The sequence below is a fragment of the Sminthopsis crassicaudata genome, chromosome 4 (assembly GCF_048593235.1).
Source record: "Sminthopsis crassicaudata isolate SCR6 chromosome 4, ASM4859323v1, whole genome shotgun sequence".
Classification (NCBI taxonomy): domain Eukaryota; kingdom Metazoa; phylum Chordata; class Mammalia; order Dasyuromorphia; family Dasyuridae; genus Sminthopsis; species Sminthopsis crassicaudata.
The window spans coordinates 225,619,346-225,763,524 of NC_133620.1; the positions used below are offsets into that span (position 1 = coordinate 225,619,346).

The window sequence follows — 144,179 nt, forward strand, 5'->3', positions numbered from 1 at the left end:
GTTGTTACTTTGGAAACAATTTTTCCATTTTTTTTTTTCAACATTTCTTCCTAAGCCCATTTTAGCACTAAAGTTGTGTACTAGTAAAGTATATACTGATGTATGGAAGATCTTGTCCTGTTTTTTGGCAAATTATTCAACCTCAGTTAAAATTATCTTTGTGGAGATGTTTATGAATTGTGCAAGATAAAGAAGTAAGCCATAAAATATTTCTTAATTGCTTTTGAAAGCTCATCTAAACCAACTGTCACAGCAACTCTTGTCTCTCTGAGGAAAATCCATGAGCCATCCTCTTATTCTGATTTCTTTTTTGTCTTGTGGTTTTCATTTATAGTTAATGTTAAGATTGACATGATTCAGTTACTCCAGCAGCATATTCACTCATTCTAGGGTTTTTCTGATTACTAACAGCTAAATAATTGTATATAGATGAACTGATTGTTTTCCCTGTCTCCTTTTCTACCATTCTGCTATAATCATTGCATGAATATAAGGAGTCACAAAGAATTGAAAGCCATTTTGTACTTTATTCATAGGTTGCTACTGTCACTTTGACAACAAGTGGCCAGTCTCTTGGAGATGAGCTTCTTGTTTTGGCTAGGTTGCTTCTCAGAATCACTTTTAATTTACTTACATTGCCCTCTTTTCCATTATGGCAGAATTTTGTTTATATGGCTTTACAGAAACATAGATACCCTCTGTCTTAATGAAGTGGAATGAGATTTTGTAGAGGCATTACATATATTGTATAAAATCAGAGATGAGAAAAGATTTATTATAATGTATACCCCTTAAAAGAAAAAGTAACTTTGGATTTGCTGCATCTTACTAGAAAAATTTGTAGTATATTTTGATAGTAATTTTGCTTGTTAATAAGTACAGTGATGTAAAGTTTCCAAAACCTATATAGACTTTTGATAAATACTTTAATTATTTGAAAATTTTAATTTTAATATATCACTATTATATGGAAACAACTCCCCATCTCAAAAAGCTTCATGTTAAATTTTATTACAGTCATTTAAATGACTTCTGAGGGGAAGAAAAACACAGACCTATAATTTTTAATAGTTAAATAAATCCATGATTAATAGTGGGGATTATGACGAAAAAAATAGCAGGTAATGTTGTGAAGATTTTAGTAGATTAAAATGAAAAAAATCTACCTAAACCAAGAAACTTTTCAGCTCAGTAAAAGAGATATTTTACCTACTTTATTGCAAGGAATAAATTAAAATACAAATGTGAATTACGAAAACAGTTCTAAAAGTAACAACTCACTTAGGAGTTTTTCATCCATATGATTAATATTCCTTCCAAAGTTATACCATGATAGATAAGCATACTACTATTCATTTCCTTATTGCCACTCCTTTTGGAACTGTCTGCAGCAGTTCTCCAAATATCAATTATGATAGCAATTCTTCCTGTTGAAGATGGGAGTTTATTGTTTAAAGCTAGTCATTAAAACTTGGTCGATATGGTGGACTGTACAGGACCATCATGCTGTTCAAAGGTTTTTTATATTTTGTTTTTTTGGTGTATATAGCAGCCACAGAAAAAATGACCAACTGTTCTGGACAAATAATTACAAAAATGTTTTGAACTACTACTGCTCATAATGGCATTATTAGTACTTTTCTTTCCCAAGGTGAGTGCTTTGTAGGGAAGAATATGTTAAACTAACTGGATACATTTTTAGCCTTTTTTTCTTTACTATTTTAAGTGGCAACCAAAACTTTGCCTTTAGTCTATAAACTAAAATAGCCAAACAGTGGAGGAGCAATAATCGAATAAAAATGTCCTGATTTAATAAATTAAAGTGATCTTTATGTTTAGGTTGGGTCCTTTGGTAATTTTGTTATGGAACCCTTGCTTAAACCTTCCACGCTTGGGATTCTGTTATTGTTTTTGACGTGGGGATTCCATCCTTACTTGACTGCCAACTCCATGCTTTACCATCCTGTATGCTCGACCATCTTCTGTAGATTCTTCAGATGAAACAGCCAACGGGGAGGAAGTTCTATATAATACAAACCATCCTATGGGTGGCATTGTAGCCTCCAATTGCCCATCACCAGGTGATTGGCCCACGTTTTACATTTTATACCTTATAAAGGGTTAATGTTGTTTGGTGTGGATTGAAACTTTGTATCAATACAACGTTAGATAACAAAATTAAACGTTTATCGAACGTTACCCAGATTACTTTTTTGTTGTTCACTTCACCAGGTGCTGGAGGTAAAACCTCGAGTTCCAAGGCCCATTCCCATCCCTCTCGCAGTTCCTCTCCCAGCCAGGAGACAAGTTTATGGAACTACGGGAGACTTACCCCCCTCCCTCACAACGGGTTCCATCCACAATCCTAAAAATTCAGTGCTGCTCCTATTTCTAGTAGGCAGAGACCTGTTTAATTAGTTTAATTCCGCGATTTCAAGAATCCGGATTTCTCCTTAGCCCGCTTCTGGATCCAAACCGTCCCCTCCCCCTTACATTCCCTGTGATCGGGAGGAAGTGTATAGCCAGCGTCGCATTTGGGAAACTACAGGTCCCGATAGGCACCGCGGCTAGCAGCCCTCCGGCCACTCCACTTTTGTTATGGCCTCGGCCTTTTTTCCCTAGTGGACAGGCCGGTACTCCGCATTTTGGCTTCTTTCTCTTGAAGATATTGGACCTTGCTGGAATTGGTCCCTCACTGGAGACCTTCGTCTGATGAATAGATAACAGAGCAGCGACCATTTTTGCCTTGGGGTTATATATGTTTTTGGATGGAGGGAAGGTCCTAGGGCTGGGGAAATAGAAGAGACAAGACCATCTGGACTTGAAATTCAGTGACTACTAAACGTTACGTTTTTCTATGAGGTGGAGCCCGGAAAAAGTGCGCTCGTAGAGATTGCTGCGCATGCGTCCCGGGAGCCCCCGGAGGCACTCGCGGGGCGGGGCCGGGCCGCGGCTGAAGCAGCGGTGGCGTCGGTGCGTCTGTAGGTCTTGGGGGCCAGCCGCTTGAAGGGTGGAGTAGAAGGGTTGATGGGGGCTGCATTCCGGTAGACACGTCGTGCTGTCTTAGCCGATATGGTTCCGTGGGTGCGGGCGACGGGGGAGAAGCTGAAGCAGCGACTACGACTAGATTTGGGGCGAGAGATCTGTCGCCAATATCCGCTCTTCTGCTTCCTGTTGCTGTGCCTCTGCGTCGCTTCCCTGCTCCTCAACAGGTAACTACGCCCCCTCCCTGCCCTCTGCCTTTCCTACCTTTGCCCAGTCCCACCGCCTCCCGGTCTTCCCCTTTATCTCTGCTGGTCACCTGTCTGGAGGCCCGGCCATCGTCGGTTCTTGGGGTGGAGGCAAGTTCGGGGCAGGGAAGTGGGTGCTGACGACCCTCTAGAGCGTCTCTGAGCTCTTCTGCCCCCTGTGGCGGAAGCTCGTTTTCTTTCAGCTAAGTAGACCGCAGGATTCGACGTCCTACCCTTGTCTTCCTGGATACATCCGAGACTCTTCTCTTTGCATCTGTCTCGGCTGGCCCTCAATCCCCGCCCGGGTCCTCCCGGAGAACCGAATTTATGGCCTCACTGCGGAATTAATCCTCCCAGCAGCCCAAGTTGATTGAAAAAATAAAATCTTGCTGTTGGTGACACTTCCGTTTACCCTAAGGGAGAAAAATTCTGTGCTCTGGGGAAAGAGCCAAGGATTTAAGAGTTAGGCTACTAGACTACCTTTTGTGTGACAACCTCTCTGGCTCCAGTTTTTTTTTTGAAAATTAAACGGTTTTTTTAGGTCCAACTTCAACATGTTTCTTTTATTGGCATTATTTTTAATCATCTGGCTAGACGTTAACTAGTTGACAGTTAAATAACTTTTAGAGTGCAAAAGCATTTTCGTACTTTGTCACAGTTAAGGCTTCCAGTAACCCAGGGAAATAGCTTCTATAGGTATTATTCCTAATTTTTAGATGAGAAAGGTAAAGCATAGGGAAGTTACAGCTGGAACATGTTAGATCTGAACCCAGGTTTTCCTAATTTCTGGCTAGTACGTCAGGATATCTCAAGATCAAAACGCTGAATTCTTGTTTGGCTAGCAATTTTTCACTCACTATTGCTGGATCTTCATTGTCCACATCCTGCTTGGGCTCAAGGTGCTCTCTGTTTCTTGACTAATTTATTTAGATATTTCTAACTAGATGTTCATAGACATCTCAAACTTGAAATAGTTAAAAACTCGGGTTGCTCGGGAACTCTGAACCTTAGCTTGCTAATTAGTCTATAATTCCTATTTCTGTCTTTGTAACTTCCCTATTTCTGTTCAAGTTTGCAATATTCTTCTAGATTCATAAATTGATAATCTAGGGATTAATCCAGATTCGTGTTTTTTACTATATCTTTGGAATCCATTCTTTTCTTACCACTCCTCCAGCTCACACCTTAATTTGGATCCATATCGCTTCTCAAGTGCACTGTTGCTACTGCTTTCTGATTAGTCTCTGTAATTCCATTTTCTTCCTCTCTAGTCCATTTTATACATGACTGTCAATTTGACATTTCTAGAAATGGATCTGATTTTGTAACAACCTTCTCAAAAAGTGTCAATGGCTATCTCTTGTAGTATCAAATATAAACTTTTCTGGCTTTTAAAGCCTTTCATAATCTGGCATCAACCATCTTTTCAAACTTGATTTGAATTCATGCTTTCTCACACATTGTATGGAATTAATTAAATGCCCTTATCCACCCACTTTTCCTCTTCCCCATTGGGCACCTTCATGATGCCAAAGAACAAAACAATCCCAGCTTGCAAAGACCTACATTCATCTGCTAGACAGTAGTATGTATATATAGACATATACTTGTTTTGGTGTTGTATGTCTTGAAAATATGAAGTGAACAAATCCAAATATATAAAACCTATTTTGCAAAGTAGGAATTGAGGTGAATCACTGAATATTTACTGTGTTCCAGGCACAGTGTTTAGTGCTGGGGATACATAGAAGGACAAATACTGTTTTTGCTGTTAAGAAGCTTATAGCTTCTTGTCTAAACAAGATACTGACAAGCTAAATTGGAGATCAGGAGAGGGAAGACATGATTACTATTAAAGAGAAGATTAAGAATTTTTTTTTTTTTTTTTTTTTTTTTTAGAAGATGGGTTCATTGTTGGGACTTTAAAAGATGGACTAAAGAATTCCAGGAATGGGGGATCAGTAAAGACTTCAAAGGAGAAAGTGATGGTGGAACTGAATCTTTAAGAAATAAGGTCACTTAACCCTATCCTTTTCTCCCCTCCCCCCCAAAAAAAAGAAAGAAAGAAGGGTATTTGAGGTGAGGAGGGAGTCCATTCCAGGTATGGCAGATAAACTGGATAGAGACAGGTTATCATAGTTTCCTTGTCAAGGAACAGAAGGCCAGTTTGCCAGATTACAGAGTGAGAGTAATGTCCTTCGATTCTGGAAACATAAGTAGGGCTTTAAAAATGAAGTAGAATTCAGTAGATGGAGGGAGATTCTCTGGTAGTTTTCTTATAAGAAAACTAGAAAGATTAGGGTAGGGAGAGGAGGAGAGGGGACTAGGTTATGAAGGTTTTTGAATACTATATAGAACTATATTTGAGCAAGAGAGATGATAAATGTTGGCTCCCTGGTCCCTGGGAATTAGGGGGAGCTAAAATCATAAATCCCTTACCTGATACTGGACAAAGTAATATACTTTTCCAGAGGGTGAGATCATCTAGAGCACAAAGGATTGTTATACCAGGCTCAGGACACAGCTTGTTTGCTGGGTTGAGCCTTGGAAACAGGGTGTCTCCAAAATAGTTAGACATTTCACACAAACTCTATGATCTTATGGGGTAGGCAGGTTTTTGTCCAGAAATAATCCTTGTACTCTTAGATAGTCTTCACGTTTCTTACTGAATTTGTTCCAAGCTTTCCCTTTCTTTAAACTCATCTGATAAAGTACATATTTTTAAAGAAAAAAGGGAAAGAAAGAGTTAATAAGCAAAACTTGTCACAATGTTGAAACAGTATGAATATAGCGTGCCTGTGACTCTCCTAACCTACAAAAGAGTGGGATAGAGTTGTTTTATTTTTGAGGCCATCTTCATTCTTTGTAATTATGTAGCATTCACTTTTGATTTTGTTCTTTCCATTGTTATTGTTGTGTGTATTGTTTCTTGAGTCTGTATACTTCATAATCCATTAGGTCTTGTAAATTTTTTCATGATTTTCTGTGTTAATCGTATTAGAAGTCATTTCATCTAGTATATTGTTTGATTACAATCATATACTACAATTTGTTTAGCTATTCTCCAATCAATAGATTTCTATTTTGCTTCCAATTCTTTCATATATTCTGTTGACTTAATTCTCTCTCTCAATAGAGAGGCTCCTTCCTTGTTACTTATGAACAAACATGTCTATTCTTAAAAAGAAAAACAATCCCTCACTTCACCCTATCCCACCCAAAATTATTAATCTAATGGTTCCAACTTCCATGGATAAAGTTGTAGAAAAAATTATTCTAATTTTACTTACTTTCTTCTCACCTACTTCCCAACTCCTTACATTCTGACTTCCAACTTCATCATCTAACTGAAACTATCTTCAGAAGTTACCAGTGATCCCTTAATTACCAAATCCAGTGACTTTTTTAGCCCTTATTTATATTGATCCCTTTATAATATTGACATTTTTGACCATCCTCTTTTGGATATTCTCTCCTTTTTTGAAGTTTTGTCACATTGCCTTCTCATAGTTCTCTTACATGTCTGGTTATCTTTTCTCAAAATTTTCTTTGCTGCATCATCATGTCATTCCTTATTTTGTGATTTCTTATAAAAAGGTTTCCATGAGTATGTTTGTTCTACATCTTAATAAATTGAAAAGGGAAATATAGAAAGCAATTATATTAAATCAAGGAGTATTTATTAATGTCTATTTTATGCTTGAAATTGGTAGAAAATATAATAAACGTATATGGTTCCTTAGCCTCAAATAACTTAATTTTCTTATGGAGATAAGATAAAAGCTAGACATACCAGTACAGATTTTAAATGTCACCTTGAAGAGCATAGAAAGGATATGGTGAATCAATAATCATAGCTTACAGTTATTTCTTTTGAGATTTACAAAGTGCTTTCCTCATAGCAACTCTATAAAATGTAGGTATCTTCATTTTATATGTGAGGAAATTTGACATCTAAAATGTGACATCTTTCAGGGGAGGTAGGATTTGAATTTTGCCTTAAAGACCCCTTCCTTGTCAATTTGAATTTATCTTTGCCCTTGATCCTATTACTTCATAACCCTAAGAGTTTAGTTCATCAATTAGTAATTTTCTCTTAAATCCTCATCTTTCCATCCATCTTGGTTTCTTTTCCTGTGCCTTCAAAATTGGCCAAACTTCTTAAAACATTCACCCTTTAAACCTAATACTTTTTCTTTAAGCTGCTATCCCTTCTCCTCCTCCTTCCTTCCTCACTCCTCTTTGCTTCCTCCTCATTCCCACCTCATATTTTCCTTTAGGAAGATTATCTCTTCTACCACTGTACTGGAGCAACTTTTGTTCCTGAGACCACTCTCTTGACTGTCACCAATTACCTCAGTTTTCTTCTTCCACAGTATTTGATATGAGATAATATGCCTCCCTTTCTCTTCCTCCCTCTCCTCCCCTCCCCTCCCCCCTTCCTTCTCCTCCCCTCCCCTCTTCTTCCTTCCTTCCTTCCTTCCTTCCTTCCTTCCTTCCTTCCTTCCTTCCTTCCTTCCTTCCTTCCTTCCTTCCTTCCTTCCTTCCTTCCTTCCTTCCTTCCTTCCAAGTTGGCGTAAAGTGATTTACACAGGGACACACAGCTAGTATGAAGTGTCTGAAGTCAGATTTAAACTTAATCTTCAGGACTGATGCTTCATCTATTTGTCCCTGCTAAGTTATTTGTATTCTGCCTCCATGGTTATCTCTCTAACATATCTCTTCCTTTTCATTTCCACTGTACTTTTGTACATCATTACAACATCTTGCTTAGGTTGATATGAGTAACCTTCCAACTGATCTTTTCATTTCCATCTCCAATCCATAATTCATACTGTGCTGCAAGATTAAAGTACAAATCTGAAACTTTGTTCATGTCACTTCTTTGATTAAATGCTTTTTTGGGGTAGGGTGTTGTTTTGACACTGGGTTTCCCAATCAGCCAGGTTGAAAGTTGCAGGGAGCACTCAATGACCCTACCCTACTGTTAGCTAAACTTTGCTTGGCAAAATAGGAGGTATTTAGTAACTAGTATTGAATAAATTAGGAGGAAGTGGGGATATAGTCATTGTCTAGAAGCAGGAAGATTGGGAGAACAATAATTGAAAACAGTTTGGCTTGAGTAGAGGATTCCTGTGACCAGTCTGTCAAATAACAACATTCATTAAATTGTTTTCTGTTTTAGGCACTGTGTTAAGTGCTAGGGATACAAAGAAGATGGAAAAATAGTTGCTGACCTCAAGGAGTTTCTTTTTGCATTTTGTTTTTAAATAGATTTTTGTTGATGTCTTTTTGTTTTTTACATTGACTAAATTTCCTTGTTTTCTTCTCTCCTTTTTCCTTCCATTTAGCCATTTCTTAAAGCAGTTTCCCTAAGGGGGGAAAAAAAAAGATGGAGAAATAAATTCCAATAAAAGTCATCACATCAAAATCAAAAATCTAATGTTACATACAGTGTTCCATACTTGTGAATTCTTCTTTCTGCAAAAATATTGCTATAAATAATTTTGGTGTATTTGTAACCTCCCTCCTCCCACCCCCCCAATGCAGTTCTACTTTAATTTCAGTCCCAAATTCTGTCTTACCCTTTCTTTGTTACCTCTCCCTTGCCTAAGAAGGTAAGTCACCGACATATTGTCTGTCAGTTTTCTCAAATGGTAAAATTATCAAAACAGTACCTATCTCACTGAGTTGTGAAGATTAGTGAGATAATATTTGTAAAGCATTTAACAGTGTTTGACACATAGTAGATGCTTTAAAAATGTGCTGGTTTCCTTCCTCCTTTCCTCCCTTGTCCATTCTCCCATCAGCTGAACCTTCTTATATGTGTAGTATACTCTAGTTTGAGAGTAAATTCCTTGAGCAATGACTATCTAGCTTTTTCTCTTTGTATTCCTACCACTTAGCACATTGCATGACACATAAGTGCTCAACAAATAATATAATATTAGTGAGCAAAGCACTAGAAGCTGGGATGACAGGATAGCTACATTTCCTACTCTCTCTTCCCTGACTTCTCTTCCAATCAAAGATAGCTTCTGAACTGAATCTTGAAGTCAGGCTTTCTGAGAGGTAGAATTTAGAAGGAGTAGTTTCCTAGGGGTAGAAAAGCTAAGGCAAACAAGTAGAAAAATCTGGCACAATAATATTCCCATAGGAGCTGTTATGTTGAATTTCATTTAAGAGAGAAATTAGAGATAAAGCTAAAAAAAGTAGGTTATAGGCAAATCTTGTAGGGTCTATGAAGCTAAAGAGGTTGGATTTTTTCCTGTGAGTAAAATTTGTTATTTTTAGTTGGAGAAGAATTGGAATATTGTAATTGATGACTGATATATCCTCTGAATTTTGTAGAGTATTCCTATCTTTTTAGAAATTTACAATCTAATAAAAATTAATAGAGAAAAGAACATATAATATTACATATTAAAGAGATGATAGATTTTAATACAAAACTGATAGCCAAAATTATATTTGTAATTCAGTTGCTTTTACAAAACTAATTTTTAAGTACATCCAGATTGTACCTTGAAATAGCATAATTCAATTAGTAGTAGTAATAAATTTCCTATAAAATAAAGGCTGGAATTTTAACTGTGGTTTTACATTTGAATATTTGTTCCTTTAAGGAAGGGAAAGAAAGAAAATGGGACAGTTCATGTATTATTTTGGTGTGAATTGGAATAAACAAAACTGATTTCTAGCTTGATAAATTGCCCCCCCTCCCTGCAAAAAAAAAAAAAAAATTGTGAAAAGGAAAATTAGAATTATAAAATTGGACCAGGGGTTCTTTTTTGAGGGCAAGGGCAGGATTCAAACTCACATCCTGTCTAACTTTTTATTTTTGTTTTTTTTTTAGTAGTATTTTATTTTTCCACATACAGGCAAAAATAGTTTTTCAACATTCATCTTTGTAAAACTTTGTATTCCAAGTTTTTTTCTCTCTACTCCCCCCTCCTCTCCTAAGATAGCAAGCGATCCGATATAGGTTAAACACGTGCATTTCTTCTAAACATATTTCTATATTCATCATGCTACACAAGAAAAATCAGATCAAAAGGGAAAAGAATGAGAAAGAAAAAAAAAAACACAAGTAAATGCAACAACATAATCAAAAAGTGAAAACACTGTGCTTTGAGCCACATTCAATCCTCATACTTCTCTCTGAATGCAGATGGCTCTTTCCATCAAAAGTCTATGTTGCTTTGAATCACCTCATTATTAACATCATAGTTGATCATCTTGTTGCTATGTAAAATGTTCTCTTCGTTCTACTCACTTAGCATCATTTCATGTAACTCTTTCCAGGTTTTACTGAAATTAGTTTGCTCATCATTTCATGTAGAACAATAATATTCCATTACATTAATATACTATAACTTATTCAGCCATTCCCCAACTGGTGAGCATCCACCCAATTTCCAGTTCCTTGCCACTACAAAAAGGGCTGCTACATACATTTTTGCATATGTGCCTTTTTCCCCTTTTTTTTTAATGCTCTCATTGGGCTATAGATGCTGCTGGATCAAAGGGTATGCACTGTTTTACAGCCTTTGTACATAGTTCCATATTGCTCTCTGGAATGCTTGACTCAGTTCACAACTCCAACAATGTATTAGTATCCATTTTTCCCACATCCTTTCCAACAGTTATCATTATCTTTTCCTTCCATTTTAGCCAATCTGAGAGGTGTGAAGGGGTACTTTAGAGTTTTCTTTATTTGCATTTCTCTAATCAATAGTGATTTAGAGCATTTTTTCATATGATTAGAAATGGCTTGAACGTCTTTTTTTGAAAATTGTTCATATCTTTTGACCATTTATCAGTTGGGGATGAGACATACATTTTAGAAATGAGACCTTTATCAGAAACCTTGAATGTAAATTTTCCCCCTAGTTTTCTGCTTCCTTTCTAATCTTGGCTGCATTGGTTTTGCTTGTACAAAAACTTTAATGTAATCAAAATTATTCATTTTGCATTTTATAATGTTCTAGTTTTTTTTTGGCCATAAATTCTTCCCTTCTCAACAGATCTAAGAGGTAGACTATCTCTTTCTTGTTCTCCTAATTTGCTTATATTATCGCCTTTTATGTCTAAATCATGAACCCATTTCAACCTTATTGTGGTATGGGGTGTTAGGTGTTGATCAATGCCTAGTTTCTACCATACTTTTTTCCAGTTTACCCAGCAATTTTTGTCAAACAGTGAATTCTTATCCCAGAAGCTGGACTCTTTAGGTTTATTAAACTCTAACTTATTATAGTCAGTCACTGTTGTGTCTTGTGAACCTAACCTATTCCACTAAACAACTCTTATTTCATTTTTATATTGAAGTTTTTATTTTCAAAATCTATGCAAGGATAATAATTTTTCAACATTGATCCTTACAAAACCTTGTGTTCCAATTCCTCCCATCCCTTCTCACTCCCCTAAATGGGCAAGTAATCCAATATATGTTAAAAATGGTAAAAATATATGTAAATCAAATATAGACATACATATTTATACATTATCCTGCTGCACAAGAAAAATCTGATCAAAAAAGGAAGAAAAATGAGAAAAGAAATTCAAGCAAACAACAAAAGAAATTAAAATACTATGTTATGATCCACATTCAGACCCCACAATCCTCTGTGTGCAGATGGCTGTCATCATCATAAGATCATTGGAACTATCCCAAATCATCTCATTATTGAGGGAGAATCATGTCCATTAAAAGTGATCATTATATAATCTTGCTTTTGTCATCTACAATGATCTCCTGATCCTGTTCATTTCACTTAGCATCAGTTCCTGTAAGTCTCTCCAGGCCTCTCTGAAATCATCTTCCTGATCACTTCTTACAGAACAATAATATTCCATAACCTTCATATACCATAACTTATTCAGGCATTCTCCAACTGAGGAGTATTCACTCAATTTCCAATTCCTTGCCACTGAACTGCCACAAACATTTTTCCACATGTCGGTCCCTTTCCTTTCTTAATCAGTGCCAAATAGTTTTGATGACTGCTGCTTTATAATACAGTTTTAGATCTGGTCCAGCTAGGTCATCTCCATTTACTTTTTTTTTTCTTTCATTAATTCCCTTGAAATATTTGACCTTTTTGCTATTTTTTCTAGCTCTGTAAAATAATTTATTGGCAGTTTGCTATGACACTGAATAAGTACATTAATTTAGATAGAAGTGTCATTTTTATTATTTTAGATCTGTCTACCCATGAGCACTTGATATTTTTCCAATTGATTAGATTTGATTTTATTTGTGTGGAAAGTGTTTTGTAGTTATATGCATATAGTTCCTGACTTTGTTACGGCAGATAGACTCTAAATATTTTATATTATCTACACTTATTTTAAATGGGATTTCTCTTTGTTTCTCTTGCTACTGGACTTTGTTGATATCATGTAGAAATGCCTATGATTTGTGTGGGTTTATTTTATATTCTGCAACTTTACTAAAATTGTTGTTTCTAGTAGTTTTTTGTACATTCTCTAGGATTCTCTAAATATACCATCATATCCTCTGCAAAGAGCAATAGTGTTGTTTCCTCATTACCTAATGTAATTCCTTGAATAGTAATGGTGATGGTGGGCAACCTTGTTTCACCCCTGATCTTATTCGGAATGATTCTAGTTTATCCCCATTACTTATGTTGCTTGCTGATGGTTTTAGATAGATGTTACTTATTTTAAAGAAAACTCCATTTATTCCTTTGCTTTCTAGTGTTTTTAATAAGAAATAGGTGTTATAGTTTGTCAAATGCTTTTTCTGCATCTATAGAGATAATTATATGATTTTTGTTAATTTGGTTATTGATATAGTCAGTTATGCTTCTAGTTTTGCTAATACTGAACCAGCTCTGATACCTGGTTTAAATCCAACTTGGTGATAGTGTATAATCCTAGTGATAAATTGCTGTAATTTCTTTGCTAAAATTTTATTTAAGATCTTTGCATTAATATTCATTGGAGAAATTAGATTGTAATTTTTTTTTTCTGTTTTGGCCTTTCCTGGCTTAGGTATCAGCACCATATCTGTGTCACAAGTAATTTAGTAGACCACTACACCTATTTTCTTAAATAGTTTATATAGTATTGGAATTAATTGTACTTTAAATGTTTGGTAGAATTCACTTGTAAATCCATCTAGCCCTGGGGATTTTTTCTTAGGGAATTCATTAATGTCTTCTTGTTCAATTTCTTTGTCTAATATGGGATTCTTTATTTCTTCATTTTTAAATCTGGGCCATTTATATTTTTCTAAGTATTAATCTTTTTCACTTTGATTATCAGATTATTAGCATATGATTGGGCAAAATAGCTCCTAGTTATTGCTTTAATTTTCTCTTCATTGATAGTAAGTTTACTCTTTTCATTTTTGTTACTGGTATATGGTTTTCTTAACTTTTTCTAATTAAATTAATCAAAGATTTATCTATTTTGTTCATTTTTTTTCTAAGAAACAAGTCTTAATTTTGTTCCATAGTTTTTTTTCAACTTTATTAATTTCTCATTTAATTTTCAGAATTTCAAATTTGGTGTTTATTTGTGAGCTTTTAATTTGTTCTCTTTATAATTTTTTTAATTAATTTTATAATTATAACATTTTTTGACAGTACATATGCATAGGTAATTTTTTACAACATTATCCCTTGTACTCCCTTCTGTTCTGAATTTTTCCCCTCATTTCCCTCCACCCCCTCCCCTAGATGGCAGGCATTCCCATACATATTAAATATCTTATAGTATATCCTAGGTACAATATATATGTGCAGAACCGAATTTTTTTGTTGTTGTTGTTGCAAAGGAAGAATTGGATTCGGAAGCTAAAAATAATGTGGGAAGAAAACCAAACCAAAACAAAACAGTGCTCACAGTTTACACTCATTTCCCAGTGTTCCTTTTCTGGATGTAGCTGATTTTGTCCATCACTGATCAATTGGAATTGGATTAGCTCTTCTCTATGTTGAAGATATCCACTTCCATCAGAATACATCCTCGTACAGTATCATTGTTGAAGTGTATAATGATCCCCTAGTTCTACTCGTTTCACTCAGCATCAGTTGATGTAAGTCTCTCCAAGCCTCTCTGTATTCATCCTGTTGGTTATTTCTTACAGAACAATAATATTCCATAACATTCACATACCATAATTTACCCAACCATTCTCCAATTGATGGTCATCCATTCATTTTCCAGTTTCTAGCCACTCCAAAAAGGGCTACCACAAACATTTTGGCACATACAGGTCCCTTTCCCTTCTTTAATATTTCCTTGGGATATAAGCCCAGGAATAGCACTGCTGGATCAAAGGGTATGCACAGTTTGAGAACTTTTTGGGCATAATTCCAGATTGCTCTCCAGAATGGTTGGATTCTTTCACAACTCCACCAACAATGCATCAGTGTCCCAGTTTTCCCACATCCCCTCCAACATTCATCATTATTTGTTGCTGTCATCTTAGCCAATCTGACAGGTGTGTAGTGGTATCTCAGAGTTGTCTTAATTTGCATTTCTTTGATCAATAGTGATTTGGAACACTCTTTCATATGAGTGGAAATAGTTTCAATTTCATCATCTGAAAATTGTCTGTTCATATCCTTTGACCATTTATCAATTGGAGAATGGCTTGATTTCTTATAAATTAGAGTTAATTCTCTGTATATTTTGGAGATGAGGCCTTTAACTGTAAAAATGTTTTCCCAATTTGTTACTTCCCATCTAATCTTGTTTGCATTAGTTTTGTTTGTACAAAAGCTTCTTAATTTGATGTAATCAAAATTTTCTATTTTGTGATCAATAATGAGCTCTAGTTCTCCCTTTATAATTTTTTTAGTTCTATGCCCAATGCATTGACTTTTTCTTTCTCTTTTTTTCATGTAACCATCTAGTGATATAAAATTTCCACTATGAAATACTTTGGTTCCGTCTTATAAATTTTGGTATTTTGTCTCATTGTTGTCATTGTCTTGGATGAAATTACTGATTTGTTGATTTGTTGTTTTGACCCACTCATTCTTTAGAATTAGATTATTTTGTTTCTAATTAATTTTTGCTCTATTTTTCCATGGCCCTTTATTACACATAATTTGTATTACATCATGATTTGAAAGGATGCATTTGCTATTTCAGCCTTTCTGCATTTGATTGTGAGGTTTTTATGCCCTAATACTTGGTTATTTTTTGTGTGGGTACCATATATAGAGTAAGGATTCTTAATCTGGGGTCTGAGAAATTGTTTTTAAAAGAATTTTTTTGATACCTCTTTTTCAATATAATTGATTTCCTTTGTAATCCTGTGGTTTTTATCTTGTGCATTTAAAAACATTATTGTAAGAAGTGGCCCAGAGGATCAAAGTGATACATAACATAAAAGTAAAAGATTAAGAACTATTAATCTGAAGCTTCAAGGTTTGTCTAGTTTAACCCCTTCACTTCACAGATGAAAAAATAGAAACTCTGGTATGTTAAGTAGGTAGTTCATGGACTTACTTGTTGTAGAATTAAACAGATTTTTTCCCCTTTCCCTTTTCTTCCTCCCTCCCTCCCTTCTTCCCTCCTCCTTTCCCTCCCTTCCTATTTTGGTGTACATGAGGTTTTTCTTCCTATCATTAACTGTCTGATATATCCCTGTTAATAGAATCTCTGGTTTTGTAGAGTATGGACATTGTCACTTTCTTCTCATATTTGTAACAGAATGATTGAATCAGTTTGAAGCTCCACTAAAAGTGCTGAGCATAGGGACAGCTAGGTGACTCAGTAGATAGAGCATCAGCCCTGAAGTCAGGAGGACCTGAGTTCAAATATGAGTTTAGATACTTAACACTTCTTAGTTGTGTGACTCTGGGCAAGTCATTTAACTCTAATTGCCTCAGCCAAAAAAAAAAAAAAAATGCAGAGCATTGACAGCGTTCCTGTTTTGTCTTGACTAAATTGCTGTGGATGAAGTAAAGTTGCAGAGATGTTTTGATATTTCTCCAGTAAGTTAATTTCTCTGATAATAATTGCGGAGTAGGAGTTTCTTTGATAATGGTTGATAATTCTTTTGAGTACTGTTTATATACTGTAAAACTATTAATTTGCAGTGATTATCCACTGTTTTCCAAAATGAAGTCATTAACAGAATATTTGAACAATCCCATTACTGCTATCTATTGATTAAAAAAGAAATACTAATAGATATTCCAAGATTTACATTCTGACCTTAAAAAATGAGGAAGTAGTTGCCTGGAAAGTTCTAAAGAAAATGTTTTTGTCTTAAAGTTTTCTCACTTTAAATTTTTTAAAATCTGGAATTTGAAAAGAAACTTTTTATATAGATACATAAGTGCTAGAAATGGTAAAGCAGTTAATAGTCTTAGCCATTACTAAGAGATAATTACAGCTGATGCTTTGAATTTTTGAAGGTGAATAGGTGTGAATTCAGTTTAACAAACATTCCTTAAAGTAGTATAAAGGGAGTTGGATCTTGTGTCAGAGGCATTGGGTTTAAATCTGATCTCCTTCATCCTCTCTTTATCTTTATGCTGCCTTCATTCATCATCTGTGGCCCTCAATTTACTTATCTGGAAAAATGAGGGAACTGTACTTATGTAACCCTGACCTCTAATACCACTAACTTACCTTAAGTAAGGCACTGTGAATGTGGGCTGTGGAAAATTAGTAAAAAGAAGTCCAAATCTATTTTAGTCCTCCAAAGATCTCATAGTTGTTATAAATAGTTGTTTTTTGAAAAACTTATTTGATATTTAATTTTTTTTTTTCCTTTTGAAATAGATATACCTTATTTCTTTTAAAATTATTTATTTATTTATTCACTGGAGGCAATCTGGCTTAAGTGTCTTGACCAGGATCAGGATCACACAGTTGCTAAATGTCTGAGGTCATTTGAACTCAGATTTTACCAACTGCAAGGCACATGCTCTGTCCATTGTACCATCTCATTGCTCTGATCTATAACATTTCGAAATGTTCATGTTGCCTTTAGTGAACTTGCTCAAGATAGTAATAATGCTATTTAAGAAAAATGGAATTAATAGTTTTTGCATATCTTGTTTATACTTGTCTTCATTTTTTTTTTTTTTTAAACAAGGTATCTTCATATTTTAATGATCTTTTGGTCATTTGTGGCTGGAGTCGTCACTTTCTACTGCTCATTGGGACCTGATACTCTTTTGCCAAATATTTTCTTCACAATAAAATACAAACCCAAGGTAAAATTTTTTCGTATTTGTTAAGGATGTTATTGCATTAAAATATTTTTAATATTGTAAAGCATAATTAATCCTCTTAAGCTGTAAATACCAAGCATGATTTCCAACCTTCCAGGTCCACAATCTTATGAGACCATATCTTCAAGAGTCCAGAATATCAACAGGTCTATCTTCTTCAGAAGCATATCTTCTTCTTTTCCCCATTCTCCTCCTCTCCTTCTGCACCCCCTTCTTTTTTGGAGGGTAGCAACCAAGTCTACTCTGGCAAGGAAAATGATGATGATAACAGTACCTATAATTGAAAGGATTGAGTTGAAGATTGAATGAAATTTTTGCAAAAAATGCTCAACACAGTACTTAGCACATGATAGATGCTATATAAATGCTTATTCCCTCCCATCTTGCCTAATGAAGAGATTCCCTTTACAGAGTCCAATCTGCAGCTGCTATATCCTTAGGAACTTATAAAATTAGATGAGACTTTTAAGTTAGGTAACTCCTCTAAGGACCACATAACTGAGATGTGTTTGAATCAAGGCTTTATAAATGTGAAATAATGATTGGACTAACATATATTTACTTATATTTTTTCAAATATATAAATGCTATTTTTTGTTTGTTTCTTGCTGTGGCATTTGGTGTTAAGTGACTTGCCCAGAGTCACACTACTAGGAAGTTTGTTTGAGATCAAATTTAACTCAGGTCCTCCTGACTTCAGGGCTGATACTCTCTCCACTGTGCCACCTAGCTGTCTCTATAGATGCTATTTTGATAAAATTCAAATTTATTTGTATTTTAATTGGGAATGTTTCTAGTTTTTAGTTTTCTCTGTTCTTCCCCCTGTCTTTTGGTGTGTAAAGATTCTCTGTATGTGAGAAAGTATATTTGGGGTTAGTTTGCTGTAAAACCCTCCTTTCCCTCTCAGCAGTTTTCTTGTTTATCATTTTTTTTCCCCTCCATCCTAATGATTTAAAAACTTTTAGAGATGTCAAATATAACTATACTTCTTCAAAAAATTGAGAGAAACCTATTCCAAGATTTATTAGATTTAATCCTTTATTGCAAGTGTTAAGGAAAGTAGAAAGTTCAGTTTTACACCTGGAAATGCAGCTCATGTGCTTTATTGATTGTATTATAGAAAAATACTTATTTTTCTTCATAATTAGATGTGATAAGATCTAAAAGACTTGGCATTTTGGGCTTGTAGAAATTGTATATTTCAAATTTTTTTAAGTAAAGTTTTGAAGGAATTGTTTAAATATTTAATACAAAAGGTAACATTTTCTTGTTATTTTGTTTGATTATTTCATAATAATTGAAAGCTTGTGAGAAACCTATTTTTTTAAAAGCTGATTTGCATGTAGGTGTTTTTTGAAATATTATTGGAAAAGAAATGTCATTCATTCCTTAATAATTTTTTTTTCTTTAAGCATTTAGAACTACAAGAATTATTTCCCCAAGGTCACAGCTGTGCTGTATGTGGTAAAGTGAAATGTGAAAGACACAGGTAATATGTTCCACTTGTATTCTGATTTCCATTATATTCTGGATTTTAAGCAGTTCAATTGCTTTGTGGTGTATGTGTGTGTTTTTTTTGTGTTTTTTTGTGTTTTTTTTTTTTTTTAGACCTACCTTGCTGCTTGAAAACTACCAGCCCTGGTTAGACCTTAAAGTATCTTCCAAAGTTGATGCATCTCTCTCAGAGGTAATAGATGAACTCCAGATATGCACATTTAGATATAGAATGTGGTAAACTAACTAAAGAGATTTTCTTCAACAAGTGGTTCAACGGAAATATTTTTTTTCTTCCTTCTCACCTTTTTTTTTTTTTTTTTTTTAATAGCTTTTTATTTACAAGATATATGCATGGGCAATTTTTCCAGCATTGACCCTTGCAAAATCTTCTGTTCCAACTTTTCCCCTCATTTCCCCTCACCCCCTCCCCTAGATGGTAAGTAAACCAATACATGTTAAATATGTTAAATACAATATATGTATACATATCTATATAGTTATTTTGCCACACAAGAAAAATTAGACTTAGAAATAAGGTAAAAATAACCTGAGAAGGAAATAAAAAATGCAAGTGGATAAAAACAGGGAGTGGAAATGCTATGTTGTGGTTCACACTCATTTTCCATAGTTCTTTTGTTGGGTGTAGCTAGTTCTCTTCATTATTGAACAAATGGAACTGATTTGATTTGTCTCATTGTTGAAGAGAGCCATGTCCATCAGAATTGATCATCATTTCAACTGAAATCTTTTTTTTTTTTTTAATTAATTTTATAATTATAACTTTTTTTTTTTGACAGTACATATGCATAGATGATTTTTTTTACAACATTATCCCTTGTACTCCCTTCTGTTCCGAATTTTTCCCCTCCTTCCCTCCACCCCCTCCCCTAGATGGCAGGCATTCCCATATATATTAAATATCTTATAGTATATCCTAGGTACAATATATATGTGTAGAACCGAATTTTGTTGTTATTGTTATTGCAAAGGAAGAATTGTATTCGGAAGGTAAAAATAATCTGGGAAGAAAAACAAAAAAATGCTAACAGTTTACACTCATTTCCCAGTGTTTCTTCTCTGGGTGTAGCTGATTCTGTCCATCACTGATCATTTGGAATTGGATTAGATCTTCTCTGTGTTGAAGATATCCACTTCCATCAGAATACATCCTCATACAGTATCATTGTTGAACTTCTTAATCGAGTGTATTTTCTAATGCATCAAATAAAATTTAATCCAGTTAACTTACTTTTACAAACTGACAGTAAAAATTAAAATCAAATCAAGTTAGTTTTTACTTTAGGTTGGTGACAAAGAAATGCTTGTGAATCAATTTAATTTTGATTAGAAATCTTTTCAAAGGAAGTTCTGTTAAGCTTGCTTGGTTCAAAGTATTAATAATTGGTGTCATTACCTATCTGTGCTTAGAAAAAGTATCTATTTTGCATTCTATGCAAGTAAGTTTGGGAATGAGGAACTTGGCTAGAGGGAGTAGGTAATTTAATATATTACATAACTTCCTCAGCAGTGACCCTAGCCTAGATATTTATCTATTCAATGGAGTCCAAACAGGAATTGGTGACTTCACCTGTTCTTGTACAGTAGATAAATCATTACTATTCTAATAGGGGAAAAAGTAAGCACTTTGAACCCTGCCTCATTATTTCTTTCTTTTCTTCCAATTTTTTTTTCTTTTTTTTTTTTTTTTTTTTCCCCCCCGTTTCTTGGCTTAGGGAAGTGGAGCAAGGTGCCATTTCATCTCTTGGTATTTTTCTTTTAATTTCTTAAGTACCCTCAAGTTTTAAAATCTTTGATTGTATTTTTACATCTTTCTTGATCTAAAAGAGGTTTGTGACAGGCTTTTTTTTTTTTTTTTTTTTTAATAATCTCCTAGAATTTACTTTATAGAGGAATATCAGCTCTTCCTTTTTTAGAGTCATAACCCTTTATTCCATCTTTCTACAAGGGTCAGAAGGGAATTTGCATGTATTCATACATTTTACCTCTGAAATTGAAAAAAGATGAGTTTTGACTTTTTTTTTTTTTTTTTTTAACTTTATTTGGTATTAGGTAGACCAGAGTTCAAATAGCATCTCTAGGACTTATTGTCATCTTTCTGATTATGAGCAAGGCAATCCCTAATCTTTTGTTTCTGTATTTATAAAATGGGGATAATGGTATTTATTAGTTATATTGCCTGCGTTTGAGAGTTGTTATGTAAGGCTCAAATGAAATAATGAATGAAAGGCTTTCTTCAAACCAATAATGCCACTTGCTTTCCCCTTATTCCTCAGTCTTTGAAGTTCAACTGGGAGCAATTGCTTTGACAGTTTCCTGATGCTATGTAGAGTGTTGTTCCTGGTGCTATATTTAGATCATTTCATCCAAGAATTTTTTTTTTTTTTTTTTTTTTTTTTTTTTTTTTGAGACTGGGGTTAAGTGACTTGCCCAGGATCACATAGCTAGGAAGTGCTAAGTGTCTGAGACCAGATTTGAACTCCGGTCCTCCTGAAGTCAGGGCTGGTGCTCTATCCACTCCGCCACCTAGCTGCCCCCACCAAGAATTCTTTTTAACTATGGGAAGCTTGCAAAGATATGTGCATTTCATATATCTTAATTTTAATAATGGCAATTTGTTAGTGTTAACATTTGTTTCATATTAATAAATTTAATAATGTTTTTCTGAAAATGAAATAATCCATTATTCTTTTTTTCCCCCAGATGCTTGAATTAGTGTTGGAAAACTTCGTTTATCCTTGGTATAGGTATGTGTTCTTTTTTAGAAAACCCATTCATATTGTAGAATGACTAAGAATCAGAATTAAGGACTTTATTCATAAACAGTGCTCTTTTCTCCTCAGCATTATTTTGTATCTAAATGTAAATGACATTTTTTCCTTCAACACTTCCTAGAATATAATCTCCTTAAGGTCAGGGATTGGTTTTTAAATTAATTCTCCAGGAGAAAAATATAATGGGAAAAGTATGAGACATTTTTGTCAAGAGAACTGAACTCTTGATATATATGTTTTTCATAAGTTCTACATATAGCAATTTTATTTTTTTAAATAGATAAGTGAACTTTATTTTTTAAATTGTGATTTTTTTTTTAGAAATCTTAATTCACATTTTCTAACTGAATCATTACAGTAACTAAAGAATTCACGGAAAATTGGAATTTCTTTCTAAAATCTTGAGTGTCAATGACATTTACTTTGATATTGAATTAGGAATTTAGGGATTTACAATGCCTAGAGAAGGCAGTGGATTTGAAAATATTAAACCTTAAAACATAAAGCATCTGGAGAGAGATATACAGCAATAACAAAATGGATATAGTACAAATCAACCTATCTAAAGGCTTAATATGAAATCTGTAGTAACATGATCCTAAACATCTTTAACTGGTGGCTCAAGATACTGTTATTAGATTTCAAAATATGTACTTTTGAGGTAGGTTTTCATGATGAATCCCTTTTTTGAAGGATTTTCAGTGTTTATGAAATACATCTAACTAACAGTGGAACTTTCAGAAACTTTACTGTCAATGCCACCTTTATATTCAAGGATTTCACTGTTGAGTTTTTTATTTTCCCCAAATCCTTCCTTCCTGCCCTTCCCATCTTCATACTTTAGGAAATAAAAAGAAGCTCATTTTTCCTTCCAGAGTAGGAAAATCCTGCCAAAATTTACCCATCTTATAAGCTGAACATTTTTTGACATCTGATTTTCTTACAATGAAATGCACTTGTCTTGTTGATAGCCAAGACCTCTCTCTTTTCTCTCATTTTCTTTCCATATTACTCAAAAATGATCTCTTTATTCTTTCTAAGGCCAACTGGTCTTTCTGCACTTTTGATTCCATCTTCTTTTGTTTATCAATGCAAGTTGCTGTTACCCTTCCTACTCTTTTGCTAAATTTCAGTCTCTTCCTATCCACTGGTTTCTTCTCTGCTATCTATAAAAATGTCCACATGTCCTTCAATTTATGGCAAAAAAATGCAAAGGAAGGTGCCCTGGCTGTACCAGACCCAAAATCATATTATAAAGCAATGGTCATCAAAATCATTTGATACTGGCTAAAAAATAGAATAGTGAATAAGTGAAATAGGTTAGATTCATGAGAAACCCAAAAACTCCATCCACCTTCTGGGATAACAACTCACTATTTGACAAAAATTATTGGGGACACTGGAAAATAGTATGGCAGAAACCTAATATCCTATATCATAAGAAGGTTGAAATGGGTTTGTGATTTAGAAATAAAGGGTGATACTATAAGCAAATTAGAAGAACAAGGGATAGTCTACCTCTCAAATTTGTGGAAAAGGGAGAAATTTATGACCAAAGCAGAACTGGAGAACATTGTGAAATGCAGAATGTATCATTTTGGTTATGTCAAATTAAAAAGCTTTATATAAACAAAACAAATGCAACTAAGATTAGAAGGGAAGCAGGAAACTGGGAAAAAATTTTTACATGCAAGGTTTTTGATAAAGGCTTCATTTCTAAAATATATACAGAATTGATTTAAATTTATAAGAATACAAGACATTCCATTGACTCACACCTAACACCATATACCAAGGGAAGATCAAAATGGATTCATAATTTAGACATAAAGAGTGATATTATAAGCAAATTAGAAGAACATAAGATAGTTTGCCTCAGATCTGTGGAGGATGGAATTTGCGTCCAAAGAACTAGAACTCATAATTGAAAACCAAATAAATAATTTTGATTATATTAAATTTAAAAGTTTTTGTACAAACTAATGCAGACAAGAATTAGAAGGGAAGCAATAAATTAGGAAAACATTTTTATATTTACGTGTTCTGATAAAGACCTCATTCTAAAATATATAGATTAGACTCATAAGAACTAAAGCCATTCTCCAATTGATAAATGATCAAAGGATATGAACAGACAATTTTCAGGTGAAGAAATTAAAATAATTTCTAATCATATGAAAAGAAGCTCTAAATAAATATTGATTAGAGAAATGCAAATTAAAACAACTTTGAAATATTGCTATACACCTCAGATTGGTTAAGGTGACAGGAAAATATAATGACAAATATTGGAGAGGATGTGAGAAAACTGGGACGCTAATATATTGTTGATGGAACTGTGAATGGATCCAGCCTTTTTGGAGAGCAATTTGGAACTATGCTCAAAAAGTTATCAAACTGTGCATACCCTTTGACTCAGCAGTGCTTCTACTGGATTTGTATCCCAAAGGAGGGAAAGGGATCCACATATGCAAAAATGTTTATATTAGTCCTTTTCATAGTAGCAAGAATCTAGAAACTGAGTGGATGCCCAGAGTAGCTGAATAAGTTATGGTATATGAATGTTATGGAATATTATTGTTTTATAAGAAACGATCAGGAGGATGATTTTAGAGAGCCTTGGAGAGACTTACATGAACTGATGCTAAGTGAAATGAACAGAACCAAGAGATCATTGTACATGGCAGCAAGAAGATTATATGATTATCAGTTCTGATGGATGTGACATTTCAACAATGAAGTGATTCAGGCCAGTTTCAATGATCTTTTAATGAAGAGAGCTATCTACAATCAGAGAGGACTATGGGAACTGAGTGTAGATCACAACATAATATTCTCACTCTTTTTGATGTTGTTCACTTGCATTTTGTTTTCTTACTGATTTTCTTTCCTTTTTGATCTGATTTTTCTTGCGCAACAAGAGAATTGTATATGTTTACACATATTGGATTTAACATATATTTTAACATGTATAATATATATCGGATTGCTTGCCATTTAGGGGAGGGGATTGGGGAAGAGGTAGAAAATCTGAAACCCAAGGCTATGCAAGGGTCAGTATTGAAAAATTGTGCATATGTTTTGAAAATAAAGAGCTTTAAAAAAAAATACAAGCCATTCCCTAATTAATAAATGGTCAAAGGATATGAACAGACAATTTTCAGATGAAGAAATTCAAACCATTATCTAGTCATGAAAAAAGTGCTCTGTCACTATTGATTAGAGAACTGCAATTAAAGACAACTCTGAGGTACCCCTTCACATCTCTCATATTGACAGGAAAAGATAAAGATGAATGTTGGAAAGGAGGTGAGAAAACGAATTGTTTGTGGAGTTGTGAACTGAGCTAGCCATACTGGAGAGCCATTTGGAACTATGTCCAAAGGGCTATAAAATTATGCATACTCTTTGATCCAGCAGTATCTCTACTGGGTCTGTTTTCCAAGGACATCCTAAAAAAGGAAAAGAAGCCACATGTGCAAAAATGTAGCAGCAAAGAACTGGAAACTGAGTGGATGCTCACCAGTTGGGGAATGGCTGCATAAGTTATGGTATATTAATATAATAGAATATTCTTGTTCTATATGAAATAATGAACAGGCTAATTTCAGAAAAACCTGGAAAGATTTACATGAACTGATGCTAAGTGCAGTGAGTAGAACCAAGAGAACATTTTATACAGCAACAACAAGATGTCTAATTGTGATGAACCTGACTCTTGCAACAATGAGGTGATTCAGGACAATTCCAATAGACTTTTGATGGAAAGAGCCATTTGCATCCAGAGAGAGAGCTGTGGAGATTGAATGTGAAACACAACATAGTATTTTCACCTTTGTTGTTGATGTTTACTTGTTTTTTATTTCTCATTTTTTCCTCATTCTAATCTGATTTTTGTTGTACAATATGATATATGTGGAGATATGTTTTAAAGAATCACACATGTTTTAACATACCTGCTGTCCAGGGGAAGGGAGAGGAGAGAGGTGGGGAGGAGGGAGAAAAATTTGGAATACAAGGTTTTGCAAGGGTGGATGTTGAAAAGTATCTTTGCATGTATTTAAAAAAAACAAAAAGCTATTATTTTTTTAAAAAGACTCTTCATTTAATTCTGCTCTCCTTGCTAACTATTGTCCTTTATTTCTACTATCCTTTGTAATTAAAGCTATCTAATCTCATTACTTTCCCTTTCTCCTTTCACTTAATTCAATTTTACTTAATTTCACTCTGCAGTCTGGTTTCTAACCTGATTATTAAATTGAAAGACCTTTTTCCAAAGTTATCAAGTGACTCTTTTAATTGCCACTTCTAATGGCCTTTTCCTGGTTTATATCCTTCTCTATCTCTTTGGAGCTTTTTATACTGTCAATCACTTTTACTTCCTGTATTTTTTCTCCTTTATTTGTTTTTGGACATTATACTCTCTTGGTTTCCTTCAACATGTTTTACCAGTCCTGTGATGTAATTAATCACTGTCTACTCCATTCCACTTCATGGTGAAAATATGGCCATTCTTTCCAAGGCCAGCCATCTCTAAGTGCATCCTTGATCCTCTCCTTTTCTATCTTCTTCAAAAGATTGTCATCACTATCCTTTTCATTATCTTTAATCTTCAGTCGTTGCCTATCTAATATCCCCATCCTGATAGCCTATAAACATATCTTTGATATAAATTAAATAAATTTTTTTAACTTTAATATAAATCTTACTTGATCTAACTATCCCTGCTATCATCCTATATACTTTCCCCCATTTTCAGATAAAACAGGTGTCCCAAATTCTCTTTTCTTTTCTTTCTTTTTTTTTTTTTTTTTTCCTGAAGCTGGGGTTAAGTGACTTGCCCAGGGTCACACAGCTAGAAAGTGTTAAGTGTCTGAGACCAGATTTGAACTCTGGTCCTCTTGAATTCAGGGCTGGTGTTCTATCCACTGTGCCACCTAGCTGCCCCCCAAATTCACTTTTCAAAGAGATTTTAAACTTTTCAATCTGGCTTCCACTTCATCAATCACCTGACATTGATTTTGGTAACTACAAAGTTATTGTTCTCTTTGACTTCTCTGAAATCTTTGACTATAGTCTATTACTTTCATCTCTGAATATTTTTTTCCTTTTGTAGGTTTTTGTGACATAACACTCTTCTGGTTCTGCTCCCATCTGTTTGGGCATTCCTTCATTGTCTTCCTTTCTATAGCTTCACATCATAGCCTTAACCATGGTTTTTCTCAAAGTTTTCTTTTTTTCCTTTTTCTATATTACCTCACTTGGTGATCTCATAAACTCTCAAGATTTAAAATTATTTCTACGCAGGTTCTTCCTAGATCTTATATATTAATCAATAAACAGTAGTCATTCTTCTGTGCTCCAGTTCTTTGTCACCCAACTGTTTTCTAGAAATCTTGAACTATATATCCTGGAGACATCTCAAACTCAGCATGTTCAAAACAGAACTCATTATCTTTACCTCAAACCGTTTCTTCTCCTGAACTTTATTATTACTGTGAAGGCTTAGTCATTTTGATTTGAAAGCTTTGTATTATCCTCCACTTCTTATTCTCACTCTACATATTTAGTCCATAGCCAAATTATGTTCTCTCTCAGCATCTCTTGAATATGTTCCCTTCTCTCCATTTACATGACCACCACCCTGCTTCAGACCCTTACCACTTTCACTCAGAATACTATAAAATCCTGGTGTTTCTTTATCACAGATCTCTGTACTTCAGTCTAATTTTCACTCAGCTGCCAAGTGATTTTCTTAAAGCATTGATGTGACCATGTCACCATTTTACTTAATAAACTTTATAGTTGTTGTTCTCAGTCTTTTTTTAGTCTTGTCCAACTCTTTGTGACCCCTTTTGGGATCTTGTCAAAGTTATTGGGTTGCTTTGTGATTTCCTTCACTAGCTCATTTTACAGATGAGGAAACTGAGTCAAAGAGGTTCAGTGACTTGCCCAGGGTCACACAGCAATTAAGTGTCTGAGGCTGGATTTGAACTCAGGAAGATGAGCCTTCCTCATGAGAAGCCTGGCAGCTCCGTCTACTACATCACCTAGTTGCTTCCAAACTCTGCCCAGCTTGGGCCCTTCTTACCTTTCCAGCCTTTTCTCACTTAATTCCTACCCATATACACTGTGATCTAGCCACACTGATCTGGGAATACAAAGGACAGAAAAACTGTCTAGTTATTCAGGTTTACAACCTCACATCTTTCTTCCCTACTTTTCCCATGATTCTGTCATGTAATGACTTGTCAAGTCTTTTATCATTTTTGCCTCTATAGTATTATATCATTTCTTTCTATTTAACTGTTAAGGCAGTCTTCCTGAAGCATAGATCTCACGTGACATTCTTTTTCTCAGAAATCCTCTGGAGCTTCCATCTTGCCTAGGGCAAAATATAAACTTCTTATTCTGGTATTTAATTTTTTTTTTTTTTTTTTTTTTTTTTTTGCAATCTTCCTCCTGCCTAGCTTGTCAGTTTTATTTCATATTGTCCCCTTTGATATACTTTATGTTTTTACAAATGAACTTAACGTTTTTTGAACTGCAGTTATCTCCAACTTTTTTGTGTGTCCTGTGTCTTAAAAGTTTTATATTCTACCATCTAGAATCCCTTGATTCCTTCTAGATTTAGGACAGGTGCTAGTTTCCCTATTCCTACTTTAAATGCTCACCTTAAATTATCTTGCATTTATAAATCTGTATATGTAAATTTCCCTTTTTTTCTCTTCAATCCCCTCATTCAGAATGTAATCATCATAAAGATAGACACAAAATAAAGATAGACAAAAATATATTGACATCAGTAGGTAAAGCATAGATAGTACTGTTTTATAATAGGTGCTTAATAATTTAATTTGAATGATTCATGGTGAATTGTTAGGCTTAAGCTTCTAAAAGTAATTTTTTTGTCTATTCACAGGGATGTAACTGATGATGAGTCTTTTGTTGATGAACTAAGAATAACATTGCGTTTTTTTGCATCTGTATTAGTTCGAAGAATTCACAAGGTATAGATTTTTAATGAGAAATTTTGGGTTTTATTTTTAAGATTGCTTCTTAATAAACCAATCATTTTATTTTTCTTCTACATGGAATATTTCAAATTATTTTTCCCTTTTATTTTTAGTGCTCTAAGATGAATTGAATGGTTAAAAATGATTCAGTTGTCCCATTTTAGAATGGATCTATTTAGGCTGGAGGAAGAGAACAGTACTGGGCTTGAAGGTAGTAGTAAGACCTGAAATTAGATCTGGTATCAGATACTTGCTAGTTGTGTGACCCTGGGCAAACCATTTAACCTTTCCTTGCCTCAATTTCTGCAGTTGTAAAGTGGGGTTAAGAATAGTATCTTCCTGATCAATTCTGATGGTCGTAGCTCTCTTCAACAATGGGATGATTCAAATCTCCAGTTGTTCAGCAATGAAGAGGACCAGCTACACCAAGAAAAACTATGGGAAATGAGTGTGGACTACAATATAGCATTTCCACTCATTCTGATATTGTCCGCTTGCATTTTTGTTTTCCTTCTCGGGTTATTTTTACGTTCTTTCTAAATCTGATTTTTCTTATGCAGCAAGACAACTATATAAATATGTATACATATATTATTTTTAATATATACTTTAACATATTTAACATGTGTTGGACTACCTGCCATCTAGGGGAGGGAGTGGGAGGAAGGAGGAGAAAAGTTGGAACAGAAGGTTTTGCAAGGGTCAATGTTGAAAAATTATCCATGCATACGCTTTGTAAATAAAAAACTATTTAAAAAAAAAAAAAGAATAGTATCTTCCTTCCAGGGTTAACATGAGGATCAAATGTGGAGGATTTAATACAGTTCCTGGCACATAGTAGACATTGTATCAGTTCTAGTTATTACTAATATTAATTACAATAATGTTGAGGCAATTATTATTTGATAGTTTCAAAAATACTAGCCTGAGAGAATAAGTATAGGCAAAGAAGAAATAAATTTTTGCATTTTGCAGCAGATGTGATAATTTGCTTGGACAACCCTTAGAGATTCAACTAAAATTAACTGAAACAATAACTTCAGTGAAGTGCAATTGATATAAATCAGCATTTGTGTATATTGTCCCCAAAAATCCAACTGGGAGAGGTCAAGAAATTTCTATTCATAATAACCACAAAATGTGTAAAATATTTGGCTCTTTACCTATGACATGAATAAAACCACAAAAGCATTCTTTACAGATCTAAAGATAAATCTAATTGGGATATTTGGAGTAATATGTGGGTGGGCTGAGGATATATACATAATGTAATAAAAATGATAATACTGCCTATTACTGTGCCTTTTCTGTGCCACAGCAGTCAAACAACCAGAGGATTGGTTTTTTCTTTTTGAACTAGAAAAAATGATAGTGAAATTTATCAACTTGGAAGGGTAAATGTTCAAGAATCTCAGTGGAAAAAAAAAAAAATATATATATATATATATATATATATATATATATATATATATATATAGTGCTTTAAGATTTATAAAGTATATACTTTCAAATGTAACCTCATTTTGTCCTCACAACAATTTTGGAAGGTAAGTGGTGATGTTATTTTATAGATGAGGAAATTTGAGGCAGGCAGAACTTACCTAGGTCACATAGCAAGTTAAGTTTTTGAGGCAAAATTTGAAGTGAAATCTTCCTAACTACAGATCCATGCTGTATCTACTGTACCACCTAGCTATAAATATAAATAAATGGTTAAAAGATTTGAATAGGCATTTTTCAAAGGAAGAAATCCAAGCTAAATTATTAATAGAGAAATGAAAAGTTACAGTAACTTTGAAGTTTTGCCTTACTCGAAGTATTTTGGCACAGCTGACAAAAATGGAAAATAACACATATTGCAGGGATCATAGGAAAATAGATGCATTAATTCTGTTAGTGAAGCTGCAATTTGGAATTATGCCTCCAAAGTCACTAAACTAAGATGTGTCTTTCTGTACCTCAAAGAAATCAAGAAAAGAGAAAAGACATGTGCAAAAATATGGTAATGCTTTTGTAGTGGCAAAGAACTGGCAATTAAGAGGATCCTAATGAATTGGGCAGTGACTTTGTATATTATTATATGTGGACATAATGGAATATTTTGGGTCATAAAAAATTAAAATAATGGACAGTTTTAGAGAGACCTGGAAATGCTTGTATACACTGATGTAGTATGAGGTGAACGAAAGCAGGAGAACAATTTATATGCCAATGAGAGTATTGCAAAGAAAGACTTTTGAAAGACTTAAGAATGCTAATCAGTTTTATGGCTAGCCATAATTTCAGAGGACCTGTGATGAAATATGTTACCAAACTCTCAAGAGAGGTGATAGACTAAAGCTATAAAATCAGATATACATTTTGTTTTTTGGCATGGCCATTGTGGGAATTTGTTTTTCTTCACTATCCTTATTTATTACAAGAGTTCTATTTTTCTTTCTTTTCAGTGTATGAGGAAGGTTGAAGAAGGGAGGGATTAGGGATATGCTTCCCTTCTTGCCTTCCCAAAATAAGAACAAAACTTAAAGAAGATCAGAAGGAATCGTAAACATGTAGATCAGCATTGAAAACCAAGCTCTACTTAATAGAGGCTTGCAGTTTCATATATGATCTTTTACAAAGTAAATATGCTTCTTATTTAGTGTTTTTTTTTTTTTTTTTTTTTTTTTTTTTGCCTTAAATAAAGGAACTAGAAGTTTTTAACCTGTGGAAGAAAAAGGTTTTGGAGCAGATTAGGGGAGTGAAAGTGGGAGAGGGATGATTGTGATCTTCAAATCTGAGGGGACAGAAGTAGGACCAATACATAGAAGTGGCAATGGGATCATTTTAAGGCTCATTTGTTGGTTCATTACAAGGAGAAACAATTATTGCTCTCAGATAATATTGTCCTTCAGCAATATCTGGACTATTATGGCAAATTTGTCAAATTCTTACAAGATACTTATTGTGTGCACTGGCAGGAAAAATTTGTTGAGGGGAAGTTTGTGCCTCAATTAGGATTGGTCCAGGTGGTTTCTAGGATCCCTGGAAACTGTTAATTCTTTAATTCCAACAGTTCAGATGTGCATTTTGAGAGATATCTGAAAAGTATAATTTGAGGTTGATTCAAATGGAATCACATTACAAGCAATGTGTTCTTTGAATATACATCACTTTTAAAATCTTAGTATGTTTGCTATAGTTATCTTATTTTTAATATACTGCATTTAATATTTTAGCAATAGGTATTTTGTATTCAGTATCTTAATGATAATTACAAAATATTTTACTTTGATTTAAAATTTCTTCTTTAGGTGGATATCCCAGCAGTTATAACCAAGAAATTGTTAAAAGCAGCAATGAAGCACATAGAAATGATATCTAAAGCAAATCAGAAAGGTAACTCATCTTACCCAGCACAATTTGAATAGTATTTTTGGAATTATATGTTTTCCTTAAAATTTCAAATATTATTTGATAAGGCAGAATGAGGTTTTTAGTTCCTTTAGGTGTGGGTTTTTTTTTTTTTTTTAATTAATCTCCCTTTTTTTTAATAAACTTTGGATGACTGTTAAAAAATCACATTGGTCTAATTTAATTCTAAAATACTCTTTGAAATTATAAAACCTATCATGTAGTTGGTTTTTTGCAAAACTGGCCTCTACCATATAGTTTGTCTTGTTGTTTATCCAAGTCATTTTGATATTATAAAGGAAAGTTATCTCTTACAGGTGTCTTTTGATATGATTTCTTTAGATGTGAGATACTTGAAACTATAGATTTAAACAAGTTATCTAGTATGATGCCTTTTCATTTCATTTTTATAAGAATTTGTGTTGATATTTATGTATCAACCGTATTTTCTTTTTTATCTTTCCATTTTGCCTTTCCTACATAGTCATAATTCAAAGAATAACGTGACAAAAAAAATATTTTAAAGGGGAGAATAAAAGATAAAACAACATAATGAAAAATTCTGACATGTGTAAGGTTCCACATCCATACTTCTTACGTGTTCAAAGAAGGGGTTGGGATGATCTTAGTCATTATAACTTATAATTTTGGTGTTCCATTTATCTTGTAGTTAATATGTAATGTTCTCATTTGGTTTTCTTGGAGTCTTTGAAGCAGCCTTCGTTTCACTAGAGTAATCACTACAAGAATAGTCAGGTGTTAAAGTCCAAAAATCTTTATTGTCTCCTTCACCTGGTGCTCAGTTAGCTTTCTCTTGGCCTTCAGAGGGGACTTAGTTACAATGGAGTAAATGCAGGAGGACAGGCCAGCCACCACAAGGCTGATGAAGATGGAAAGGAATCTTTCTCTCCTTGGCTCTGAGAGCTGGAATTCCCACCTCCAGTCCGCTTGTCTTCTCTAGCTCTGAGTCTGAGTCTGAGGGCTTTTGCTTCAGCCTCTAGCCACCACAAAGGTAGAAGATGGAATGAATCTGTCTCTGCTTGGCTCTGAGAGCTTGAGCTCCAGTCCACTTATCTTCTCTGGCTCTTTTTCCGAGCCTCTCAGTCCCCCAGGAGAGCCACCAGGAGCCTGGTGAAGGTGGAAATGAATCTTGTCCAGTCCTTGCCGGCTGTTATATACTCCATTGTCATAGGTGTGAATTTTGTGGAACTATATTAAGTACTAAATACATGTACTGAACTAGAGAACTATTAAGCACCATGCTAAACTATATAACCATTGTTTCATCAATTCCACTGACTTAACACCTTGTAACAATCCTTGTTTCAAGTTCAGAGTTCTGGCCCATAACATTAATATTTTGTTTTTCATAGAAATCTTTTCCATGTTTTCCTATTTTCATTTTATTCATAATTTCTAATACTCCATTATTGTTCAATCATTTTTTACTTGTATCTGACTCTGTGACCACATTAGGATTTTTTTGGCAAAGGTAACAGAGTAGTTTGCCATTTCCTTCTCCACTTTATTTTACAGATAAGGAAACTGAAGCAAACATGATTAAGTAACTTGCCCTGGTTCATATAGCTAGTAAAGTGTCTGAGGCTGGATTTGAACTCATGAACACTATTCTTCAATGAGTGAGCATATGATATGCTTTTTTAATAATTGCATTGAAGCAAAAAAATTATACTTGTATACTTCTGTTAATCTATGATCTTATTAATAGTGTATCCTTCTTATTCTGTGTTGTCTTCTGTTATCATACTGAACTTGCATTACAAATTTATCTTTTGTTTTGGAATGAATAAAAAAGTATTTATTACGTACTTATTATGTTCAATATGGTAAGCACTAGGGGATACAAAGCAGAAAAAATAAGATACTTCCCAGCTATTGAAAAGCTAGTTCCAATAGGAGGAGACTGTACATGTTGAAGGCTTCAGCTTCAAATCAGAAAAGCCACAGGAATCCTTAGGGTGTGGTGCAAACTTAATGATAATGCATCTTCTTCAGGGTCATTTCCATTGATAACACTATATCTGTTGCTGATGTTGAACCATTTGAAAGTCCCAGGAATTTTGGTAAATTTTCTTTTTCCAGGGCTTTATTAGCTCTAGCTACGGAGGAGTTGGGGACTGCTACATTTGCAGAAGATATTGAAAGATTCCATCTCCACTAGGGTGGAGTATGATGTCTAGACTGGTAACAGAGATGTTGATCTGAGGCACCTTTCTGTTTCCAGGATTCTTGTGTTTACTAACTTGATTTGATTGGCAGTTGATCATGATTTAATAATGGCAGCAGAGAAGTTAGTCCTTATTTTTAAGGATTTTCCTCTTTGGTGATGACTATGGAGGCTAGATTAAAAAGTAAGTATGTTGGTTTGGGGAATACTGCAATTTCTAAAGGTTCTTGGATTCTGAGTCCTGAAATATCTTTATCAGAGTCTGAGGATAAATTGCAGTTAAGGTGTAATAAGCAATGATTTGACTTGCCTGTTCCATGTCACCTTCTGTCTTAACCTCACAGTGCCGTGTTTGATCAGTTGGTAGTATGAGTGGGGAGTCTTTTCTCCATAATGCTTGTGCCTTTGGATGATTATCAGGGTAGGAGGACTGGGGTACATGACAGTTAAAAGGTCTTCTTTGGTACATTTAACATTTTATATATTTTAGAGCAATATCTGGACTATTTATTTATTATCCCTCACCTTTCAACATAATGTTTTGTCAATAAAAAGTTATAATAAAAAAAAAGAACATAAGACATTATGTTGAAAGGTAATTTTTCAACATTGACTCTTGCAAAACCTTTTTTTGTTCTTTTTTTTGTTCCAACTTTTCCCCTCCTTCCCTCCACCCTTTCCCCTAGATGGCAGGTTCCTATACATGTTAAATATGTTAAAGTATGTGGATTAACTTCTTTTCTGAACATGTATGATTATAATGTCTTTAATTGTTAATATATTCCAACCTTTTCTTGCCATGCATTGTCCTATTGGCTTTTCATGTGATAGGAATTTTTTATGGTGTTTTGTGATTCATAATCATTTATAATTCTATCCAACATTGTATTTCATGATATATAGCCAGAAGAAGATCATCATTAAAAGTGTGATTTGATTGTAAGAATCATATTAAGATCATCAAAAAATGCTATACAGTTTTTCAAATACAATTCATCTCATTCTCTTCTATTTATTTAATTCTAGGCCTGGTTCAGTCTATTTGCATTGCTTATGGAAGTTATAAGTACTGATGGACAAAGTCAGTGGATTGTTTTTTCATCTCATGTCAAAAGCTTCCTGGTACAGTGGGAAGAGTTTTGGTTTGTAATCAGATGACCTGGGTACAAGTCAGAGCTCTGACACATATCTGAGCTTAGGTTCTCCTGATTCCAAGGCTGGTACTCTTATCCATTGTGCCATTCACCTGCCCCCACTCCAGGTATCTGGGCCTAAATTTCCTCTATGAAGTGAGGGAGTTAGACCAGATGGCCTTTGAGATTCCTTCCAGTGTTGTGATCTTGGGTTATTTTTTTCCTATATCATTTATTGGGTTAGATTCCATTGATTGTTCATTAATTTCTCTGAAGAAAGCCCATAGTTTTTTGGGACTTGGTAGACTTGACAAAATGTTATCTGTGATCAATATCATCTGGAGAACTTCACTATTCGTAGGGGATGTCTCTTCTATTAGAACTTCAACCTGGTTATCATCTATTACTGTACTTATTTGGCTAGTTAGTGGTCAATAAATATGTATAAGTGCCAAGCACTGTACTAAGTACCAGGGATACAAATATTAAAAAGAAAAACATTTCCTGCCCTCATATAATCATGTAAGGAAAGACAAAACAAAAAAGGAAGCCGAAAACAGGGGTTGAGGGAGAATATGAGAGCATATTGTCAGAGTCAATCAGTCAGAGAAGTCCTAAAGTAGTGTAGCTAGGTGAGCAATAGGATTTCTGATCTGAATTCTCTACTTTTTAAAAAATTTTTAAAAATTTTTTTATTTTTTTATTATATATTTTTTTATAATATTATCCCTTGTATTCATTTTTCCAAATTATCTCCCCCTCCCTCTACTCCCTCCCCTCCGATGACAGGCAATCCCATACATTTTACATGTGTTACAATATAACCTAGATACAATACATGTGTGTAAATACCATTTTCTTGTTGCACAATAAGCATTAGATTCAGAAGGTACATGTAATCTGGGCAGACAGATATTAGTGCTAACATGAATTCTCTTCTTAAATGGAAATTTGTAGTTCATGACTCTACCCTCCAATTAGAGAGGCAAAGGGTAAAGATGAAATAGATTACCAAGGCTCATGAGATCTTATAGGATGATGAGGTATCCTAGTAATGAATTTGACGGACCATCCTAGAGAAAGAGAAGTTCCAAAAGTAATACAGACAGATGAAAAATAAGCATATATCTCTCTGATTTTTGATTTAGTAATGAAAAGAATTTTTTGAACAAAGTAGTTTCCATAGTTGCATTGAGTAAGGGATTTTATGTATTTTGAATGTGTACAAACAGTTCATTATATCAAGTCAAATGTTATTTTGTTGTTTTTTGGTCACAGTTGGTTATTGAATTTTTTCTATCTTTCCATCACTTGTGTTTCAGTGAAGATAAGAAAAATTGATGCTACTCACTGACAGCTCCCTCTTCTCTCTTCCTCATTTCATACCATTCAGTTGCTTTCAACTGTCTTTTCACTCCTGTTTTATATGAGATGGTTTTTCTTTTTGCCAAGGCAAACTCCTCTATATATACAAATGATTCCATTACGTATCATTTTCCCCCAGCAAATTGGCTACTCTATTATCTTTATTTTTCTTTCTTGTCCTTAAAACACAACTAAAATGCCACCTCCTTCAGGATTTCTAATTTCCTCTAGTAGCTAGCATCATCCCCTGTTTGTGTGTGTATATATGTATGTTATCTCACTCATTAGAATGTAAGGTTGAGGTAAGGAACTCTTATCAAATGAGAACTGGATAAATAGCTTTTGAAAACCTCAGAAAGGTTTTAATTTTTTTTTTTTTAAATAAATGCTAGTTACTGTTTTTGTTTTCTTTGTGTTCCCAGTGGTTAATAGTACCTGACATATAGTGAGCACTTGATATAATCTCATTGATTGATATTTTTAAGACTTTACTGGTATGAGGGACATTGAAACAATAAATAGTACCAAGTGAGAAAGTCTTAAGCTTATACTTGAATATGTAGGAGCAGATTTTAAATTGTATAGTCTTAATGTTCCTATACATTTTAATCTTTTTAACTAGTCTATAATTTAAGGTGAAATTATTTTACCCATCTTTTTTCTTTTGCTGAGGCAATTGGGGTTAAGTGACCCCTAGGGTCACACAGCTAGGAAGTGTTAAGCGTCTGAGGCCTGATTTGAACTCAGATCCTCCTGACTTCAGGGCTGTGTTTTACTCATTTTCATATAAATTTTCCATGTTAGTGATTATATAAACTGGCCATTATGGAAGCTGCTGAGACCTGATATTGGGTCATGGCAGCTGCTGTGAGAGTATTATATAAATACAGTGAGAATTTATTGTCAAATTCCAGATAAACTATGTTTTTAGCAATGAGGGGCCAATCCCCTTTACCAAGGGATTGGCAAAAATTTTAAACACATCAGAAAATATCAGACCATCTGTTGAATCTTGATATATACTTAAACATTCTCTATTCTTGTAAGAGATAAGAATGTCTGTCTTTTCTAATAGTGAAGATTGTATCTTTTTATTTTCCCCTCTTTACCAATTTTCTTACCTTTTCAGGAACTGAGTTTCTAAATGAACTTTTATATTCTGATTCTGCTTCTTCTGTTTACTGAAAATTTATTGACAAATATGAAAAAGTTGTCTTCCAAACTATCATTTGTAAATTGTTATTTAGAACTGAGAATTTCCCCTGAACAAATTAGCTTTACAAGATAGCTATTTAATATATAGTATAGCTAAACTCTTTGGTTCCTCTTTAAAATGAGTACAATAGGCTAAGTGATTTTGAGACATTTTTCAGCCCTAAGATGACACAATTCTAGTAGTATTAGCTCATTTGGATTCTGAGAGCAGAATACCTAATCAGAGAAGAAAAGTACTTTTTTCTTGTTTTACTGGGGGCATTGCTACTTCTAGGCAAGACTGTGAGATAGGCTTAGTTTATCTTTGGCATATCTTCACCCCCTTTTCTACCCTATCCCGATCCCCTTATCTTTATAGTCTTTTTTTCCTGAAAAATACCAAGAATCACCTATTTGAAAAAGAATAGAAGTATTTCTCTGGATGTGGACGGTGTTTTCTATCACAAGTCTATTGTAGATGTCTTAAATCACCACATATTGAGAAAAGCCAAGCTCATCACAGTTGATCATCACATAATCTTGTTGCTGTGTACAATGCTCTCTTAGTTCTGCTCACTTCACTGAGTATCAATTCATGTAAATCTCTCCATGCTTTTCTGAAATCATCCTACTGATCATTTCTTTTAGAACAATAATATTCCATTCCATTCTTATGCCACAACTTATTCAACCATTCCCCAGCTGATGAACATCCATTCAGTTTCTAGTTCCTTGCCACTACAAAAAGGGATACTTTAAGCATTTTTGCACATGGGCTTTTTCCCCTTTTTTGTGATCTCCTTGGAATGCAGACCCAGTCGGTATCAAAGAGTTATGTACAGCTTTACAACCCTTTGGACATAATTCCAATGGCTCTCCAGAATAGTTGGTTCAGTTCACAACTCCACCAACCATGTATTAGTGTCCCAGTTTTCCCATCTCTTCACCAACATTTTTCATTATCTTTTCTTGTCTTCTTAGTCAATTTGAGAGGTGAAGTAGTACCTCAGAGTTATCTTAATTTGCATTTTTAATCAATAATGATTTAGAGCATTTTTTCATATGACTAGAAATGACTTGAATTTCTTCATCTGAAAATTGTCTGTTCATATCCTTTGACTATCAATTGGGGAATGACTTGTATTCTCATAAATTTGAGGCAGTTCTGTATACATTTTAGAAATAAGGCCTTTATCAGAAACCTTGGATGTAATTTTTTCCCCCTAGTTTTCTGGTTCCTTTCTAATCTTGGTGCATTGGTTTTGTTTGTACAAAACCTTTTAAATTTAATATAATCAAAATGAGATAAAGTAATCATTTCAGGAAGAATAATACTATATTCTTCCTGCTTTATAGGAAATTCAGTAACAAAAATTGGGAGTATGCTCAGTTTGATTCTGTGACTTTCTCCAATTCTGATTTATAGTGTGTGACTTGGCCAAAAACAGGGTCCGTCCCCCCCCCCCCCCTCTCTCTCTCTCTCTCTCTCTTTCTCTCTTTCTCTCTCTCCCCCTCTCCCTCTCTTCCTCTCTTCTTCTCCCTCTCTTTCAATTATCAGTCAAAGAAGGAGGGGAAGAAATACTGAGAGGTGGAAGAATTCCATCTTACAATGACATATTAGCCAAAACTGACATTAAATGAAAGGTTTTTAGATCTCATCATATCACTCATACTAAGCACCTATTTTTGTGCTTAATTTTCCTAAGTGGTGGGAAGACAAAGAAAGGAAAAAGAAAGCACCCACCCTTAGTGAGATTAAACTCTAATGGGCGAGAAAGTATGTCAACAAATACATAACAAAGGTTATATATGGGATAAATAGGTAATCATTTAAAGAATTATGGGATCTTCCAGTAAAAGATGTAATTTTAGTTGGGACTGCCAGGGAAGACAGAAGGCAGAGTGGAGGAGGTAGAGTGTTCTAGTCATAGGGGAAAGCCAGGAGACAGGCAAGAAAGACATGAGGACTGAGGACCCCGTGACCCCTCTTCATCCTGCTCATGCCATTAACTTGCAAAAGTGTATCATGTGACCTTCTGTGTCGGAGGGGGCTGGGGTCTGAGCCCTCAACACAAATGACATTTAAATTAAAGGTTCAAATAGACAAAAAAAAAAAATAATGTGAAAAGAAAGTCAACCAACTGGAAAAGAGGTGATCCAACATCTTAGGGAAGAAAACATCTTGTTAAAAATTAGAAATGGACAAGAGCAAGTCAGTGAAGTTATAAGAGGCCAAGAAATAATAAAATAGAAATGAAAAAGTAGAAGAGAACAAAAAAATCTCAGGGGAAAAAAAAAAACAGATCTGGAGAACAGATCAAGAAGAGAAAAAATAAGAATGATCAAAATACCTGAAAGCTACAAATCCCCCCAAAAATCTCTTATTTTCTATTCCTCCTGGCTCTCTTTTGCTTCTATCTACTACCTTGCACTCTTATTATTTATTTAACATTTTCTGCTGGCCCCCACATCTCCAAGGATCATTTCTTTTTCCTCTCCAGCCATCCTTTCCTCTTGTTCTCTTGTTTATATCAGAATTTAGAAGATTTTTGTAGCCTTCCAAATATATATATATATATATATAGTTCCTCTCCCATTCTTGTTAATTTACACACCGTATTCCATTTTTGTTCATTTGAATACCCTTCTGTAACCCATCCTTATCCTATTTCCTCACCCTCTTATTTCTTTAAAATCTAGAAGACTTTTGTTCCCTTTTAAATGAATGTTATTCTCTCTTTAACTGAGATCCAATATATGTAGATTTCCTTCTAAAAATCCCTCCCTTAGGGAAAGGGACCACCCACATGTGCAAAAATGTTTGTGGCAGCCCTTTTTGTAGTGGCAAGAAACTGGAAACTGAATGGATGCTCATCAATTGGAGAATGGCTGAATAAATTATGGTATATGAATGGTATGGGATATTATTGTTCTGTAAGAAATGACAAATAATGATTTCAGAGAGGCCTGGAGAGACTTACATGAACTGATGCTAAGTGAAATGAGCAGAACCAGGAGATCATTATATACAGCAACAACAAGATTATACAATGATCAATTCTGATGGACTTGGCTCTCTTCAACAAAGAGATGATTCAATTCAGTTCCAATTGTTCAATAATGAAGAGAGCCATCTGCACCCAGAGAGAGGGCTTTGGGAACTACCATGTGGACCACAATATAGCATTTTCACTCTTTCTGTTGTTTTCGGCTTGCATTTTGTTTTTTCCTCCGTTTTTTTTTTTTTTTTTTTTTTTTCCTTGATCAGATTTTTCTTGGGCAGCAAGATAACTATTTGTGTGTGTATATACACACACACATGCAAACATATATTGGATTTAACATAATTTTAACATATTTAACATGTATTATACTACTTGCCATCTAGGGGAGGGAGTGGAGAGAAGGTGGGGAAAATTTGGAACAGAAGATTTTGCAAGGGTCAATGTTGGAAAATTACCCATGTATATGTTTTATAAATAAAAAGCTATAATAAAAAAAATAATATAAAAATCTCTCCTTTATCTACTTCCTCTATCTCTTTATCCTCTTATTTCTTTCTGAATTTATCAAAGACTTTTATACCCCTGTGTTTGTGTATGTGTGTATATACATATATACATACATATGTATCGATTAAAGAGGTATGTGTGTATACACACACACACACATACACATGACTTTAATAGATTCTTGATAGTAAAGTTCCCGAACTATCAGTCCTCTTCTTCCATCTAATTCCTCTGTCATTTCTTTTGCATTTCATTTGTATAAGATAATTAATCTTTTTACCATTTATTAACTCTACCCAAGTCTTTCTTTCAAAGTACCCAATTACTATTGACAATCTTAGAATCATAGTTTACATTTCCATATATTAAAAAAATACATTTTGTCTTTGTTGAGTCCCTACTCACACAACATAATGACTTTATATTTTACAGATCTTGTATGTCAAATTTTCTGTCAAGCTCAGTTTTTTTTTTTTTTTTTTTTTTTCCAACAAAAAGATCCAATGATCTTTTTTTTGTTGTTGTTCAGGATCATGTTTAACTTTTCTGGGTATCCTTTTTTTGGCTGTTAGCTGAAGTTCTTTTGCTCTTTGATCTATGGTGTTCCAAAATATGTGTTTTATTATTCTAAGTGTTACCAAATCATGTTTGATTCTTTTTTTTTTTTTTTTTTTTTTTTTGTAAGGCAATTGGGGTTAAGGGACTTGCTTAGGTCACATAGCTAAGAAGTGTTAAATGTCTGAGTTTAGCTTTGAATTCAGGTCCTCCTAACTCTAAAAATAACCAGCTTTATCTACTGCGCTGACCTCTTGTTTGATTCTAATTGTAGCTCTGTCATATTTTAATTGTTTTTTCTTGTTGCATGTAATATTTTCTCCTTGACCTGAGGATTGTGGAATTTGACTCTGGTATTCCTATAGGTTTTCCTCCTAGTATCTCTTTTGGGTGGTGATCAGTATTTCTACTTTCCCCTCTTGTTCAAACATTTCGGGACAATTTTCTGTAATTTCTTATATTATTGTATCAACATTTTTATGTTCTCTTCTACTTTTTCATTTCCATTTTATTATTTCTTGGCCTCTTATAACTTCACTGACTTGCTCTTGTCCATTTCTAATTTTTAACAAGATGTTTTCTTCCCTAAGATGCTGGATCACATCTTTTCCAGTTGGTTGACTTTCTTTTCACAATATTGTTTGTTTGTTTTTTTGTCTGTTTGAATCTTTAATTTTTGTTATTTATGTTGGGGGCTCAGACCCCAGCCCCCTCTGGCACAGAAGGTCATATGATACGCGTTTGCGGGTTAATGGCATGAGCAGGACAAGGAGGGGCCACGGGGTCCTCAGTCCTCGATCGTGTCTTTCTTGCCCGTCTCCTGCCCCTCAAACAGAGGGTAACTGGCTTCCATGTCGGCCCAAGTCAATGGGTCCCCAGTGACCTTGGGGAGGTCTCAGCGCGGATCTGGTACATGGAGTCCTGGTCTCGCAGGGGTCTCGTTCACAGTGTCAAAGTCGATAGTGATCCCGAAGGCGACATCGACACATCCTGGTGTAGTGCTTCCTGATGGAGCCGGAGGAGTCGTCCACTTTGTGGGATATCCTGTTCCTGGGCAGGGCTTTGGACAAGTCCTTGACAAAGGGCATGAACTACTGGTTCTGGCTCAGTGTGAGGACAGAGCATTTAAAGGGGGAGACAACATCAGGGAAGCTGAAGAACGTTTTCTGCTCGTCCCCCTCTCGCATGCGGAATATATGCTTGAAAACCGTGTACATGATCCTGCCCAGGCCAAAGGACGGCTCGATGACTTCCGGAATGATCTCTTTGACATGGAACATCTGCTGGAACTGCTGCATGCTGACCATGTCCTTGGTCACCTGGAACGTTTTCCTTTTTATCTCAATGGTGAATTCCCCCTTCTCATTGAGCAGGTTCTCCATCTCGGTCACGTAGGCCTCCTCACAGGTGGCCAGGTAGTCCAGGACCAACCGGGCGTCCTTCTTGTAGGCCCTGCCAATAGCCACCTTGCTCAACTCAAACTGAACCACATTGACCGTTCTGAGCTCCTTGAGCAGCTTCTCTGCCACCAGGGGCACCATGGTGGCTTTCGAGTGGCAGGTGAGGTCATAGCAAGAGCGGTTGGCACACCCCACAATCTTGATCCAGCCATAGCATGTTTTCATCTTGGCGAACCAACAGTCGCAGGCATAATGCACCATCTTGTTGTCCATGTGCTGCCGGAATCGAAGCTTCTCTGGGACACCCTCATCTTGGTGAGGTAGAGGTAGATCCGGCTGGTGAAGTAGCCCAGCACGGAATTGTTGATCACCCCTTGTTCCACCGCATCCCCAAGGCATATCTTGTGTGCAGACTAGCCGCTAACTTGGGTCTTAGCCAAGTATAGGGAGATGGTGAGGTCCACCACGCTATCAAACTCGGGTGGAGTTTTTCCTTGAGGTCAACAAAGTGCTTGATCTATGCCATTGTAAATTCTCTGACACGAATCAATCTGGAGCGAGGGGAGATCTTGTTGAGGAAGGAATTGCCAATCTGGGCAGCAGCAAAGGGCAGCTTTCCCTGGTTGAACTCCAGAAGCTGTTTGAAGTTGAGGAAGATTTCCTGGGCTATTTCCGGCCTCAGGTAGCCAGCCAGGCATGTTCCCTCTGGGCCCGATAAAGGGCTTGAACATTAGGTTTAACACCACAGGAGGGGAGAGGTCATTTCTGGTGATGGAGGACTTGACGTTGTAGTTCACAAAGAGGTCCACCAGCTGCTCTTGGCCATAATTGTCCAGCTGGATCAAGACCCCTTCTATCTCTGATTTCTTCTCACTGAACATTTCTTATCAGACATCTGCTTCTTCAGGTGAGCTTTCAGGAGGTGATCGGCCCAAAAACACTCTCCGCTTTTCACGTCCTTCATGAAGTTGGCAAATTTGTCGACATGGCCAGATGTCTTGAGAACAGGCTCCGGGGTGAGCGTGGTGCAGTCGATCTCCAGGATCTGCTCTCTTGGATGAAATGCTGCCACCAGACCTGGATGATATTGTTCTTCAGGGCAAGCCCACTGGCCCCAGGTCATACAGGCTACTGACTCCTCCGTAAATTGCAAAGGCTTGGTCATAGAAGAACCTCCACTTGAGGTATCTTCTATTTTAACTCAGTCGACGATGTCATCTTTGGGCTGCAGCACCAACTCCTTCGCCTCCAAAATCCTCTTGCATGCCTTGAGCTCTATGACAACTATGTCAATGTCAATCTGGGGAGCTTTGTCTTCCTTCAACTTCCTCACCAGATCCCCCTGCTGCCTCATGGCCAGGCGGAAGGGGCCGAGTGCTACCTTGGCCTGTGACTCTGGGGCTGCACCTGCGAGGCGGCCATGGACGAGGAGGAGAGGCAAGTGGGCATGGGGCCTGTGGCGTGGGGCAGGGGACTCTGGCCCAGAGAACGCTCTTGCCTCATGGCCAGCAACACCGGCTGCAGAACCGGCAACCTTGCATTATTCTTACTTTTAAAAAATTATTCTTCAATCTTATTTGATTTTTAAAGTCTTTTTTGAGTTCTTCATTGATTTCTTTTTGGATAGGTGACCACTTAATGTTACTCTTTGGGTTGGGAGAGGCTTTTTTTTTTTTTTGTATCATTATCCTCCTTTGAAGATGAACCTCTGTCTTTTTCTATTCCCATAGTAACTTTCTATGGTTGGGTTCTTTTTCCTTTACCTGCTCATTTAAAAAAAAAAAGGATAACAGATTGTTGGTGTAATCACCTCTAGTCCTGGGGTGTGGACCATGATGCCTCTGGCTTCCTCAGGTCCTCTTTCAATTCTCCCTCTGGCCTAGAACCTAAAACCAAGAATTCTGCCCTCATTACAGTATGTCTTGCCCTACTCCTTTGTATTCACCAGGTATGTGCTGGTTCCTTCTTATCCAGATAACTTCTTATCCTAGTCATCTTATTTATTTTGGCAGCACAACTAGGCCTGGTATTTCTTATTGTTAGAGATTCCCTCAGATTTACCTGACTCAGACCCCCAACTGCCTATACCTTCTAGGAGGTGAAAATTTCTAACCCAGCTAAGCTAGCTCCAGGGCACTGCTGTTTGCGGTTTCTTCAGAACTGATCTAGAGTTGTTTATACTTCAGAGACCAAACTTCTGTTTGAATTTCACATATTTTTTGTGTCTTCTAGCAGGGTACTATTCCATTGCTTTCAGAAATCATTCTCCAGATGGGACACATCCCCCCTACCATGAAAAGTGCTGCTGTCAATATTTTCATATGATTGATTTTTATTTCTGTCTCTGACCTCCTTAAAGTATTGCCTTGTGGTTGGATTAGCCATATCAGATGGTATCAACAATTTAATAAATTTCTTTACATAATTTGAAATTGTTTTCTAGAAAGTTTAGACCAATTTACAGACTCACCAATAGTGTATTAGGTGTATAACCTCCCATAGCCATTCTAACATTGACAACTTCCATCTTTTTTTTTTTTTTTTTTTTAATTTGCTGGATGTGAGGTAAACCCCTAGTGTTATTTAAATTTACATTTTTCTTAATATTAATGATCTAGAGCATTTTTTTCCTCATAACTATTACTAACTTGCATTTGTATTTTGAAAATTGTTTCATATACTTTTGTAGCCATTGTTACATTTTGAAAGTCAGTAATTTAGTTTACTTCTTGGAAATACTGGAATTATATTTCACTTTAGATGGTATACAATTAATTACTTGTATACTGCTTTAAAAACTTGGTTGAATCATTTTAGTTATTGTTTTTTAAAATTTCCCTCTTTTCTATCCACTGTCTTTTGTAACAAAACTAATGAACATATCAACTTAGACTGACAGTAATTGTAGTGTATCACATCCATAGTCACCTGCCTCTGCAAAAATGCAAAGAAGATGGCTTCTCCCAGCTTTTCCTTTTGGTCATTTTCATTGCAGTCTATTAGGCTATGTCTCTTTGTTTTGTTTTTTTAATATTGTTGTCATTGTATATAGTTTGCCTAGTTCTGCCTACATTATTTTCCTTTAATTCATATCTCTTTCTATGCTTTTCTGAATATATCATTTTCTATAGCACATTAAAAATTCATTATAATCATGTTCCACTATGTTGATAGCCATCTATTTTGTTTTCAGCTAGTTGTTTATTTGTGATTGATTTTTAAATCAGTGCACAGGATAGACCTTTAGCAAACTTTTTGTTTATTTATTTTTACTTATGTGTGATACAGTTGGTGAAAGTAAATCAAAAACAGTTCTGTCATCTGGTTCAAATCTGGGAAGACAAACCAAATTATCTGACTACATTTTTGATCTTAGGAATTCTTAATTTACCCAGCATTTCAGTAAATATTTTTGTACTGGAGATGATCTGATTCAACTTTAATTGATATTTTTCTTGCTCTTTAATGTAAGAAAAATACTGGTATGCTACATATTGAGATATTGAAGGAGTAAAATATTGTGGAATCAAAGATTTTTGTATTAATTTTTATTTGTCAAGGGAACTGACTATAATTGCTTAGTTTTAATACTGATTTTTATATCTCTTTATAGTAAAAAATGCAGAGTTTTTGCAACAAGCTGCTTTAGAAGAATATGGGCCAGAACTTCATGTGGCTTTGAGAAGTCGAAGAGATGAGTTACACTATTTGAGGAAACTTACTGAATTACTTTTCCCTTATATTTTGCCCCCTAAAGCTACAGACTGCAGGTATAAATATTTTTGGAAATTTTCATAACAGTGTGTGCTCTACCACAATGTACATTGTTGTTTCTAATCATGCTAGTCATAAGAGTATAATTAGAGATTGGCCTAACCTGTGAACAGTTTTTAGTTTGAAAAAAAATACCATCCATCAGTCAGTTCTTAAGATACAAATTTAGGTGTTAAATCCAAATGGTGTTTGCCTTACTGTTGGTATCATTGAACATTAAGAAATTAAAGATAAAGCTAACAATTGAAATGAATTTCAGTGTAGAAAAGATAATCTTCCCTCATTTTTTGTTATTTCTTCTTAGAAAATTCAAATTACTAGGTCAGATAGGCAGAAACAGTTTAAGCAACTCTGTAGGCACTTTGTTACTAGACCTGTGAAACAAAATAAAAGATCATCTACTCCTTATGTCCTGGAAGGATTGTATTTAAAACATCTCAAAGAGATCACTACCAGTTTGGGAGATTCTACAGTTTCTTTGTAATGAGATTTTTTAGGTAGAAAGTATTTAAATATTTAACCTATTAAAGTTAATTAAAGTATTTAAAAATATTTAACCTATTTGCTATTATGGAAATGATTTTCTGTTAAATTTTCATTTCTAGCAAATTGTTGTTCTGAATGGTATTATAATTATGTAACTATTTTTTCCCTCCTTTTTCTCCAGATCCCTGACTTTACTTATAAGAGAGATCCTGTCTGGTTCTGTTTTTCTTCCTTCTTTGGATTTCCTAGCTGATCCAGTAAGATTGAATCACTAAAACTGCATAAAAAGTTTTATGCCTTATGTCAGTAATGTTTTTTGTACACTTTCTGCAAAGAATAAGAGACCTGTCCTCTTTAGGAAATTGTCCTAATGTGGTACATCATTGCAAATGTTTTGCCAGTGTCTTGTTTGTTTCTCCATTGGATTAACATAGAAACTTTCATAATTTGAGAAAAATCTTCCAATTCTGAACAGAATACAGTGAAGGAATTATTTTCACTTATTTATTTTGTCATGACAATATGTATTTATTATTTCCCATTAGGATACTGTGAATCATTTACTTATCATCTTCATAGATGATAGTCCAGTGAGTATTAGAAAACCTTTCTAATTGTATTATATTTTATTTTATATCAACCAAATGGAATAAGGATTGAATTAGTTATTCTTTTTTTTAATAGCCTGAAAAAGCAACAGAACCTGCTTCTTCTTTGGTTCCTTTTTTGCAGAAATTTGCAGAGCCCAGAAATAAAAAGCCTTCTGTAAGTGGGGAAAGTACTTTTATTTGCAACAGATTATTCTTTTGCTTTTGATTTAAAGAAAAATTGCAAAATGTTTGTCCAATAATTGACTCTCTTATATTTTGTTTCAAGGTACTGAAGTTAGAATTGAAGGAGATTAGAGAACAGCAAGATCTTTTGTTTCGCTTTATGAATTTTCTGAAACAAGAAGGTGCAGTGCATGTGTTGCAATTTTGTCTGACCGTGGGTGAGGCTTATCTTTATGCTTATTGATAAATTTTTTTTTTCCCTTGAGGCTGGGGTTAAGTGACTTGCCCAGGGTCACACAGCTAGGAAGTGTGTCTGAGACCAGATTTGAACGCGGGTCCTCCTGAATTCAGGGTTGGTGCTCTATCCACTGCACCACCTAGCTGCCCCTGATTATTCTTTTAACTTAAAAAAATTGTTCCAGAATGTGCAGACCAGATCTTGCTGTAGAGATACTTAGCCTTTTTTCGTGTTCTGAAACATTATTGTTAATATCTATTGCTATTGCCCAACACTTCAGAAGTGTATACTTCTATCCATTCTCCAAATTGAGATTTGACCTGTAACTGGATATGACCAAACTGTAGGAATAAAAAACCCAATCTATTATCTCAAAATATTCAGTATGGTAAATATATATCTATATATATGTACATGTATGTGCAATATCTGCCTAGGATTCCAAAATAAGTGTTTTTGATTATTTTGTCTTTATAGATGTTCTCTTGAACAGAATAATGGTTCAAGAGTACTTTCTTTCAGTCTATCCAGTAGGATTAATTTTATTTTTTTCCAGATTCGAGAACCTGAGTCAGTGTTGAAAGAATCCTTCTTCCTTTTTAGTAGTGTAATGGTTTTTGCAACTTTCTTTAGAAATAAGAAACTGGTTTTTTAAAATTGCCTTTCTGTTAAATGAGTAAATCAAGTTAATTTCTTATTTGTTGATGTTCACTTATTCCAGTCATGTCTGACTATTTGTGACCCCATTTTGGGTTTTCTTGTCAAAGATAACTGGCATGGTTTGCCATTTCCTTCTATAGCTTATTTTATAGATGAAGAAACTGAGACCAACAGAGTTAAGTGACTTGATCAGAGTCACACAGCTAAGTAGAGTGTTTGAAGAACTCAGGAATTTGAGTCTTCCTTATTGAAGTCTGGCACTTTATCCAATGTGTCACTTAGCTGCTCAATTGGTAATATTTTGAATAAACCATAACATATTTTTTTCGGATTTAAGGTTTTTTTTTTTTTTAATTCATACTTTTTAAGTCACATGTGCAAACTTATGTACCTTATTATATTTCTTAAATATTTGGAATTTTTTTTTATTTGGACATTTATTATCAAATATACAAGATATTTGGATGGTCAGCTGATTTTTGTGTCTTCTCATTATATACTCAAAGTCAAAGTCAGATAAGTAGTCATAGTTGAGACTTTTATGTAATTTATTAAATGTTCTTTGTTAAATAAGGTGATTTCCTTTTTTCTGCCTTTTCCTAATATGCCAGAGGAATTCAATGACAGAATTTTGAGACCAGAGTTATCAAATGATGAAATGATGTCTCTTCATGAAGAGGTGAAGAAAATATATAAAACCTATTGTTTGGATGAAAGCATTGACAAAATTAGATTTGATCCTTTTATTGTAGAAGAGATTCAAAGAAGTAAGTCTTGGGTGGTGACAATATATATACTTTTGTAGTTTTCAGAGCTTTTTCACATTGTGATCTCTTTGGGTGGATATAACATCTATAATATTTAACCTATTAAGAAACTGAGCAGGAAATTACATAAAATCAGCTTGATTAGTTCCACCTGGAGCTGAGATTGGAGCCCAGTAAACTAAAAGATTAAAATTTCTATAAAAACCCTCACCTGATCCATCCAATCCACTAGCTATCTTTCTAAATTCTTCTCCCTTTTAAGGCTAAACTTGAGAAAGCACTTTGCAGTTGGACTTCCACCTTCATTTTTTAAGTAAAGCTGCTTTCTACAGTTTTCAGTTCCCCAATTGCCCAATCTAATGTACTTTGCTCAATTGTTATTCTCCTTGATTTCTTTTCAATATTCAGCATGGTTGATCCATATTTGTTTTGGATGTTCTCTCATTTCTAGGTGTTTTTGACATTCTTCACTCCTGATTCACTATCAATCCCATTGCTTCTTTTGTCTCTATTTCTGGTTCTTCCTCCAGATCATTCCCTCTAATTATTGGTGTCCCCAGAGGCTCTGTTGTTGAGCCCGCTTCCATTTTTTTGTTTTTGTTTTTGATAATAGCTTTTTATTTTTCAAAACATATGCAAAGATCGTTTTCAACCTTTATTCTTGCAAAACTTTGTGTTCCAAATTTTTCTTCCTCTCTCCCCACTTCCCCCTTCCCCTAAACAGGAAGTAATTCAATATAGGTTCAACATATACAATCCTTTTAAACATATTTCCATTATGCTGCACAAGAAAAATTAGATTAAAAGGGGAAAAAATGAGAAGAAAAAAAAACAAGCAAACAATACCAACAACAAAAGGTAAAAATTCTATGTTGTGATCCACATTTAGTCCCCACAGTCCTCTCTCTGACTGCAGATGGCTCTCTTCATATCAAGTCTGGCCTGAATCACCTCACTGTTGAAAAGAGTCACATCCATCACAGATGATCATCTTATAATCTTGCTATTTCTATATGTAATGTTCTTTTGGTCCTATTCATCTTAGCATCAGTTCATGTAAGTCTCTCCAAGCCTCTCTGAAATCATCCTGCTAATCATTTATTATAGAATAATAATACACCATAACATTCATATACTATGATTATTCAGCCATTTTTCAACTGATGGACATCTATTCGGTTTCCAGTTCCTTGTCACTACAAAAAGGGCTGCCATGAACATTTTTGTTCATGTGAGTCCCTTTCTCTTCTTTAAGATCCATTTGGGACATAAGCCCAGTAGAGATATTGCTGGATCAAAGGGTAAGCACAGTTTGATAGCCCTTTAGGCATAATTCCAAATTGCTCTACAGAATGATTGGATCAGTTCTTAACAACTCCACCGACAATGTCCCAGTTTTCCAATATTTGTCATTATCTTTCTCTGTTAGCTTAGCCAATCTGAGAGGTGTGAAGTACCTCAGAGTTGTCTTAATTTTTATTTCTTTAATCAATAGTGATTTAGAGCATTTTTTCACATGACTAAAAATGGCTTTAATATCATTGACTGAAAAGTGTCTGTTCATATTCTTTGACCATTTATTAATTGGGTAATGGCTTATGTTCTTGTAAATTTGAGTCAGTTCTCTGTATATTTTAAAAATGAAGCCTCACCTCCATTTTATTGTTGTTGTTATTCTATACTATTGCTTTAGTGGTCTCACTGTTTCTCTTCTGTTAAGTTAGCTTCTCTGTGCTGATGGTTTCCAGATCTAAATATCCAACTCTACCCCTCCCCTGAGCTATAGTAATTTTCATTTGCCTTTAGGACATCTCCAATTGGAACATCTTGAACTCAACATATCTGAAACATTCATTATCTTTCTTCTCCAAACCTTTATCTTCCCAAATTTTGCTATTACTGTGGAGGGTATCATCATCCTATAAGTCACCAGCCCTTTGCTAAATCTTGACATTTCTACTTTTATTGCATCATTTGTATATATTATTTTCATTCATATAGCTACAGCCCTTTTTTTAAGGTCCTCTTTACCTGTCATCTAGACTACTGAAACAGCCTTCTAACTGGACTCCCTGCTTCAAGCCTTTTCTCTGTTCTCAACTGGGAAGGTGATTTTTTTTTAAGAACATGGATTTGATCATGTCACTACCACCTAACATAGTGAGCTCCAGTAGCTTTTTTGTTATCTCTGGAACCAAATATAAAGTCTTCTGTTTGACATATAAGTTCTTCATAATTTGGGCCCCTCCTACCTTTTCAGTCTTTTTATATTTTACTCCTTTCTGTATATTCTTTGGGTCGGTTGACACTGGCCTCCTTGCTGTTCCTTGAATACAACATTCCATTTCTTATCTTTGTGCCTTTGCCATGTTCCCCATGATTGGAATTGTTTGCTCTCTCATATCCTCTTAATTTTCCTCATTTCCTTCAAGATTCAGCTTATCACTTTCTGTCTTCTTCCTGTCAAGTTACATGTCTTCCTTCTTCAGATTATCTTTGCTTACTTTAGTCTATATATCTTATGTTAGTTACATGTTATATTCTTTATGGAATATACCTTCCTTTAAGGAAGAAACATGGTTTTTGTTTGTTTTGGGTTTTTTTTTGGGGGGGAGGTGCCTTTTTGATATTTCTGTTATTTACAAAACCCACAGCATATCTGGCATATGGTAAAATTTCATAAATTTCTCTTTGACTAACTTATTGAAACAGAAAGCATATTATTTGTATAAAGTTTAATTTGTAGTATTTTCATGTGATCTATGATTATCATGAACTTAAGAAGTAAGTAAATTTTGTATTGTTCTACATGTATTTTTCTATTTTTTTTCCCTAGTTGCTGATGGCATCTATATAGATGTTGTAAAACTTCAAACTATGAGGTGCCTTTTTGAAGCATATGAGCATGTTCTTTCTCTTTTGGAAAATGTATTTACTCCTATGTTCTGTCACAGTGATGAGGTAAGTTGGGAATGAACTTGGTGTAGAGGTTTTTTAAACCAAAAACTCATTAGCTCTTGCATTCAATTATTCAACCATTATTTATATACAACCACTTGCAAAATTGGTAGAAAAAAGTAGAGCAGGTAATATGTCCTCAGGTATATCAGATAGGAGAAATTATAGTCCTCTTTTCAGATTCCCATTCTTGGCTACCTCAAAAAAAGCTATAAATATTTTTATGTATCCTAATATTTTAGGATGCCATTTAAGAATTTTAGGAAGACATTTAAGAGTGATCCCTCTAGTTTCTTTACCTTTGCTCTAAGTTCTCCTCCCCTTCTTCCATTTCCTGCCCCTTTTCATATTTTCTTGTTTAATGAAATATGTATCTACAACATATTTGTGTCTGTATGTTTGTATATGTGTTCTTTCTAATTTTTAACCAGTTCCTTTCTCCTTGTTCGTGTGTATGTTCACTTGTTCATCCTAAGTATTTATCACTATCAAGGTTCACAGAAGAAATCCAATTAAACAAAGAGTAAAGTGTTCTGTAGGATCTTACAAGGGGTGGAGAAGGAAAAGCAGAGGAGAAAAAGCTAAGAAGGAAAGGGAAAATTGGGGAAAATTATCTCAAATACTTAGGATGAACAATTGAACATTCAGAGGGGACAGATATATTATCTTATTTTTGAGTGATAGAAGTTAATATTATCAATTAATTTATGTTTTCCTTTTTATGTTTCTCTTTACTTCTGTGTTTAAACTTCAAATTTCTCTGTAGCTCTGGCATTTTTAATCTTGAATGCTTAAAAGTCCTCTATTTCATTAAAAATCCATTTTGTTTTCCTCTGTAATATTCTCTCAGTTTTTCTGGGTTTTTTTCTGGCTGTAACACATTATCTTTTGACTTCTGGATATTGTATTCCAAGTTCTCTGCTTCTTTACATGGGTGGCTGCTAAATCACCAGTGATGCTGACTATTGTTCATTGGTATTTGAATTCTTTCTTTCTGGCTGGCTGTTTGCTGTATTTTTTCTTTGACTGGAAACTGAATTTTGTTTATATTCTTCCTGGAAGTTTTTATTTGAGGAAATCTTCCAGGAGACAACTGGTAGAATCTTTCTTTCTTTTTTTTTTTTTTTTTTTACTTTGCCCTATGATTCTAAGAAATCTAGGCAAATTTCTTTTAAGCTTTTTTGAAATATGGGGGTAGCTAGATGGCACAGTAGATAGAACACTGACCTTGAAGTCAGTAGGACCTGAGATCAAGTTTGGTCTCAGACACTTACTTTTCCTACTGTGACCATGAGCAAGTTACTTAACCCCAATTGCGGGGGGGGTGAGGGGAGTCTTCTTTTTTTTTTTTTTTTTTTAATGCTCATGGCATTCATAAAGTCCAGTGATTGAAAAGTTTTTTTTCTCCTGTCTGTTTTCCAAAACATTTCCAGTTTTTTCCTCTATTGCCTCATTTCATATAAGAACATTTTCAATGCCTGCTTGAACTCTTCCAAAAATTCCTATTGAGATTGTACCCAAGTTGTGTTTTTTTTCTGAGGTTTTAGTTGTAGATGATTTTTGTGTCAGGGAGAAAGCATGTCTTAATGGATCAGGAGTTTCTAATATTATCTTGGTCAGTGTTAGGGTGTGTGTGTGTGTGTGTGTGTGTGTGTGTGTGTGTGTGTGAAAGAGGAGAGAGAATATATTCTTGAAGTTATTTTCTATTCTTTTAGAATCTTAGAAAAGTCAGTGTGGTACAGTGGAGAGAGCACTAAATTTAGTCCCAGCCTCTAAGTGGGAATTTTAATGTCACTTAGTTCTTGGAGAAGTCTGTTAAGTCCTCTCAGCCTCAGATTTTTTCCTCTGCAAAATGAGGGAATTCTATTAGGAGAATGAATGAAATAACATTTATTAAGTGCCTTCTCTCTGCCAAGAATTGTGTTAAGTTGTTGTTGTTTTTTATCTCTCTTTTTTAAAAATTTATTTCTTTAATATTTTTTCTAGTTAAATTCAAAACAAAGTTTTTTTATATATGTTTTTAAAATTTTTGAGTTCTAGGTTCTCTTGCCTATTAGGAAACCACATATGAAGTTATGCAAAACATTTCCATAAAATTCAAGTTATAAAAGAAAATATAGATCTCCCACTCTAATGAAAATAAAACCTTCTAGAAAAATTAAATTAAAAAAAAAGAATTCCTTCTCTGGATATGGATAGGATTTTTCATCATAATCCTTCAAGAGTAATCGTGGATGACTGGACTACTAAGAATAGCAAAGTTATTTGCAGCTGGTCATCCAAGAATATCACTATTACTTTGTAGACAGTACATTTTAGTTTGCTTGAGTTCATGGAGGACTTTCCAGGTTGTTGGGTTTTTTGGTTTGTTTGTTTTTTGAGAGCATCCTGCTCCTTATTTCCCATAGAACAATAGTATTCCATCACAAACACATACCACAATTTATTGAGCCATTCACCAATTTATGGGCATCCCCTTAATTTCCAATTTTGTTTTTACCCTGAGAAAAGAGCTGTGTGGAATATTTTTTGTATATATAGGTCATTTTCCTTTTGTTTCCCTCAAATCTCTTTTGTATTCATGCCTGTAGTGGTATTTTATGTCAAAGGATTTGCATGAATTTATAGCTCTTTGGGCACAAATCATATCTTTTGATTATCAGTTGGGGCATGGCTTTCATTTTTTAGAAATTTGACTCAATTCCCTGTTTGAGAAATGAGACCTAACTTAATGAGTTATTGAGAAACTCACTTCAAATTCTTTCTTTCTTTCTTTCTTTCTTTCTTTCTTTCTTTCTTTCTTTCTTTCTTTCTTTCTTTCTTTCTTTCTTTCTTTCTTTCTTTCTTTCTTTCTTTCTTTCTTTCTTTCTTTCTTTCTTTCTTTCTTTCTTTCTTTCTTTCTTTCTTTCTTTCTTTCTTTTACAGTTACTATTGCTAACTGTATTTCCCTTCATTTTATTCTCTTTCTTTTTACTTTGTCTTTTCTCAAAAGTTTTCAGACCACCCTTTCCCCCCAATATGCCCTCTCTTTTATCACCTTTTTTTCCTTCCCAAATCCCATTCTCCCCTTCTATTTTCTTGCAGGGTAAGATAGATTTCTATACCTCTATTGAATATGTATGTTATTTCCTTGTTGAGCCAATTCTATAAGAGTAAAGTTCACTCACTTGCTCTCTTCTTCCCTCTCTCCCCTCCCCTGTAAAAAGCTTTTTCTTGCTTTTTTTTTTTTTTATGGTAGATAATTTGCACCATTCCACTTCTCTCTTTCACTTTCTCCCAGTACATTCCTCTCTCACCCCTAAAACTATATTATCCCTTCATATTCATCTCATATCTATGCCCTCTCTCTATAAATACTCCTTCTAACTGCCATAAGAATGAGAAAGTTCTACTGTTACAAATATCCTTCCATATATGAATGTGAACAGATAAACCTTATCAAGTACCTTATGATATCACTTTCTTGATTACCTGCTTATGCTTCTCCAGAGTCTTGTATTTCAAAAACAAATTTTCCATTCAATTCTGGTCGTTTTCACCATGAATGCATTGAAAATCCTCTTATTTCATTGAATTGCCACTTTTTTCCTCTGAAGGAGTATACTCAGTTTTGCTGGATAGGTGATTTTGCTTGCAGTCCTAGCTCCATTGCTCTCCAGAATATCATATTTCAAGCCCTCCAGTCCTTTAATGTAGAAGCTGCTAAATCTTGTATTATCCTGACTATGTTTCCGCTATACTTGAATTATTTCTTTCTGGATGTTTTCAGTATTTCCTCCTTGACCTGGGATTCTGAAATTTGACTATAATATTCCAGGGAGTTTTCATTTTGGTATCTCTTTCAGGAGATAGTTGATGGATTTTTTTCAATTTCCATTTTAGCTTCTGGTTCTAGAATTTCAGTTCAGGTTTTCCTTTATAATTTCTTGAAAAATGATGGCCAGGCTCTTTTTTTTGATCATGACTTTCAGATAACCAATAATGTTTAAGTTATCTCTCCTGGATCTAGATCATTTCTTCTAGATCATTTGTTTTTCAATAAGATGTTTCACTTTTTTTTTCTATTTTTTTATTTTATTGGTTTTGTTTTATTGTATCTTGATTTCTTTATCAAGTCATTAATTTCTATTTACTCAATTCTAATTTTTAAGGAATTATTTTCTTCAGTGACCTTTTGTACCTCCTCTCCCAGTTGGCCAATTTTGCTTTTAAAGGCATTTTCCTCCTCATTAATTTTTTGTTCCTTAAATTTATTGTCACGGATAAGACTTCAGCAGTGGTTGAATGGCAAATGGTTCCCATTTTGTTTTTGTCTGCTAGTACCCTTAAAGGGAGTTCCACATCTGGTATAATTAGTGAGCTTGAGGTTTAAAAAGTTGACTCAATCTTCTAGCCCATTGTAGTCCATTCCTCTCTACCCAACTCTTACAACCTGGGTGGCCAGGGTCATAATCCATAATCCATACTGCTTATTGATGTCAGCAGCAGTTCAGAAAATTATGTGGTAAATTTTTTTTTTCTTTTTTGTAAATTCCCCTCTTCTTTATTTTGTTGTTCTTTAGGAGGTGTGTGGGATTTTTGTTTTGTTTTGTTTTGTTTTGAGACAGTTGGGGTTAAGTGACTTGCCAAGGATCACTTTTTGAGGTCACATTTGAACTCGTCTTTCTGACTTCAGGGCCAGTGCTCCTCCCCCTCCCCCATGAGGATTGGAGAGTAAGAAGAAGGAATAGTTGTGCTTCTTGGCTGATGTTTTTGATCTGGTTACTCAGGTTATTGGCACCCAAGGGTCAAAGGACAGATTGCTTTGGGGGCTATGGATTGCTGTGGGCCAGGACACTAGTAGATCTTGGCAACAAATTAATCCCTCCTGTCATCATTCAGTCAACCAGTGCAGTTTTAAGCTAAGATACTGTGGGACAGACCTACAATTGTTTGTTTATTCTGTTTCAAGGTAGATGATCTGCAGCTGGGGTAGTGCAGTGAATAGAGTATTAGGCCTGAAGTCAGAAAAACCTGAGTTCAAATGTGACCTCAGACAGTTAACTCTGAGCAAGTTACTTACCCCTGTTTATCTTAGTTTCCTCATCTGTAAAATTAGCTGGAGAAGGAAATGGTAAATCACTCCAAGATCTTTGCTAAGAAAACCCCAAAAGGGGGTCACTTAGAAACAACTAAAAAGTGACTGAGCATCAAGAAGAATAACTTGAAACCTACCTGTTGTTTATTTACATAATGGTTAAAATATTAAGAACCACATTATAGCTTGAAGAGAGAATTTCTGAGACTCTCAGGTAAATAACCTTGATGAGTTGGCTTATTTTATGTTATTGGGGCACATTTACCTTGGAGTGATTAAATATGTTATTAGTAAAGTAATTGCTTCTCTGAATACTCAAAGCTCCGAATCATTTATTGTATCTGATGTGAAAACTTCTAAGGCCATTTGTAATGTTTTCTTTTGGTTTTCTGGAGGTTTTGGAGAAGCCTTCCTTTCAGTTTAGTAATCACCACAAGAATAGTCAGGTGTTAAAGTCCAAATCCTTTATTTTCTCCTTCACAATCTAGTTTCCTTGCCTGGGGCCTGGGCTAGCTTTCTTAGAGGCCTTCCAGAGTGTTGGTTTCAGTGGAGCAGCTAAGGAGGAGAGCCCTGCCACCACAGCGGTATGAGATGGAGTGAATGAATCTGTCTCTGCCTCCCTTAGCTTAGTTTGTCTCAGCTTATATGCTCTACGCTGAGTATAAACCAATCATTATATCACTAGGAAACCATTATTTGTTTTAAGATTAACTCAATCATACTGAATTTAGAGAACTATTAATCAGCATGCTAAACTAGACAACCATTGTATTTATCAATTTCACTGACTTAACACCTTGTAAGTATCTTTGTTCTGACCCATAACAGCCATGGGCCTGCTGGTTTCATCTTCACATTTTCTTAGATTCATCTGGTGTCTCATATCAGTTGATATCTGAAGGCTTAACTGCTTATTATTGTTTTTCAAAATGGTACTAATAAACTTCCATTCTCCTGTTCTAGCAAGTTTTGCAAATAATTTCATGTTATAAACTGGTATTGTCTTTGACTCCCCTGGCCAAAAATTTATTACCCATTGGCCAAATATTTTAAGATAGGCTGATTCTTTGTTATAGAGTGTATTTAAGGCCTAATTTTGAAGTTCTGGAGAGTTTGTTAGTGATTTTTTTTCTAATAAAATAATTGAAAGCCTAAGATCATTTCACTTCCATAGTGGGACTGGCTCTCATCTCATAGGAATAGGACTTTTGCAAAATGATTTTGAATGTGTCTGATATATAACCTTTTTGAGAAGTGAAAAGCATTGATTTAAAATTAACATGAAATAATATCAAAGCATGATTCAGTAGATAGAGCTCTGGTCCTGAAGTCAGAAAGATCTGAGTTAAAATTAAGTGTCAAATACTAGCTATGTCAACCGAGAGTTAGTCATTTAAACTCTTCTTGCCTCAGTTCCTCAGGTATAAAATGGAAGGAATAATAGCACCTATCTTGTAGGCTATTGTGAAGATCGAAAGACATTTTTTAAAAAAATGTTCACAATAGTGCCTGGCACATAGTAGATTATATATAAATGCATATTCTCTTCTCTTCCCTGCCCCTTTCCCTTTTCAGTATTTCAGACAACTTTTAAGAGGAGCAGAGTCACCAACACGTAATTCAAAATTCAACAGGTATGTATATTATGCAATTTCACTGTCTCATGTTATTGTTATAAAAGATAATAATTAAGTATTGACACTATGAACTCCCTAATTAGATGATAAATATTAAATATAAAAATATAAGCCTTGCAGCATGAGCAGAATAGAACATTTTTAAGTGTTGAATTATAATTCTATAGAGAACTTAATCACTTCAAAACACTAAAGAATTTTTCAACAAAAGAGCAAAGTGATATAATAGCTAAGTAAGCCCAAGATTAATATATTTCAGCTCTTGATTACTCCATCCTGTTAGAAGCCATGTATAACTGGAATAAATCTAATTTTTGATGTTATTGCTGATCTTGTTTTCTAATAAATATTTTTACAGGGTGCTTTCCAGTCATAAAAATGAACTAATTTTTCCCTCTTCCCCCATATACTACCTGGATTGAAATTAAACACAGAAAAAATAATCAAAAGAACATCACTGGGAGAGAAGGGCTTGTTTACTTCACAGAATGAAATTACCTTGTAATTTTAAGACCATATGTTGGATCACAAAATGAAATTACTTAGATGATCTATTGGGAACTAGATTTGTATAGAGAATGTGTTAACAAAATCTGTATTTTACCTGGAGTACTGAATAGATTTGAAATGGTTTGTGTCTTACACTTATGCTTAGCAGGATAAGTGAACCATGTACTGAATTTTCTAGAAATTGGGAAATACCTCTGCCACAGTAGGTACTAAATAAAAATTGAAGCAAAAATGCAATATAGATTTTTAAAAAATGTTCATTTCTACTAGTTGTCAATGTATCAAATAACTTATGTCCCCAAATAGGAGTAAAATTTATAATTCAGAAAGATTTCAAGTATAATACATTTTCAAAAATTCTTCTTTGTGAAAGCCTACAATTGATAGGTCCAAGCCCACTTCATCTAGAGCCATGTTACCCTGTGTTTCTATTGATTTTATGACATTATTTCTGAAGCTTTTTCCTACATAAATTTCAGTATTATATCATCCCTGATCAATTTTTTAAACTTCCTTAGTTTTTAAATTGGAGCTTGCTTATTTCCAGACTTTCCTTCTTACTTTCCATGTATTTCACATGTCTATTATTGCAGAGGTAGCCTAAGTTTGGATGATTTTCGGTAAGTTTTGAGCCAGCATGTAATTTTAAAAAATATGTTGCCTGTTTAATGCCACAAACTGCATCTTGCTCCAAATGATAAAAAAAAATACTACTGTGCATGCTGCCTTTACATCAGCTAGTTGGGAATCCCATTTTTAAATGAGCCATTGTATTTTAGTCATCATTTTAGGAAATAGCATATTGCTATATTAGTTAACAAGTTACATTCTTCAAGAATATGTTGGATCATAGGTTTTTGATTCCTTGATTCTATTTGCTTTTATTTTATTTACTTCTCCAAGTAGGACCTAAGAAGGGTTCAGAAAAAAGTGATATTTTAAATTTTAGTTCATTGATTTTACTTAATTTTTGTGTTCCTGAATGTCATTGCAAGAAAGGTAATGGATTGATTCTTATTTGGTACAAAATTATGCAAATTGCAAAATATAACGTCATCATTCTTAAATATGTTGAAAATAGCATTTGTATTAGAAACAGCTGTCTTTGTCTATGACAGTCTTGAATGTTAAAACCATTCAGAGTGAACTAGAATTAGAACTCCAGAATTTTTATTTCAGTATTTCCTATAAAATTGTCAGATTTATACCATTGCTATTTATAGTGTCTGTAATTCCAATTGTTTCTAATAGAAAATAATATTCTAATTTTGCTTTACATTTCAAAATCTTTATGTGAAATGTATAGTTACATATCTATATTTTTTAAATCATATTAGTCATTGCGAGTTGCTTCTATATTAATACAGTAGTAAAGTATTTGGTGTCTTGTTATTAGAGGACTTAATATTGGCATGTAATTATGTGTTTTAAATGCATATTCCCAAATTCCAAATATGGATTTTTGTTTGGGGTTCTGCTGTAAGGGCAGTAATACACGGTAAGCATGAGTTTATTAGTTGGCTAAAATGTATGTTTATGGATGCTGAAATGTAACAATAAGGAATAACTGGAGGCAAATAGTTGCTTTTATGCTTACTCTTTGTTGCTTTGGGGCTATGTCTGTTTTTTAAAGTTTGTAAACCCTTGCATTCTTGTATTCAACCTTTTTTTTTTTTTTTTCTTTTTTTTTTTTTTTTTGCTGAATGTTGTTTCATTAGCTTTTATCCCCATAATTATTCTAACCAATCTTTTGGAATTTTATTTCCTTTATGTGTATAAAAAATAAAATCCATCTCCTACATTATGTCTCTTTGAATATTTAGAAGATTTTGAAGGTTTTAATGCGGTTTTAGAATTTGTTATTTGTTAAAATATATGAACAATTCTTTTCTCTCAGATTTAAAATTTATATAAGAAGTAAAGATTGAAAGGTCAAAGTATTTGTGATTTTCCCCATCATATTGCAGTTAGTAGTCACTACTGCATGTTATTATTCTATTTTGATTTTTGGTTTTAGTGGAGTTTTATATCTATCTCAATTTGTAATGTTGAATGAATAAAATATCACAATAAGCTCTGACCTGAATATGAACCTTTAAATAAACATTTTGAAGTTGCTATTATGTATAAATATTTATTGGTATTTTTTTTCAGGTCTTAGTTTTTATTTTTATATATCCTATAACTATATTATGTAACATAACCAATTGCAATGTTTGGCTTCTTAGATTTTAAGAATTAATCCAACTTTAAGATTTCAAATCATGGGGGCAGCTAGGTGGTACAGAGCTGAAGTCAGGAGAACCTGAGTTCAAATCTGGTCTCAGACATTTAACACTTCCTAGCTATGTGACCCTGGGCAAGTCACTTAACTCCAGTTGCCTCAGCAAAAAAAAAAAAAAAAAAAAAAATTCAAACCATGGTAGTCATGCCTATAGTTGACATGTTTTTTAATATTATTTACCTATTATTATATATCATTTAATCAAATCATAAAGTAATACTGGGTTTTTTTTTGCTTTCTATTTAATGTATTTATTTATTTACTTATTTAGGAGCACCCAGAAAAGAGGAGAATCCTTTGGGATTAGCAAAATAGGCAGCAAAATCAAAGGAGTATTTAAGAGTACTACAATGGAGGGAGCTATGCTACCTAATTATGGGTTAACTGAAGGCGAGGATGACTTTGTGAGTAAAACTATCCAGTTTTCTTGAATTGATGAATGTGCATCTGTTTTTTGATATGCTGCAGTAGTTAAATCTAGATCTATTTTACTGTTTCTTTTCATCCTTATATTCCATTGTTTTTTCTTTAATTATAGCATTTTTGCCTATTAATCTTGCTTTACTAACTCTTGAGTACCAAGCACAGTACTCTGTCTATATTAGATGCTCAATAAATGTCTCTAGCATTGATTTTACTTTTGTTCCTAAGATAGAAAGCTATCTATATATTTCAAATAATTAGAAATATCCAAGAGTTGATTGGTTTTCTATGAGCAAATGAGTTTCTTTTTACTAAGTGATAAGTATTCAGTTGTTAGAGATGTTCTAGAGGACATTTTCAGGCAAGTATATGTCCTCTTGCAAGGCAAAAAAAAAAAGTTATTGCAATCACATTGTGGGGCTTATTTTTACTGCCTTGTTGTCTAGAGAATAATAGGTATCTTTCCTTAACAAGTTAATTAAATCAATTCAGTAAGCATTCAACACCTAGGATATACTATTCATTGATTTTAGTATTCAGGCTTCACAAACCAGAATTAACTAACGGTGGTGAAATGGTTTCAGAAATCCCTTATAATTCTGAGTGTCTACTGCACTAATTGGTCAAATAAAACTTGCAAACAAATGTAATGCAAAAATAGTTTAACAGTCCTTACAAAAGAGTTAAGCCTATTCTACAAGTATTTGTTTCTTTTTAGAACATTCCTTTTTAGTTGAATTTTAATGTTCATATAAGACTTCATTTTTTTCCTGCCATTTAGTGATGTTTGAATTGAAATTAACAGCTCTGCACAGATATCTTGTGGTGCATATTGCATTCACATTAGAATTTCTTAGGCATTTGTTTCCAAAAAATGAAAATTAAACTTTTAGGATCTGACATTGGAAGTAGACAGTACAATAGATAGAGCATTGGACCTGTATTCTATAAGATCTCAATTCAGTTTCCACTTAGGTGAGCTGTGTGATCATTTAACCTTTTTCTGCCTTCATTTCGCCTTAAAATGGGTATAACAAGCATCTATTTCACAGGATTGTTGTAAAGATAAAATGAAATATTTCAAAAGTGTTTTGTGTACCTTAAAACTCTATATAAATATTATCTATTGTTATTTCTTTCTGCTACTTAAGTAAGAAATCAAAAAACAAATGGATCATGAAAACATTATATGACCCTTTCTTTAGGCAAGATTAGAAAAACTGGACATTGTTGGAAAAAAAAAAATCCCCCTCCCCCCCCAAAAGCAACTAACATCATATTGTACCATGCTACTCTTTTCTAGCATATAAGAAATCATCATCTCTTAGGTTCTGTATATACCATATCAACATCAAAGTCAAAATTTTCAAGATCATAACTATGATGTAATTTCAGAGGCATTTTAAAAACTTTTTTTTTTTTTTAATGGGATTTCATACTAGTACATGTTTTAAAAAAAAAAAAAAAAAGCCTATGAATCACCCAGTAAAATCAGTCTCATATTACAGCCATACTTGCATTGCTTTTACATTCTTTAGACTGGGCAGGCACGGTATATCTTTTGGCGCTTTATAAAAATCAAATCCACTCAACTGAAAATATTAAATTAAGGAATAATATTTTCTCTGTCCCACAACTTTTCTCATTTTAGGAATACATGTAAACGTTTCAGAACAAAAGCTAAAATGAAAAATAATTCTTGTATAGGTGAGATCATTTTCTTCTCTGATCTTGTATTAATTGCCCTTTGACTCTTTTGAGGGAAGTACCTTTTCTTTTTCTTTCTTTTTTTAAAAATTTTTTTTTTTTTTAAAGAAAGGATTACAGTATTGAGTTAGAGAGTAAAACTTTGAAGGAATTGCTTAGAGGAAGGAATTGAGTAGTTCTAGTTGAAGATTAAGTGACTAATTTTTGCAACTATAGTTTTGGTATGTTAGTTCCCACATTGTGTCTTAACTATTACTTTTTTCCTTCAAGATTCTTCTATTATATTAAATTGTTTTGGATTAGAAAGATTTTGAAGGACTTAGGTGGGCAAGGAAGTAGATCATGCCAGTTTGACCATTTTTATTTCAAAATGCTTGGATATAGAATAAAGTTAATAAAAATTGTTTCTGATATACCTGTGCCTAAGTCACTGAATACAGTATTATTATTTTTCTTTGATACACCCCAACACTCTACTCAGCTTTTTTGAGGAATCTTTTATGTACATATTTTAACTTCCCTATTAAATTGCAGACTCTTTAATGGCAGAGAGAATGTTGTTTTTTGATCTTCATATTCTGTGTTTCTGTAGCAATGTCTCTTACCTAATAAATTCTTAAAGTAAATATTTCTTAAATTTAATCCATGACATTTCTCATTGCTTACTTGTCTTTAATTCTAGTCTTATTCATTGCAATGGCTCTCAAATTACAGAAGAATTCTCTAAAAGCTTGGATGCTTGCTAGTAGGGAAACGGATTATTTTTCCAATAGATCATTCTTTTTTTTTTTTCTTTCTTTCTTTCTTTCTTTTTTTTTAATTACAGCTTTTTATTTACAAGATATACGCATGGGTAATTTTTCAGTGTTGACAATTGCAAAACATTTTGTTTCAACTTTTCCCTCTTCCCCCCATCCCTTCCCCCTGATGGCAGGTTCACCATTACATGTTAAATGTGTTAAAGTATAAGTTAAATACAATATATGTATACATATCCATACAGTTATTTTGCTGTACAAAAAGAATCGGACTTTGAAATAGTGTACAATTAACCTGTGAAGGAAATAAAAAATGCAGACGGACAAGAATAGAGGGATTGGGAATTCTATCTAGTGGTTCATAGTCATCTCCCAGACTTCTTTTTCTGGGTGTAGCTGGTTCAGTTCATTACTGCTCTATTGGAACTGATTTGGTTCATCTCAGTCTCCAGAATGACTGGATGTATTCACAATTCCACCAACAATGTATCCGTGTCCCAGTTTTCCCACATCCCCTCCAACATTCCACATTACAATTGATGATTCTTTAAAAAAAATTTTTTAATCAATGTTTCCTTCTCATAGCATAGCTAATTAAAGCATGACCTTTATGTAGCCGTTTATTAGTAGTTATTAATTTACTATACTAAATGAGCTTAGTTTATTAAAGTTTTTAGAGCTAATTTGATAGAATTTAGTTTTTAAAAAAAAGTTTTTAAATGAAATGAAGCACCAGCAAATATCACATTTCACTATGCAAAGAACATGTAGAATTGTTCTACATTGTAGAATACATACCTAATGAATGGTGTGTACTCTTAAGTGCTGTCAGAATTGAGAGGAATGAATGATTGATTACTTTGGACTAAAGTGGACAGAGATAAATTTATAGAGGCAATGGGATTTCATACCAATATGTGTAAAAAAAAAAAAAACTTTGAAAATCAGTCTAACAAATAAAGTGTCTCTGGAAGAGGCTATATAAAGGAAAAGTAGGAAAGATAGTTGACTTGTTTCTATCACATATAGAGATTTCAAACTCCTTTTGTTTAAAAAAAAAACTGAGTTTATGTAGGATAGCTCTAAAGTATGCCGTTATTATTATTTTTTTGAAAACAGACATACCACAACAAGTTAAATCTTCACATTATAGTTGACTTTGAGCTTAGTCACCTAGTAAAGCTATATATGATTTTTCCAGGGATGTTAACCATTGCTTAAAATATTTCTGGAATTCTTCTAGACTTACTTTCAGAATCAACTTATGAATCATCCAGTAAAATCAATCTAAAATTATAGCCATCCTTGCATTGCTTTCACATTCTTTAGACTGGGCATGGTATATCTTTTGGGGCTTTATAAAAATCAAATCCGTTCTCTTAAGGATTTAGGTTTGTAAAATAGGTCCTCTAATAGGCAATTCCAAAAGAAGAGTACTTGCTTGTGCTTGTGCAAGGACAGTTTATTTGGGATAAGTATGCAGCCTAACAAGAGGATAATTTTGAAGAATACAACATTCATTTCAGTGTAAAATGTGTTTGTTAAAAAAAACCACTTTTCTTTATAGTAGTAAGCTGCAATTTTAATTGAATTAATAATGCTACCCTCACCTTCATCTTTCATTGCAGATTGAAGAAGGGATTGTTGTAATGGAAGATGACTCTCCAGTAGAAGCTGTTAGTACCCCTAGTACACCCCGAAATCTTGCTGCATGGAAAATAAGTATTCCATATGTGGATTTTTTTGATGATCCCTCCTCTACTGACAGGAAGGAGAAAAAGGAGAGAATTCCTGTATTTTGTATTGATGTTGAGAGGAATGATAGAAGAGCAGGTGGGAATCATTATATAAATAAATAACATTTCTTAAAAGCTAAGTGGAACTGTTCTTTTGTTCATCTCCTACCATTAATTAGACATTAGTGAAAAGTATGAAAAAAATAACAGGTATTTATTTAATAGATATTGATCCATAGTACTGCCTTTAGTTCCAACACAAAAAAAATATGATTGTGGAGAATCTTGTTTTCTTTGTCTTTAGTCTTAGTATTTTATAGGATTCTAGTTTTTCTTTAATTAAAGGAGCTTATTATTGTCATCAATAAATAAACGTTTTTAGCACATGTTGTACACAGCATATAGATTTTATTCTTGTCCACAAACCATTTATATTTATAATTGACAGGATATAGCCAAATGCATAAATCTATTTTTTAAGTTAACCTTTTTTGCTCTGTATTTTCTTTTTGATTATTTCAGGTCTGGTCTGATAGATGCTGAGGGTGAACAGCAACCATAGCAGGATAAGCAACTACCACCCCAGATTTGGTCCAAGAATTGGGGTAGTCATTGTAAACAAGTACTTCAAAGTCATGCAAGTTTTGGGTAAGGGAGAGGAGGAAGAGAGTAAGATGGAGATTAGGGAAACTATATCTTTTCCTTCTAGAGGCATCAGTTTATCTGGTTTTCTCAAAAGCTGCTGTTGCCAGAAAGTGAAGGAAGGATGCTTAGAGTAACTGGATCTTGCTTTTTAACAATAGTCAGAATCCAAATTAGTTGTGCATATCCCTGCAGTACATGCCTGAGGCAGTGCTGCTTAATTTTGCTGTTTTTTGCTGTTCTCCCTCAGCATTTTCTAGAACAAGTATATGCTCTGAGCCATTGAATATGCTGTAGCTCATTGTCACTAGGAACATAACTACTTTTGCTTCTGTTTTTCTACAGTTTCTGTAGATTGAGATTTAAATTGGAAAAAGAGAGAAGCATTAGTTAGCTTTCAAATTCTGTTCACTTATTTATATTATTTATATATATATATATATATATATATATATATATATATATATATATATATATATATTTATTTATTTATTCATTCATTTATTCATTTATTTATTTATTTATTTATTTATTTATATATTATATGCATAATACTTAAACTGTGGCTCCCACTATTGCTCACCTTGCTTTTGGGGAAGTTATCTAAAACTTTTTGTACTTTAGTTTAAATTTTTTTTGATCTTAGGACTTTATATAAAATATAAGAATTTATTTCCCCTATTAAAAATGTTTTGAATTACTATATTTAATAATCATGTCCATCTAATTAAATTAAATAATTGTACACATTGTTATTTTTGATGATTTTACACACCATGCTTTTTATTTTTAAAGAATAACACTAAAAATCATAAAATTGAGACTGTTCAAGAACTAGTATACATTTTATTTTTTTCCAGCAGTATCACAAACCTTATTGCAAAACTCACGTGCTATATTTCCTGTAAATAAAGTTGCAGGTAGCCATAACTTTATACTTAAAAAACAAAACAAAAGAAAACAAAAATAACCTTAGGCTTATTTTTAGGTAGAATATAACACTTACTTTTCAAATATTTTAACTACCTGGGTAGCCTGGGTGGTTAGTGCTGTTATTATTCCTAGCATATAGATGAGGAAATTGAGGGTTACAGAAGTTAACTGATTTGCCCAGGATCACACAAACTGTATATGTCTAAGGTAGGATTTGAACTTTTTATGCTTGCTTTATGTAGTTATTTGGTTTGGGGAACTTTTTTTTTTTTTTTAACTTAAATCCCAATTGCATATAGTATGTTTTAAATTACAACTTCTTTGAGGGAAAACTTGAAGAATTGCAAAAGCACATTAGATATCAGAAGACATGATCGGTGGTTCACTCATATTATACAAATTACTTAATTTTAGTGGGCCATAGTTTCCTCATGTCTAAAATGAAATGATTGAATGTTATGTCCTCATAGATTCTCATTTACCACAATGTCATATGATTCTAAATATCTTGATATCTCGTGTCATTAAACTTATAAAACTTTAAATGTATTATCTCTTTAGAGAGTTACATTTTAAAATCCAAATTATATAGTTTCTTAAAGTTTCTTCCAGTGTTGTAATTTTATAATATAAAATTTATGAACTGATTGATTAGCTTCATCATTTTCTGAATGACTTTAAATTCAATTAGAGTTGAAGGTATATAAATAATAGGGTAAAAAGAATAACTTTATTAAAGATTTGGACTGCTTTTTCTCTAATGATATATTTATTGTCTTAAAACCATTACTTTTATTTCACGCCTTTTCAAGCAGCAGAAAATCATTTTCTTGTTTAATGTTTATATACTTTTCAGTTGGTCATGAACCTGAGCATTGGTCTGTCTACCGAAGATACCTTGAGTTCTATGTGCTTGAGTCAAAACTAACAGAATTTCATGGTATGTTCTACTTTTTCAAGGTTTTTATTCCAATAGATATCATGATAATTTTGGAATGTGAGAATTGTGACTTTACATATCTCGGCCTTGTTTTAAGGAAGAAAAAAACAAGACACAGTTGTCAAATATACACATATATATTAACTTTATATCACTATTTGTAGATGTGTTTATAAATCCTTGTATGTACATGGATGCATATATATTTGCTATTTTCAGTGAGCATTTTGACAATGTGGCTAGAAATGTTTGATTTAGCTCTTAAATGACCTTTGAATTATTGGAACAAAAATATATTTGGCTTATATTGTTGTATATATCTTTTGGGTGTTGTAATGGCAAGTAGACTGGGGAGAAACAGGCAAAGAAAACAGGGTTTTTTTTGAAGTTCATGTAAAAGTTAAGAAAAATCTCCAAAAGGGAAGAGACTAAAAGTCTATGGCAATGAATTGGGTTGAGTTTTCAACATGCTGTCTTATATCTCCTTGCATGGTTCCTTGTGGCCTGAAAGTTACCACCCCCTCATCTCTACCATTCATATTCCTTTCTTTGAGGCTTAAGTGCCATCATCTTTTTGGGTAGACTCAACTGAAGGACTTTTCTCCTTCCTTATATGTTTCTAAAATACTTGACTGAGAATTTGTAAGGGAAGCTCATAGAATTTCAAGACCTCACCTTACAGCCACCAAATTATATTTTTAGGTAGACCCCCTTTTTTCCTGAAAGCTTTGTACTTGTTCTTTCCTATTATTCCCAGCAACTCTTCTAGTATGTGGTTGGAAAAGAGAATTTCACTTTTACCTCTGTTTCTTTCTACTGAGTCAGAAAAAGATTGGCTATTATTCCATTTACTCTGACACTGGGTTTAAATCCTTAAGAATAGCCTTCCTTCAACTGTTTTAGTTTGTTACTGTATTGTTTACTTGATAAGGATGAAATATAATTTATCTTATTTATAATTGTCAGGAAATTTAGTCCATATCATCTCATATCAGTCCTTTTGCCTCCTCTCATACCATCATCACCTACTTCAGGCCCTTATAATCTGTCAGATTCTTTTAATAGGCTCCTCATTAACCTCCATGCTTTCATCCTTCTCTTACCTAGATTCCCTATAGTTGCCAAAGTGATTTTCCATAGCTAGAGATCTGATGTTTCAATCCCTTTTTCAGTAAACTCCAGTGGTGTACTCTTGTCCGTAAGATCAAATACAAACTTATCTGGCTTTTAAAACACTTCAGAATCTATGCATCACATACCTTTCCAGTCTTAATATTCATTATTCTTTCCAGTGCGTGGCATGTAATAGGTACTTAATAAATGTTTGTTAATTGAGTTTTTATTCTGCAGTCTTAACAAAACTGGCCTTTTTGCTGATCCTTACATTTCATCTCCCAACTTTTTGTCTTTTCAATGGTAATAAACTTCCATAACTGTATTCTATCAGATATCTCTTTTTATAACTTCCCTTGCATAGAGTTTATCAGTGTCACACTCATTCTGTGGTTTTAAGTAATTCCCTCTAACCTACTTTTAAACCATCAGTCCCCAGAGACAGACTAGCATCACTAAGTTTCATTGCAGTTTTCTCCTCGAGATTACCTTAGTGAGGGGAGATACATTCTCTCTACTTAGTACTTTAGTTTTTGAGTCTCTATCCAAAGCATTTTTTATCTAAGCAATTAGATATACAAGGCAACCTAACTGCATAGTATGATAATGATGTAACTCTAACCATTCTTTTTTCTCCTCAGTGACCCAAAGTACAACTCATCACAACAGCTTTTCCAAATGTTTTCATTTCTCTTCATACTTCCCATTGCTTCCCCTTCCCATTCACTCCTCCTCTCATTGGAGAACCTTGTGGAATTGAAGCCATTTGCTAAGAGCTTTCTTTTTTCTTTTCTCTCTAACATCTCATAATGCCTAGATGCCTTCTGTCATTATTGGCATTTTTGCCTCCTTCTCACATGAAAAGATGATCCTGCTCTTTGCTAAGGCAAAACTCTTAACTCGACTCCCCCTACTCTTTTTTGGGGGGGAGGGCAACTGGAGTTAAGTGACTTGCCCAGGTTCATACAGCTAGGAAACATTTCTTTGTAACAAACTATGGCCACACAAGTGAGGCATCATTTCACATTGTTGACAAATAGTTCAGAGTGCTTACATTCTCACCACAGGTATTTTCTCTCTAGAACTGTCCATATTCTGCCTGAAGCTGGTTTTCTTATACAATGCATATTTAGCAATTTTTATTAAGTAAAATTCTTTTTCTACTTGTATTGGTATCAAAGTATTAATCTCACAGCAATATCTTTTCACAAACTAAATCTGTTCCTTTAAAAAAAAAAAAAAAAGAATCCAAATATATTTAATGTCCTTTTCATGAACCAAACTGCTCCATTTTATTTATTTAATTTTTTGCAGAAGCAATTGGGGTTAAGTGACTTGCCTGGGGTCACACAGCTAGGAAGTGTTAAATGTCTGAGGTCAGATTTGAACTCAGGAACTCCTGACTTCAGGGCTGGTGCTCTATTCACTGTACCAACTAACTGCCCCTGCTCCATTTATTTTAAAGGCAAATTGTATCTTAAATCTGAATTCACTCCCTCCTCACTTCCATGCCTTTGAATCCTTTGTTTCCTGAAAAGTTGTGGTTAAGCATTATCTTTTAACAGGAAACATTTTTTCCACACAGTGGCTAGGGAACTCCTTCCCTGGCATGAAATATTTATTTTGCATACACTTGTTGATGTATATATAGTCTCCTGAGAAAACAAAGGCTTCCCAAGGTCTTGAACTTTTTTATTTTTGTCTTTGCATCCCCAATGACTGATAGATAGTTATGGACTTAATGGTGCTTGTTGATTAATCTTGTAAAAATCAGACAGAATATTTGCTGAATTATCTACAACTTCATTGAAGAAATATGCTGCATAAATGTAAAGTGTTGTTATATGGACTTTCTATAGTCAAATATGAGTAACTTTTAAAGAAGAATACAAAATACTGATAAAAATATTTAATAAATGCTAATTTCAGGTACATTTCCTGATGCTCAGCTTCCTTCCAAGAGGATCATTGGTCCCAAAAACTATGAATTCTTAAAGTCAAAGAGGGAAGAATTTCAGGAATATCTTCAGGTATTAACATAAAATAACTTATTTATGTTTTATGTCAGTTTAGTAATGAAGATTAACAATTAACCAAGAATTTATTTTATTTTTAAAAACTTTGTTAGCTTTGATGCGTTAAATTATTTTGTCTGTTTTCATATTCTTTTTAACTTTTTATTTTTATGTAATTCAATCTTTCATAAATTGTTGCTGCTTTTCTTATTTGCATAATTGTATTCTACGTATTTTGGATTCAAAAATTTTTAATGCTGCATTACTTTATTGTTATTTGTGGCAGGTTCCCATATTACTTATATTTTTAATATTTGTCATTTCTTAAGGTAATATGATAATCCATTATATAGATATATATGCCAAACTTTGGTTAACCATTCCACAAGCATTGGATGTATATATTGTTTCTAAAGGAAGAGGGAGGGAAAAAAGAGAACAACTTTAAAGAGATTTTTATCATTAAATTCCATAATTTCAGATGTTAGAGGGAACTTTGAAAAATCATCTATTACAGATCTCTTGTTTTATTGTAAAAAATTTGAGACACAAAGAAATAAAATGAGTTGTCATAGGTAATACAGCTTAAGAAAGTATGAAGAAGGACTGAAACTTATTTCTGGCTTGGAATACTATATTTCTGAAAGCAAAAGTTTAGTGCTGACAACCAAAATCAAAATCTTTCCTGGCTGAGATAATTTTAATATTATAGAGGAAAAAGTAGAATCAGATTCTGCTAGAGGGAAAAGAACTTTCTCTCAGATTAGTCAAGGTTGCTCAGGTATCATCAGTTCCAGAAGATGAGTGCAAAGGATTGTTGTTACGCCAAGCTCAGGGCACTCTTGCTTGCTAAACTTTAGCTTTGGAAAACAAGGTCTCTCCTAATATCTTTATATTCCATCCTCTTAGCCCAAGGGAGGTGGGCCTGAAAGAATTCTACCTTTCTGACCAATAAAGGAGAGACAGATATAAGCCAAGATGTCATCAGAGGTCATTTGGGCTAGGATGAGATTTTGCTCAGAGGATTATTATATCATTGCTAGCCGTGTTTACCTTCAACTAGAAAAAAAGACGAGTGAACCAAGAATGTAGAGGAAGAAAATGCTAACGTAAACTTGAATCAAGGCCTTGGTGGCTAGGCACATAACAAAAGAGAAAAGAAAAAAAAAAAAACTGTCAGTATACCAAGGCCTTGTCTGTAATCTTGGGACAGTTATGTTGTCTAGGTGTTGGTTGCTTCTGAATCAGTACTAGATGACCCTTGGAGGGTTCTGCTGTTCACTCAGGAGCAGGGACTATTTTCAAATGATACAGGAGTCCAAACCCACAAATTTGGGGAATAATCAGAAGGACTTGGGAGAGTCATTTAGAAGACACATGAGTTGATAATTATGAGAAAACTCCTTATATCCTTAGGATCTCAACTTCTAGTCAGTATAACATAGATATTTAGTTACGGATCTCTAAATGGCACACAGAAATCATTCAGTTTGCCATCCATTTAAGGTTAGGTTCAAACAGTGCAATGAAATTTTCTCAAAATTCACAAGTTTACATTAAGAGAGGTACATATCAAACTGCTTAGAGATCTCACTATGGACTAGTCATAAGAAGACAAATTTACATGTCACCAAGGCAATCAAGAAAATTTAAATGTCTTGAAACAAAGACCAAAATAATACAATAGTTATCATCAGTACTAATTAATATAAAGTCATCTTGTGTTCTAGTAATCCATTTTCAATATCTATTTTACCAATACATTTTGAGTACCAGATGTTTTGTATAGTTATCTTGTCCCTGGATATCTTTTCCAGGACAAGCTTTATTCTCAGAGCAGCTCTAAAAAGGATTCTGATTCTGTGGTTCCAAATCTAGAAGTTCCTAGATAATTCTGACTTGGTGTAATTTAATATAGTCACTTAAATTTGGTTCTCCAATTTTGAAATGTTAGAGAATTTCAATTTATATATCATTTCCAATTTTTGTCCTTACCTAAATCCTATGTCTAATATAAAAATCTTTTTAACAATTTATGAAGGTCCAACTGTAAAATGAACTCTTCCGCCTTTTAAAATGATCAGGTAGTTACTTTAAAGTAATTTCGCTTTCTTTACTGTTATCAGTACAATATATGTGTAAAACCCTAGAATCCATTTTTGAGAAGTTAATACAAAAACATACTCAAACCTTGAATTTCCATGATAGATACATTTGGAAGCCAATCATATAATTATGTTGCTTTCTCAAAATTTATTATTCCATTTATTTAGAAAATATTTTACATTACATCTTTGTCTTACTGCTTTGTCTAATTATTTACCTCTTAAGAAGATATTATGTCTGTATTAATCTGACCACAAAAACAAGTTAAAATTATAGTAACTCGAAGATGTTCCAGTATCAATCTGTTATCTAATTGTACTTAATAAAACTTCTTGATTATAGAAATTTTCTATAAAAGAAAAAGGAGGAATATACTTAATAATACTCCCGTCACTTTGTCAGATATGACTCATGTCTGGAATTAAACAACCAATCTTACAATCACAGGGTATTAAAATGATTAAGATTAATTATTTTATAATTATCAGGATTAATCTTTGTCTTTTTGAAAGAAGAAACATCTAAATGGGGATATAATCAGAAAGTTCCTATGCAGGCCATGCTGAGGTCAAAAGTTTTCCCAGATACAGGCATCCACTGTTAGCAATTATCAAAATGTTGCACATGCTATTTTCCACTATTGCCTTCCTAACAATTCAGAGAGCTACTCTTGTAATCAAAATTAAAAACAGTAGTAAATTACAGTCCTAGGGATGTTTTTTATTCTAAATAGTAATTTTTTACCAACTGTAATTTAGGGCTTTGAAAAGCTTTCCTTATGTTTCCCTCACAGTTAACATTTCATTTATCTTTTACTTGTAAATTAAAACTACCCATATTCTGGGGCTTCAGACATAAAGCAAATACTTGCTAGTTTATGCTACATCTTTCAAACTATCCTACACATTTTTAATAGTAGCCAAGATTTTTCAAGTGAAGATTCACTATTATTATCATAATTACTTGTTTTATGACAAAGTAGTCCTTATTAAATATTTAACAATTTTCAAATATCTATTTTTTATTGCATCCTTTTAAAAAGCCCAATTCATGTGTAATTGCTTCCAGATTTAAAATGCTGATTATGTTTAATAACAATTCAGTTATAGTAATCTCTCAAATTTCACAATATAAAAGAATTTAGAAATTCAGTAATAACACAAACAATATCATGTATTTAAAACATGAAATAAAATTTTAAATGATATCAGTTGCATTCCAAATTATCCCATATAAAAGTCATTAATCTTAATATCTTTTGCATTTTAAAATCACTTTAGAGATAATCAGATTTGGAACAACAACGTTCATTGTAGTGCCCTAGAACAATGAATCTTGCCATTTGCTTTTAAATTTGCTATAGATTTACTACTTATTTTTCCTTAAGACAAATTCTAAAGTGTGGAACCTGAAACTTAATAAGATATTTCAAAAGGAAGTGAGTTCCTGGAATTACCCAAAGTCTCAGAATTCTTTTTAATCTTAAAAATGATAAATCTTCAAATCTCCAATATGCTGATGTTTTTAACAGTTCTACAAACTTTGATTATCTGACTTTTTGAAAAGTATCTAATTTGCTGAGAGCCTAAAGTGCAATTGCTTCAAGTATGAAAGTTCAATAATCTTTCCCAGTATTCTAAACCCTTTGTCTAGAGCCCTTAGAAGTTTTCTGACTAGTGGAATTTTAAATCTTTTAGAGTAACAGAATCTACACAAACATTTTACAAAGATATAAACATAGACAAAGTAAAAAGGTGAAAACAGACACAGATTGTTCCCCCCCTCCAACTTTTTAATATTTTTATTTGAAGTTTTGAGTTCCAAATTCTCTCTCTCTATGAGATGGTGAATAGCTATAGTTTTTGCATGTGCAGTTATATAAAAAATTTCCATATTAGTCATTTTTTGTACAAGAATATTTGAATATAAGAAAAAATGAAAGAAAGTGAAGTGTGACAAACTTTCATCTTTATTCAATCAATATCAGTTTTTTCTCTGGAGGTGGGATAGTATGCTTTATCGTGAGTTCTTGAGGATCATTGTGTTGCAGAAAATAGCTAAATTATTCACAGTTATTCATTGAACAATATTGCTATTAACATATACAATGTTCTTCTAGTTCTGTTCAGTATATGTCAGTTCATATGAGTCTTTCCAGGTTTTTATGAAATTATCCTGCTTGTCATTTTTTTACAGCACAATAATATTCCATTGCTATCACATGCCTCAGCTTCGTTAGCCATTCCCCAATTAATGGGAATCCTTTGAATTGCAGTTCTTAGCCATCACAAAAATAACTATCATAAATATTTTTGTACAACAGCAACAAGGAGATTGTTGTGAAGATCAACTGTGATGGACGTGGCTCTTTTCAACAATGAGGTGATTCAGGCCATTCCAATAGACTTGTGAATGAGAGAGCCATCTGCATCCAGAAAGAGGACTGTGGGAACTGAATGTGGGTCACAACTTAGTATTTTCACCTTTTTTTGTTGTTGTTTTCTTGTTTATTTTTTCTTTCTCAATTTTTTTCCCTTTTGAGCTGATTTTTCTTGTGCAGCACGATAAATGTGGAAATGTGTTTAGAAGAATTGCATGTGGTTAAGCTTATTTTAGATTACTTGCTATCTAGGGAGGTAGTGGGAAGGAAGAGGGTGGGAAAAAAAACTTGGAATATAAAGTTTTGCAAGGGTTAATATTGAAAACTATCTTTGTATGTAGTTAGAAAAATACAAAAAAAGGTAGAAAAAATGAAGTGAACATAACATATTGATATACATTCAGTCTCCTAAGTTCTTTTTCTGGATACAGGTGGCATTTTCTGTCCAAAGTCTATTGGAATTGCTTTGGCTCACTGAACCACTAAGAAGAATCAAGTCTTTCATAGTTGCTTATCACACATTCTTGCTGTTATTGTGAACAATGTATTCCTGGTTCTGCTTGTTTTGTTCAGCATCAGTTCATATAAATCTTTCCAGGCCTTTTTGTAATTAGCTGGTTCATCATTTTTTATAGAACAATAGTATTCAGTTATCTTCCTGTACCACAGCTTGTTCAGCCATTACCCAGTTGATGAGCATCCATTCCTTTTCCAGTTCTTTGCTATCACAAACAGGGCTGCCACAAATATTTTTGCATATGTGGGTCCTTTTCCCTCATTTATGATTTCTTTGGGATACAGATCCAGTAATGAATGACACTGCTGAGTCAAAGGGTATGCACAGTTTGATAGCTCTTTGGGCATACATAGTTGGATTGTTTCACAACTCCACCAACAATGATATGTATGCATTGTTTTACAGACCAAATTGCTATCCAGAATGGTTAAATCAGTTCATGACTCCACCACTAGTATATCAGTGTCCAAGTTATATCTCCCTTCCAATATTTATCATTTTTCTTTGTCATGTTAACCGTTCTGATAGATATGAAGTGGTACCTCAGAGTTGTTTTAATTTGCATTTCTCTGATCACTAGTGATTTAAAGCATATGATTTATGGCTATTGTTTTTTAATATGACTAGATAACTGATGGTATTTGTCTAAAACCTTTTTTGTTCATATCCTTTGACCTTTTATCAATTGGAGAATGACTTGTATTTTTATAAATTTGACTCAGTTCTCTATATATTTGTGAAATGAAGCCTTTATCAGAGTAACTTGTTGCAAAGATTTTTACCCAGTTTTTTGTTTTCCTCATAATTTTGGTTGTTTTGGTATTGTTTGTGCAAATTTATATTCAAATTTTATATAATCAAAATTACCTATCTTTGGTAAGCCTGAATTCTTCCTTTATTCATAAATTTTATAAGCTATTCTATTTCTTTCTTTTTTGCTTTCTTATTTTGCTTGTTATATCACCCTTTATGTGTAAATATTTATTTTGGCCTTATATTAGTCTGCAATGTAAGATAATTGGTTTATGTTGAATTGCTGCCATATTGTTTTCTAGTTTTCCTTAGCAGTTTTTTTTGTCAAATAATGTTTGCTTCTAAAAACTTAGCTCTTTGGGTTTATCATAAATCAGATTACTATGGTCATATATTCTATATAGTAATTTGGCTTAATGTATTCCACTGATCTACCACTTTATTTCTTAGCCACTTGCTGATTGTTTTGATAGTTACTGCTTTATTATATAGTTTAAAATCTGGTAAGGCTAGAACACTTTCTTTTTCATTTTTTTTTTTTCATTGATTACCTTGATATCCCTGAACTTTTGTTCTTTCAAGTGAATTTGTCATTATTTTTTCTAGTTCTATAAAATAAATATTTTTATATTATTTGCTTGGTAATGGTACTGAATAAATAGATTAATTTAGCTAAAATTGTCATTTTTATTATGTTGGCTTGGCATGCTCATGAGTTATTAATATTTTTCCAGTTGTTTAGATCTGACTTTATTTGCCTTTAAGTAATTAATTAATCTATTTATTTATTTGCAAAGCATATGCATGGGTAATTTTTCCAACATTAATCTTTGCAAAACCTTTTGTTCCAAATTTTCCCCTCCTCCCCACCCCCTCCCCAGCTGGCAGGTAGTCCAATAGGTACATGACAATGTATTGGATAATAGTAACATAAATATGTTAAATATGTTCAATATGTTGAAATACATGTTAGATGCAATATATGTATACATATTTTTACAATTATCTTGCTGCACAAGAAAAATCGTATCAAGAAGGAAGGAAAAGAAAAACTAAGGAAGAAAACAAAATGGAAGCAAATAACAACAGAAAGAATGAGAATGCTATGTTATGTTCCACACTCTTTTCCCACAGTTCTCTCTCTGGGTATAAATAGCTCTCTTCATAACTGAACAAGTGGAACTGGTTTGAATACTCTCATTTTTGAAGAGAGCCACGTCCATCAGAATTGATCATCATATAGTATTGTTATTGCCATGTATAAGGAGCTCTTGGTTTTGCTCATTTCACTTAGCATCAGTTCATGTAGGACTCTCCAAGCTTCTCTGAAATCATCCTGCTGGTCTTTTCCTAAAAAACAATAACATTTTATAGCATTCATATACCATAATTTATTCAGACATTCTCCAATTGATGGGCATCTATTCAGTTGTCAGTTTCTTGCCACAAATATTTTTGCACATGGGGGCCCCTTTCCCTCCTTTAAGATCTCTTTGGAATATAATTCCAGTAGAAATACTGCTGGGTCAAAAGGTAGGCACTCTTTGATAACTTATTAAGCATAGTTCCAAACTGCTCTCCAGAATGGTTGGATCCATTCACGATTCCACCAACAATATATCAGTTATCTTACTTTATTTGTAAGAAAAGTTTTATAGTTGATATAGTTCCTGGGTCTGCTTTGGCAAGGTAGATTCCCAAGTATTTTATATTATCTAAATGGAATTTCTCTTTCTATTTCTTGTTGATAAACTTTGTTGGTAATATATATGTTAATGGTTTGTGAAGGCTGATTTCATTACTTGAAACTTTGCTAAAGTTGTTAATAATTTCAGGTAGGTTTTTTTGTTGATTATCTGGAGTTTTAAAGTATAACATCTTCTGCAAAGAGAGTTGTTTTTTTCTCATTGCCTATTTTAAGTCCTTCAATTTCTTTTCCTTCTCTTATTGCTAAAGCTAACATTTCTAGTATAATATTGAGTAACAGTGGTGATAATATGTCTCTTTGCTTCACCCCTGATCATATTGGGAAGGCTTCTAGCTTATCCCCATTACAGATAATACTTGATGGTTTTAGATAAATATCACTTATCATTTTAAGTTAAGCTTCATTTACTCCTGTTCTTTCTATTATTTTTCATAGTAATGGGTGCTGTATTTTGTCAAAGGCTTTTTCTACATCTATTGAGATAATCATGATTTTTGTTGGTTTCTTATTGATATGGTCAATTATGCTGATAGCTTTCCTAATACTGATTCATCCCTCCATTCCTGATATATAAATCCCAATTAGTCATAGTATATGATTCTCATGATATATTACTATAATCTCTTTATTAATATTTTATTTAAAATGTTTAGAATAACATTCCTTAGGGAAAGTTGGTCTATAAATTTTCTTTCTCTGTTACAGCTTTTCCTGATTTAGGTATCAGCACCATATTTGCATTATGAAAGGAATTTGGTAGGAATCCTTCATCTATTTCGCTAAATAGTTTATATAGGATTAATTGTTTGATAGAATTCACTTGTGAATCTGTCTGATCCTGGGGATTTTTTTTAGGAAGTTCATTTATGACTTGCTCTATTTCTTTTTTTAAGATTCTATTGCTGATAAACTTTGTTGATAATATATATACACACACACTAATGGTTTGTGAGGGCTTATTTCATAGCCTGCAACTTTGCTAAAGTTGTTAATAATTTCAAGAAGTTTTTTTGTTGATTATCTAGAGTTTTAAAGTATAACATATCTTCTGCAAAGAGAAAGAGTTGTTTTTTCCTCATTGCCTATTTTAATTCCTTCGATTTCTATTTAATGCTATTTAAGCATTTTATTTCTTCTATTGATCTGGGTATTTTATATTTTTGTGGGTATATTTTTGTATTTAGATTTACAAATTTATTGGCATATAATTGAGCAAAATATGTCAAAAAAACAGTTTTCTTAATTTCTTCTTCATTAGTAGTAAATTTACCTTTTTAGAATCGAATCATATACTCGGTTTTACCCCAAATTTTCTTTCAAACAACCCTATTATTAATGACAATCTTACACGTACAGGTAATATTTCCACATATAAAATAAAATAAAAGTTTGTCCCTGGTAATTACTCTTTGATGTTTACCTTATTTCTGTTGGATCTTGTGTGTCAAATTTTCTATTAAGTTCAGATATTTTTGCAATAAAATCCTGAATAGATGGCAATTCATTGAATTTTCTTCTACTTTTTACTTTTTTTTTTTTTTTTTTTTTTGTTCAGAGTTATGATTAATTTTGTTGAGTATGATATATTTGGCTACAGAATTGGTTTTTTTGCTCTTTGATAATTATACTATAGTGTTCCAATATTCCAATATCTATGATCTTTTATTGTAGGCATTACTAGGTATTTTGTGATTCTATTTGTGGTTCCATCATATTTGAATTGTCTTTTTTTTCTTGTATTTTTGCTCAGCAAGGGAGTTTTGGAATTTTGCTATGATGTCCTTGTTGTTTTTCCTTGTAGGTACTCTTTCAGGTTGTGGTTGGTGGATTTTTATTTATTTTTTTTTTTCTCTTTTTGCACTCCCCTCTTGTTCTAATATTCAAAACTATGTTCTTTGAGTATTTCTTGTATTCTTGTATTGTATGAAGATTCTTTTTTTGATCATAGCTTTTAGGCAGTCTTATGTTATCTTTTTTTTTTTATCTGTTCTCCAGATCAGTTGTTTTTCTTATGAGATATTTCATATTCTCTTCTATTTTTTCATTCTTCTTTTTTTATTTTTTTTATTTTTTTATTTCTTAGTCTCTTATAATAAGAATTTTAGGGAAATAAAGAATTTTAACTACCTTAAGGGAAAAGTTGGAGAATCAAGAAAGCAGTAGGACTTCTGCTTTAAATGGAAATGATAATAATAATAATGGACAATAAAAAAAGACAAAATTGTTCAACTCTTGTCTCTCTTTTCTGCCAAGGACCATTATCCTTGTGAAGGAGGCATGAAACTGTGTTCCCTTTAAAATTCCTTTGATCTGTGATCCTTTTTGGAGTCTCAGGCCTTCCTGGGGAATTCTTGGTCAAAAAGCACTCCATTGATGTTTTGAGGATGCGAGAACTTTTGAATTCCAATTGGAGATCTGGGCTGGATACCGATAAGCATCAAGGCCTGGAAACTTTGGCTTTCTTTTCAACCTGAAACCTGAAGATTCCTTTTTTTTTTTTTTTTTTTTTTTTAAAGAACAACCAACAAATTTTATTCAGATTTAAACTTGCATTGCAAGGCAAAGAGACACAGTGATTTCTATATTTCTATATTGACACTTTTTTTTTTTTGAGGGGGGGAGGTCTGGGAGGACAGGTGGGAAATATGGTAATATCAGTCAAGATTCCTTTTTAAAGGGCAGTTTTTGAAGTCATTCTTTGCAGAAGGTCCAAAGCAGCTTACTCTGCTTCTAGGACCCTGCCTGCTGAGAAAGCATTCTCTTCTCAGTGCCAGCTTCTATTTCCCTAATAGAACTTTGCCACTAAAAAAGTTAGTCTCTTAACAAATATGACTTTCAATCCAACAATAATTTCCTTTTTTTTTTTTTTTTTTTTTTTTTTGCCAATTAATATTTCAGGTTCGTGAATTCTTTCTTGTTGAACCTCTGCACCAACCAAAATGGGATTTTAGCAACTCTGACTGCCACTAACCTGTTCACTTGGGCTGGAAAAGTTGGAACCAAAAAGCCTAATGGAGTGTTGACCCTTAATTTAGTCTTGGAAGGAAGATTATCTAATCCAACTCTTTTGTATTATAGATGGGGAAAAAACTGAAGCCCAATTTGGTTAGGTGATTTGCCTGAGGTCACACAGATATTAAGTATCAGAGGCAGGATTTGTTCTGAGGTCTTCTAATGCTCTGTCTTGAGTTCTTAAGTCAAAAGATAAGTAAGCAAGTATTCCTTGATGAGTTTCAAGTTCAAAGATGCAGACAAAGTGTATCTCATGGTCCTTAAAGAATTGATTTATACGATTGTTAGGCTATTGTCAGTGATTTTTAACAGACTGGAGAATGGTAGACAAAGACAAATATTTGGAGTCTTCCCTGTGCCCTGTTGGCCCCCTCCCTTTTCCTCTTTTTTACACACAAAAAAAGAGAAGAGTTAAAATAATGCTGCTTACAAATTATAAACCAGATAACTTGGGTTTAGTTCTGGAGAAATTCTAGGCTACATTATTATTATTTTTTTTTTACAGCGTTTTATTACAATATATATGCATGGGCAATTTTTCAGCATTGACAATTGCAAAACCTTTTGTTCCAATTTTTCCCCTCCTTCTCACCACCCCCTTCCCCAGATGGCAGGTTGACCAATACATGTTAAATATGTTAAAGTATATGTTAAATACAATATATGTATACATATGCACAGAGTTATTTTGCTGCATAAAAAGACAGTTAACCTGTGAAGGAAATAAAAAATGCAGGTGGACAAAAATAGAGGGATTAGGAATTCTATATAGGGGTTCATAATCATCTCCTAGAGTTCATTCGCTGGGTGTAGCTGGTTCAATTCATTACTGTTCTATTGGAGCTGATTTGTTTCATCTTATTGTTGAAGAGGGCCACGTCCATCCGAATTGATCATCATATAGTATAGTTGTTGAAGTATATAATGATCTCCTGGTCTAGACCACATTATTAAAGTGATAGCCACTAAAGTTCTGAAAAAAAGAAAAGTAGTACAAAAGACCTAACATGACTTTATTTAGATATCTTTCCAAATCTCATTTCCTTTTTTTAAAAATTATTTTTATTTTACCAGGGTTGCTTGACCAGAGATGTTAAAACTTTTAGCTATTGATCCTGATTTTGTGCTCTGAGGCCAAGTCTTATATCATGTCCCTATTACAGCTCTTCACAAATTTGAAAAAAAAGTCTTGAGTTTTCTGTGCTAAACATTCCTAAAATTCTGGAGATTTTCTAGCATCTTGATTGCTTTTCTTTTAATGCTTTTGAACTTATCAGTGTCCTTTCTAAAAAATGGTGTTCAAAATTAAATACAATACTTAAGATGTGACCAAGGCACAATACATACATAGTATACTAGGCCGGGGTGCGGGGGGACTAGTCCATCTCTTATGGTGGAAACTGATTTATATTTACGTTATTCAATTTAATATTACATTAGCTTTTTTGACTGCAATATAACATGATATAATCAGTATACATTCTTTAAGATTAAATTGACTTAATTTTCAGATTTTCACTTTTTTTTTCACAGACCTTTTCCATCCTAAATTGAGAAAGTAAGAAAAACAAAGACCCCCATTACATGGATATTCAAGCAAAATAAATAAATAAATAAAGTTTCACATTGACCATGTACAAAAAAATGTAGTTAATATCATGCTTCCTTATTAGTCTTCTGGAATCATGGCTGACTATTATATTAGATCAGAGTTCCTAAGTCTTTCTAAGTTACTTATCTTTACAATATTGTTATATTTTATACTTCTGATTTACCACTTGATCTAAAGTGAGGTGGTTGAATGAGATGACCTCTAATGACCTCCTTCAGCTCTTCATAGATGATTTGTGTAAAATGTCATTACGGAGCAAGACAAGATCAAGAATTTTCTTGGCAAAGTTACCATTCCATTAGATGACTGGTGTTTGGGTTTAGCCATTCAACTAGGGCCACCATTTAATTGTTCTTTTGTGTTCTTTTTGTCTATAAAAATAACCTGAGCAGCTTTACTATAGGTTTTGATAAAATCAAGGTGAGCTCTGTTAAGCTTTGTTTGATGACAGATCAGATTATCATTATCAGAATTTTTTCTAACTTCTGAAGTAGAACTTTTTCTTTGTTGTTATTATTCTTTCTTTCAGTTGTGTTCAACTCTTCATGACTCCGGTTTGCCACTTTTTTTCCTAACTCATTTTATAGATAAGGAACTGAGCAAGGACTATACAGAAGTAGTTAGAGAGTTAGTAATAAGACCCCACAAAGTATTCGAGGAAAGACTTGGACAAACACCTGCTGGGCTTATTATTGAAATAATACTTATTCTGGTACAAGTTGGACTCTCATATTTTTGATTTACGTTGATGAGCTGTGGTATGTGTGTAGCTATAGGTAGTCCTTAAATTGTGGTATCTGATTCATTTCAATGGGTTTTCTCTCACTGTATTTGTAATAATCTGAGAGGAAATTTGAGGTTTTACTTCGAAGTTCTGAATAGAATTTTTAGGGAAATTTCTACATTTGTGAAAACTTCTTTCATCTATGCTTCGTATATTTCCTTCTGAGCATCTAGGTGCTACAGTGAATAGAACCTTGGGCTTGGAGTCAGAAATACTCATCTTCCTCAGTTCCATTCTGGTTCCAGATACTAGATGCATGACCATAGGTTAGGTATTTTACCCAATTTTCCTTGGTTTCCTCTTCTAAAAGATCTGGAAAAAGTCAATGGCAAGCCACTTTAATATCTTTGCCAAGAAAACTCCAAAAGGGGTCATGACATGACTGAAAAATGAGTGAACAAGATTATACTTCTTTCTTTTATGTTTTCGGTGTTATGTTAAGTGCTCTCCCTTCTTAAATTGTAGAAACTTTCTAAACCATGTAATCTCATAACTCATAATTCATGTAATTCATAAAAATCTCAAAACTCATAACTCATATAAAAACTCAAATAAACCATGTAATCTCTTAACTCATATAAATTTATGAATAAATATCTGTAACTAAATATTTTTAAATCATATTATATTGAAAACCATGTCTCTGATTTCACTTATTAGTTCTAGTTCTCCAGCTTAGGGTTTTTAACCTTCAGTCCATGTACCCCTTTGTCTATGAACTTGGGTGATTGGAAAAATACATTGGTATATCAATGTACTTGGTTTCCTCCATAATACTTTGCATTTCATGTATTTAAAAACAAAAATTCATCTAATCCCTGTCAAAGGAGTTCATGACACTTTCCATTTTAGCCATTTGTTTCAATATTTTCTTTAAAATATTTTATTAAAATGTATGTATATACATATGTGAACATCTTTTTCATGTCTACTCTTTTAAAAAATGTAAATGATATATAGTTTTCAAGAAGCAGTGCATTTAGTAGGTAGTAGAGAGTTGATCTGGAAGCCAAGAAGCCATAAGTTTTCCCTCTTAGCACATGCCAACTATGAGATCTTGAGCAAATCACTTAATCTCTCTGTCTTGATGGAACCTCTCTCAAATTCTAAATTTTAGAGAAGATGCTAACTTGCATTTGCAGAGTTTCCTTACCCTAGACATTCCCTAAATTAATGAAATCTGTTATCCAGGCACTCTTCTTCCTGTATTTCCCAAATAAATTCTAGGCAAGACTGATGTTGTTTTTGAATGTTTTGAATAGATCAATTGATCTAGTATTTTGTTAATGGTCTGTTTCTGGCTGATGATCACCATTTGATGTTTATGTAGTATTTTGTTTTTATCAAGTCTTTTATAACTGCTTTGACTTTTCTTCAAATGGTCCAAAAAGATAAGGTGCTCTTGTTGTTTATACCAGAAGCAACCCCCTTCCTGGGCTCATAGTGAGTTAGTAATACTGTAAAATAGAACTGGATCTTTTATCACAGATATGGTACTGACTTTCTGAGGCAAACTACTATTTCTTAAATAATGTCATTCTGAAATTTTTCTATAGTTTTAAAGAACTCAATTATGTCAGTGTAATAAATAACTAAACTTCTTTCTTCTTTTTGGTTAATTCAAGAAACTTTTGCAACATCCAGAGTTGAGTAATAGCCAACTTCTGGCAGATTTTCTCTCTCCAAATGGTGGTGAGACACAATTTCTGGATAAGATACTGCCTGATGTAAATCTTGGTGAGTCAATTAAAAAATAGTTTTGTGGCAGGATTAAAATAGATGGTCTAACTGATAAGAATTTATGGACACCGATCTTTAAATCAAAAGAACTTTGGATGCAAACACCATCTCAGACATATTAATTCTTATAGTGGGCAAGTCATGTAACAACCTCAGTCTCATTTTTCTCATTAGTAAAATGGTAACATTAATACATATGTTATGTATTATGTTATGTATTATATATGATGTATACTATATGCATAATATACATATTGTATACTATAATACGTATACTATTATGAGTTATATGTAAGGTATGTCAAAGTATTTAAATTCAGATTCTAGTTATTTTCAAAACTGCTTTATGCATATTATTTTTTATGTAAATTGCCTGGCTATTTCAGGTGCAGTATCAAACCTAGGGTAAGTACCAAACTTTTAAGATTTCAAGTTGTATGTTATTTGAGATTTAGGTATGTCAATAGTCTATCCATATTAACTCTTATAAAATTCAGATTGATTATGGTGTTAGATCTTTATTGGTTCTAAATTTGAATGTAAGACTCAAATTTTTAAACCAGTTTAATTGTCAAATTGCTTAATTTTTTATTTTGAATTTTAAGGAATTCTTGTAGACTAAAACCTAATGACATTTGGTATAGTTTATAGTTAGTTAAATTACATTTTGTATAAACAGATTTTTTTCCCCCCAGTCTAAGATTTATATTCTTGTAATTTGGCTACACTATTTTAAATGGATTTTATTTATGTAGGTTTCCCTTTTAAATATTAATATGTATTAATATGTTAATTATATTATGAAGAAAATTTTCAAAAAAAGTAAAAGTTTTGAAAATTTGAGTTTGATGATTAGGGAAAGGCTTGTGGAAATTATAATACTGATTCATAAACATGAATAGGATTTCAGAAGGTGGAAATAGAATGAGGAATATACATGTTATAATACAAAGAATGATGGATTTGAATTCAGGAGACTTGAATTCAATTTCTGTTCTAATGTTATGGCTGATTGAAAACCACTTATTTAAAGAAGTGCTTAGTCTTAAGAATCATATAGATAGCAAATAGCTAGTATTCATTGATTGTCTGGAAAAATACATTTGCAGAATATTTTGTCCTTAAAATAAATTCTTAAGTCTGATGGGACACTAAATAAAATAAAATAAAAATAAAAATAAAGGGGCAGAAGATGGGACAAATGAAAGTAGAAACAGGAGAGGACATCATGTAAGATAGGGGAATCTCTACAAAGTCAAGTCTGTGAGGATATGAAAGGACAATGTGTGTGTATATACAAAAATGAAAAATATTAACTTGACCTTACCTTGAGTGCTTATTAAGGCAGATTCAAATGTTTATTTCATAAAGCACCCAAATTACTCAGTGCTCCTGGGACATTCCTGGGAGGTAAAGGATATGTGTATAGTGGTTGTATGTGAGTTAATGATTTGGGAAAAAATTTTAGGTTTTTTTTTTTTTTTTTTTTGTTCATTTCAGAGAGGATTGTAAACTTATCTAGCATCCAAGTAGAATTTTTCAGATATGAAGTTTGGCCAGAAATTCCTGCATCCAGAAATGTATAAATAGTGATAATAATTAGAAACAGCAGCAGTAGCAGCTAGCATTTATAAGGTACCTACTTTATGCCATGGACTGTGCTGATCACTTTACAAATATTAGCTCTATTTTAGCTTTATAGCAACTGTGGGTGGTAGGCATTAATATTATAAAAAAGAAAGTAGCTTTTCATTTAAAGGAACTGAGGGAACCAGAGGTTAAATGACTTGTCCACACATCTTGCAAAGTGTCTGAAATAAAATTTGAACTCGATTTTCCTGACTCAAGACCTAGCATTCAAACCACTTTGTTATCTAACTGCCTCCAATATAAAATAATAAAATAAGTTGCATTTGAAGTTATTAATATTTCCCAATCACTTTTTAGATTACCTTCTGCTTGAGAGCATTTTTTTATTATTAAGGTTAAAGAAAAAAACAATTCCTATATTAGAAACAATTATTTCACAATATAAATTTCCATTGAGAGTAAGTGATAAAATTATTATTTCCAGCAGTTTATGTGAGTAATAAGTACAAGTTGTTACCAGATGAGATTTTTAATATGTCATGTTTTTAAATTTCAGGGAAAATTATAAAATCTGTTCCAGGAAAACTAATGAAAGAGGTGAGTGGCCATTATTTCTAAATATTGTGTGAATAACAAGAGCATAGTAAATTTCTTTGTTTCTCTCTTTTCTTCTTATTTTTTTTTTTTTTTATCAACCTCTGTGTCACTGCAGAAGGGCCAGCATTTGGAATCTTTCATCATGAATTTCATTAATTCTTGTGAATCCCCAAAACCTAAGCCAAGTAGGCCAGAACTAACAATTCTCAGCCCAACTTCTGAAAACAACAAAAAGGTACAGTGTATTTAAAAATATATATATATATTTTTATCATCATTTTGCTTTTTGTCCAATTTGAGTTGGTGTTACAATGTGCAATAGGATAGGACTATCTTAATAATTAGCTTGATGGAACCATGACCATTGTTTCCTTTAAATGACGATCCACTGTCACAGTACAAGAGATGGAGTGGGCAGAATATTTATCATAACAATCAAGTTATAGCAAACTGCCACTACATAATACATGCATTCCCACAAAGCACTAAGTTACGCAAAATTTCATAATTAAAACCATAGAACTTAGGGGAAAATATGGCAAGAGTCTGGTATCTAAAACACCATTCCTCCTGCTGCCACCCCCTCACATGCTAACAGCCATTTTCCTTTAGATAAATGGTCAAAGGATTTAAACAGTTCTTAAAAGAATTGTACAGTATTCACAACTACATGAAAAAATACTTCAGATCTCTAAAAAGAAATACGATAAGAGAAATACAAACCAAACAAAACCCTGAAATTTCCTTGCAAAGTGGCAAAAATGAAAAAAATTGGCAGCAAAGTTAAGAGAAATTGTGGAAGGATTATGAAATGATATGACTATTTTTTGAAAACATTTTGGAATTAAGCCAATAAAAAGATGAAAATATCCACTCTTTTACTAGGCTTATATCCAAGGGAGCCATTGATAAGAAACAAGTTCCCATATATTTAAAAAATATTTACAGCAGCACTTTTTTGATACCTAATAATTAGAAATAAGGTGGATGCCCATTAATTGTGGAATGTCTAAAAAAATTTCAGCACAGGAATGTAATAGAATATTACTGTGCTATAAGAAATGATGCTTGTAAGAATGTGTGATAATCAACTATCAAACTTAGTTCTTTTCAGAAGTTGTGATCTAAAGCAATCCCAATAGACTCTGTACAGAAAATGTCATTTGCATCCAGATAAAGAATTAAGAAGTTTACTTTTTTTTTAATCTCTCCCATGCTTTTTCTCTTTTGCTTATATTTTTCTCTCCCAACATGATTCATAAAACAATGTGTTAAAAATTTTTTACAAATTAAAAAAAATTCCAAAATCAACTTTAAACCCTAAAGAAAAAATAAAACATGATTAAGAATAAACAAAAAAATGTTCATAATGAGTAGAGATGCATAGAAAGATCTAAATGAACTAATGCAGAGTGAAGTAAGCAGAACCAAGAAAACAATATATACAATAACTACGACAATAGAAATGGAATGAGACTAAAAAAATTAAAAGTAAATGTAACAAAACTATAAAGATCAAGTAGGACTCAAATTAGAGATATGAGGGGACATTCCCAAACTATCCCTTTATGGAGGTAGGAATTCTACAGTTGGTTATACACTTCACATTTTTGGACCTTATTAATGTATTGTTTCTGTAATGTATTGTAAATATATGTGACTCCCCATACTCATACACACGTACTTTTTCTCTTTCCAAAAAAAATACTATTATTTATATTGGATGGCTCTCTGGAAAGGGGAAAGGAGGGAATACTTGGGAGAACTATGATAATTTTAAAAGCAGAAAATATCAATAATTTATTTTAAAAATAAATTTGGGCTTTACCTGTGACCCAGGCTACATTAGAAAATTGGACAAGGAGTAGCTCCACCTGGAGACCATGGAGGGAAGGGAAAAGCTAGGGGAGAAATGTAAAGGAAACCCTTTTCCCCTTAAGCTCCCTGCGTACCAGAAAATGTATAAAAAATAGGGCAATTTTCCTTGAAAAAGACCTAAAATTTGCTTGGGGAAGTAGCTATTAGAAGGATTGCAACTTAGAAGTTACTGTGAAGTGATACTGTTTTCTTCATTTTTGTAGTTTCTTATGGAAGAAATTGTACAAAAGGAAACTTGAAATTTGCAAAATGTTGCTTATGTCAATAATATTGGAACAGATTCATCTTTTATAAACATAAATTATAACAGAATTGATCATATTTTAAATTTTTTCTTGAGTACAGTGTCTCTATTATATTCCATATTTGTAGACAAATATACATATTTGTAGTTTTCGGAGCATGGTTAATGTTCCTGGATGTTAAGACTAGAAGTGTAGCAATGGGAAATAAAGATATCTTATCCTGACTATAGATTCTAATTAAAAGTGATTTTCTACCCATATTTCATTTCTGTTCCCCGAAAACTAATTTTTCTTTTACCTGTTTATATAAGATACAATCTATTTTCCTCATGCCCATTTTTACCATCTTTCTCCTTCCTCCAGTCCTTGGTTTGGTATCATTTTTTTCATGTTGCTCAATTTTTTTCCTGCAATATTTAGGCTTTTAGATTTTTTAGGAAACAGTAGCATACATATATGTGTTATATATGAAACAATATGAATTTTCATAAAACTTATCAAATCTTCTAACACTCCAGTACCACAAAGCATTGTACACTCCTTGTAAGTTGATTTCTACAAGAAAATTGTTACAATCTGTTATACAGGCTTTTTTATCTAATAGAATTTATTGAAATTAAATCAGTAAAGTACACTTACAATCCATACATAAACATAGTTGCTAATTCAATGTGAATAAACTTTCTAAATACAGCCTTATATGAAGATTTTATTCAACAAAGTTTTACATGTATTCTTGTAGTGTGCCTTCTTGGCAGTTACAATTACTAGTCTGTTGTAGGCCCAACAGAGTACCTTTGACCACTGTCCTTTGCAGTGTGAACTCTACCTGGCTCACCTCCTCTGAGGCCTTCAAAGGTCTCTGGCCACGATCTCTTGAATCTATAGCTTAATAACCGGTAGCACGCTCAAGAACAGCCACGTGTAATCTTAAAAGCCTTTATTATACCTACTCACATAATGCCCTGACTGATGCCCTGACTTGTTGGTTCCCGAGTGAACACCTGGTCAGAAGACCCACGTGTTCACTACCAAAATCCTTACCTCTTTCAGCTACCCATCTTGGCTTGGCCACCCAGGCTAGGAAGCCAGGGTGAAGAGCGCCAGGTTAAAGAGAACGACTGCTGCCTGCAGTGGGCTTATAAAGGGCCTATGAGGTCACACACACAGCCAATCAGCGAGAAAGTCAACCATTACGAAGCTATCTCAAAATGGACAGGATCCCACCTACAAGGCAGTCCTAATATCCACAGAAATTACTTCTGGGCCTCAATCTCCCGGTGCACTGTGTCCGCCCATTTAAAGGGCCCTTACATATTCTATTAAATTATCAGTTGTTTTTAAAACCATGACTATTATCATAATGTAATATTAGATATCATTATATTAAATGTTACTATATTATCACTAACAACTGCTATTGAAACTGCCACCAACATACAGATAGGTACAAGAGCCTTAGAAGTGGAGGCACTTTGCAGACAAGAGATTTGCTTTCAGCCTGGCTACAACAGTCATCATCCAGGGAGGAGATGGGTCCTGTGGAGAAGGAGCTTGCCATCCCCCCCAGCTTCACAAAGGCAAAGCTAGACTAGCTGAAACAGCAAGACACTGAGGGAGGAACAGGAGGCAGAACAGGGTAGGCAAGTCAACCTGCTACCACCACCTTCACCCCCATCTTTGATCCCTTCTATGGAAACAGCAATGGTCCTGACCCAAGAGCCTTGAAATAGCAGTGGTCCTAGCTTATATATGTAGCTGTCAGCTTGGCCAGCAATCTCTGTGGAGGTGCCACAATCTGCCAGTTGCTCCTGAAGGTGCTTCAGGCTCATGTTTTGAAGATCCCCAAAAGAAAATTTTTGCCACTAAAATCTTTGATATTGTCCAGTGGTTCAACATTTGAAACTGATATAACTTTATCAGTAGAAATGACAAGAATAGGCATTACTATCTACTTTGCTGCTACACCCTAAAGACCATGGAACCTGTTCCAGATGACTTTTAGCTGAAACCTTCCATATGTATTGTCTCCTTCATTAGAATGGACATAAAGAACAAGGACTATCTTTTCTGTTCATTTCCCCAGCGCTTAGCACATATAGTTAGCATTTAACAAATGCTTCATTCATTCATTATTGATAGAAGAGTGATATGAGGACTGGTTTTGTCACATTTATTGGGTGATATTGCTAATAAAGAGGAAAGTTACTGAATGAAAAATAAAAATAATTTTTTTTTCCTGTGATATGTTTGTAAAGAAAAGCTTAAAAGGCTTGTAGTGGGTCTACTCCTACTGTTTGACTTGTTTCTCAGAATTTTGCAAAGGAAAGCAAAACTTTGTGAAAACGTTGTAAAGATGACAAAATAACTTTGAATAAAGATACAGATATACAAAGGGCATTTTGAGTATCAAGGAAAGAACAAACACATTTAATTTTTAGATGTGTAACATCTTTTGAAATTATTTTGGCTAAGAATAGAGGACTGAGGCAACAAACTAGGAAGGAACTTCTATGAGAGAAGAATTTTCTGTCTGTCTATTGACAGCAAAATGTTTGGGATGGGAATAAACTAGTGTGCAATATGTGGGTTCTCTCAATATGAGTAATTATTTTGTGAAACATTTAACAAAGCAGCAATATTGCTGTCTATTGTGAGGAATGTAAATCTGGAGAGACAGTTTCTAGGTAATTAATAAATTTTTAATTAGGGTAGCTAATAATTAGTAATTAAGGTGACAACAACATACAGCTTTATTATACTCTTTTTCCAGTCTTGCTTCTTGACCTACATACAGGTTCCTCAGGATACAAATAAGATGATCTGGTACTCCCATTTCTTTGAAGACTTGCCAAATTTTGTTGTGATCTCCCCGATCAAAAAATTTAGTGTAGCCAGTGAATCAGAAGTAGGTGTTTTTCAGGAATTCCTTTGTTTTTTCCATAATCTAGCTAATGCTTACAATTTGGTCTTTTGTTCCTCTACCTCATTGAAAACTAGCTTTCTCTTCTGGTAATTCTAGGTTCACATATTTTCTGAAGATTCGCTTGCAGAATCTTAGGCATAAGTTTGCTGGCATGTGAAATATGCACAGCTGTTTAGTAACTTGAACATTCCTTGGCATTGCCCTTCTTCAGGATTGGAATATAAACTGATCTTTTTCAATCCAGTGACCACTGTTAAACTTTCCAAATTTGCTAGTATATTGAGTGCAGCACTTTAAAAATCCAAAAAGATATTATTAAATAGCTCATCTGGAATTCCAGCACTTCCCTAGGCTTTCTGTTAGTATTGCTTCCTAAGGCCTACTTGACTTCATTCTCTGGGATGTGTGGCTCTAGGTCAGTAACCACAACATCATGGTTATCACTAATGTTAAGATCTTCTATAATTTTTTTTTTAATCTAGTCACCTCTTCTTAATCTCTTCTGCTTCATTTTATATTTCTAATTTTCTTGAAGATTTCTTATCATTTCCATTCTATTTTTTTCTTCTATTTTTTTGTATTGCTCATTTAAGAAAATCTTATCTTTCCTTGCTGTTCTCTACAATTCTGCATTTCAGTTAGGTATATCTTCATTTTTCTCTTTTGTCCTCCTCCTTTCCTCAGTTAAATCCAGAATTAAGAATACCAGGAGAAATATCAATAATCTCAAATATCCCAATATCACTCCGATGGCAGAAAGTGAAGAATTAAGATACCTTTTGATGAGGATGAAAGAGAGTGTAGAAACTGGCTTGAAGGTTAATTTTTTAAAAATGGAGATGTTAGTAACTGTTTCCATCACATCATGTCAAATAGAAGAAGAAGTGGTGGGAGCATTGTTAAATTTTTATTTTGGGAGGCTCAAAGATCACTTCAGATGGTGACTGTAGCCATGAAATTATGAGACTTGCTCACTGGAAGGGAAACTATGACAAATCTGGACAGCTTATTAAAAAAACATAGATGGGCCTTTGCCAACAAAGGTTTAGCTAGTCAAAGATATGGTTTTTCCAATAGCAGTGTATGGTGGTGAAAGCTAAGCACTACTGAATTGATACTTTCACATTTTGTTGGTAGAGAAGATTTTTGAGAGTCCCTTGGACATCAAGAAGATCAAATCAGCCAATACTTAGAGAATTTAACACATACTATTCACTGGAAGGTCAAATTCTGAAGTTGAAGCTTATATAGTTAAAGGGAAAAAGGGACAGTAGAGGATGAGATAGATAGTATTATGGACACAATGAACATGAACTTGGTCAGACGTCAAGAGACAGTGGAAGGTAGAAGGGTCTCTGCATGCTTTCTAGGATCCATGGGTTCATGAAGAGTCAGACATGATTGAACACCAACCAAAAAACCCAAAAGGAAGACCATGTCCTTTGTGATAATACAGTATTAATGTTAACTATTGGATGTGTTCAAATGTAATTGACTTTTCCATTCAACTTTTCTCATAAGAGTTATAAATGCATTAGCCAGCAAGAAGTGTTAGATCTTATTCTAGTCAATCCTTTTTTTTTTTTTTTTTTCCTTCTCCATTTCAACAAACAGTTGTTAAGATCTAGCAACACATAAGGCACTACTGTCCTGGGCACTTTTTATGAAAGCAGTCTTTGTCCTTGAGGAGCTTTGCTTTTACTGTGATATTGTGATAACTATGCTTAGTTCTGTTCCTTCTATTTCAGTGCTTCATGTTAACTATTAAATTTGGGGTGAAAAAAATCTTGATGAAAGGGCTTCTTTTTGTAAGAGTGGCATACTGGAGGCAGCTAGGGGGCGCAGTGGATAAAACACTAGTCCTGAAGTCAGAAGGATCTGCCTTCAAATTTGGCCTCAGACACTCAATACTTTCCAGCTGTGTGATGCTTAGGACCCAATGGCCTCAGCAAAAAGAAAAAAAAAAAAAGAGTGGCATGCTCAAGAACTCTTGTTAGGCAAAATCAGATCTGTTCTGTCTTGTTTAATAACCCCTTTTGTAACAGATTAGGGTTTTTATGTGGTGAATGATATTTGTTTAGTAGGTAACCTGAAAATAACATGACATTTATAATATAGATCTGCATAGGAATTGTGCTGTTTAAAATAGTTTGCTTTTCACATTTTATTAGCATCAATTGATGTTAGCAGGAATTTAATTTTTAAAGAATCAATTATTAATATGAGTTTGTAGGAAGGGGATAATTTCATTGTTGGATTTTTTTTCTGGTTCATGAAAAGTTATAACATCTTTTTGGTGTTAATCTATAGTAAAAATGTTTAACTGTGCATAATCTGAATTTTCAGCTTTTTAATGACCTATTCAAGAACAATGCAAACCGTGCTGAGAACACAGAGAGAAAACAAAATCAGAATTATTTTATGGAAATGATGACTGTAGAGGGTGTCTATGATTACTTAATGTATGTAGGTAAGGGATGATTTTTCCTTCTACTGATTTTTCATTCAATTTTATTTTATGTCAAATGCCTAGTGATGCAGCCACAAGGTATCCAACTTTAGAATCTGTTTCTGATTGGAAATTAAGATGTTTTTTAACACAATGTGTCAATCAGAATTAATCACTTATATATTAAAGTTATTAATCAGTAGTTTTTGTGTGTGCAATATTGATATGCCAGTTAGCATAATTTATATATGTTTTACTTATAAATGTCAAAAAAGACCAATTTATATTAACAGGAGGTGATATATAATTGTTTTCAGGTCGAGTAGTTTTCCGGATTCCTGATTGGTTTCATCATTTCTTGATGGGAATACGAATCCTCTTGAAAAACACTTTAGAAACATATACTGATTACTATCTGCAGTGCAAACTAGAGCAGCTATTTCAGGAACACCGTTTAGTATCACTTATAACACTTCTTAGAGGTTTGTATTTTTCATTTTTATATTATCTTCTTTGTGTGCTTTTTTGAGTAATTATCATATACACATCACTGAGAAAATTTTGTGATAATTTGGAGAAAGATATTTATGTGCATGTTGTCTATTCATGTTAATATTCCTTTGAAATATATATGGTCTTGTATTTTTTTTCATACAAAATGCAGCAGTACTTCATTTTAAATTGAAATAAAAATCAAAGAACGTATTCTATCAAATAGAAGTCATTTCTATTGACAAATGTCAATAGAAGACAAAATGTAATTTATATAAAAGATAGTTATTAAGTGTTCAGAGCACTGTGCTAGTTACTAAGGAAAATTCAAAACTAAATAAAGCTGCCTACATGAAGTGTATGTTCTTTAAAGGGATATAAGCATATGTAAAAAAAACTTAAGTGTATTGAAATGGGACAAGCAGTATTATATATTTCAAGGAAGGGAAGAAATGACAAGACTTTGGCTTCATTTAAGGATTGACAGCTGGGCCTTCAAGAACAAGATTGCTTTTAACTGGTGAATTTTGGGGGAGAAGGAGAGCACTTCAGATTTCCAGAATATGCCATGAGGAATCATAAAGAGGAAATGAAAAGGGAGCACTGGGAACAAAGTACTAGTATACAGTTCATTTAAGGAGAATAATTTGAAACATAGAAAAGATAAGTTGGAATTATATTGGGGGGACTATAGAACATCAACCTAGATTTTACCTAATAGATTATGGAAAACCACTGGAAGCTTTTCTGGAGAATTATGTGATTATGGTCAGAACTATGCATTAGGAAGATTACTTAAGCAGAAGTTTGTAAAATTGAATTGGAGAGCAAAGAGACTTATTTGGAACAGTTATATTAGTTCACATAATGGGAAACTGAATTGTGATGGCAGCAGAAGAATTCAATACCTCATTGGATGTGGCAAAGTGAGTGAAAGAGAAGAGTGGTTTCTAACTCAGGTTTCTGGCCTCAGTGACTGAAGGAAATATTGCATCATTAAAAGGCATACAAAAGGTAAGAAGAAAGATAGGCTTTCTTGGCAGAGGAGATAAAAGAGTTTAGTATTAGATATATTGATACTCTGGAAATACTTAGGGAACAACCATATGAAAATGTATATAGGGAAAAAAAACTTTTTAGAAAAATAATAAAGTTCATTTGAGGTAAATGTGGTTAAAATGGAAATTAGAAGAATAAGAAAGAAAATAAGTATGAACATTTCTATTCCCCTTTAATACATATTTTTTTCCCTTACAATTCCACTATCCCTTCTTATTGCATCATTATATATTACTAATTTCATTTTATTATGGTCTATAACAGAAGCTTTTTTTTTTTTTTTCTATATTTTTGCCCATTTCATCTTGATAGCCCAGTGTAGGATCAGCTTTTTTTTTTTTTTTTTTTTTGGTAGGTTTCATGAACATTGAAGGAAAAAAACTAATTTAATATATTCTTTATTTTTAAATTGAGTTCTCCATGTAGCTATTAGATCTAAATTATCTAATACTCTTATTAGCTCCCTGATTCTTTTTTATTTTTTGTTGGATTTATCATATTTGATAGTCTTTTTAAAAATCTTCTATTTCTGTTTTTGTCTAGTTTTCATGAAAGATTATAATGTTTTCCTTTATAAATTTTGATTCTTCATTATTAGATGTTTTTAAGACTTGATATGTTCTCATTTGTGTAAATCCTTTTAAGTATAGTATTTTGACTAACTTAATAAAAACATTTTTCTGGTTGAAATTCAGCTTTGTTGTTATAAATACCCCTTACACTTGTAAGGGAAGTAAGCATTTATAAATGCCTACTATCTGCCAGGCATTACAAAGTGCTGGGATATAAAGAAAGGCAAAAGATAATCCTAGCTCTCAAGAAGCTCACATTCTAATGGGAGAGACAACATGCAAACATCTTTGTACAAATAAGATCAGGATAGATTGAAATCAAGAGAGAGAAGCCACTAGTATTAAAGGTTCCTTGTGAAAGATTGAGTTTTAGCTGGGTCTTGAAACCAGGAGCTAGAGGTGAGAAGGGACAGAATTACAAGCCTGGGGGACAGCTGGTTAAGATGCCTTGAGTCAAGAGATAGAGTATATTTTGCAAGGAATAGCTAGGGAAACCAGTGTCACTGATGAGAGGAGAGAGAAGTAAGGTATCAGAAGATTGGAAAGATGGTGGTGGGGATGATGGCAAAGGGCTTAGAAAGCCAATCAGGACTTAATATTTGATCCTGGTGCTAGACAGCCACTGGCATTTCTTGACTTGGGGGCTTTTTGAGTAGGGGGAGGTTTAGCATTTCCTTAATGGGACTTCTAAAAGATCACAGATAGCTGAGTTGAAAGATGCACAGGGAGATCCTAACCAGAAGGCAGGGATACCTGCACTAAGGTGGTGCTAGTGTCAGAGGAGATATGGTGACATATATGGGATATGTTACAAAGGTAAAACCAGTAGGACTTGGCATATAGGGAATATAGGGAATGAGAGTCTGGAGCTGCAGCCTACACCTATTCTGTGACTCTGGGTTGGCTGATAGTATTATCTTAAAGCAATAAGAAAGTTAGGTGTTGGTTCAGTGGGGTTTTCAGTTATGTCTGACTCTTTGTGAGTCTGGGGTATTCTTGGCAAAGATGTTTTATTATTTCTTTCTCTAGGTCATTTTATAGATAAAGAAACTGAGGCAAACAGAGGTAAATGGCTTCCCTAGGGTTACATAGCAAATAAGTTTCTGAGGCCAGATTTGAACTCAGGAGGAAGACTTCCTGACTCTAGACTGGGTGCTATCCATTGCATTACCTACTGCTCAGATACCACTAGTAACAAAGGTCAAACATTGGAAGTCCCTTTTATATTGCCACAGGTTTTGGAGAAAAGAATGAATTAATTAAGTTTAATGATATGTATGAGACATTCATTTTAGAGACAGCTGGTTGACGTTTGGAAACGACTCTGGAGATTTAGAAGAGTTTAAGACTGGATAGGAAGATTTGAGATTCTTCAACATAGAGATAATGATTAAAATCCATAGGAGCTGATGAGATTATCAAATGAAATAGGAGAAACAGGAGGAAGAAAAGAGGGCCCAACACAGAGCCTTTCGGGACACCCAAACAGTGGGAAATGATTAAAATCCATAGGAGCTGATGAGATTATCAAATGAAATAGGAGAAACAGGAGGAAGAAAAGAGGGCCCAACACAGAGCCTTTCGGGACACCCAAACAGTGGGAGTATGACCTTATGTGAAAATCTAGGAAACTGAGAAAATTTACGCAAATAGGAAGGAAGATAAGAGTACTGTCATGAAAACTTAGAAGAAAATAATAAGTGGAGGGTGATTGACAATCAAAAGCTACAGAGAAATTAGTATAAGGATTTAGAAGAGTATATTAGATTTAGTATATGAGAGTTTTGGCAAATTTGGAGAGAGCAGTTTTATTTGAATGATAAGAGTTTGAACTCGGAATTGTAGAGAGAGTTCAGAATAGTGAGAGGAAAGAAAGTAAAGTCATTAATTGTTAATGGCCTAAAGCAAATTAACCACAAAAAGTAGTATAGGATGAAACATAGTGGAGATGTGTAAAGGGCTAGAACTGAGCAATGCACTTGGATAATGAAGCACGTGAAACTAATTGCCAATTGGACAGTTCCCTATTAACTTGTTTGAAGCTTGACCCTCCCCAGCTGTTCTGTGCTGACTTGATTGGTGGGACAAAGAGGGGGGGAGAGTGATGTTTGTGGGAGGAGTAGGAAGAGGAAGTGAGACACAGAAGCTGACTCAGTCTCTGCCCAGCGTTTGAAGGGAATAAGGTGTGTGTGAGGTAGCTAGGCCTAATCCACTGAACTTGACTGTAAAAGATCAAGAATAAAGAAATTTAGTGATCCTGACTCCAGCTGATTTCTGGGAAGACAGAGTTCCAGCAGAGATGGACAGATCAAGTCAGGTTTTTTTGAGGATGAAAGCATCCTCAAACTCAAGTTTGTAGATAGTAGGGAAGCAGCCAGCAGCAAATGGGATGAGGTGGAAATGACCCAAAGGGATCCCATCATAATGACGCATAGGATGATTAGTTGTACAAATACAGTGATACCTATACATATAATTGAAATGGAGTGGAAAAGTCATGTGAAATGAGTATATTGATTTGGCAGTAACATAGCTTCATTTAGAACACTTTGTTTAAATGTACTTGGATTTTTGAGCTTTTTAAGCATCCTGTGACTTTCATTTTATTGTGAATTTTAGTTCATTTATGTTTAATGTTAAAATGATTAGATTTCTCTTTAGTCACTCAGATGCGTAATATAATTTCTATTATTTGAGATGTCGCAAAGTCACTGTATAACAAAGTTTCTCTTGTTAATAACTTTGTAGGCTTCTTTAATTTGAACTTTCTTTTTGATGATAGTTTTACTTTGGGATTACCCTTCTTCCCTTCTCTTTTTCTTTTTTCCCCCTTATTCCCTCCTTTTCAATTTCTCTGAAAAACCTTCTAAAAAGGTTAGTGGTTCAGCCAGTCCAGGATTTTGAGAATTCTCACAATTTGTTGCTTTTTGCTTTATCTTAAGTATCAGTGTTTTGTTTAGACTGGAAATGTTTTTTTTTTTTCCACAAAATACTTTCAAGCTTAATGTGCCTACTCCAATTTAAATTGCTCTGTAAGATATATATATATATCAAACAATCATTAATCAATTAACTCAGCTCCTTATCAGCATTACTGATCCTTGAAGTTTTTGTCCCAAGTTTTCTACCTTCCAATTTTTTTAGAATTTGGCTAAAGCCTCCCCTATCCTTAGGGTCTCTGAAAGTTCATCATTCCTCAGTTTTCTAATGGATAAAGACAATGGCAAAGATCTGATTATAATGTTCCACAAAGTGCACTTCCAGCCCTTCAGTAATATAGGCTGCAAGATCATAATAGTCCTTCTTGTTCTCTGCAGGGAGAATGACACAGGTGACCCCTGCTCTTTTGGCTGCAATGGTCTTCTCCTTAATGCCTCCCACAGGAAGGATCTTGCCAGTGAGAGACACCTCTCCTGTCATGGCCACATTCTGCCGAATGGGCTGGTTCATGGCTAAGGAGAGCAGTGCTGTGACAATGGTGCAGCCAGCACTAGGTCCATCCTTGGGGGTTGCACCTGCAGGTACATGAAGGTGGATGTGTGAGGTCAAAAGGAAATCATTAGATGGGTTTTCATGCATTAAGAATGCCCGGGCAAATGTGTAGGCAATCCTAGTACTTTCTTTCATGACATCCCCCAGCTGACCTGTCACTTCTAGGCTCCCATCTTTACTATCTTTTTCCTTAGGCCTCCGGAGCAAGGTTTCAATGAACAAGGTAGAGCCTCCCATGGCTGTCCATGCCAGACCCATGACCACACCTGGTGGTGTTACATCATACATGCGTTCTGTAGTGAAGATGGGTTTCCCTACAAAGTCCTGTAGATTCTCTGGTGTTATTTCCACATACTCCGTCTTTCCACTGACTATCTTATAGACACATTTTCTTAACAGCTTCTCCACCTGCTTCTGCAGGTTTCTGACACCACTCTCCCGGCAGTATTGCTTGATGAGAAGAGTCAACACATCTGATGAGATTTTAGCCTTGCTTTCATCGAGACCACAAAGGGCTCGGGCATGTGGAAGCAGATAACGCTCTGCAATGGCGAGTTTCTCCTCAGCCACATAGCCAGAGACATTAATCATCTCCATCCTATCTCTCACGGGGTCAGGAATGGTTTCTGTAATATTGGCTGTGCAGATGAAAAGAACCTTGGACAGATCTACTGGCACGTCTAGGTAATGGTCCAGGAAGCTGGAGTTTTGTTCTGGATCTAGAAGCTCAAGCAGTGCAGAAGAGGGGTCTCCCTGATAGCTCCGCCCGATCTTGTCCACCTCATCGATTAGAATCAAGGGGTTTTCTGTCTGGGTTTTTTTTAGACACTGTATAATCTTCCCTGGCATGGCCCCAACATATGTTCTCCTGTGTCCCTTTATTTCTGCCACGTCAGTCATGCCTCCAATACTGAAATGGAAATATTCTCTACTCAATGCTCTTGCAATGGAACGTGCAATGCTTGTCTTGCCCACTCCTGGAGGGCCATAGAAACAAAGGATCTTCCCTTGTGTTGATCCTCGAAGTTGGCTCACAGCAATAAATTCCAAGATACGCTTCTTGATATCTTCCATGCCATAATGATCTTCCTCCAGGACTTCCTTGGCCCGGACTAGATCCAGGTTCTCATCGCCACATTTGCCCCAGGGTATGGAAGTCAACCAATCCAAGTAATTTCTAGTGATACTGAACTCTGATGAATGATTATCCAAAAAACCCAGTTTCCTCATCTCTTCATCAATCACTTGCATGACATGCTTGGGAACAACAAGGTCCTCTAAACGTTCTCGGAATCTTTCCTCGATGGCATCTTTGTCTTCTTTTTCTAGGCCTAGCTCTTTCTTAATAATTTTTAGCTGCTCTTGCAAAAGGTACTTGCGATGAGTTTGTTTGATTTTCTCTTCTACCTCCTGGCCTAGACGCTGTTGTAGTTTATTCAGCGCATATTCCTTCTTGAGCAGAGAAAGGGACTTGTAGAGCCGATTTGGAATATTTGTTTCTTCCAAGACATCCTGCAGTTCTTGAGATGTGGCTCCTGTCAGTGCTGCCCCCATGTCACTCAGGAAGATGGGATTGTCCAGAGGTCTCTGCCCAACCTGCATCATCTGAATCACGGACTCTCTATAGAGGGGATTCAAAGCAATGATATCCCGAATTGTCTTCACAACCTCTGCAATAAGGGCTTTCACTTCCTCATTGATTTGGAGGTTTTCATGTATTACATTTTCCACTTCCACCATGAGTATTTCATCACCAGAACTGGTGGCAGATTCAATCACCAGGTCCATCACTTGGTCCTTGACACCTTGGTCTTCCTCTGCCTCCTTGGCTCGCTGGGATTTTTTCCTTTTTTTCCTTTTATTTTCTAGCTTCATTTCCTCAGGCTTTATTTGTTTGTTTATTCGAATCCTTCTGTGTCCCATAACTATCATACGCAACTTGTCCCCGTGAAGCTGCATTTCATGAATGTCAACAAAAGTTCCCGTGTGGTAAATTTCATTCAGGTTCTCAACCACATCAGATTCATTGTTGTCATCTCTCTTTAGAAAGACACCGGCATATGGCTGTGCAAGGTGAGCTTTCTTTCTCAGCAGGTCAACCAACTTCTTGTTTTTAACCTCAATGATCTTGATGAAGCGAGGGAACACGGGGTTGCGGGAAATAGGGATGAGCGGCAAATGCGGGAATTTCTCTGGGATCATCATGGGTGTGAGGGCGTTGGTGTCAGGGTCCTCCTCACTCCCAACCCCGTCTGTGGCTCCAGGCCAGTCTTTGTCCCCGCCCTCAGGGTTCTCATTGTAGTTGTTCGGGCCACTTGCCTGGGTACAGCTGCTCTGGATGCTGGCCTCATCCCACACTCCCCAGCACTCAGTCGCACCTTGCACCGGAGGTCCCCGGCCACAGAAAGCCCAGGCGGCTGATGCGCTGCTTGCCAGCCCACTCGGCAGCCGCCTCAGCAGCTGCACCCTGCCTGTGCTGAGCCCCCGCCTGCCGCCCCGTTCACCAAGATCGGCTAGCAGAGGTGGCCACAACCCAGGGGCTAGCACTATCCGCCTAGTGACTCCCCATAGGCCGAAATAGCCTCTGCTTGCGGCCATGCCTGTCTCATCCTGAGGGACCTTACTTCCTCTTGTCACTTCTTTCTCTTCTGAAGGGATCAGCCCTTGCGTCATTTCCGCCTCTTGTGATGGGAACCCCCTTAGGTCATTTCCACCTCATCCCATGAAATTTCTGCTTCTTATGAAGGAATCCGCCCACTTGTCTACAACTCTATACTCAACAGGTAGACCAATGGTAGTTTTCTGCGCAAATGCCTGAGCCATACCCCGCCCCCTTCTCCCTCCCTCTCTGACCACCCCTCCCCCCAGTTTTCCTCTCCTGTCAGTTCTTTTAAATATTTCTCTTTTTGGCTAGGGATTCTTGTTCAAAGATTTCTTTGAAAAATAATTTATGATCAGACAAGTGAGGATCACAGAAGATTATTAAATGGGCATTTTTTGTTTTGCACAAGCAAAATCAGTCAATAATTAGAAGGAAAGTTGGAAATCAGGGAATACATTTTCTCTTTAATTTCTAATATTAATTTTTTTTTAAATTACAAATTCTCTCACTCTCCCTCACCTATTGAAAAGGTAGGTAATTTGATATCAATTATGCATTTGAAGTCTTGCAAAACTTATATTGTCTATGTTGCAAAAACAGCAAAACTCAAGAAAAAACGTGAAAAAAGTATGCTTCATTCTGTACCCAGAGGTCATCACTTCACTCTGAAGGTGGATAGCATTTTTCAGGTTTGGTAAAGCATTAGGAGTTATCATGAAAGTTAAGGGTCATTTGGAATTATCTTGGATCTTTGTCTTGTTGTCAGAGTAGCCAAATCTTTCACAGTTGGTTACCCTTAATTAAAATTAAAAAATATTCCTAAAAGGGAGTATTTCTGTTACTTTGTATAATGTTCTCTTTCTGTTCACTTCTCTTTGCAGTTCATATACTTTTTCTCAGGTTTTTCTGAAACCATCCTGCTTGTCATTTCTTATAGCACAGTATTAATCCATCACATTCATATACTATTACTTGTTCAGCCTTTCACACTTGGTTGGCATCCTCTCAAATTTCAATTATTCCAAATATATTTGTGTATATGGTCCTTTTCCCTTTGCTTTGATCTCTATGGCTTGTAGACTAAGTAATGGCCTACTACTTAGGTCAGCTGGGGGTTAGGATGAAATTTTCTCGTAAAGGTCATATTTCTCAAATATATAAAAGAACTAAATCACATTTATAAAAGTAAGAATCATTCGCCAATTGGTAAATGGCCAAAATAATATCAGCATAGTTTTCAGAAGAAGAAATCAAAACTATTAGTCAAAAGGGAGGGAAAATTTTTTTAATCAGTAATACTTAGAGAAATTCAGATGAAAACAATATTGAGGTACCGTTCACATCTATCAGATTGGCAAACCATGGCAGAAAAGGAAATTGACAAATGTTGGAAGGAATGTGGCAAAATAGGTACACTCATGCAGTGTTGGCTGCCTTGTGAAATGCTCTATTTTGGAGAGCAATTTGGAACTTTGTTGAAAGGGTTATAAAACTATATATACCTAGGGGCAGCTAGGTGGTGCAGTGTATAGAGCATCAGCCCGGAAGTTAGGAGGACCTGAGTTCAAATTTGGTCTCAAACACTTAACACTTAACAGCTATGTAATCCTGGGCAAGTAACTTAACCCTAAAAACAAAACAAAATAAAATTATATATACTTTTATTTTAAGCAGTACCAGTACTAGTTCCATATTCCCAGGACATCAAGAAAAAGGAAATTACCCATATATACAAAAAGATATAACAGCTCTTTGTATGGTAGCAAAGAATAGAAAATTGAGGGAACACCTAACAGTTGGGGAATGGTGGAACAAGTAGTGACATATGATTGTGATAGAATATTAATGTAGAATTAGAAATAATTTTTAAACTTTTTCTTGCCTTTTAATTTTTTTTTTTGCAATAGCTAATAGGGAAGTATATTTTGCATGACATAATATTTATAATGATTATTTTAGTGCTTGCCTTCCCCATGGGTGGGGGAGCACCTGAAAGAAGGGAGAGAATTTGGAAATGAAAATTTTAAAAGGACTATTTTTAAAAGGCCAAAAAAAAAAATAAATCTAGCACCTAAAAAAATTAGCAATTTTAGACTTCACCTTAAAAAAACCAACCAAACAAACAAAAACAACTCAGAAACCCTCATACTTCCTGAAAGGAGGTGGCTCTTTTTGTAAATGTTTCTAGACCTTTTTGCTTTTAAAATATCTACCCCTCTCAATTTTTAAATAATCTGTTCTCAGTCAAGATTTTGTATACTTTTCACATTTTTCTCTTTAATTAATAAAATTGTTACTCAGCCTGAACAGGAAGTCTTTGCTAAAATAAATAGCTGGTAGAATCCTAGGAACAGGAGTGAGGTCAAAAATCACTGCTATTTATTGGTTAAAACTCTGAATAAACTTTAGGGTAAAGAGAAAGACTATCTAAATTGGTCTACTTGTTCAGTGCCATACCAATCAAACTTCCAAAAAATTATTTTATAGAGCTAGAAAAAAAATGTCATCTGAAAGAACAAGAGGGAATTAATGGGAAAAAAAAAAAATACAAAGGATAGTGGCTTAGCAAGCCTAGAACTAAAATTCTTATAAAGCAACAGTCATAGATACACTTACCTCTCTTGATTCTTATACTACTGTTCTATATTGGATTCCCTCCTATCTCTGTAACCACTTCTCAACCTTTTTTGATAGATTCTCATATATATTTTTTCCTTTAATTGTAAGTAGACTCTACTTTCTTCTGTTCAAGCACCACATTTTACATGTAAGGCTATTAGTAAGGAACAGGAAGTATTTTGCAAATAATAGTCCAAAGATAATATCATTTATTAAGCACTTATTATGTATTAGTCACTTTATTAAGAACTGGGAGTACAAAGAAAGGCTATAAGAGAATCACTATTGATGAAAGAAATGCAAATTAAGACACTAAGCATCTCTCAGATTGGCTAAAATGACAGGAAAAGATAACAACAAATGTTGGAAGGGATGTGGGAAGAGTGGGACACTAATGCATTGTTGGTGGAAATGTGATCCAGCTGTCGTGGAGAGCAATTTGCAATGCCCCAAAGACTATCAAACTGTGTATATCCTTTGATCCAGCATTGCCACTACTGGGTCTATATCCCAAAGAAATCATAAAGGAGGGAAAAGGATCCACATGTGCAATAATGTTTGTAGCAGCTCTTTTTGTGGTAGCAAAGAATTGGAAAATGAGTAGATGCCCATCTATTAGGCATATGAAGTTAATGGATTGGTTTTGTTCTATAAAAAATTTATGAAGACGCTGATTTTAGAAAGGCTTAGAAAAATTTATATAAACTAATGCTGAGTGAAACAAGTAGAACCAGGAATATATTGTACACAGTGACAGCAAGATTGTGCAGTGATCAACTGTGAAAGACTTTGTTCTTTTCAATGGTTCAGTGATCCAAGGCAATCCCAGTAAACTTTGGGTAGAACATTCTGTCTGCATCCAGAAAAATAACTATGGAAATTGAATGTAAATCAACACATGCTATGTTCACTTCTATTTTCTGGGTTTTTTTTTCTCTTGTGCTTTTTCTTTTTGTTCTGATTTTTCTCTCCTAACATGATTCATAAAGAAATATGTATTTTAAAAGTTAATATACATGCATAACCAGAAAATAAAATAAAACAAAACCAAAAAAAAAAGAGAATGACTCTTTTCCTTATGTAGGCTATGTCTTGGCCATAAACAATTGAGAATTTTTACAAACCTTGCTGTTTGGTCCTTGCAGATGCTGTATTCTGTGAAAACACTGAACCTCGTTCTCTCCAAGACAAACAGAAACGAGCAAAACAGACATTAGAAGAAATGATGAACTACATTCCAGGTGCAATATTTAAGATACACATTCTATTTGTTCTGTAATATTTGAATTAGTACATTTTACTGAAGTCACAATAATCCAAATTACAGCCAATTTTAGATAAATTGTTCACTTCACAAAATTAATAACGCTGTTTCACTTATATTCAGTTACAGATTGTTTCAATATATAAATTGTTAGATTAAAGGACTGCTAGAAAAAAAACTTAGGTTTTTTATCACCCATGTGATTTTATTGAATGAACTAACTACCAAATCTTGAAGTTTCTAAGGACAGCTGATTAAATAGTGGTTTCTAAGAATCATTTCATTAATAAATAATAATCAGGGCAGCTAGAGGGCATAGTGAATTAAACACTAGTTCTGAAGTCAGGAGGACCAGAGTTCAAATTTGCCCTTAGACACTTAACATTAGCTAGCTGTAGGACCTTGGATAAGTCCCACTAAACCCCAATTGCCTCTCAAAATAAAATAAGTAAATAAAAGATCAAGCTAGCCATCACCATATATAATCTTCTCCCCCCCACATTTTTTATATAACCCTATTGCTGGTTTGAACTAAATGTTTTCTATTTTTTTACCTGTCTCCCATATTTGTAATGTATCTTCTCCTCACCTTCACCTATTAAAATTTCTATTTTACTTTAATGTCCAACTTTAAACTTGATCTTCCTCATAAGGCCTTTTCTGTTCCACCCATCCCCAAAATTACATTGTATTTTACACACACACACACACACACACACACACACACACACACACACACACACACACGTTCTGTATGCTAATATGTGTATATATTGTTTTGCTCCCAGGAGAATAAAAGCTCTTTGAAAGCAGCACTGGGCAATTAGGTGACACAATGGATAAAACTGTTGGACCTGGAGTCAGAAAGATCTGGCCTCAGACCCTTATTAGCTGTGTGATCCTAAGCAAGTCTCTTTATCTGTTTAAGCATGAGTTTGAGGAAGGAAATAGCCAACCCTTTTGCCCCTAAAAGCCCCACTGCTGAGTATTATATTAGGTACTTAAGAATGTGTTGAATTAAATTGTTGAATACAGGCAAGACCCAAGGCAAATGAACCTGATTAAATGTATTTGTGACAATGTAAAGAAAGTTTTTGAGTAGATAGATGAGAAATTAATAACCTATTTTCTGTATGGATTTTACAAATTGAATCTGAGCTTTTTAATTTAGGTTCTATTTACTTTTCAAAAGGTGGCAGCAATGTCATTTAAAAATTTTGACCAACTGTAAAACAACATTTATTTATTTAATGATGGCTAAAAAGATAATACATGTTAACCTGAGAGAGAGAGTTAGACAGACATACAAACTCAGAATGTTTTAAAACAGGATGGAGATTTAGGTATTTTGTAGTAATCCTTTAAAAAAACTACCTTAAATTTTTGTTTTCTTTAGATCGCATAGGTAAATGCATTGGTGATAAAGCCAATGAAGGTATCAGTCTTCTGTTTAATGGCCTCCAGCAGCCTGTACTCAACAAACAGGTACCTTTTGTTAAAGACAGAATCTTTTCCTGCAGCATTTTCTTATGTATTAGAGTCCTTTGGCTATATAAAACAAGGGAATGAAGCAAAAAAATAACTATTTATATTAGAATTTCCCTTGAATCATGAAATTTGCTGAGTGTCAACTATTAACTATAAATTTAAAATACTTTGTCTTGGACTCAGTGGTTATCAAGAAAAATAATGTGATTTTAAGTAGTTTTACAACTTTCTTGGCCTTTTAACACAATTTTTTTTTCTTCTTTTTTTTTTTACATGTTAGTTGACCTATGTTCTGTTGGACATTGTGATACAAGAGCTTTTCCCAGAACTCAATAAGGTAATGAATAGCAAAACATTTTATTATCTTGATTTTTTTTTTTTTTCTCAAGAGGTATAATGCCACCTATATTATTAAACCCATAGGAGTAGAGATATTTTGGCCATAGTACTTTTTAAAAATGTTGTTGATTATTAGTCACTTTTCTAATTTCCTTGTTTTATCATATTTAAAAATAGAACTTAAGTAAATTCATTTAACATCCCAAGGTGTAAATTTCTTCATGTTTGTTTAAGAAATAACTTAAATCCTTTCTGTCTTAGCTTTTTTCTTCCCCATCTCTTTCTTGTCAAACACAGTAGAAAGACATGAGGTACCTATTACTTTCTTTTTTAGGTTGGAATATAATCATTGGTGTTGTATAACTAGCTTACAAAGGGCTAGGAGCAAGATCTGATTCAAGTAATATAGTTCAACAGATATTTACTGGGATTTTGGGGGGAAAGCATGTTTTTCTTGAGTTTGCCAACAGAGATTTATATACTGTGCAAGTTGTGTCAACAGCATTTGAAAATTAGTGGCCTGAAAGCACAGAAGTATAGAAAATAGGGAATTCAAATATTCTATCACCAAGCATTGATCAATTAATAATACTTTGTGCCAGATTTTGTGCTAAATTCTAGCTATATAAAGAGAAAATAGCCTGTGTTCTTGAGGACCTCATTCTAATGTTGCATTTAAATAACTCAATACATACAAGTTAGATAATAGATAAAAGATGGTCTCAGATGAAAAGGCACTAGTACCTTGAGGAACTGGGGAAGGGCCTCCTTTAGAAAGAAGTTTCTGAGGTAAGTCTTCTTGCCCAGTGTATAGGATATGTTAGATGAATAAGTATGAAGATCTAAGAATGATATCATGATTGTAACTGGGTAACTGGCAACATGCTGGTACCTTCATTAGTAACTGTGCAGTTAGGAGGAGATGGTTTATAGGAAATGATAATGCACTTTTGGATATGGTTAGTGTAAAATGTCGATGGGAATATCCAGTTTGAGATGTCTAATAGTTAGAAATGGGAATAGAAATTAGACAAGTTAGTGTGGGTAAGTTGATTTGAAAGTCATCAACATAAAGATGAGATGATAATTAAATCTATGGGAGCTAATGAGATCATTAAGTAAAATAGTGTATAGAACTCATGCTGGGAATCAGGAAGATCTAAGTTAGAATTCTGCCTTAGACACAGCTAGCTATGTGATGTAGGGAAGTCATCCTATCTCTGCCTCAGTTTTCTTATCTATAAAATGGATGTTCTAATTGCACTTACCTCTCAGGGTTGTAGTTAAGATCAAATGGGACTCTTTCCTTTCTTCCTCCCTCCGTTTCCTCCTTCAGCCATTGTTTCATCCTTTTTTTTTTTTTTTTTTTTTTTTCCTTCTCTTCTCTCTTTCATTCTTTTAAAATGGAGATTCCAGGAGATTATCACCAATTAGAGGAAAAGGCAGCAGGAATGGAGTTCCGGGGAGAGAGGGCTACTGGAGCTTACTAGAGAGAATCAAGAATGCATTTGGGAGAAGGGTGAAAATCAAAGCTAGACCAGTGTCTCGTCAGTATCAGTAAAGGGAGTTGCTATTTGCTTCTTGTTTATTTTTCTGATTTTTAATTAGGCCTATTATCTTGGCAGTTTAATAAAAAAAATTGTTTGGTATTTTATTGAGACAAATGGATTTGGAAATGCTTGTTTTGCTCTATATTTTATTGATTTATTTTATTTTCATTTAATTTACACTTATTCTAGGTCCAAAAGGATACTACATCTGTATCGTCCTGGATGTAACAAGCTGTGATCCAGACAGAAAAAGTTGAAATCTGTCATACCACTATAGTACAGAAGAGAGATGATATATTCTATTCTTCCCTTGTATATTTTTGTAAATATTGTGTATCATGTAATTCAGTGTCTGAAAATCGTATTGCTTTTTTGTTTTAATAAAGACTAATTCAAACTTATTATGATTGAAATAGAATTTTTCTTCTCTTATGTTTTAATTCCACTTTCTCCAAATCATACTTCTCTTTAGTATTACAGTTTTCATTTTTGTTCTAGATTTGTGGCATCAGAAGTCTACAAAAGAAGTTCAAGAAATCCCTCTTGCAATACCAATGAGCAACTGTTTTGTAATGCAGTTTTAGTTTCTCTGAATACTGAGAAGGAAAGTGACCTACTCGGGTATTCACAGCTAATATGTTTCAAAGATGGGAGTTTTTTAAGGAGCAATTATAGAAGATAAATGTATAGTTGTTTGACAATGACAGTAGATAGGGAAGAATTATGAGCTATAGTATAGAAGCACAGGAATGTGAAACTAATTTCAACATAGAGTCAACTCATTTATTCATAATTTTTTTTATTTAAATACATTTCAACTTTAAATACATAGCAGCTTTTTTCCTTTGCCTTTCTTGAATCTTGAATAAGCATTTATTAAATGTTTATATGTGAAAACACTGTGCTGCTAACTGCTGGGAATAGGAATAGAAATTTGAGACAGTTCCTGCTCTCAAGAAGTTTACTTACAAAAGGGAAACAACATACAAATATAAAGAATTAAACTTCAGTCTAGGAAGCAGACATAAGATTGAATAATCCATAAAGTGCTTCAGCAAAGTATATGTAAGTACCCAATAAATTAAATATAAAGAACATACAAAATGAATAAGATGGAAAGAATAACAACTGATGATTTAGAAAAGATTCTGTTTGGGAAATGGACCTGAACTGTGTTTTGAAGGAGGCAAAGGTGAGGAGAAAGGGCATCAGTCCCTTAAGACAAAAAAAAACATTTTTTCCTCCTCACTGGAGTTCTTCATTGATGACTTCAGAATTTCATTGTGGTTTGCTGAAACTGTTGAAGGAAGCCAAGAACAAAGGGTTTGGGAAGGAAAATGTGGATCAAAGAGGATAGGACCTTTACATACAATGGGAAGAACAATAACTTAAAACAAAAGACTATTTTATGAAATTATTGTTCCATTCTCATTTTCTTTCTTTTTGCTGAAGGTACTTGGAAATGACAGAACAAACATAAAGACTTTGTATCTCAGAAAAGCATTTAATTATCCTCAGTTGATTTCTAGTCACCTAGCCCAGATGAACTTCATCTTTATAGGGGAAAAAAACCTAGATGATGTTAGTACTGAGTCATGCTAGTGATATTTCAAAGATTATAGCACTTGGGCAAGGAATCTTAAGACTGGAGAAGAGCAAATCCAATATTTTTTTTTTTTTTTCTAAAAAAGGAAAGACAAAAGATACCCTATCAACTGTAACCAGTGAGCTTGATAGTGTGAGAATTGGATGAGGGTTTAGTTTCCACAGAGTTCTGAAATAAATCAGAAAAATGAAATGAAAACCTAAGAAATAAAGCCTAACAAGAAACAAGGAAAAACTAATGGAGGGAAAATTTAATCAGAAGTGGGAATTTACAAGTGGAAAGGAAGGTGTAATTAAGGATTTATGCTCAGCAAATATAATAAAAATGACAATACCACTTAAATTAATCTACTTATTTAATGCTATATCAAACTCCCAAGAAACTGCTTTACAGATCTAGAAAAAATAGTAGCAAAGTTCATCTGAAAGAACAAATGGTCAAAAATTTCAAGGGAATTAATGAAATAAATGCTAATGAAGGTGGCCTAGCTGTGCCAGACCTAAAACTACATTATAAAGCAGCAGTCATCAAAACCATTTGGTAAGGACTAAGAAATAAGAGTAGTCTACCAGTAGAACAGGTGAGGTTCACAGGACAAAACGGACAATAACTATATCAATCTAGTGTTTGACAAACCCAAAGGCCCCAGCTTTTGGGATAAGAACTCACTATTTGACAAAAACTGCTAGGAAAATTGGAAACTAGTGTGGAAGAAATTAGGGCTCATCCCACACCTAATACCACATGCCAAGATAAGATCCAAATGGGTTCATGATTTAGATTTAAAGAGTGGTATTATAAGCAAATTAGAGAAACATAGGATAGTTTACCTCTCAGATCTGTGGAGAAGGAAGTAATTTGTGTCCACAGAAGAACTGGAATTCATAATTGAACACCAGATAATTTTGATTATATTAAGTTAAAAGCTAAAAACTAATTCAAACAAGAAAAAGGAAGCAATAAATTGGGAAATCATTTTTAATATTTAAGGGTTCTGAAAAAGGCCTCATATATATAGAGAGAATTGAGTCAAATTTATAAGAATCCAAGCTATTCTCCAATTTATAAATGGGATATGAACAATTTTCAGATGAGGAAATTAAAATTATTTCTAATCATATTGTTGGGGATTCAGGCTATGGTATGAGAGGCAAGGTCTGAGTCTTATGAAAGAATTCACTAGGTGGGAAAGAAATAGGAAAGTTTATTTCTGAATATCACTAAGAAAGCAAGTCTCTTAGCGGACAAAAGCTCCCAATGAGATTAGGAGTTTTTCCAAAGTGGTTCATCAAGAGTACTTAGCTTTATGGTCAGAATTCAGGGCTTGGGGCTACTGAAACAATAGGGAATTTTGAATTTGAATAGGTTTCAGTTCAACTCTATAGAAAGTCTGATTAGTGGTAGTTATCAATGGGGCTTGGTTTCTAGAGTGAGATAGAATTTAGGAATCTGGGTGGGACAGGAAGGCAAAGTTCAAAGTGATTGACCTCTTTGAAAGAAGGGCTCTCCCTTGTCAATATGAGGTGCTCTAAATCACTATTGATCAGAGAAATGCAACTCTTGCCACTCAACATCTCAAATTGGCTAAGATGACAGGAAGAAACAAGGACAAATGTTGGACGGGATGTGGGAAAACTGGGACACTGATACATTGTTGGTGGAGTTGTGAAAGAATCCAGCCATTCTGGAGATCAATTTGGAACTATGTTCAAAAAGTTATCAAACTGTGCATACCCTTTGATCCAGCAGTGTTTTGTTTTGTTTTGTTTTTAAATAACTTTTTATTTACAAGACATAAGCGTGGGTAATTTTTCAGCATTGACAATTACAAAACCTTTTGTTCCAATTTTTCCCCTCCTTCCCTCCACCCCAGATGGCAGGTGGACCAAAACATGTTAAATATGTTAAAGTATATGTTAAAATATATGTATACATATCCATACAGTTATTTTGCTGTACAAGAAGAATCAGATTTTGAAATAATGTAAAATTAACCTATGATGGGAATAAAAAAATGCAGTGGGCAAAAATAGAGGGATTGGAAATTCTATGTAGTGGTTCACACTCATTTCCCAGAGTTCTTTCTCTGGGTGTAGTTGGCTCTGTTACTACACTATTGGAACTGATTTAGTTCATCTCATTGTTGAAGAGGGCCTTGTCCATCAGAATTAATCATCCTATAGTATTGTTGTGCAAGTGTACAATGACCTTCTGGTTCTGCTCATTTCACTTAGGATCAGTTCATGTAAGTCTCTCCAGGTCTTTCTGAAATCCTCCTGCTGATCATTTCTTGCAGAAAAATAATATTCCATAACATTAATATACCACAATTTATTCAGCCATTCTCCAATTGATGGGCATCCACTCAGTTTCCAGTTTCTAGTCACTACAAAGAGGGCTGCCACAGACATTTTTGCACATACAGGTCCCTTTTCCTCCTTTAAGATCTCTTTGGATCTTAAACACTGTCCAGCAGTGTTTCTACAGGGCTTATATCCCAAATATGTTTTTAAAATAAAAAGCTTTATAAAAAAAAAAAAAAAAAAGGATTTATGCTCTGGTAAGAAGTAATGAGGTAATTAGGGGTGAAAACTCATGTGGGGCAATTGAACTTTTGAGAAATTACCTTTGTAATACTCAGTTTCATAATAGGGAATCTAGGGAAGGACTGAACTATGTCCAAATAAGGTGAATGCCAAGGTTGTAATGTTCAGGCTAGCTTTCTGGAGGATTTCAGGATCAGTCTGAGTCTTTGGTCTTTGTGGAGAAGTGATGAAGGGAGGAGAGCTGGTCAAAGATGAAATGAATCATTTCCAGTGCTTCTCAACCCTTATGTACCTTAGTACAATTGCATCATTACATCATGCTGAATATGTGTGAAATAGAGAACCATGCTGAGTACTAAGTATATATGTAAACTAGAGAACCATCATCTCATCAATTCCACTGAGTTAATACCTTGTTTCAAGTGTACTTTTTCAGAGTTCTGGCCCTCTACACCAAGGGAAAAAAAATGTAATGATGTGATCAGAGATAGAGCCTCAAACTTATGTGGGAGGATTAGATGTTCTGGATAAGCTGTGACCTCTCTGATATTCAGTGGGAAAAAGTTTTAGGTGGAAGGATGTAAAAAAGATATGTCTGCTCATTACAAGTGTGTTTATAATATAGTCACCCCCTTCTGCACTTATATAATTAAAAATTTAATCTCACCCCTCCCTCTCATGTCCAATGGAGTTGTTTTTCACAGTAGGATTCCTAGGAAAATTCTAAAACAGATCACATGAAGGTAATGATAGATAAACAGGACCCTCTGCTATGCTTTCGATAGAATACCATCAGTGGGACATGTGATGAGCTGTCTTGGATGCTTCTTGGTGGTTACATGCTAAGGGACTTGCATGGTTTGGAAAGACACAGTATAATAAAAATGATTCCTTTGTGATCCCTTCTTTCTACCTTGTGACTGCAGTCCTACTTTTACTAAAAAAGGAGAAACAGTTTCCATTTTCTCTTTTTTTTTTTTTCTTTTCACTTCAAATGTATAGCATGTAACCTTTTCCCTTCAGGAAGTCTCACAAGGGATCCAAAAGGCAAATTTACATGATGTCTATTAATATAAAACAAGATATGTCCTTTCTAGCTTTCTATATTTAGTCTTGGGCTACGTCTTCTATTGGTTTAATTTCTGAATGGAGGGGACTGCATACTCATCCTAAGACAAATGTTTCAAGCTTTGAGGACAATCTTCTGAGTTTGAGAAGTTAGGAGCTCTTTGGGTCCCTGGTGCCAAATATACGGAAGAGCCCTAGCAATTACTACTATGTTGTTTGGAGGAGAAGATCACCCACTGGAGAGTGAGCCAAATTCTTGGCCTGGCTTGCTAGAGGATCTGGATCTGGAAGTAAAAATGAAATGTCAATTCAGCAGTCCCAGAAAACACTGCATATTTTGCTTTTGCTTTAAACGTCAACCTTTCAAGAGACTCATAGTAGTTAGAAATTTCTGGTCCTATTTGTTTAAATATTTGTTAGTGAGTGAAAATGTGTGTGTGTGTGTGTGTGTGTGTGTGTGTGTGTGTGTGTGTGTGTGTATGTTTTGCATTTCTTTTGTGTGGAGGAAATAGCTGGCCTGTACCTGATTTACATTATAAACTGAATGCCTTCTTACTTCCCTATTTCAGAAAGACCATTAAACTATACTTTAGCATTGTACATTGTGATTTTTTTTCCTAGGACTTCAGGGGGAGGAACATAACAAAATAATTTTTAAAAATTTTTATTAAAGCTTTTTATTTACAAAACATATGCATGGGTAATTTTTCAGCATTAACCCTTGCAAAACTTTCTGTTCCAAATTTTTCCTTCCTTCCCTCCATCCCTTCCCCTAGATGGCAGGTAGTCCAATACATGTTAAATATGCTAAAATGTATGTTAAATCCAAATCCAATATCTATATCTATCTATCTATCTAATCTATCTATCTATCTATCTATATACATACATATACATATATATATACATACAGAGAGAGAGAGAGAGATCTTGCTACACAAGAAATATCGGGTAAAGAAGGAAAAAAAAAAACCCTGAGAAAGAAAACAAAATGCAAACATCAACAGAAAAAATGAAGATGCTATGCTGTGCTCCACACTCAGTTCCCACAGTCCTTTCTCTGGGTATAGACAGCTGTCTTCATCACTGAACAAGTGGAACTGGTTTGAATCATCTCATTGTTGAAGAGAGCCACAATCCATCAGAATTGATCATTGTGTAGTTTTGTTGCCTTGTATAATTTGTAGAGGGCCGAAACTCTAGAGAAGTATACTTGAAACAAGGATACTTACAACAAGGTGTTAACTCAGTGGAATTGATGAGATAATGATTCTTTAGTATACATATACTTAGTACTGCATGGTGATGTAATGGTTCTCTAGTTTACACATATTCAGAATGGTGTAATGATGCAATTGTAATAGGGTATTTAAGGGCTGAGAAGGACTGGAAATGAGACATTCTATCTTTGACCATCCTACTGGTGGTTCTCCTGCCTCTTGCTTCAAAACTGGGTCAAACTATGACAGACACAGACTATGAAGGAGACAATAAAGACTCTGAACTCTATTCTTGACCAATCTCATGGTGTCTATCCTGCTGAGATCAAGGACTGTCTAAAGGACCTCCAGAAAGCTAGCCCAAACATTACATATAATGATCTTCTGGTTCTGCTCATTTCACTTAGCAGCAGTTCATGTAAGCCTCTCCCGGCCTCTCTGAAATCATCCCTCTTTTAAGATCTCTTTGGAATATAAGCCTAGTAGAAATACTGATGGATCAAAGGGTCTGCCCAGTCTGATAACTTTTTGATCATAGTTTCAAATTTCTCTCCAGAATGGTTGGATCCATTCACAACTCCACCAACAATGTATCAGTGTCCCAGTTTTCCCACATCCCTCATTTGTCATTATCTTTTCTTATCATTTTAGCCAATCTGAAAGGTGTGTAGTAGTATCTCAGAGTTGTCTTAATTTGCATTTCTCTGATCAATAATGATTTAGAGCACCTTTTCATTTGACTACAAATAGTTTTAATTTCTTCATCTGAAAATTGTTCATAACTTTTGACCATTTATCAATGAGAATGGCTTGAATTCTTATAAATTTGAGTCAATTCTCAACTGTTTCTCCAGTGTATTGCTTCCCTTCTACTCTTGTCTGCATTAGTTTTGTTTGTACAAAACTTTTTTAACTTAATATAATCAAAATTATTTTGTGATCAATAATGATCTCTGGTTCTTTGGTCACAAATTCTCTGTAGTGCTCTTGGTGGTTTTCTGGAAGTCTCAGGGCATCCTTCCCTTAAGTAGAGTAATCAAAATAGCCAGATGTTAAAGTCCAAAAGTCTTTACTGTCTCCTTTGCCTAGTGCTCCCCTAGCTTTCTCATGGCCTTCAAAGGGGATTTGGTTTCAGTGGAGAAAATGCAGGAGGACAAGGCTGCCACCACAGGCTGTGAGATGGGATAAATGAATCTGTCTCTCAGTCCCCCAGGAGAGCCACCAGGAACCTGTCTGAAGGTGGAATGAATTTCTCTCTCCTTGCCTCTGAGAGCTTGAGCTCCCGCCTCCAGTCCTTTGTCTTCTCTGCCCCTTAATGAATCTGGCTGAGGTTCCCAGCTTATATGCTCTATACTGAATATAAACCAATCATTTTATCACTAGGAAACCATTATTTGTTGCTTAGAGAACTATTAATCACTATGCTAAACTAGATAACCATTATATTCAATTCTACTGACTTAACACCTTGTAAAAATCCTTGTTTCAGAGTTCTGGCCCATAACACTTCTCCACAGATCTGAGATCCTATGTTCTTCAAATTTATTTTTAATATAATTCTTTATGTCTAGATCATGAACCCATTTCGCCTTATCTTGGTATACAGTATTAGGTGGGGTCAGTGCCTAGTTTCTGCCATACTAGTTTTCAATTTTCCCAGTAGTTTTTGTCAAATAGTAAATGCTTATCCCCAAAGCTGGGGTCTTTGGGTTTATCAAACACCAGATTACTGTCGATTATTTTGTCTGGTGAACCTAACCTTTTCCACTGATCAACTAAACTATTTCTTATCCAGTACCAAATGGTTTTGATGACTGCTGCTTTATAATATAAACAAACAAAACGATTAAAGAGAACAATCTCTTCTCTCATCAGAGGTCAAATAAGCCTAAACCTTAGTCTATATGTGAGTAGACCCAGAACTGAGAGAAGACCCTTAGTAGAAAGAGAGTGAGTGTAATAGTCTCCCTAATCCTGCCAACAGGTGGTCTGAGTGGGACTTGTTTTGGTATTGTTCAGTCATTTAAATTATGTCTCTTCATAATTCCATTTGGAGTTTTATTGGCAAATATACTGGAACAGTTTGTTAATTTTTTTCTTCAGTTAAGTTTTCACAGATGAGAAACTGAGACAGACTTGGGTTAAGTGGCTTTCCTGGAATTACACAGCTAGTGTCTGAAGCTGTCAGGTTTTTCTATTTCCAGGCCAGGCACTTGAGCCACCTAGCTACATGTATTACATAAAACTAATCTTATATCTTTTTTTTTTTTTTTAATGATTCATAAAGCAATGTTTATTAAAATAAATAAATAAATAAATTTAAAAATGCAAATATAAAAAGGATATGCATAGATTCTAGGAATAAGAAATAGATACTTCTGTTGCACTCTACATTTATCTGGAATATTGTATTCCTTTCTAGACACCTTAAGTTGAAAAGGATATTGATAAACTGGATAGTATGCAGAGAAAGGCAACCAGTTGGTGAAGGGCATTGAATACAAAAAGCAAATGAAGGAACTGAACATGTTAAGTTTTTGAAGAGCAACCTTAGAAAAGAGAGATTAGATTTGTTCCATGACCTCCTGATAGCACCAGGATCAATGAGTGTAATTTGAAAAGAGGCAATTTTAGGTTTGAAATCAGGAAAAAATATCTTTATAAAAGCTTCCCAAAGATGTAATGGTCTCCTTTGAAAGTTAGTGATTCTTCCACTTAGGATGTCTTCTAGCAGAGATTGTATGCCCAATTTTTGGGTATATCATGGTAAGGATTCCTTTTGTGTATGAGTTGGACTATTTTACTACTGAAGAGATGGATCTTAATGTTCTTATCTACCTGACAGTTATTGTAAGGATCATATACAATATTTAGATATCACAGTGCTGGGAATATGGTGGGCACTTGATAAATGCTTGTTTTCTTCCTTTTAATTAAAATCAAATGACCATTTTCCTCTCTTCTATCTCCTCTCTTTCTAGTGGGGGTACAAAACAAACTGAAGGAAAGAAAACCCCTTGTAACCAATACCCATAGTCAAGTAAAACAAATTCTCACATTGGCTATATCCAGGAATATTTTTTTTTCTTTAAATTGAATTGTGTTGATTTTGTACTTGAGGAAGAGGGCATAGGTAATTAATACTTTATAATGAATAAGATAAAAACAGGAACCTTTTTGATGCCCATCACCAAGGAGGATTATGGCTTGTGTTTATTGTTGCTGTTGGTATTTTAATCTGCTCAGCACCCTTGCTGCATGAGTAGCTAGTCTGTTGCTATTTTCAAGAAATCTAAAACGGTATTTTTGTATTAAGATCCCAGCAACTGGTATAGTCCCTTAAGGCTGCTCAGTATTGCAATTCCTGAATTCTTAGCTAAATGGAAGTTGGGGAATTGTTCCAAATTTATTAATTCAAGTCATTCCCTAGCTACTATATTAGCATAGATTGACTGTATGTTTGAATTCTTTCTATCCTTCAGAGGAGTTTTATGACCATGCTTAAGCAATCAGGTTTTCCAGTTTGCTTTTTTTCTTTGCCTAGATATTAGAAAGCCTTCTTTAGAAATGTATTCATGCTAAGCCCAAAGGGCTCTCTACTGGGGTCTCTACTGGGTCTATATTCCGAAGAGATCATAAAAGAAGGAAAGGGACCCACATGTGCAAACATGTTTGTAGCAGCCCTTTTTGTGGTAGCAAGGAACTGGAATTGAGTTTATGCCCCTCAGTTGGGGAATGACTGGATAAGTTATGCTATATGAATGTAATGAAATATTATTATTCTATAAGAAATAATGAACAGGCTGATTTCAGAATAGCCTTGAGAGACTTAAGCAAATGCTAATAATAATAATAATAATAATAATAATAATAATAATAATAATAATAAATGATGCTAAGTGAAGTGAGCAGAACCAAAAGAACATTGAGATTATAGTATCAATAAGATATTATGTCGATTATCAACTTATGATAGACCTTGTTCTTTCAAGAGTGAGCTGATTCAGGTCAATTCCATAAACTTGTGATAGAAAGTACCATCCACATCTAGAGAGAGAACTATGAAGCTTCAATGTGCTTGTATTTTTGATGAGGTCAAGGTGTTGAGGAGGAGACCCCAAAAGTTGGGGTTTTAGACCCATGTCACAAGGTGTCAAAAGAATTTGCAGCCTTGAACCCATCTCCAGGTCAAGGGGCAAAATATGATTGTAACACCAATTGAAGCGAGCTAAGTTCCAAAAAATTTAGCAAAGAAGATAAATGTATAGGAAAAAGAAATCAGATGCTTCATGTCAATGATATGCTAATTTTATGGCTTTAAGATAGAACTGAGGAATGGTCTTAGAGATGGGATTGAAGAGTAGTTTGGTAAGTACCTCATTATTGAATTCTGTGGTTTAGAAGTAGATTTGAGGAATGATCTGATATGCACTTCATTATTGTCTCTGAAACGTAATTACTGACCAACAATGTACATGTAGTAATAGACTCCACAGATACCACAAGAGACCAAGGAGATAATCATTGTCTAAAACCATGTTACTTAGAGAATCCAGAAATTCCTAGATCTCTCAGAGAGTGTACAATTTCATTGGCCAGTGGGTTGATTGTGGCAGTCAGATGTGAGAGGATATTCTCATGTTTTGAATATCCTACTCAGGGAATTAGCATTTCTGTGCCTTTCCTTATTTTTTTTTTTTAGGGAGAAAACAAGATAATTCTTATATTAAAACATATTTTAAAATTGACTTAACTTTAGTTTATGAGATTCCCTAACATCCCACAATATTGCTATTACTTCTTATACAGCATATTCCATCCTGGTTGAGTTCATGGAGGACTTTCATGTTTTTCTAAGAGCATTCTGTGCTTCATATCCCAAAAAACAATAACATTCCATCATACTCACATATCATAATTTATCCAGCCATTCCCTAATTGATGGTCATCCCTTCAATTTCCAATTCTTTGCCCTGAGAAAAGAGCTACTATAAATATTTTTGTCCTTATAGATCCTTTTTCTTGTTTAAAGAAACTTCCTAAGTTCTAATTAAGTGTTCCAGACAAACTGAATTGACATTTGGTTATTTTTCAATTCACACAAACCATTTCTCTTTTGTGAGCCAGGAAAGGGTTAAGTGCCAGTTTTTACTGACAGAGCCCCTAAAAAAGCAGGTTGTTTGCTGCAAGAATTTTTAAGGTAGCAAAGAATTGCTTTTCTATTTTCCTAAAATTCTCAAACTCTTAAATCTCTTGTTAACACTGGCAGTGAAAAAGATTATAACTTACATATCCCTCTAGTAGGATTTCAGTAAAGTTTCTTTAAAACTGCTTTTATTATCATCTCTCAAACAATAAATTTTACTTAATTAAGCATATATTTTTTCTCTTCATCTCACCCCTTCATCCATGTATTCCTGCTGCAATCAGAGAAGGGGGGGAGGGGAAAGAAAGAGGACATTTTTTTTCCTCTCTACACTATCCTCTTAGTTCTGGGGAGCCCCAGTGTGGAAACTTTAATTTAGTTAAATTTGCTTCCAAATTACTTCACACACACACACACACACTCATTTATCTCAACATTGGCCTTATTTATCTCAACGTGGTCACCCCTAAAAATCCATGTGAAGTTATCAAATATGAAGTAATTATATCCAATAAAACAGTTAACATTCAAATAAGCATCTGTTTTATGCTAAGCACTTTTGCAATCATGTGATCTTCACAACCACCACCATTATTATTTGTTTCTCTTTACAAATCAGAAAACTTGGCAGAGATAAAATAATTTGCAATAAATTATATAGTTAATATATATCTGCGAAACAGAGAGTAGTGGGCTTACTTAATATAGAGGATCACAGATAGTGGGGGAACTATGGGTGAGGTACAAGACCATCCAACCCAGCCAGGGAACCTGCTGACAATGTCTGGTTTGGCTCTCCAACCCCTCCTAAGAACTTTGAGCTTTCCTGAGAAGTCAGGGGGCAGTGACAACCTGTGTTGTAGTTAAAGCAGAGTTATATTAAGTGGCAAAGAGTCATCTACACATAATAGCAAAGAGAATTTGGAAAAAATGGATTCCATGTTTGACCATCCTTCACTCCTCATCCATGAGCAGGATTCGGGCTGGTATAGAAATCCTCCAATGAGGAGATCTGTACATTACAACCTAATGCAGAGGCTGACTAGCTTTCTCATTTCACACTGCCATGCTTGGTGCTGCTGGGGCACCCAGATTCTTCCTAGGCAATTGCTGGACAGAACCCAGTTCTTCAGCATTCTCTTTTCTTAATCTGATCTAAGATGAGAGGGATATGGGCTATATCTATCTTATTACAAATCTCCTCAACTGAGATGCATTCTGGACTATGGGGAATGGAGCTTGCTACTTGATCAGTATTATAGAGAAGACCCCTAAATACCTCTGGGATACTTTTCCAGTGGAGGGAACTCTGGATAACATAGGAATATATAAAGAGTTAGCGAAAAATTGCTATTTACCTAGTGTTTTTGTTTCCTCTTTCACTCTCTTCTTTCAGAATGAAATTTCAGTAAATTTCTAGAATTTTACTTAATGTCTCAGGAACTTTTCTTGCAATCTTAAAATGACTAATTGCCAGACTCCTTAATCATTACTCTCAAAGCTTGAGAATATGCTATTATTTAGCTATTCTAGAATTTTAAGTAGCTAATTTTTAATTATGTAACCCCCCAGCTTGGCCAAAACTGGGGGTCCACAGGAAAAAAAAGTTGGGATTTTCCCTTTTTAAGATGGAAGTCAAGAAATATTTCCCAGTATTCTAACTACAGCATTGAAGTTTTTTTTTTTTCTTGCCGGTTGCATTTTAAATCTTTCCAGGTAAGAAAATCTAGCTCACAGAGCATATTTGCTGTGTCTGTGTCATATTTGACACAGACATTTTGCACAGAGACACAGGCAAAAATGACATGGAAGAAGATTGTCCCATCTTTGCCAAAAGCCATAAAATTTGTATTCCTAATGTGCCTTGCCTCCTCCAGCATTCCAGGGAAGATGAAAAGGTGGCAAATGTTCCCTAGCTAGGAGGGAATTTGCAATAATTTCCAAGTCTGGGTGTCCCCAGTCAAGGAAAATTTGCTAAGCATGGAACTCAACATAACTCAGATAAGCCTTCCCCAAGGGCTTGGAATGGCCCAGCTATAGGATCAAAGGAAAAAAGAATGGGGGGTGGGGTGGATTTCCTTGATACAGAGGGGTAAAAGCCCTGTAAAGGGCCACAAATGTTGAGATTCAAAGGAGACCCTGACAATTGGTTTCAGACCAGTGTCATGAGGTATAAAAGAATTTGCAGATGAGCCCATCTCCAAGTTAAGAGGCAAAATTTATTATAGTTGTGATGCCAATTGAGGCAGGCTAAGTTCCAAAAGAATTTAGCAAAGATCAGGAGCAAGAAGATAAATTTATAGGAAAAAGACAGATCAAATACTTCATGTCACTGATATGTTAATTTTATGTCTTAGAAGTAGAATAGAGGAGTGGTCTTAGAGGTGGAGTTGAGGAGTGGTCTGGTATTCTCCTCATTATTGTCTTAAAAACTTTGACAGCCAGCATTGTTTGTGGAACTACAGCCTTCCCAAGGCCTGGTGGCTTTAGGATTAAGGCTAGATAGCCTTAGAGTTACTGCCACATCTCCTCCAGAAGCTGCATCCCATCAAAAGTAGCCATTCCTACTTCGGAATAAATATGTGACAAATTCACAATGGCCCTTGTCTTTGCCAAAAGGTAGGTTTATTTAGGGGAAGAGATTACAGACAAAATAAAAGGTAAAATAGGCACCAGGAGTGGCAAATGTGAAATAGTTAGGAAAGCAAAAGGATTACCAAGGAAAGGAATTTGGAAGAATCCATTAAAGGATTATGCCATGAGACCTGGGTATGCCATTGACTGGCAGGTTAGCTCCACAGAGGAGTTTAGTAGACTATAAACAAGTTAGCTATGGGAAGGAGAAAAATGCCAATAAAGGGAAGATACTATGAGACAGAGGGAGAGAGAGTACCTTACAAAGGGCTTAGTCCTGTAAAGGACTTAGCAAATCATCATGAGCAGATCTTTTATAGGGGAAATCCAGTCTTAGGGGTTGCTTGGGACTAGGGAAGAATTTGTAGCTCAGAGGGAAGGGTTAAGTAGGAGCCGGATGGAATATGCCTGGCAGACCAGATCTAAGACCTATCTAAAGATATTCTAATCAATATCTCAGAAGTTGTTTAAAGATGTCCAGAGCTCTGAAGGACAGACGATGGAGGCTGATGAAGAGTTTCAGCCTTACAAACAAACCAGATAGTCTATGTTATGCCTGATAGTAGCCAGATAGGCTTCTTCCTGTCAGAGGAAGAGAGTAAATCCGCATTATTTTCACTTTTTCCTTTGGTTGTTATGTAATGCCGGAGAACTGAAGCAAGACAGAGATTAAAGAGTTTTTAATATTTTATTTGAAAGGGAGATATTTACTGGGACCAAATGGATCCATGGTTTGTTCCCAGGGTTGAATGAGACTCTTGTCTCCAAGAATCCAGCAAACAAGAGTTCTCACGTGGCTCAGACAAAGGAGGTAGAGTGAGGCAGGGGTGGAGTCAGGGTGCTGAGAGAGGAAACGGGACTATCAATCTGGTTCTGGCAGGGTGAGGGGAGGCATTCTGATAATAGGGGTCATGATGTCTAAGATAGAAGGTCTTTCTCCTTGTCTGGATCATCACGATTAGGAGGGAGCAGTGGTGTTGCAGAACAATTAGGAACTGAGGCAGAACAGTTCTGGGAAACCAAGTCAGGACAATAAAAGAGAACTGTGGCACAACATTCCATGCTCTCTCTCTTCTGAATATTCAAATCATTGAATTACCTTCCTTTAGATACCTGGAGGGTTTTAGAACCATCATTTTGACTAATCCTATGTAAAGCAAATAAACCAAAATAAAGCTAGAACAATGCAAGGATTTATGGCAAAGATAAGTCTCTCCCCGTTAATCCCAGAGTTAATCAGCAATACAAAGGCTCCCTATTGCTAGCATGTCATGTCCTCTGCAGTTCCAGAGCATCTCAGCTAGAGAATCCAGTTTGAGATGGACAGTTCACTGTGAGTTAGGTCAGTGGTCATTTGTGATTTAATTCAGCCTCTGCACATAGAGCAGCAGGGCTCAAGACAGTCCTGCTCACCATTCAGAGGGACAACCCACTCCAGGGGAGAAGGGTGAGACTTGGAGTAGCTCCACCTGTCCCTGCCCAGAGGAACAGACAGGGCTGCAGAAAGGATCCAGATTTCTGAGCAGATTATGCAGTTAGACCAAGGCAGGCAAACCCCAAACTTTTAGAAACCTGACACCAAACTGTAAGGTCCTTTTAAGTATGCTGAAATACTAATTAAGGACCTGGGGTAACAGGAGTGGAGAAACAGATCAGAGAGACTGCCAGTCCTCAGACAGGTGTCTGATTTCTGGTTGTTTCTCAAAAATAATCCCCCAAACTGAGTCTGCCAGAGCAATTCCAACAGAATAAGGGATTTCAAAGTTAAAGCATAACCAGCAAATCAGTCCAGTAAATTTAAGGACTTCCAATTCAATCTGAACTAATGAGATAGGGAGTGGGGCAAAAGTGCCTAAGGCAAAGTGAATAGGAATAGTTCCCATTCATTTAGGTATTTCGAGAAAAAATACACCAGTTTCACCAATTTCCTATCTCTCCCCTCCCCCCCTTTTTTTTCCTCATGGAAAAGAATTATCAAATAACCATTCCACATATAAATCCCAAGAGTGAATTAAAATTCCTATACATAACAGATGAGTACAGTAAGTTTCCTAAAAATCCCTCAAACACACAGCAATAGTTACACAGTTCTAACAATTTCCATCCCAAATCTTAAAACACACAGTAACAGATGACCCAGGCAAGGTTTAACAGTCAGTCATCAACCATTCCCCAAATCCCCCATATCAGTCCACCAGGGGTAAGGGGCAAAGCCTCATTCAAAACTGTTTCAGGCTGGGCACTGGCAGAGACTCTCAGTTCATGCAGGGGATAGGTGTGGTGTGGCCTAGCATCCTGGTAATCAGAGCTGATCTAAGTCCAAAGCAAGTCAATATCTGTAATTTGACCAAAATCTAAAACAAAAACCCCCACAAATCTAACAAATAAAGGTTAGACCGGTCTGAGATAGAAAGACTGGTCCACAATGACTGCTACAAGATGTGGAGAGACCAAAATAGAGTGGCCAGAAGCTTCCTCTGTGAAGAGATGCTTGTCTCACAGGCAAAAGGCTGTCAGCTAGAGTCCCCATAAATAAAACAGCAGTTATGTCTCACAAACCACTGTTAATTGTCCTCTCATTAGTTAGAAACCTTTTAAAGAAGCACTTGAATATCGCAGACACAATATACAGTAACAGATAGATGACCAAGCTAACTACTTATTTGCCCAAGTATTTAGGATATAATGATTACATATAACCAGATTGGAAATAGCAAGATATGGTATAATTGAACAACTTGAAAAAAAAACAACTGGAACACACTTAGTGAGGGGGGTGGGAAGAGAGGATTCCACATGGCCGCCTTTCCCCCCACTCCACCTCCAAAGAGGCAGGTGGGAGGGAAGGTGAACTAAACTGCACCCCTGGACAAAAGATAGCATAGGGCGTGAGTTTAATCTTCACCTTTGAAGACAAAAGATCCTTTTTCTCCCTACCCCACCCAACCTTTTTCCATATGCAAATTTTCCTTCTAGTCTCTCTTAAATCACCTTCAAAACTATTAAGATTCACAATACCCACATGTCCAGCAGACTTGAATTTAAAGCATAACTTATAATGTTAACAAATTACCCAATGCATTTCAGAAGGTAACATATTTATCCTAATTAGAGGCAAGTTAACAAAACTTCTCTTTAACAAGCCATTGTTCTTAAGATCTTATACTCAAAGATAACCAAATCTAGCCTGCATAGGCAACAGTAAAATTATTTCCCACAATTGAAAAACTGCCCAAAAGAGCTCAGAACAAATCTGGCATGCAAAGGCAATAGTATCATTATTTCCCACAATTTCAGAATCATCCTAAAATTCCTAATCAAATGTTTTCTCCAGCCTGAGTTTCAATCAGACATGGTTTTGCAACAGGTTAAAAAGTTTAAAATCACAAGCAATTTTTATACCAAGCAGTTGCAACATTGAAATAACCAATTCTTAATCTTGTTCTTAAACCTTTAGCAGAGCTCTTTAACAGAAAGACAAGTCACACAGAACACAAATCACATAGACTGCAGTTACAACATTAAACAAAACATTTAACACATATAACCAGAGAGTGCCCCAAAAGGCTCTCAGAATCAGATCAGACCAGATGTGTCTTACAAGACCGCAAACCAGAGGGTATCATCCAGCAACCTGGAATGATACCCTTCTCAGAATTTAATGCCCGTTGGCATCCTATTATTCTGAGATTCCAGATGCTAGCACAGATGGACAAAACAGGTAAACAGATCAGATTATGTCCTAACACATCCAGACTTACTCTCTTGTGGCCAAAATGGAGTGTCCACTACTGGGCTGTGGCTGAAAACTGTTCTCTTTCCAGGAGACTCTAGAGAAATCCAGAGGGCCGGCCTCTCCAAGCCAAGAACCCAGATCTTCATCCAACCCAAGGCCCAAAGCAAACATCTGAAGGTCTCCAATCTTTAATCCTGCTCTCAGTTTCTAAAATCTCTGTGGGACCTCCAAAATGTAATCCTGGAGAAACTGAGGCAGGATAGAGATTAGAGAGTTTTTAATATTTTATTTGAAAGATATACCTATCTTACTGGGACCAAATGGATCTGTGGTTTGGTCTCAGGGCTGAATGAGACTCTTGTCTCCAAGAATCCAGCAAACAATGTGAGTTCTCAATGATATATATATGTGGCTCAGCTACAGGGATAGATGGAGGCAAGGGCGGAGTCAGAATGCAGAGAGCAGAAATGAGACTATCATCAATCCGGTTCTCACAGGTTTGGGTGAGGCATTCTGTAGGGAAGAGCTGGGGTCATGATGTCTAAGACAAAAGGTCTTTCTCTTTATCTTCATCATGGTTAGGAGGGAGGGGTGGTGTTGCAGAACAATTAGGAACTGAGGCAGAACAATTCAGGGAAACAGAGACAGGACAATTTAAGGAAACTGAGTCAGGACAATTAGGGAAACTGAGTCAGGACAATAAAAAAGAACTGTGGCACAACAGTTATTGTTTGTTGTTTGTTTTTTTCCTCCTTTCTGAATGGGATAAAATGAGTGAAGACCTCTCATAAGAATGTGGCTTCTACCTGTGCCCCATTTATGACTTAAGACTTTGCAATAACAAATTGAGCTATAGCTAAAAGCTGCAGGTGTTTGAGCATTTTCCTCCTGAACCAACCCCTCCATCTCTTATTTAGCAGTAAGTTCTTAATGGGTAAATAGTTTGTTATTTACTAGTATTCTTTTGTTTCTGGGATTTCTGCATTAAAGATGTAAGTGTGAACTCCCCCAGACAATGGGAGCAAAGGTGGTGAGGGGATGGGGGCTTCTGCTTTAGGGTCAATATAATCCTGTGTTTGCAGCTTGTGCTTTGAACTCTACTGACACATTGTTTGTTGGGAATTTTCCTTTCTCAAGAGATTGTGATAATTTTTTTTTTTTTTTTACCTTGAGAGTCTAAGATTTTAATTTTTTATCATAACTTTTTATTGACAAAACATATACATGTGTAATTTTTCAACATTGACCCTTGTAAAAACTTTGTTCCAACTTTTCCCTTCCTTCCCTGTTTTTCTTTCTTTTTTTTTAATTTATAATTTTTTTCACAGTATATATGCATGAGTAATTTTTAAAATAATATTATCCCTTGTATTCATTTTTCCAAATTATCCCCCCTCCCTCTACTCCTTCCCCTTGTTGACAGGCAATCCCATACATTTTACATATGTTACAATATAACCCAGATACAATATATGTGTGTAAATACCATTTTCTTGTTGCACATTAAGTATTGGATTCCGAAAGTATAAGTAACCTGGGTAGATAGACAGTAGTGCTAACAATTTACATTCACTTCCCAGTGTTCCTTCTCTGGGTGTAGTTGTTTCTGTCCATCATTGATCAACTGGAAGTGAGTTGGATCTTCTTTATGTTGAAGATATCCACTTCCATCAGAATACATCCTCATACAGTATTGAAGTGTACAGCGATCTTCTGGTTCTGCTCGTTTCACTCAGCATCAGTTGATTTAAGTCTCTCCAACCCTCTTTGTATTCCTCCTGCTGGTCATTTCTTACAGAACAATAATATTCCATAACCTTCATATACCATAATTTACCCAACCATTCTCCAATTGATGGACATCCATTCATCTTCCAGTTTCTAGCCACTATGAAAAGAGCTGCCACAAACATTTTGGCACATACAGGTCCCTTTCTGCTCTTTAGTATTTCTTTGGGATATAATCCCAGTAGTAGTATGGCTGGATCAAAAGTTGTGCACAGTTTGATAACTTTTTGGGCATGGTTCCAAATTGCTCTCCAGAATGGCTGGATTCTTTCACAACTCCACCAACAATGTATTAGTGTCCCAGTTTTCCCACATCCCCTCCAACATTCATCATTATTTGTTCCTGTCATTTTAGCCAATCTGGCAGGTGTGTAGTGGTATCTCAGAGTGGTCTTAATTTGCATTTCTCTGATCAATAGTGATTTACACTCTTTCATATGAGTAGATATAATTTCAATTTCATCATCTGAAAATTGTCTGTTCATATCCTTTGACCATTTATCAATTGGAGAATGGTTTGATTTCTTATAAATTAGGGTCAGTTCTCTATATATTTTGGAGATGAGACCTTTATCAGAACCTTTACCTGTAAAAATGTATTCCCAATTTGTTACTTCCCTTCTAATCTTGTTTGCATTAGTATTGTTTGTACAGAAACTTTTTAGTTTGATGTAATCAAAATCTTCTATTTTGTGATCAATAATGATCTCTAGTTCTCCTCTGGTCATAAATTCCTTCCAGGAGGAGATTTTAAGTGACTAAGAAGACTTTCCTTTTGCTGGTGAGCTGCCTGGGTGACTGCAATTAGGAGAATTTAAGCTGTTAGAGTCTGTAAAAGACTCCTATTTCTCTTTGATATTGGAAAACTGGAAGCAGTTGAAGTCTGTAAAGGTACTCCCATTTTCCTTTAGTAAGATCGAGTGAGTCCTCCATCAAAGAGAACAAATACTGTGAACCTTGGGAAAGGAAGAATCTAAGGTAGCTGGCTTTAAAAACCTATCTAGTGTCCAGGAACATAGCCCTTTAGGAAGAATTGGGATGATGTACCAAAGTGTATAGGGATTAAATATTGTTGTTTTGTTTGGGCAGGTGCCTCACTTGGAGGAACTGTCTATCCCCCAAGGGCTGGGTGTAAATTCAAAGGAGCTTTTAATACCCAACCAGACGCATTGAGGAGGTGTCCCTCTGCAGGGAGGGAGCCTGGCTTCAAAATATTCAAGTAAGGTTTTAATGAAATGATGCCAGGGGGCAAACTGAAATAGAATGGACCATTCAATAGGATGGGTAGAAACTTTTCCCTGAGTTCTGCTGCTTTAAGATGGGTTAGTGGAATAATAATGGAACAAATTATACCTAAATATGGATTGATTCCGATAAAGTAGGAATGATTCTGATAAAGGAACATATTTTACTTCTAAGGTTTTAATGGGCAAGGGGCACAAATTGAGTGGCAATTCCATATACCTGGGCATCTGCCCTCATCAGGGTAAGTGGAAAGAATGAATCATTCTTAAGAAACCGCTTACTAAATTGATGTTAGAAACTAAACTGCCTTGGACCAAATGTTTACCTATTACTTTGTTAAAGAATTAGAATTGTCCCCCAAAGTGATCTGGGACTTTCCCTATATGAAATTGATTTAATTTATTTCGGAAGAGAAAGAGAAAGATCCTGTTTTGAAAAAAGGATACGTTTTGAAGGAATTGGCAGTGTCCTCATCTCTTTTAGCCTTTAGGAAGCAAGGATTACCAGCCCAAACAACACTTTTAGAGTATGCACTTCCAGGAGAATGAGTGCTTACTAAGTCCTGGAAGAAGCAGAGTGGGAAGGACTTTACCAGACATTACAGATGACTGAGATTGCAGTCTAGAGTCTGAGAACCTCAGGATTACAGGACCTGTAGAGGAACTTCAAGAATGGACCGCTAAGGACAATATATAATCTCTAAAATCGACTTTGCAATTATGAATGTTTTGGTGAGAGAGATTAATTTTATACTTAGAGGAATTTTAACAATATTGGCATTGAACCTGTTATTTATATTTCCAGAAAAGTTTATAGAGACTCTTTGATTGAAGAAAGTTGAATGAACATTTTTTAGGATGAAGAAATTATTAATGTTAATTCTGATAGAGTTCTTTAATGTGAAATTAGGACAGTATATTTTATATTTTATGTGAGTTTTAATTGGTTGTATCTGGACATTTTAAAGTTGTTCCTATTGTTTGGGAAGATTCTGAGAACAATTGTCTTATGTCTTTGTCCCTCTGTCAGGTTAATACCTGAATATGTTTTGATATAGATTGGTTATTGAGCATCTTAAAGTAAATGATTTGTGTCATTCTGAATTTAAAACTCATCTATTTAAATATGAAGATAAACTGTGATCTTTTTAGGATGAATTTCTTTTCTTTTTTTATTATAGCTTTTTATTTACAAGATATATGCATGGGTAATTTTTCAGCAATAACAATTGCAAAACCTTTTGTTCCAATTTTTCCCCTCCTTCACCCCACCCTCTCCCCCAGATGGCAGGTAGACCAATACATGTTAAATATGTTAAAGCATATGTTAAGTACAATATATGTATATATATATTCACACAGTTGTTTTGCTGTACAAAAAGAATAGGACTTTGAAATAGTGTACAATTAACCTTTGAAGGAAATCAAAAATGCAGGTGGACAAAAATAGAGGGATTGGGAATATTATGTAGAGGTTCATACTCATTTCCCAGAGTTCTTTCACTGGGTGTAGCTGGTTCTATTCATTATTGAACAAATGGAACTGATTTGGTTCATCTCATTGTTGGAGAGGGCCTCATCCATCAGAATTGATCATCATATAGTATTGTTGTTGAAGTATACAACGATCTCCTGGTCCTACTTATTTCACTCAGCATCAGTTCATGTAAGTCTCTCCAGACCTTTCTGAAATCATTCTGTTGATCATTTCTTATAGAACAATAATATTCCATAACATTCATATACCATAATTTATTCAGCCATTCTCCAGTTGATGGGCATCCACGTACTTTCCACTTTCTGGCCACTATAAAGAGGGCTGCCACAAACATTCTTGCACATACAGATTCCTTTCCCTTCTTTAAGATCTCTTTGGGATATAAGTAGTAACACTGCTGGATCAAAGGGTATGCACAGTTTGATAACTTTTTGAGCATAGTTCCAAATCACTCTCCAGAATGACTGGTTGTACTCACAACTCCACCAACAATGTATATTAGTGTCCCAGTTTTCCCACATCCCCTCCAACATTCATCATTATTTGTTCCTGTCATCTTAGCCAATCTGAAAGGTGTATAGTGATATCTCAGAGTAGTCTTAATTTGCATTTCTCTGATTAATAGTGACTTGGAGTTATGGGAGAGTTTATCCCATTCACATTTATGGTTAAAACTACTAATTCTATGTTTCCTTCCATATTATTATCCACAGATTATGCTTTTCTTTTTCTTTCCCCTTTTCCCCTCCTCCCCAGAATTAAATTTATGGGCACCACTTATCTCATGCAGCTTTTCCTCTTTAGAATCCCTCCCACCCCCTTTGAGTCCCTTTCCCTTTCTTATACCTTTCCCTTATTACTCTTTTCCTTTTTCCCTTTTCATCTCCCACTTTTTAATGAGGTGAGAAAAGTTTCTCTGTAAATCAAATATGCCTAATATTTTCTCTTTGAACCAAATCTAATGAGAGTAAGAATCACACAATGTTCCGCCCCCTCCCTAAATTCCCTCAGATATGATAAGTTTCCTTTGCCTTTTTGTGGGATGTAATTCTCCTCTTTTCCCTTTTTCTGATACTATCCCCTTTCCACTTCTACTTTTCCCTTTTTTTTTGTATTATAACAGTAAAATCAAATTATACACATGCTCTTTATGTATGCCCATAACAGAAATACAGTTCTCAAGAGTTCTTTTTATCTTTTATGCTATTCTTGAATCCTATATTTGGAGGTCAAATTTTTTGTTTAGCTCTGGTTTTTTCATTAGGAATAAATGGGATTCACCTGTTTCATTGAATGTTCATCTTCTTCTCTGCAAGAAAATGCTCAGCTTAGCTAGCTGAGTAGTTTATTCTTGGCTACATTCTGAGTTCTTTTGCCTTTTGGAATATCAGATTCTAGGCCCACATTAAAGGTGGAGGCAGGCAGCTAGATCCTGAGTGATCCTTACTGTGGCATCTCTAAAAATATGTGGTCATTATATCCTAAATGAGTGAATATTTGGCCTAGTCATCTATCTGTTGCTAGATGCATATCTGTTTCTTTTAGTATTTCTGTTGTTTCTGGCTTTTCTAATAGATATTTTTTATTTGTGAAGTTACTTGGACTTTTAAAGGGTGGGGCCAAGGAATCAAACTGAAAACAGATTCTTTGGTTCCTTGGTTTGGATGAGGATGGATCCCAGTAGAGAAAAGGACAAACCAGACCCAGAGGGATTGGAGACTGAAAACAAGATGGTTGAGGAAATGTATTAAGAATGGTGTGTTATATATATATATATATTAATAAATATATAATAAATATAACATATATATATATATATATAATATATATATATATATATATAATATATATATATTAATAAATAAAGAGGAAGGATTGTATAGCATAAACTGAGTGAATATCTCTCATAAGAATGTGGCCTTAACTTATGCTCCAATTGTAATTTAAGACTGCAATAACAAGTTGAGCTATAACTAAAAGCTGCGGATATTTGTCTCACCCTCTCCATCTCATACTTAGCATTTAAGTACTTAATGAGTAAAAATTTACTAGTATTTTTTTATTTCTGGGATAGAGTATTTCTGTTTAGAGTATAAGACTAGATGCCCCCAGACATAGGAGAAAAGATCACAAGAAGAAGTGGGAATTTCTGCTTTAGGGTCTATATCATTCTATGTTTGCAGCTTGTGCTTTGCACTTCTTTATTGACAACACCTTGTCTGTTAGGAGTTGCCCTTTCTTGCAAGATTGTAATAAATCATTTTTTTTTTTTTTTTTTTTAACCTTGAGAGTCTCTGATTTTAATTTGGATTGGGGTCATAGCTGTCCCACATACTTTTTCATGTTTTTTTTTTCCCCTTCTGATCAGTTTTTTTTTAAATTTTATTCAGCATAATGAATATGGAAATATGCTTAGATAAATTGCAAACATTTAATCTGGATCAGATTGCTTGCTGTCTTGGGGAGGAGAGGAGAATAGAAGAAGAAAAATTTGGAACACAAAATTCTACAAAGGTGAGTGTTGAAAACTAGTTTTGACAAAAATAAAATATCATTAAAATAGAAATGTATTCATGAGGTGACACAATGACAAATGAAAGAGAGGAAAAATAAGTGTGTTAGATTTCCACTTGATGAATAAATGAATGACTCTCACCATTTGGGTCAAACTCCCAAGTTATTTTTTGACCTTCGGATATATCCCTATAGAATATTCTTATAAAAATTCAGTTGCTTTTCTTTTCATTTGTTTATTGTATAACATGGTGAACTTCATATACCAAATTTGCAAAGAAACAGGTAAACATAAAAGGGAGGCAGACATGTACAACAAGATCTTATTTGGATTCCTCTAGAAAGAATTTGTACTAATTTAAACTAGGTAGGCTGAAGTTTATAAGGCAAAGTCTCTTTATTGGCTAAAATTTTAATGACAACCTAGTAAGGGGAGTATTTCATTTAAAATTTTCTCAATAAATGCATAAACATCTATTTGTATATAATTAGCATATAAATGACATTTTTTCATTCATTAAATTCCTAAATAACTTCTTCAAAGCAATTTATTACTTTGCCTATATAGGCTGTTATTATTTGTATGTGAAATAAAAAAGCATTATCTAAAATCACTCTCTACTACTAGCTCAAGCTTTTCCACTAATCCATGCATTTGGATTCCAATTAGTCCAAATGAATGAGCTTTTACTTAAAAAAAAAAAAAAAAAATGGGTGACCACTATTATCCTTGCTTTTAAGAAATTTATGTATCACCATAATAGCATCATCCATGCTGATATTGTTATCTGCATAGGGATAACTAAAAGTTAGTACTTTTCAGTCTGTACAGATGAAGACTGAAAGGGATCATTTTAAAGACTATCATTGGGAAAGGGCTATTTAAGATGAAAACAGAGTTGTGTGTCAAGGTCTAGATATGCACACCTAAGGAGCAGCCTTTGAAATGTGAAGTACAGATCAAAAAGCATCTGAATTGATTACTCTAAGAATTCTCTGAGTATTTAATACTTCCTCTGAAGTAGTATAGTCTAGACATGTTAGTTCATTGGTATAGGAAATGTCTCTTGAGGAAACTCTCAGATAATGTAGTTTAGTGACTACTTTATAATTTATGGTATATAGAGTTGATTTAGGTATTGAGAGGTTTAATCACTATACAGACAGGCTGAGTTAGAGTCAGAGCCTGAACTCAGGTCTTTTTGAACCATGACCCAGTTTCTTTCTTTTTTTTAAATTAATTTTTATTATTTCTTCTTCGCCCTGTCCTCCCCTTTATTGCAGAAGTTAAAAAAATTAAAAACAAATACATAGACCAAGAAAATAAATTTTCACATTAGCCATGTCCAAAAATAAATTGTTTCATTTTGAATTTAAGTTCATCACTTCTTTGACAGAAGGTGGATGACATGATTTATCTTTAGTCCTCTTGACTAATAGTTTATGAGTGTATAATAAATCAGGGCTCTAAAGTCTTTCAAAATTGTTTTTCTCTATAATGTTGCCATTGTAAAAATTGTTCTAATTAATCTAATTTATTTGGAATCAGATCATAGACATGATGAGGTCTTGAATGGTGGGTGTGGTTGGCAAAAAGAAACTAGAGCATTAATGAAATTGTTCTCTAGGGCAGGAGAAAATCTCTTAGAGAGATCAGTTCAATTCTGTGGTTCCACCCTATTTCTAGTCAAAAATCCAAGTTATGTCAAGCCCTTGAGGCCCACTCTCTATGGAGGTTGTGAGCAGCCTCTCTTTGCCATGTCCTGTCAGAAATCCTAGTAATGCCCCTGAAGTTAAATTTTCCCTATAAATCTGTTTATGGAACATGCTGTTTCTGCTGCACTCTTTTGGGTCAGTCTGCCATGGTATTCTGTCTTTTAGAAGTTAGACTGCTAGATAAGGGCTTGCCCCAACCTAACTGAGCATTTCTTGGGGAAACTTGCCCTTTTCATCATTAATCATTAAAACCCTTTCCTATGCTCTCCTACTTTTTACCATTTACCATTAATCGTGTCTCTGTATACCTTTCTTTTGTCTGTAACCTCTTCCCCCAGAGAGAATGGCCATTGTGAATTCTTCACATGACCAAATCCCAACTTTGGTGCCTACCATCATCTGATGTCTACAAACCATATCAGCTGCATCAGGCATTTTTTCCAATTTTCTCTAAAATTTACCATTTCATCATTTTTTGTGGATAATATAATATTCCTTTTTGTTATTATGTTTATATACCACAATTTGTTTAGCCATTCCCCAACAGGTGAACACCCCTATGATTTCCAATTTTTAGCTACTAAAAAAAAGAGCTCCTATAAATATTTTTGTCCATGTAGTTCTTTTTCTTTTCTTTGATCTCTTTGGGATTATAGACCTAGTAGTAGTGTATAGATAAGTCAAATGGTATGCAGCATATAGTAATTTTTGGGGAATAGTTCCAAATTGCTTTCTGAAACAGTGGGACCAATTTATTACTCCACCAACAATACGTTGCTGTTTTTTTTTCTCCCCTGTTATTTCTATAATATTTGTCATTTTTCTCTTTTTTTCCCCCTCTTTGCCATTTTGATAGTTGTGAGGTGGAACCTCAGAGCTTTTTAATTTGTATTCTGAAGAAAAGTTTTTTCACATGGCTATTGATCATGTGGATTTTTTCCTGTGATCATTAATCTATTGGGGAATGCCTCTTAAATTAATATATTACATATCTTTGATATGAGACTTTTATCAAAGAAACTTATAGCAAATTTTTTTCCAATTATTAATTTTCTAGTTTTGGCTACATTAGGTTTATGCAAAACAATGTCAATTTTATGCAATCAAAATTATCAATTTTCTTTTTTGTGCCCTTTTTTTTTCACTCATTTAGTTATGAACTCTTCCTTTATCCACAGACCTGAGAATTTTTCTTTGCTTTTGTAAATTGTTTATGTCACATTTATGTAAGAGTCATGTAGGCATCTGGAGTTTGTCTGTCTATCTACCTAGTATATTGATAAATATTCAGTTTACACAAACAGCTTTCCAGTTTCCTGAGAAATTTTTGTCAAATAATCTTTCCCCTAGTAACTGGGGTCTTAAGTTTTATCTAACATTATGCTATTGTGTTCTCTTGCTTCTATATTTCTGTACGTAATCAATTTCACTGACTGATCTGTTTTAGCTAGTATCAAATTATTTTAATAATAACTACTTTATAGTATAATTTGAGATCTAGTACTGATAGACCTGCTTTCTTGCCACTTTTTCAATATAAATTGAAATACAATTTCATATGAATTTTATCATTTTTTTCTAGCTCTATAAAAGAATCCTTTGGTAATTTTTATTGGTTTAAGATTGAGTATAAGTAAATTAATTTAGTTAATATTTTCTTTGTATAATACTGGTTCAATCTATTTATGAGCAATTAAGATTTTTTCATATTACCTCTTGCTAGGGGCAGCTGAATGCTGCAGTGGATAGAGCATGGACCTTGAATCTGTTCTAAGACACTTAACATTTCTTACCTGTGTGACTCCTGGCAAGTCACTTAACCCTAAAAACCTTTTACACATTTCCTCTCTTGCTAAACTATAATAGATTTTACTCCAACCTCTCATTTTAACTCTTTGGTTTCTTGTAACCATATTATTGGACTCTGTTTTTTAAATTTCATTTTTAATTTTTCTTCTGTTTTATGGGTGAGTTCATCATATTTATGTTCATAGTTATGATTGTTAATTGAATTTTTCTCTGTCCTATCATGTTATATATTTTCCTGTCATCATAGTTCCCTTTTTGTTTTTTAACAAATAAAAGGAAAATCATAAAAGGAAATTTGCTCAGTCCTTGTGATCTATAAGTAAAAAGACCTATTTCTTTTCTTTTATAGATTCTTTCTTACTTTTGTGTTGCTCCAACCTGGGCTTTTATCCTTGATTTTTTGTTATTATTTTTCCTTCATATTTCTTTCTCTGAAATTGAATTTGTTTTATGATTTTTCCCTCAGTTCCTCTCTCTCCTTTACTATTTTTCTATGTATTTTTATACTGAGAGTATGTGTGTAATTGTATTTGATCTTTCTTTGAGGATGAAAGTGAGGTTCATAGTAGGATGTATGATTCTTCCTACCTCTTTCTTCATGATAAAAAAGTTTTCATCTTATGTATCTTATGTATTTATTATGTATTTTCATATTATGTATTTTTCATCTTATGTATAATGATTTCTAACCCTTTCCTTTTCCAATAAAATCCTTTGTCTCTTTTTTTAATATCTTTAACTAAGACTTACAGTCCTCTTGTAATATTTACCTTTTTCTATGACCTTTAAAGATACTAGGGTTCTGAGAAAACATTTATTTTTTTTACCCTCTATAGCATTTATACAATCTATTCCCCCATGTTTCCTCACAAATAAAGGTGTGAATTTTTCTATTTTTCTTGACTTATGCATTTTTATTTAAAATTATTGTTTTGTCCTCAGTTCTGTTGTAAGCCTTTATTTTTTGCCTTTTGCATTATAGAATTTCAAGCTCTCCATTTCTTTATGATGGTGGCTTCAAAATTTTGTGTAATTCTTATTGTGCTTCCTTGATATTTGAACTCTTTCTTTTTGAATATGTGTAATGTTTTGTCCTTAAAAGTATTGGATTTCTTGCCATGATATTCCTATAAGTTTCTGTTTTAGGACTTCTTTTAGGATGTAAGTAGTGAATTCTTTCTGTTTTTACACTGCACTCTGTCTCTAAGAATTCTTGACAATTTTTGTAATTCCTTAAAATATGATATCTATACTTTTTTGTTATGATTTTCATTAGTCCTATGATTCTTAGATTATCTCTTCTTGACCTGTTTTCCATATTAGTTTTTTTTTTTTAATATTGAGTTTCTTTATTTTCTTGTTCATTTAAAAAAAAATTTTGCAATGTTTGCTTATTTAGGTCTTATTGAGTTGCTATTTTCTGATTGGTTCATGTAGAGGGCCAGCAAGAAGCAGAGTACCCAGAATGCTATGCAGGGATTAACATACTTTCTGTGCAGCTGTGGATTGCTTTGCAAGCAGGTTCACCACTCCCCATGACCAAGGTTGAGAACAGGACCTACTAACCTGATAGGTACCAAGCAGCAGCTAGCACAAGAATGTAATCAGTCTGAAAGTCATTAATCTTAAAGGGTGTTTAAACCCAGGCTCTCACATCTGTAAACAGAATTCTTTGCTGAAGCACCCACCTGTCCCATATCATGCTTTCTCCTCAATGAGGCCCTGAAGTTGGTCTCAGGTTCATTCTAATTTGGGTATTAAGTTCTAGGGTGAAGTTGGTAATTCAGATTTTGGTTAAATACAAGATAAAAGAACATCTCATAATTTTTTGTTTCTATTTTAAGATAAAGTCCCAAACATTTTCATTAAAAAACAAATACACAAAAATTTATTTTGAAATGCTGGTTTATTTCAAACAGATTTGATGAAGTCCTTGAGAGTAGGGCCTATCTTTTGGCTTTTTGTATCCTCAGCACTTAGCACAACAGTGCTTAGAACATAATGGACACTTAATGATTATCAATTGATTAATTATTTCAATCAATCCCCCCTCCCCATTTCCTGTCCATAAAGAGTCAAGAACATCTTTAAAGCTGGACCTTCCTAATAGCTATTTGGATCATGGATGCTTTTTCCTTATTCCTTTTTTTTTTTTTTTTTTTTTTGCTGAGGCAATTGGGGTTAAGTGACTTGCCCAGGGTCACACAGCTAGGAAGTGTTAAATGTCTGAGACCAGATTTGAACTAAGGTCCTCCTGACTTCAGGGCTGGTGCTCTATCCACTGCACCACCTAGCTGCCCATGGATGCTTCTTTAAGTGCTAAGAAGTAGGCATAGAGAGTACTAAGAAAGTATTTGTGACATCCAGGAAAGTACCAAAAGGAAGATGTCAAAAATTTTAGCTATGTTCCATAAGTGCATATCTATACACACACACACACACACACACACACACACACACACAATATAAATGCACATATAATACACGTACAAATACACATGTGAAGGTATATGTATATGGGTATAATATACTTACTTACATGCATATATATGTACACATACAGACATACATGCACTTTGTGGATAGCAGTTCATATTTAAGACTAGTTCTCAATGAATTTTATTGCTTGTAATTTATACATAGTGCACATGACATTTGCAGTGTTTTACGCTCCTTATCAACATTCTATGATACTATCATAAATAATTTATTTTTACATTAAAAATGTATAAAATCTCATTTAAAAAAAATGGACTTCAATAACATTTAACCTATTTTATCATCCCAGCATTAAAAAAAGAAGAAACTGAAAACATCTGAAACTTAGCTTTTTCAGATGCCAAACTTTTATAATCTTATTAATTTTCCATCCAATTGTCAAGTTGATCTACATGCAGAAAAGCATGTATTTTAGTGCACAGACCTATTTAAATAAGATTTTTA

The 144,179-nt window shown here is 34.3% G+C and overlaps 1 protein-coding gene and 2 pseudogenes across 13 annotated transcripts; 1 reads left to right on the forward strand and 2 right to left on the reverse strand.

Annotated features, from left to right (window-relative positions):
* Positions 1-2,900: 2,900 nt before the first annotated feature.
* SNX14 (sorting nexin 14) lies at positions 2,901-113,112 on the forward strand. Of its 13 annotated transcripts, XM_074310347.1 has the most exons (29): positions 2,912-3,212; positions 17,323-17,443; positions 18,874-18,950; positions 19,070-19,148; positions 21,680-21,723; positions 28,673-28,760; positions 32,060-32,144; positions 47,120-47,276; positions 47,948-48,023; positions 48,312-48,356; positions 48,451-48,531; positions 48,643-48,757; positions 50,049-50,204; positions 53,041-53,165; positions 59,815-59,873; positions 60,980-61,006; positions 62,942-63,074; positions 67,187-67,391; positions 69,726-69,809; positions 72,852-72,952; positions 87,435-87,546; positions 89,696-89,736; positions 89,852-89,971; positions 97,132-97,255; positions 97,552-97,716; positions 109,216-109,311; positions 110,731-110,819; positions 111,103-111,159; positions 112,901-113,112. In XM_074310347.1, exons 1-29 carry the CDS (start codon positions 3,073-3,075, stop codon positions 112,937-112,939), a joined length of 2,841 nt encoding a protein of 946 aa, XP_074166448.1. In that variant the 5' UTR covers positions 2,912-3,072; the 3' UTR covers positions 112,940-113,112. The 13 variants fall into 13 exon arrangements, with proteins under 13 accessions (XP_074166449.1, XP_074166448.1, XP_074166457.1 ...); XM_074310348.1 differs by lacking the exon at positions 60,980-61,006 and having other exon boundaries at positions 2,901-3,212; XM_074310356.1 differs by lacking the exon at positions 21,680-21,723.
* LOC141566838 (glycine--tRNA ligase pseudogene) lies at positions 42,894-46,012 on the reverse strand (annotated as a pseudogene).
* Positions 102,088-105,471, reverse strand: LOC141566179 (lon protease homolog, mitochondrial pseudogene; annotated as a pseudogene).
* Positions 113,113-144,179: the final 31,067 nt, after the last annotated feature.

Excerpts from the sequence above, each read along its gene's own strand:
- SNX14 (XM_074310347.1), top strand. The coding sequence starts at position 3,073 with ATGGTTCCGTGGGTGCGGGCGACGGGGGAGAAGCTGAAGCAGCGACTA. Across the intron at positions 48,024-48,311 it reads TGGATTTCCTAGCTGATCCA|GATACTGTGAATCATTTACT; the intron begins GTAAGATTGAAT and ends ATTTCCCATTAG. Across the intron at positions 109,312-110,730 it reads AATGATGAACTACATTCCAG|ATCGCATAGGTAAATGCATT; the intron begins GTGCAATATTTA and ends TGTTTTCTTTAG.